Source organism: Colossoma macropomum, unplaced genomic scaffold (assembly GCF_904425465.1).
Source record: "Colossoma macropomum unplaced genomic scaffold, Colossoma_macropomum, whole genome shotgun sequence".
Classification (NCBI taxonomy): domain Eukaryota; kingdom Metazoa; phylum Chordata; class Actinopteri; order Characiformes; family Serrasalmidae; genus Colossoma; species Colossoma macropomum.
This window is the reverse complement of record NW_023494799.1, coordinates 32,181,085-32,325,263: the sequence shown is the minus strand read 5'-3', so window position 1 is coordinate 32,325,263 and position 144,179 is coordinate 32,181,085. Positions and strand designations below refer to the sequence as shown.

General features: G+C 38.5%; 4 protein-coding genes across 14 annotated transcripts; 3 read left to right on the top strand and 1 right to left on the bottom strand.

The window, feature by feature from the left end:
• Positions 1–2,954: 2,954 nt before the first annotated feature.
• Positions 2,955–9,829, top strand: sult6b1 (sulfotransferase family, cytosolic, 6b, member 1). The gene is made up of 7 exons (XM_036586757.1): positions 2,955–3,227; positions 4,032–4,141; positions 4,846–4,935; positions 5,468–5,594; positions 6,482–6,576; positions 9,307–9,463; positions 9,611–9,829. Exons 1-7 carry the CDS (start codon positions 3,032–3,034, stop codon positions 9,736–9,738), a joined length of 903 nt encoding a protein of 300 aa, XP_036442650.1. The 5' UTR covers positions 2,955–3,031; the 3' UTR covers positions 9,739–9,829.
• Positions 9,830–30,401: 20,572 nt separating this feature from the next.
• vipb (vasoactive intestinal peptide b) lies at positions 30,402–34,968 on the top strand. Of its 3 annotated transcripts, none has more exons than XM_036586585.1 (7): positions 30,402–30,520; positions 31,235–31,352; positions 31,482–31,586; positions 31,726–31,830; positions 33,493–33,624; positions 34,311–34,416; positions 34,656–34,968. In XM_036586585.1, exons 2-7 carry the CDS (start codon positions 31,237–31,239, stop codon positions 34,662–34,664), a joined length of 573 nt encoding a protein of 190 aa, XP_036442478.1. In that variant the 5' UTR covers positions 30,402–30,520; positions 31,235–31,236; the 3' UTR covers positions 34,665–34,968. The 3 variants fall into 3 exon arrangements, with proteins under 3 accessions (XP_036442478.1, XP_036442476.1, XP_036442477.1); XM_036586583.1 differs by having other exon boundaries at positions 31,479–31,586; XM_036586584.1 differs by having other exon boundaries at positions 31,479–31,586; positions 34,311–34,437.
• A 7,185-nt stretch (positions 34,969–42,153) lies between these two features.
• Positions 42,154–67,369, top strand: slc29a1b (solute carrier family 29 member 1b). 7 transcript variants are annotated; one of them, XM_036585883.1, is made up of 14 exons: positions 42,276–42,431; positions 46,740–46,812; positions 54,749–54,822; positions 54,956–55,037; positions 55,167–55,324; positions 56,165–56,304; positions 58,151–58,285; positions 59,323–59,420; positions 59,500–59,578; positions 59,672–59,745; positions 60,590–60,698; positions 62,332–62,417; positions 63,615–63,814; positions 65,256–67,369. In XM_036585883.1, the coding sequence occupies exons 3-14, from the start codon at positions 54,797–54,799 to the stop codon at positions 65,365–65,367; spliced, it is 1,299 nt and encodes a 432-aa protein (XP_036441776.1). In that variant the 5' UTR covers positions 42,276–42,431; positions 46,740–46,812; positions 54,749–54,796; the 3' UTR covers positions 65,368–67,369. The 7 variants fall into 7 exon arrangements, with proteins under 7 accessions (XP_036441773.1, XP_036441776.1, XP_036441775.1 ...); XM_036585884.1 differs by lacking the exon at positions 42,276–42,431 and adding an exon at positions 45,322–45,444; XM_036585882.1 differs by lacking the exon at positions 46,740–46,812 and having other exon boundaries at positions 42,308–42,431.
• A 5,050-nt stretch (positions 67,370–72,419) lies between these two features.
• LOC118818695 (CSC1-like protein 2) lies at positions 72,420–138,547 on the bottom strand. 3 transcript variants are annotated; one of them, XM_036586025.1, is made up of 24 exons: positions 138,190–138,547; positions 115,427–115,637; positions 113,299–113,378; positions 103,935–103,973; positions 100,000–100,090; positions 96,637–96,674; positions 95,982–96,124; positions 92,790–92,841; positions 92,297–92,405; positions 91,586–91,656; positions 90,682–90,762; positions 89,637–89,760; positions 88,423–88,556; positions 88,150–88,287; positions 87,853–88,006; positions 86,121–86,227; positions 84,191–84,277; positions 82,369–82,434; positions 82,083–82,245; positions 81,197–81,302; positions 77,766–77,933; positions 77,428–77,564; positions 77,212–77,289; positions 72,420–75,169 (listed from the first exon to the last, which is right to left on the bottom strand). In XM_036586025.1, exons 2-24 carry the CDS (start codon positions 115,586–115,588, stop codon positions 74,984–74,986), a joined length of 2,514 nt encoding a protein of 837 aa, XP_036441918.1. In that variant the 5' UTR covers positions 115,589–115,637; positions 138,190–138,547; the 3' UTR covers positions 72,420–74,983. The 3 variants fall into 3 exon arrangements, with proteins under 3 accessions (XP_036441918.1, XP_036441919.1, XP_036441920.1); XM_036586026.1 differs by having other exon boundaries at positions 77,449–77,564; XM_036586027.1 differs by having other exon boundaries at positions 74,984–75,163; positions 77,449–77,564.
• Positions 138,548–144,179: the final 5,632 nt, after the last annotated feature.

The following is a 144,179-nucleotide window of genomic DNA, read 5'->3' as shown; positions in this document are numbered from 1 at the left end:
TGTTACGCATAGTCAAGAGATTTGAGTAACTTAAACTTAAATGGTTTAAGGCAATCGGTTTCCTTAAACCATTTACGTTCACTGAACTCATTAGGTTTTACAGTGTACTACCCCCACAAATATACTACTACCTACTACTACTACTACTACTACAATAAAGCTACTATAAATAGTATAACTATTACACAACTACTGTAGATTGCCACTGTCAGAACAAAACCTTGAAACTCCTTTTTTTAACAGAATTTGAAAATTACTAATGAAACATCTTGTTTCATTAACTTCCGTTTAAACTTAAAATGTTTTTTTTCCTTTTCTTGAAAAGTTACTTCAAAATATATTTCTGTTACTATACAACTACTATTACTATTACCGCGCTATATACAGTATGCAAAGTGATATTTTTTGTTGATGCTGAATGTGAAAACAAATACGCGTCTTCTACAGAGAGCACACCTCTGCTATTTACTTGCTTAATTTAAATAAAAATAAAAAATAAAACATGTGGTCTGGGCAAAACATTATGGCACATTTTATATTTTTTGTAGAGGATGTGAAGAGATTCACTTAAAAATTCAAAACAATATGGAATTTGACCACGTTGTTTAAACGTGTGCATACAACTGTATACTACTACTACTACTACTACTGCTACTGCTATTCAACTACTCCACTATATACTACTGTAACAGGGTTGGGTAGTAGTAACGGAACACATGTAACAGCTTACGTTATCAGGATAAAAAAAAAAATGCAACTGTAATCTGTTACAGTTACAGAAAAAAAGAGTAAGCAGATTCCAGCAGGATTACATTCAAGCTACATACAGGCAGAATTTATAGTCACTTTTTGTCTAAATTCACCATTTTTAATGATATCTTTGTCCCATGAATCATGTAGATTTAAGGTGTGTTTTATTTTATTTATTTATTTTTTTTTTACTTGGGGAAGAAGATGGGTGGAGGCCTCTGCTGTCAGCAGAGATTTCTGAAGAACTCCCTTCCCTCGCAGCAGTTCAGGGTCTTTTATTCAGCCAGTCAACAGAACTTTTAGTAAGCATTCTATTTTTGTCAGAACTGACATCTGCAGAGTTTTCCTGAATATATCTGAACCAGTCGTTTAACTCTGCTTTTACACCTCGCCAGATTCTGCAGCAGTGAACTAATCTGATCTGATTCTCTTTTGTTGCTCTATGAAATTCTGTAGTTTGACTAGTTATTTTGCAAACATTAACTCGCCAGATTTTAATGGTGAAGTGAGCTAACATTAACAAACAACTCTTTGTTTGTTTGAATTGTGAAGAGAGTGAAGTCTCGTGAGCGCAAGTTAGTAGTTTTGTTTTCACATGAATTATTTCTTCCTTTAATAGTTTTTGAATGATGGTAAAATGATGGTTTTGAATGATGGCAAAACATTAATATGCGTAAATGGTCATAGATGATCAGCTTCCTCTTAGCTTTTGTGTCAAATAAATGCCCTGTTAAACTTGTGGTATACGCTGAAGCCCATTTAGTTTTTAGAGTGGCATCTATTTGTAATTATTGTTGATTGGGAGTCTCAAAATAAGATTTCTGCCTGATTGATCTTTTGATAGCAGTCAACAGATTTTTTAACAAATAAGGCAAAATCACAGAAGAGCAGTACAGTTTTAAACTATATTGTATTTGAATGTTGAATTTCATGAAATAGGTCAATCTTCAGTGATTGCTTGTTTCCCTGTGTTCCCTTTTAGACTTCATTTTCCTGTCACTTAAGAGTTTTTTTTCTTGGGAGCTCGGCCATAATTTCTGAACTTTGTACCTTTTTCACTGCTCACAAGTGTACATGTACAAATTTGTCATCTTTATGTTTGAAGTATTTCCATATATTTCTCCACTTAGATTTGGCCATTTCACTAAACGTGAGACCAGTGACCATTTGTGTGAGGCACAGTATTTATATAACTTTATTTCATATATCACTTTGCTTCACAAAACAGTGCAGTTTTTGTGTTTGCTTTGTGTTAAGTTAAATTCTTGGTCAAAGAGTCTTGTTGAAATTATTTTTAATGACTTCATCTTTATTAATATATAATGTTTAAAAAGACAAGTCAAGTCAAGAGGCTTTTATTGTCATTCCATCTATGTACAAGTACACAGTGGAATGAAATTACGTTCCTCCAGGAACAAGGTGCAACAAGGAACAAAAAGTACAAAAGTACAAAATTACAAAGTGCGAACGTGCAGACAGTGTACAAACAAAAATTAAGCTAGAAAACAATACAATAAATACAATAAATTAAACAGACATTGGACACAGTAAACAGACCGGACAGTGTAGCACCAACACAGCACAGATTTCTGGACATGAGGTAGTGGAATAAGGTGCAGACATATATGTAACGTGATGTAATCAGATTACATCACTTTCATATAGTAATCATTTGGATTAGGTTACAGTTATATTTAACAGCTAATTAGTAATCTCTATAGCAATACTTTTTTAAAGTAACCCTGTATATTATACAACTACCACTACGTTATGACTACTATGTATACACACTACTACTACTACTACTACTGCTGCTACTACTACTACTCCACATGCTATTGCTACTATACAACCACCAGGACCATATATACAATACATATAACAATAATAATATGAAATTATCATTGCTATTATTAAGAATGTTACAAAGGAATTCACTCTTTACTATTACTGTTATTATTAATTTATTTTTTATTATAATATAAATAAAATCCACTCCCAGTTTCAGAGTTATTGCATCATGCCAGAGTGAAAGTGTGTGAGACACGCAATCAGTGACAAAGCATTATAGCCTCTGTGGACAGGCTTATCAGCCTGAAGCACGCAAACAGCTTCTCATGCAAGCCCTTTGTGCGGGGGAGGGAATTCCCTTTACACACACTCTCTCTCTCACGCACACTCCCTCATTCTTTCTTGTATAAATACACTCCTCTTTCCCCAAAGAGGGCCCACTCTACAGTCCGCAGTCCGAGAAAGCAGAGCATTCTGCAACAGGACCAACATGGCAGCTCCAGCCTCTATAAAACCCTTTGAGTCAAGAATGGACCGCGGCATGAAAATGAAAGACGAGGAAAAGCTGTATAAACGAGATGGAATTATCTACTCCACCATCATGTCCCCACCTGAAAACCTCAATGCTGTGAAGGATATGGAGGCCAGGGAGGATGATGTGTTTCTGGTGGCTTACCCCAAGTGTGGTGAGTAAGGCCTGTGTCACAAGAAAGGGACTTTTTAGCCTTTTTACCTGCTCTTTTGCACATCTGCACAAGCAGAGTAGCTCTAGTTATTCTGTGCAGGAAATACAGGGGTAAGGGGGAAAGCAGGATCAAGTTACATATTACATAATAGCTCTGGACCAATCAGCTGCTTACAGTTGTGCTAGCTGGTTCTTGGCTGTCTCTCCCCTCTAAAGCTCAGTTACACAAAGTTCATGAAAGTTCAATACTTTACTTAACCAACAGGTTGTCTGGAATGCATTCAGGTAATATATAAAGCAATTACAACACCATAACACTAAACAAGGGCAATGCACCTGAAACAAAGGCTTGTTAAAAACAATCAAAACACTGAAAAATAAATAATGTGCCAAGTGCATATAAAGAATGGTGTGGACTAAAATGCTGTGACTCATCACAATATGGACCTACAGTTGTATGGGGGCTTATTTTTGAACCTAGACTAGTGTGACAAGACCAGTAAGACCGTAGTCTTCTGCCTGAGGGAAGACCTTTCAGCAGGTTAATAACCACTAGTTTCCAATAGTATTTTCATTACTAGAGATTTCCACTTCCAACTTCAACAAGATGATCTGCAGTAAACTTTACTTGACTCGGGCATAATGTTTACTGTGGCTTCTGTTTTGTCCACAGTGCTGGTCATTATTTACATTTATGGTACAGATACTTGCAGAAACGGAGGAAATGACAGACCTAACACACCCAGCTAACACCCACCCACCGACACACAAACAGAGATATCACTGAACTTATGGTTTGTCTCAGGGTTCAACTGGATGGTGGCAATAGTGAAGAAAATCATGAATGCCTCTGCTGGAGTTACTGTCCCTGACAGACCCCCCATTATTGAATTCTACCCTCCACAACTCCAACAGGTTTGTAACTTCCATCTGTGATCTCAAAGTGCCCCAGAACATCTGACTGCCACTCTGGACTGCAAAAGTACATCTCTCAAGTCCAACCTTCAAGACCCTTACTTTGGCATAACTTACATTTTAGCTTAATTGTAGTTCTCATATAAGTGACCTATCCATGCTCCTCCCCTAAACGTATTCTTTTATTGCAACTGTTTCTCAGCCTTATGGCAAAGGTCCCTTTCAACTTATGCTGTATTTGGAATAGTTACTTATTCACTATTCGCTACTTGAACTGACTGGAGAGCGACCACAGAATGAAAGGAAGGTTATCTATAAAAATTTGAATAACACTATGATCTGGTGTACAGCATATATAGTGCACAATATCTCTAAAGGGGAGTGATTCTGAACACAGTTTTAACGAGAAACTGTACTACACAAAGTACAAGGTTTTAGTTGTCAGTGTGTTATAAATGTCATATATATGAAATGATCCACTGTGAGCGGACCATGGATAGATCACAACAATAAATCCATTAAAATTAACTGAAAAAGAAGCACATACAGGGTTCTAAGTGTTAATGGAATGGAATAGTGTTGCCTCCTGGTTATTTAATATCAAGCTTATAAGATCATTTTACAACTTCTACCACACAAGCTTTTATAGTTAGAGAGTTGTCGTAATGTTGGACCTTGAACTTTCTGCAATGTTTGTGTTGCAGGTTGTAGGGAAGGAGCCATCACGGAGACTTCTAGGAACACACCTTCCCCGTAATGACATTCCTGAGTCTTTTAAAGCCAAGAAAACAAAGGTCAGCAAGTATGACAAGACACTAGTTTCTATATAACTTAGAATCAATTCATAATATGCTCAGACGATTGTCAACCCCAAAAAAAGTTTTTAAAATTGTAACCAAGTCTTAATGCTAGCTGTCATTATGACTCAGCAAACAAGCCACTGAAGTGCTGCTTGACAGATGTGAGCAAGTTTAGATGTGTGATACAGGCCTAAAACATCCAACAATAATCTTTTTTCTTGTTTGCTGATTTATTAAAGTTCTCACAGAAAGATTTATGAGGACCAACAAATGGAGGTCTATTTACACACCAGTTCCAGTACAATTTTTCATGAAATAGTAAAAAGACCGTGCACTTCCCACATTAAACAACGTGATTTCCTGTTCCTGAGCACTTCCAGTATGTTTGACACCACCCTATGAGCAAACTGTGCATTACAGCATATTAACATACATTAATATGACATAAATATGCTTCTGCCACTAGCATCACAAATACTGTACTTAATCTCTACATGGCTGGGCCATCCATGTCTTTTGTCCTCAGATGTTGGTGGTTTTCCGAAACCCCAAAGACACAGTCGTCTCTTATTACCATTTCATGAACAAAAACCCAGTCCTGCCCAAGACTGAGTCCTGGGACAAATTCTTCTCTGACTTCATGGCTGGTGAAGGTGAGTACTCAAAAGTTTTGACTAACTATGCCCTGCACTACCATTCAATCATAGAGTACAATCAGCATATCGTTGCTGTTGTATCTCCAAAACAGTAAGTGTACAGTAGAAGCAAAAAAAAAAAGTTATAGGAGATACAAGGTTTTGTTCCAACAGTGACGATACAGACTTTCTTTGTTACCTGTTACCTCAACACAAAATATAATTGCTGTTAATGTCATACAGCTCCAATTAACTGAAAACATTCACAAAACCACTTTTGGTTCATAATTTTGATAAATTTTATATGCATCATATTTCAAATTAAAACTGAGTAGGGATGAAATGTTTACTGGTTTCACTGTAAACCATGGTGAAATCACTTACGGTTAGTATTAGCGTTACAAATTTTAATTCTCATTAAAACCATGATAGGTTACTGCACTTTGAAAAAACTCACGTTAAATACTGTCCAGCATCCAAAGTTAGCAACAGACGTAGGCGCACAGGCGCAGCATTCGACATGGGCTTGTTTTGACTGCGAAAACATGGTTGACAGTGACAGCACTCTGGAGATGAACATGCAGAATGAAAATCACTGCTAAAGAACACTGTTTAGAGCAGATGAGTCAGTTGGCCTGCTTTGCTGTCAGGTTTAACTAAACATTAGAAAATACTGCTATTTAATTTCCCTTCTTTAGCATTATGATATTCTGAAATAACCTACAAATTAGCCTATATTGTACCATATTAGCTCAACAACAACATGCATAAGCAGAATTCACTCTTTCCTTCATGCTTGATTTGTAATAAATAACACATCCTTAGCATCCTCACTTGTCTTCTTTACAAGCTAATCTTGAGTAGGTGTGTCAGTGTATGTGAAAATTTGCCTGTTTTCTGTGAAGTGGCCTGGGGTTCTTATTTTGACCATGCTCTGGCCTGGGAGAAACATATGGATGACCCTAATGTGATGATTGTGACTTATGAGGAGCTGAAGGAGGTAAGAGATCATTTTTGAGCTTGTCTATTTGTGTTAGCACATCAGGGAGAAATGAATGTGATGGCTCACGCGGTCATAATTAAACTTGTTTGTTGTAACAGATGAGTGCAAAGATCAACAGGAATCTTGTTTTGCTGGTCCAGTAGTGGCACAGTGCAAGCACACATTGTACACATTACACATTGCTTCAGAAATATGACTGAGCATTCACTGGTATGTGCAGACCAGTTAAAATATGCGGGAGGCTGAACTAAGGCACAAATAGAAGCAGAAAACAAGCAGTACAAATAGAAAAAGTGACCAGCTGAAGTGTGTAGGGTGTGTGTTAATGCTGGAGACCTCCTTCAGCCATCTCTTAAAGAAAGAGTTCATGCTTATTTTTAAAAATAATACAGTTTTTTCATTTTAGCCCAAGGGTCAAGACTTGTTGGTGTCTGATGGTGTCTGAGGTTAACTTCCTTGGTTCTGCACTGGAGCCACTAGGCTATGCAGCTAACATGGAATGCAACCAGAGAGCAGAGGATCTTTTTCGCAATTCCATATTCAATGCAACATAAGTCATCATAGTAGAGAAAACATTACAGCAGCAGCGGCGCTTACGAATGAGAATGTTGACGACTCACACATTTCTTTAAGTTACTTACCTAATTTTTCCATGAAAGATGTCATTCATTCGACAGTTTCCATTTTCAGAGAAGAGCAAGCTTAACAAGGTCTACATTAAAAGTAGGCTAGTGCTGCTTTGGCAATGGATGGGCAAGCAGTACAGATTTAAAGAAGGTAAAAAAATGTCTATGATCAAAAGAGAGAATAATAAAAATGAACAAAAGACAATAAGGTATAACTGACTACATTAACTTTATTCCCAACCTACACAACACTAACTATATTCTAATACACACTAGACAGCTAACTGTAACTGACCTCACTGGGCAGGTAATTCTTAAAGACCTTGCTGAGCTCACTCCTCTCTGAAAGAGAAAACTGCTCCACCAAACGAGTGACATCTTTTGTGGAAAAATTAGGTAATTATCCTAATATAGATGCAAAAATAAGCCTCCACATCAGAGACATAAGGAGGACTTTGACTACATTCTCATTTGAAAACGCCACTACTGCTGTAATGTTTGCCTACTATGACAACTTCTGATGCATTGAATACTGAAGCACAAAAATGGGCTAAATAATCACACTTGCCTCAAACTGCATTAAGTTGTTAAAGGAATAGCTCAGAAAAAAAAACAAACAAACACACCAACTACCATGATGTCTGATGTCTGTTAAGACATGCCCATTGAAGACCTTTCTTTTAATCATCAGGTGAAAAATGACCACTACATACATGAAGTTATATGGAGTGATCATTTTTCATCTGAAGCTGGATTCTCCTTTATCAGCTTCTTATTCAAATTTTCTGTTCCATCTTAAATGGTTCAGCAGTTACATTCCAGCATCTGTACAGGTGCCAAGATGTAACTGATGCACCATTTAAGGTAGAATTGAAAATATGAAGAAGTAGATGACGCTTCAGTGAAGATTTTGCATGATACCTTTACTAAATTGTACTCTTGCTAGTTTGTCAAAAGCCACATTTTGTTTTTTTCTGCATCATCAGTGAATTGGTGGTAACTTTTTGAATTTTGAAGTACAACACGTCTCTTGTGGTGCATTTTGTGAGTGGAATAGTACTACAATGTGGGACATTATGCAGCTGATAATGTAATTCAAATTTTAGATTAAATGTCTGAATAAAGTCTCTATGCCATTTTACTATATCATGAGGTAATTAAATTAAGATTTTGGCAAGTATTTTCAAAGATAAGAAAGGTGACAGTCTAAGTCCAGTGTCTGTTAGCAACGTTAGCATGGCACCTCCCTTTGTAAACTAAAGAGGCACACATCAGATATCAAACACATCTTGGTTGATCAACTATATCTGGTGTAAGTGACAATTACTATATACACTAATATTAATATTGAGCACAGACTCTTAAACTGAAAAGGCCTGTATGCAGGTAAACACTCTTATAGCTACATAACTTACATATTAGTTTTTCAGTCGTTATCAAATAGCAAATGGTAGTTACTGAGTATGAAGTTAATAACTGATCTGAACTCTCTCATTAAAGTCTCATGGCAACGAAACAAATATGTAGCTAATCTACCACCACATATGAAACTGACGCAAATCTGATTTGAAAAGATCAGATTTGCATGTTCACACAGCTCTAAAAATATCTGATCTACGTCACATCAAGACAAAAAAATGGATTTATGCCTGGTAACGTGAACGTAGCATGTGTGGTTTCTGACACTGTGAATTCAGGCTTTGGGAAAGCTGCTAATAGTGTTTTAATTATGTGACATAATTTTGTCCATGTTTATAAATAACAGTAGTCATTCAGTGTCAGAAATCACGTAAGCGAGTTTATTTGAGATTACTGGACAGTTTCATAATTTAGGCATGCAGTTTACTAATACTAACTGGTGGGCTACACTATTCTGTTATTTACATTAGCAACAACTTCCAGTACCAAACTAAAGAAACCAACTTAAGACATCAAACTTGTCTTGACTGATCAACTACAAAGGGGAAAAGAATAAGCGGAAGACTGAGTATATTTGCTTTTGGCTGAACTGTTCAAGTGTTTGGTTCTTTTCAGCTCTTGCTGCAGTGAATAATGCAAAAGCGCTCTTCTACAATGACACTGTGCCCTTCTCCATGTCTAGAACCCACCAGAGGGTATAAAGAGAGTTGCAGATTTCTTCAGCTTCCCCCTAACAGAAGAACAAGTCATGAACATTGCTAAAGAGACCACTTTCAGTGCCATGCTGGACAGCTCCAAAAATTCCCACGGCCAATTTGGAAATGTCTTCTTCCGAAAAGGTGAGTAAGCCATGAAAAGCTTTTCAAAAGTAAATGTGTCTGAAACACAGATAACTGTGATTAAGAAAAGTGCAGGACGATGATATATTTCGAACATACCAAACAAGTGTGGGCACTTCCAATGACTGCTATTTCTCTCTCAACCAGGTGAAGTAGGCGACTGGAAGAATCACTTCAGTGAGATTCAAAGTAAACAAATGGATGAAGAGTTTCAGAAGAAACTAGGAGGAACTAAACTGGGTGCTAAGCTGAAATATGATTACTACTGCCAGTAAATAAAGAACATTTGAGCCATGAACAGTATATGCTATTTGAACTACTAACTGAGGAATATGTAGAAAGACTGATTAAAGACAAATCATTTAACTCTGAAGTGCTTTGTGACTTGAAGTAAAACACAAGCTGCATAATGTTTTTAAGCATAGGATTTTATACACATTGCTACTAATCATGTTGAGTTTATTAATAAAAGATGAAATGCTTTAATGTCAGTCTTGATAGCATCTATTAAAGGACTATTCCAGCACTTCACCAGTAGATGGTGCAGTGGCTCTCAGAGAAAGAGCTTCTCATCTCTCACCCTTAGATACAGCCACTAGCTCTCATGTACAAATGATCCAGGTAATAAGATTTGCATACAGTTTACACTCACATGCTCTACTTACAACTCACTCATGCTCCGTCTTGGAATAGCACGTGAATATGAATTCTTGCCTAAACGTGGGATTCTAGATGAAATGTCATTATGGAGAGTCTTCCTCTTCCCGTCTCCATCCTCAAGAGCCTGCTCTCCAACCTAATGAAGCCTAATCAGGCCAGGGCCCCTGCAGTGCAAAGCCAATCAACAGGAGATGGACAGAACAGGAAGAGGAGATACTGAAGTCATTATGAATATGAACAATACAATAACGCAGGAAACACAGAAGTGCCATAAACAATTCAAAAACAAAACTGCTTATTTATTCACTAAAGAAAGACAATCAGACATAACTTCCCTTATAGAAATGAAATATACTATGTTGTTAGCCTGTTCCAAAATATATGTAGAATAAACTGTACTATATTATCAGCATATTACTACTGGGTGTGACTGAGGCTGGACTGCAAGATTGGCAACAAAAAAATCTCCATGTTGGTGCAGTTTGCAATCTAGCAAACAGTAACTCAAAAGTGAGCAAAATTGCATACTCATGAGAGTATACTGCAGTACACTGATCTGTAGCAAAAAAAATTTAGATAATTGCTGTAGTTGGCACCAGTGGGGTGACTTGTGTGCAGCTGTGGCTAGCCAATGAGCTAACATCACAGTTAGTAAGCAGATTAATTTGTGTAGACACAAACAGTTAAACCACAAAAATAATAATACAGTCTCCTGACTGACTGCATATTATACAAACCCAATTCCAAAAAAGTTGGGACAGTAGGTAAAACATAAATAAAAACAGAAAGCAGAGATTTATAACTCTACATTAACCTGTTTTTGAACAAAAACAGTACGAAGACAAATATTTAACATTTTCTCATCAACTTTTGCTTTTTGTACATATACATTCATTTTGAAATTGATGTCCGCAAAACATTCCAAAAAAGTGGAGATGGGAGAAATTTAAGACAATCTCTGTGCATAAAGGAAATGGCTGAAAACCACAACTGAATGCCCATGTCCATGTCAGCAAACGCTAGGGGTGGGTATCTCTAGGCACCTCACGATTCAATTATGATTCAGAGGGCTGTGATGCGATTAAAAAACGATTATCAATGCATCTTTTTTTTCTATACATGATTTCTATTTTCTTACTGTCTGAGGACTTGGAACTTTTAAAGCAAAGTATTTGTAATGATCCATAATGCATTTATGTCCAATACCAATAGAAGGCTCTCATTCACTGCTCTTGTTTGGAGACGCTGCTGCCACTCATCTGTGATAAAATGTGCTGTTACAGTGAAATAAGATCCTGTTATAATGGATGACCACGCAGCACATTATAGCCGCCCTACCCGTTTTCTTTAGTGATTTTATAACTTTGGTTTTGGTCTCGTGGTAGAGAGTGGTGGGAGGGGGTATCGTGGTAGAGAGTGGTGGGGGGGTATCAGGCCTGCGTTGCGCACGTCCCGTATCTTTGAGACGGTACATGCGCAACACAGCGTGAAAGCCCTGTTTCTCAACGACTGAGAATTGGCATGCAGACTGCACGTCACATAGCAACGAGGTTTCGCCTGGTTAGTAGCGAATGAAAAAAGAAAAGAGAAAGACAGACGAACATTTGGAGACGAACTGCATTTCTAAGCAGCGCAGTTGGTTTCCTGATACGTTAAATCTGCAACGAGAGACTGTCAAACACTAAAAAGTTGCAAAGATGAAGTCGCTTCTCTTTCTAATTTTCCCGGTCCACCTTAAACGGTGCCGCATTTACATTCAGCACCTCAGTCAGAATTTAAGGTGGAACGGTTAAGTTCAGCAAGAAGCTGGCGAATGAGAAGCAATTTCAGCCTCGTAAAACAGCCGAAAGCTGAAAGACATTTTACAAGAAACTATTCAACTTTTGAGGAAAAGTTTTCTGGTGGAGATGGAAGAAAAGCAGCTATAGCTAAAGCTTAAAGCAGAGTAGAGTAAGTCCGCATTTTCGTTTATATTGTTTAGTCTATACTAGGACATCAGGACATACTGAGACATACTGGACATCAAATGTTGTGGCTCCCAAGGTGGTTTGATTTTTGTTGAAAGGACAAAATGGCTCTTATCATCATTTGGGTTGTGACTCCTGACCTAACCTGGCTTTTAATGCAGAGGGTGCTCATCCCATTGTGTTTTTGTCATGTGCCGCCACAGACTGTCCGGGACTGTTCCGCCCTTTGCGTTCCGTCAACATTACGTTATAAATTAAATATTTAGAAAATCATTTTTTGACACTGAATGAATCGATTCAGAATCGTCCACGTCCGTATCGCGATGCATCGAAGAATCGATTTTTTCCCCCACCCCTAGCAAATGCTATCCGTTGCTGCTTCCACAAATGCTTAAGACCAGTGTCAGGTTGTTTAGGTGTTCTTCTGTCACAGCTGCCGACTGAAAAGCTTGCTCAGTAGTGAAGAGAGTTTCAGAATTTAGTATAAGAAGCTGGACAACAAACTGCTGGCTGTGCAGCGAGTGAGCGGAGTTCGTTACTCTGACGTAGCAACAAGCTGCTTGTTAAGGAACTATAATTTGGCGGAAGGAATTTGCTAATGTTAAAACATTAAATGCCACGTTCACGGTCCAATTTATTTATTTCTTGCGTTATTTATTTAACTGTTGTATAAAAGCAATGGAACACTCGAGGTTGTGTGTTATCGCGAATAACATCACGGCTGTGATGATCTATGGCACTCGCCTTCCCTTTCATGTGTTTATTTACAGTCTACACAGCCAAAGCAGTCACGCTTTTGCTCAAAGATGGAAGTTGAGCTAGATGCAAAATTTTGCATAAAAACATCATTTGCCCTTGGAGTTTGGGATGTGAAATCACTCATCATGGTGAACATAACTGAACTGAAGGTAATTTAGCTTGTGAGATTTTGCTGGCAAATTTTAGTGTGTCTGGACCTTAAGCCTGCTGTTCAAAAGGTTAAACCTTTAATTGCAACATGCAACACTACCACGTTGCTAATTTGCAGCAATGTTTACATAGGGATATTATTTGGTTAAATTCATGATACGAGTCTTGGAGAAATGCATTTTCATAGAAATGTGCATCATTCAAGGAGAGAACAGTCAAGTAGCTTGAGATAATTAGCTTTTGCTAAATAATGAGGAGGGGTATTTCAAGAAGACAAGCTTCTTCAATCATTCGTCCATTTTAGATGAAGAATACAGGCCACTTGCTGAGACCCTCACACAAATGAAGACTCTGACTCATCAGCGATGATGAGAGAGAGCTGCTATATTAATGAACGCTGGGCTCACAGTGTCACGTCGAGGTCAGGGACTCGACACCTTTGGGTGAGAAAAACCACAATCCCATAAACATCCAAACACATGACAGTTGTGAAATGCAATTTGATTAATTGCCTTTTAATTAAATCATTAACCTTTGCTTTGTGGGTTTTATTTTATTTTATGGAACACTACATGCTCCTATTTGTCATCAGGTAAAAAAAAAATACATCTTGGTTTTGACATTTTCTCCACAGGCCAGCTTTAAAACAGCAAAATCTGAACTGGGATTAGTGCAACTGAAGTATAATGTCACTTTAAGAAAAGACAATTTATCATGTCTTTGCCATCTTTGCAGTGGTCATCAAGGTCAAGATATAGCAATATATCAGAACTTTGAAAAAGCCATTTTGCCAGGTTAGTGATGTTATGGTATGAAATGTCAAATGGCTGCCCTTTTCCCCAGCGATGTGCACGGGATTAGGATTGAGCTACTCTGTTTGTGTTTGTGATGTTGGTAAGCGGCCCAATTCCTTTCATGTCACTCAGAGACGTTGCACGGCAAGACTGTGAGGCAAAACAGAAAAAGCAGCTTCATTCACAGCACGCTGGAGAGAGGCTTTTTCTGTTCAGTGGCATCACAGGCAAGCCTGTGTATTAATGAAAATGCTTTCTGGGGTTGCCAACCCTCAGGCCTTGAGACTGAAGGATGGACACGTGAGCTTGTGGGAAGTGAAAAAGGTGACAAGTTCAGACACCAAATCCTTGTATGGGTCTAGTGGCTTGTCCTCCAGGAGAACATTTTAGTGATGTTAGCATAGAAATAACAACACTCTGGTGCACTCCGAGAATAAAATACAATGAAAAAAGTTAAAAACTCATAAAAAGTAATGTCAAAAACTGTACTGCTTTCCAGAAATAATTTCACTTTCGTTAAAAAAACGATTGCTTACTATACCAAGATCATAAAGTGTGTATAAAATGCATACAAAATTGTGCATAGAATTTCACAGACATCTCCTGATTCTGCCCATCATCTGTGTTCTATCTGCTAAAAGCCTATATGTCTGTCACAATTGTTATATAATTGCCTGATTGGAATTATTTTCCACAGTTGGTAGTATTCACATTTAAATGTTTACTATACAACTAACAGAATGTGAATTTGGCATGTTTTCATCAGTTGGGCTGAGGCTAAAAGACAGAACAGAAAATATTTGTAGAAACAGCTCACGAGTTTTATGAAAACAGCAACATTTCTAGTGCTATAACACTTTTAAAGGGCAGCAGTGAATAATGCTTGTTTATTTGAACTCAAGCTGTTTCTGTTGTCAATAAGGACCTATGAGGTATCAACAGGAGACAAGATACCTTATCAGTCATTCTTGCCATCTTAGGAATCAACCTGTTCTACTTCACTGGCTGTTTACGTGCAAAGATTTCTGCCAATCCAACTGAATACATTCTGATTACAGATTAAGACTGAGGTGTTTATGCTCACTCTACTCACAATCTGATGGAAATCTCCATTTACATGCGCAATACAAGTAATCGGATCCAAAATTACACGCATGCGTAATGGAGTAGTACTTGGTGTGAACCTTACCATGACAGCAAACATCACGTGATTCCAGTTAGAGTGAGACGAGTTTTCAGTTGTTTTTAATTGCTTTGAACTGACGACAGACTCAGGAAAACGTGCTTCGCATGTCCTTATTAAAGAAGGCCGAGAGGAAGACGTCGTGTTCTGAGACACACAAGCTGGACGTCCGTCCCACCGCCGTTTTTTAAAGATCAGAGTATCAACTTTGTCTCCTCTGCAGACCAGTTTCTGCTCCCGCCATGCTGAACGTTCTAAACTTTCGCTATGACTCAACGCACATGCGTAGAACGTACTTAAACTTTCCGACTGGGAATGCAATCAGATATAGGTGTTTACATGGTTATTATTCTTCTATTTAACGCATTATTTACAGGATTACCCACCTTGTTCAGTCAGATAGAAATTGTATTGTGACTGGCCTCAGTCGGACTAGTCTATTCTGATTCAGGTGTTTACATGGACGTATTATATTCAGATTGAGCTATTAGTCGGATTATTAACAGATTATAAGGATGCATGTAAACGTGGCTAATGTTGAATCTGCACTAAGTAGGATATATATTATATTACATTAGCAAGATTACTGTCGTTCATTTTACAAGAACTGTGTCGACGTAATTTATTTTCTTCATGTGGAACTATGAATTCACATAAAGACATATGACATAGTACAAAAAAAACTCACATGAAATCCTTTTTCTAGCAACAATGCACAGATACCATGTTTTAGTGTTTTTTTCTTCTGACTGAGTAATGTTACTACTACAATAAAAAAAATATATTACATAGCACAGCTTTACGTAACGCTATGATCATCACAGAGTTAATTTAAAATGATGCTGTATTTTACATTTATTTACAAGTCCAGCTGATGTCAATAAGCAACTCAACAATACTCAATTCCCTGACCATGCACCTAATGCTTAGCTTGTATTCATCCTCAAAGGCATTGAGTATACTGGTCCAAAGGTAATGTTACCGTTGAACGTCAACACCCCAAACTGCCACTTGCTTTGTTTTAGGTCAGTGGTGAATAACTCTGCGGACTCCTCGCTAAGGTTATTTAACCTAAACTGGCTGAGGTGAAGTAACAAGTTGGTCAGATTTTCGGGTTAAGCTAAGGCTACATGAACTTAGCTAGCGTTACTGTAGTTAACGTTACCAAATGGGCTGTTATCCAGCATTAGTGTTAGCTAACATAAACGAGTAATTTGCGGCACGAACTGCTTTGCAAACTAAAACAGAGTTAAAGTTAAGATAATATTGCTAAAGTTCAGATAATATAGCGCATAGATTCGCTAGCCTAGCTTAGCTATCTTAGGTTAGCTATAAATAACATCTCTTAAAAACGAAGAGAGGCGCTTAGAGACGCTCTAAAACGGTAGGTTGATAGCTTGTTTTAGTTTTTGCAGTACGAACTGCAAATATAACCGGGCATATAATAAAATTAAAAGTACTACTCACCAGAAATGACTGGAAACCGTTGAAACCACAGTGACACAGTGAGGACTGAGGCAGTTAAACCGACGCAGCAATTCAAATTTTAAACGTGTCCGCGAGAGTGAATCAGTGCTTACGTCACAGAAAACCGGCATTGCTGCACCTGCTGCGAGTTTGTGAGTTTAATGAAACTCACCTGTCAGAGTTTCGTCAAATCAAGCAATGTTTCTGTTTTTAATTATTAACATTTAATATGTCAATCATTCAGAGTGGCTTGATGGGACCTGCTCAGTTCTAGAGAAACTTAATGAGTCAGAATTGCTCACAAACATCTAAAACAGTAAATGCTTTTAAAAGCACCTCATTGAAAGGTATTACATAAAATAGTTACACATACGCTGACGGTTGCCTGAGAGACTGTTTTATGATCATTTTGAAATTAGGGTTTGGATTAAAATGTATTTATGTAAACTTCATTCATGGTAGAGGGGTACATGCAAGGCTAGGACAAAACAATACTGCATATAAACACTCAGAAGACTGAGATGGTAAATAAAATGGCTATATTTGTACTGCAGACATCACAGTAAGTTTACAATGAAACATTCCACATCAAACCACTCTAAAATACTTTGTTAACATGTGAGTGACTGAATTATGTAAACATTTTGAAACAGTTGGTGGAATGCCCCTTTAATGAATGAATTTGTTAATGTATTTTCCCTGTTTTTTGTGTCCTAACTTAAATTAACAATTGAGTTATACAGAAATTTTGAAAAATTGGTGGAATTTTAAACGTGTCCGCGAGAGTGAATCAGTGCTTACGTCACAGAAAACCGGCATTGCTGCACCTGCTGTGAGTTTGTGAGTTTAATGAAACTCACCTGTCAGAGAGTTTCGTCAAATCAAGCAATGTTTCTGTTTTTAATTATTAACATTTAATACTATGAACTAAAATAAGTTTTTGATATAACTTGAAAACGCCTGCTTCATGATGAATTGAACAAAAGAAATGGCTCATAATTACTTGGAAAAATTTTTTGTTCCAGGTTTTTTCCTTCTTCTGTAAAGTTGTCATTCTGCAGATATGAGGTTTTCTTCCAACAGCGGCGATTAATTAGTTAGTTTGATTTGAGGCTGCTTTCAACCCTTTAGATGATCAGTTTTTGGTGTTACATGCAGAAAGGCCTTATTATTTCACATGATACACTGCTCAAAACAAAGGTACATTTTTCATTCATCAAGGTACAAACAATATAAATGTTCCCTCAAAGGTACAACAGTGGTTTTAGGTCCAATTGTGAACCTTAAATAAGTTTTTCCAGATGAAAAGTACATATTTGTACCTTTTCATAACCTAATATTTTAGGTTATGAAAACAGAACAATAAAAGACTGGAGACGAGACGGGGTGTGTGGAGTCAATACAACTTAGAGAATATAATTTCAATGAATTTTGGTTCAATTATGTTCCCTGACTAAAGGTACTGAGATGAACCCTTGAGGATATCACCCCCTAAAACACAATGAACAAAGTATTGTTATTGATATTGTGTTTGAAGTAAATCTCCAAATTAGACAGTCTTATTTTTTATGATGCAAAGACTTACCCATGAATTACTGACAGATAAAAACAGGACTGTAAAACATTACACAAATGAGCCTGGTGGATTAGAGTCTGCTCTCATCCCTCACCGTCAGCTTTAAGTTAGTTATATGCACTGATGTGTCACATGCAAAGAGGATAGAGCTATATCAAACATGCCAAACTTTGCCAATGAGTGATTTTTATTTCTTTACGCCTTCACTGGAAAATGTTCTAAATCAGCCTGAACCTGGTGCTCAACCTTTGGAGTTAGACGCTTTATAAAATAAAACTCTGAAGTGTAATATTGACAGATTTAGGCATGGAGAATGACATCATCTGAATTAATTAATAAAGACTAAAAAAAGTTGACAGAATGACAGAATCTAAACGCTATGTGCAATCCAGCCTTACTGTCTAATGCTCATTTCTTTATATTACACTATACACTGATCAGGCATAACATTATGACCACCTCCTTGGTCATAACACTAACACACCACCACCACGTCAGTGTTACTGCAGTGCTGAGAATAATCCACTACCCAAATAGTACCTGCTCTGTGAGGGTCCATGGGGGTCCTGACCACTGAAGAACAGGGTGAAAGGGGACTAACAAAGTATGCAGAGAAACAGATGGACTACAGTCTGTAATTGTAGAACTACAAAGTGCACCTATATAGTAAGTGGAGCTGATAAAATGGGCAATGAGTGTAGAAACAAGAGGTGGTCATAATGTTATGCCTGATCGGTGTATTTGTCACATTACTATCTCCATTTCATTTATGCTAATTTCTCATATTCAGAAACATTTTCCCTGGTAAATATTTTGTTCATAAAATGAGCCCCCAAATTTTTCAGTACATCAACTAGCAAGATAGGATGGACCACAGAAAGGTCCTGCTTAGAGCCCCCCAAAGCAAACTTTAACAGTTAGGTCTCTTCAACAATGCATTGAAATAAATTCCAAATGTCCAAACCATTTTGACTAGCAAATAAAATGGTTATATTTGTGTTGTGGACATTGCAATCTCAGATTCCCACCTTTGTAAAGTAGTCAGTAAATTTTTCTACAGTGCAGCACATCAAACCAGTCTGAATGGGTTTGTTGATGTCTCAACCACTGACAATCTGTTAGGACTATGTAAACAGCATCACATTTGGACAACAAATTCGGAGTTATGCATTACAGATACAAATAACGGAAGTAATAAGAAATAATATAAGAAAATCTGAAGACACTTTGGTACAGGTTAGCTTACATTTGTATTTGTTTTTACAGAGAAAAAAGGCACCAAAATTGGAATATACAGCACACATGACCTCAGACGGCAAGACATTCGTCAGAGCAAAAAGGTAGCCAACACTTCATAATGCATAATGGAAATAAATGGAATGCAATTCAACAAGTAATGGAAACTACTAAGGGTAAATAAAATGACCAAATTCTGTTCAGTCAGGTTATTCATTACCATTTTAATCAGGTAGTCAGGAGTCTACAGTGGAATACATTGGAGTACATTTGCCTCTGAACTGTGTCTCTGTGCAGATTGGTGATTTATGGCTCCGGTGTTTGCAGTAGGCTGGCTCCTTGCTGGAGATGCTTTCTTGTAATAATGTAGGGCCTTCCAAATGTCAAAGAGAGCAGTCTGTTCAGCATTTCACCATCAGCCAGAGCCAGCGAAGGACGACTGATGCCAGGCCAGCATTTAGAGTGAGAGTCAAAGATGGAGAGAGACTTTTAACTACTAGCCAAATAAGTTTTGTATGGTTTTGAAGCTGTTTGGACAACATGGTAGAAAATAAGCAAGTGATCAGCAACAAGGAACTATGGAACTAAACACAAATGGAACATGTTCCTCCGCTAAAGTAAAATAGCAAGTGCAGAGCTGGGTTTATTAGGGTTTGTTTGAGTTTAGTATGAATTTGTTTGGGTTCATTCACTGGCACCTAAATCCAATTCTCAATGGTCACGAAATATATACCATAATATCTCCAAAATATACACACTACTATTCTTAATTTCCATGCAGCCTAATATTTAAATTGCTAAATTACCTTATGTTAGAGTAAAATAAAAACAATAAACAGGACAAATACATTAACAGATGTCAATCATTCAGAGTGGCTTGATGGGACCTGCTCAGTTCTGGAGAAACATAATGAGTCAGAATTGCTCACAAACATCTAAAACAGTAAATGCTTTTAAAAGCACCTCATTGAAAGGTATTACATAAAATAGTTACACATACGCTGACGGTTGCCTGAGAGACTGTTTTATGATCATTTTGAAATTAGGGTTTGGATTAAAATGTATTTATGTAAACTTCATTCATGGTAGAGGGGTACATGCAAGGCTAGGACAAAACAATACTGCATATAAACACTCAGAAGACTGAGATGGTAAATAAAATGGCTATATTTGTACTGCAGACATCACGGTAAGTTTACAATGAAACATTCCACATCAAACCACTCTAAAATACTTTGTTAACATGTGAGTGACTGAATTATGTAAAAAATTTGAAACAGTTGGTGGAATGCCCCTTTAATGAATGAATCTGTTAATGTATTTTCCCTGTTTTTTGTGTCCTAACTTAAATTAACAATTGAGTTATACAGAAATTTTGAAAAATTGGTGGAATTCCCCTTAATGTTCACATACTTACTATACAAACAGAAATCTTGAAAACTAGTTCAGTTGTTTGACTCAGATTACGTAAAGGGCTTGTTTCATGCAAAGCCAAATTTTATTTGCTTTTTTGAATAAAAGAGGTTAATGTAGAAAGTAAACGTTGTTGAAATTTTAAAATGCATCATCATATAATTTAAATTTATACTCTTTTATTTATTTATTTTATTTTTCCCCTTTTATGGTTATAAAACATTAACTATACAGCTACAATAGAAGAAATCGAACTCAACTCTGTTTTCTTCTGTTGCTGTTAAACCTTATCGCCTGTCTGTAAAGCACTTTGAACTGCCTCCAGTATGATTAGTGTTCTATAAATAAAGTTGTTATTATTATTAATGTTGTTGTTGTTATTATTCACTCTCCAGTCCATAAAGTCCATATTGTCACTATTGGAACAAAACCTTGTGTGTCCAGAAAAAAATGGAAGTTTATGTAAAAAATATTTTTTCTCATGTAATTTTGGACCATTTCTATTGGTCTGTTCATCATGACATTAAAGCACAATGCGAAGGCTAACTGGAGTTTTCAAAGCATGCACAGTAAAAACATCTGAAATGGAAAGACAAGTTTTTTGAGCAACAGCAGCTGTATATGGAAACCATAGAAGCTGTAAAACAGCCCGATTTGAATTCACTGTTTTGTGATATCACAAAAACCAACATATTTGCACGCAACTGTCTATTCAGCCTACAGCAGTTCAGCCCCACTCATTCATGCTGAAAGAGTTTTTGAGCCCAGATTGCTTTTTGAACAGGGCACAAAACAGGCAGCCAGTCAGAACAGAGCTCATTTACATATATCAGATCTTACTCACACAACAACACAAACAGCTTGTTTTATTGTAAGGAGTAAAGAGAGATTGGAAAACATGCACACACATTCTCTAAGCTGCTTATCCTTCTAGGTCGCAGGGGGGAGCTGGAGCCTATCCCTGCGGTCATTGGGCGGAAGGCAGGGTACACCCTGGACAAGTTGTCAGTCCATAGCAGGGCAGAGGATGGAAAACGATCATATTAATTAAAGCATGACTGTTTTTGGAACATAAAACCACATCAATGTTATTTATATGTGGACTTCAGGGAAAAATACAACAACAACAAATATATAATATAATCCCTTTAATGACTTGCTGGAGTAAACTTTAAAACACTTAGTAGTGACTCTTTATTATGTGGTAATTTAATACCAAAAAAGTTTTGTCTGGCTTTATGCTACCTGGCAGTGACACTTCCAATGAGGCACAGCTGAATCCTGCTTCTCTTTCTATTGATAAACAGGAAACATGTGTTAGCATGCCCACTCCTACATTTGTGGGAACTGTCTGTGACTAATGCAGAAAAAAAGGAGTAGGCCTGAGGCCAATTGAGCTATGCCTTTCACATTGATCCAACACCTTTCACATTAATAAAATCTGATTGTTGTGATGGACCAAAAACTATGCAAGCTATTCATGCAAGATCAGGCCAGACAACTGACAACCACTGTTCTTCAAGTCTGGACTGATTTGCATGTCAAACCTAGCCCAGAGCAGAGCAGGAGCACACCTTCATATGAAATGGCATGTCGAAAATTAGCAGGAAAAATGAATGTGCCAACGCAAGACCACTCTCACAATATCAACTGACAATCAGCATGAGCTGAAAGGGGCTTTTTGATTTGTTTTCTCAGGAATCAACCAAACTTTTGATAATTTCCTTCATTTCTAGTCAAAACAGTTATTTTAGTTGGAAAAAAGCAAACATACTGTAGCTGTCCAAAAAACACAGGTATCTCCATTTTTGTCCATTTAAATTTTTCTACACAAGTCAGCAACTGTTCTTCACATTATGTGAAAATTTCATGATGAATGGACCAATGGAAATTAAAATTACTTGGAAAAAACTGTTTGCATTAACTTTAACATTAAAATTAAAGAATGTTTTTGGCTTCTTCTGTGAAGTTACTATTTTGGAGATAATTGTTTTTCTATGAACAGCGACAAAATATTTGAAAGAAAATTAAACTCCAAACATGAACAGATAATTATAAAGTATCAAATTTTTCAAAAATTACCCTACGCCGTTATCACATCTTATTTTCTTTTCAGGAGACTAGCTTTCAGTTTTTCAAAGAAATCTGCAGGGATATTTTTCCACACCTACAAAGTTCAGTCTTAAAAGTTGGTTGCATTTTCTGCTTCTCACGATCCAAATAATCCAAACACATGCAATAATGTTAAAGTCTGGGCTCTTCCATTTCACAATAATGGCTTCTACTTCTGATGTTTCTTCTGAAATGAAGGTACTGTATACACTCTTAGAAATAAAGGTACGAAAGGTACAGTGTCACTGGGGCAGTACCCCTGGGGTGGTACCCTCAAGGGTAGCACCCCAGTACCTTTAGTCAGGGAACATAACTGTACCATAATCCATTGAAATTATATTTTCTAAGTTGTATTGACTCCACACACCCCGTCTCGTCTCCAGGCTTTTTATTTTATTGTTCTGTTTTAAAACTTTAGGTTATGAAAAGGTACAAATTTGTAATTTTCACCTGGAAAAACTTAGTTAAGGTTCACAATCAGACCTTAAAACCACTGTTGTACCTTTGAGGGAACATTTACATTGTTTGTACCTTGATGAACAAAAAATGTACCTGCACAGAACCTTTATTTCTAACAGTGTACCAACTGTAACTGCAAGCCAAGAGCCATTTAGGAACCTTCATCTCTACAAGTGTGCAAATGAACAGGCTGGACAATCACAATGTTGACTTATGGTATCATATGAGACAAGTATAAAAAGGTTAACATCATTAGGGGCCCATTCAAAGAGTCTGACCTTCAGATAAAGGTCATCAGGAGTGCAGCCAAAAGGCATCACATCATCGTCCGTGAGCCTGGCTCGTATTGAACAAAAGAGCTTTCTGCATTAGCGGCTAATTTCCCTCTCTGGTTTCTCTGTCCCATCGCACAGGGATTTGGACTGATAGTCCCTGAGCACCAGTCACAGGAAATGAACACGGTCCGGTCATAACAGACACCATAACAGACCATCATTAGCCCAGCCATGTCTGCATTTCTAGAATGCTAAATCACTCAGACCACACATGCCTACACAAAGGTCCAGTCAGACTGAAACTTCTAACATATTGGAAAGCCAGCAGTGAAGAAAGCTGGGAGTGGTGGGATATCCGAAAAACAGTGATGATGTCACATTTTGACCAAACTCACTGTATCATACTGTATTTAAGAAGGACGTGCTCAATAGGTGCCTCTCAACATGACATCATCTTGAAAGAGTGTATTAAAAAAGGGAAAGAAAGCACAGCCTGTGCATGTGGGTTTAGCATTTGTCATTTCTTTTACTAGAATATGACCACAAGATTCCCCTTATTTCATCAAGGGGGATGTCGTCTTCGTGGTCAGTAAACATAGTAAACCTTTTACAGGAACACTCCTGTGTTTTTCAACCTAATCTCTCTACTGCGTTTGTAGCACACAGTCAGTTACCATGGACAATGCTTTCAGCACATTTCTCTGTTTATGTTCAGTGTATTCATAATCAAAGCCAAGCAGCCAAGGCTTCAAGCACCTGCTCACTGGCTTCTATTATTAGAGTGTTTAGAGTAAAAAAAAAGTTTTTCTGTTTTTTTAAGAAATACAATAGAAATTACTTCTCACAGCAGATGCTGTACTTTGCAAAAGTCAGAAACCCTTCATTTATTTCAGTTCATAACTTAATAGCCATTAGATTGATTTATACTTTTGTTCAGCAAATATTATTTGTGATATTTTATAATATCATATTTAACAGACAACTACACAGAAGCCTCAGCAACGAAAGGTAATTTCACACTTTTCAGTCCACGCTTGGCACTTATTACAGCTTCCATTCTTTTTGGGAGACTTGTTTTCAGTGTTGTGAAAAATTAGAGGGAATATTTTTCCACACCTCCAAAGTTCAGTCTTAAAAGTTGGTTGCATTTTCTGCTTTTCATAATCCAAATAATCCCAAACTTATTAAGTGATGTTGAAGTCTGGGCTCTTCCATTTCTCAGCAGTGGCTTCATCTTCTGATGTTTCTTCTGGATATCTTTAGATCTGAATCAAGACCCAAATAGTCCCATTTTCTCTATATATTTTATTTACTTTGGAAACTCCTGTTTTTTCGCTAATTTTTACTTTCTCCCTTCTTTATGCAAGTAGGTTTTCCTGTCTATCTGATATATCCAACCTTCTCAGAAATATCTCCTGAAAAAATGAATAACTTGCACTTAATGCCTGTTTTGACTGGAAATGAAAGATATTAAAGGCAGCCTCTGACATTTGAATGGTACTGTAGATGACAAATAAAGGCAGCTCATATAGATAAAGTATGACAACAGCTCCAAATGCAAATCTAATGAAAACGTAAGTTACATTGATGGAGATTACATTGGTTTTGTGTACTAATCTTAGCCTAATCCACATTTGTTTAGAGGCTGGCTACAACTAAGTACTTACCTTCTATATTAGGGACCACAGACGCCTGCACTCAAAAACAAAAAAAAGAAAAGGACTTTGTTGTTGGCTGTAATCAGCTTTCTCTTGCTGATATTGTTTAATAAATGCATATAAATCACACATTGTGGCCTATTTATGTGAGAAATAATAGCTTGTTTTCTTCTTGACTGCTGTGTTGAAACTGAGTTCATTGTGTTGTGTCAATGAAATTCAGTGAGTTGTTAACTTTACTTCATAAATGTTTATTTGGTCAATGTAATCTTGTAAAACTCAACATCCTTCCTCTTTGCATATTGAGTCACTTGTTTTTGGTTGTTAGAGTGAATCACTACATACCTTACTGGTGAGTATTTTTCTAAGATACAGTAATAACTTATTTACACCATGTGGATGTAATTTAAAACTTCCTTTCAGTGGACAGAACTGTGTGAGCACGAGTTTGCAAAGTTCTATTGTCAATGTAATTTATTGACATCCCCTAAACAAATGTCTCTAGAGAAGAATGCCTGCAATATTTTAGCATAAACATTTTGGTGTTTAGCATTTGGAAGCCCATTACTGCCAGGTAGAGGTCAAAAAAAAGATTATGTCAAAATAATGTCTTATTTCTGAAGATTTTGGCTGATTATGTGAAAAATAATTGCCTGTTTTCTTGTTGACTGCTGTGTTGAAATAATGGCTTATGTTATCAAGATTCTGACTAGTTATGTTGAAACAATGGTTTATACTCTCAAGATTATGACTAGTTCTGTTGAAATAATGGCTTATTATCTTGAAATTATGAATTATATCAAAATAATGTTTGCAATAGGCCACATTGTGAAAAACAAAAAATGTAGAGCTGGTCTTCACCATTGCACCCCAAAATCATTAAACACCTGCATGTATTTGAATGATTATAGCTGACTGATGTTTGATAAATAACATTTTAGCATCAGATTACACCCTCAATTGCCCATGTTAGGGAATATTACATTACATAAACACTATTATAATATATTATTATAGATTATGTATGCTACTTGTTAGCTGTTATTATTATTATTTAGATTTGGGGTTATAACAGAACTAAAGTGAAAAAGAGTGCTTGAATTTACTTGATTCAAGTGTGTGTAAGCTGGTTTCATATGAATAAAATTAATACTTATTTAAGTACTTATTTAATGTGCAGTCACTTTACACATTTAAATCATGTAAATTCAAAACACTTTTTTTTACTGCAGCCTATGTGGGTAGGAGTGATCTGACATTGTAAGTGATTTAATAAAAAACGTAATTTGCAAATCACATTAGGGCTGAGAGGTCTAAAAATAATAATGATATTCTCTTGTTAGAAAATATAGATTATCTACTGCAGGAAAATTGGCGCCAAATAGGACACTGTCTCACTAACACTTTAACCCTTGTGTGATGTTGGGGTCTGTGGTACCCATTTTTAAATGTTTACCAAAAGAAAAAGTGATGTGATTTATTATTATTTCAACCTCAGATTTCTTTGGCCTTTGCTCATTTTCTGTGAAGAACGTATAAAATAACATATTTTCAGTGCCTTCACACATTTATATTACACGTGGTGTTGGGTGAACCCGTGGGGAATAAAAGTGTGGAGGTGCTGTGTCCCTTCACTCTGTTCTCCTCCTACATGGCCTGCTGTTAGTGTGTGTGTGTCTGTGTGTGTATGTACTTTCAGCAATCACTAGAAAAAGTGGTCCTACCTACTCTTTGTGAATTGCTACTCTTTACAGTGAAAATCTGCCACCAGGGAGTTAAGTCTGATGAATCTGCATTTAATAATTAGTGTATCTTGCTTTGAGAAGCTAATTTTGCTGAGCATTTACCTCCATGGCATTTGGCAGATGCTCTTATCCAGAGCAACTTACAGTTTGATCATTTTACACAGGTAGGTAAAAGTAGTGTTAGGAGTCTTGCCCAAGGACTCTTAATGATAAAGCATAGGGTGCTGCCCAGGCGGGGATTAAACCCCTTAGGCTACAGCACGAATGGCACAGGTGTTACCCAGTAAACTATTCAAACTAGTAGGCCATGCACTGTTAAGATGAATTAACTAGCAAAAGTTAGTCAACTATAATCGTTTATCATGCTAAAGTCCATCTGTGGAAGACGTTTTTACTCCACTAATATTAGGTCAGCCTTTTCTCTCATTATGTTCCCTTATACAACGTTGTCTGACTAGCTTTCCTCATCATTAGACTGTATAACATGTAGTGTGGGCAACCTAAATAAAGTGATGTGTTAATTTACTTGAATCAAATACATGATTTCCTCCTGAATGAATTACATCAACACAGTTTTGTCTTTCAGACTTTTGGCAATACTTCTGCTGAAGTAATATTTTATTCATGTGGAAATGATGCACAGAGAAGCACCAATGCATCACTTTTAACATCATTTTAATACAGTAGCACTTTTTTCCTGGCAGCATGTCATTCCATAAAATCTCTGGGTGTAACCTGGCCGCTCCATTCTAAACATCCTAGCCACGCTAGAATTTGAACTCTGCTTTGTGGATATGTCTATCACACACTGACGTTTTGACATTACATTAGATCATTTTTGCAGGGTAGCAGGATGGTTGTCGAAAAAAATACACAGCTTATGTTACTGATAACATTTCCCATTAAGTCTCCCACACCAATCACATTACAATGAAACAGAGGCCAACTGCGTAAATACAAACACACTGCACGCACACTGAGCTGTGCCAAAGAGTCTCAATCAGTGTGCAGCAGCACTTAGTGAAGCAGGTTGCTGAACGGTTAACCCCTTAAATGCTCAGCACCCCCAGGTAGGCTAAAAGCTTTATTACACACTTCTATAACCAAGAACAGCTCTGCCCGTTTGCATTGAAGTCTCTGTGGTCACTGAATAATAAGTCTCGGTATGTAATAACCCTGGGATTGTTAGGGGTTGACTTCAGTACCTTTCATTTGTATTAACAATACATGATTGTTATCTACCTACACTACAGTGTCATTAAAAAAAGGATCTCCATCGTTCGAACTTAATTAAAATTGAAAGGTGCCTTCTTCTGTAAAGTTACTATTTTGGAGATACATGTTTTTTTTGGACAGTGACAATATGGAATTTCTGTTAACTAACTTGTTTTTGTTTTGATTTTGACATCTAAAGCATTTGAAAACATGCAAATATGGTAACTCTGTATACTTTGTTTACCCAGTTTATATATGCTATTGGTATAGTATAGTGGTTAACACCCTCCATGATGCAAACTGGGGTTCAATTTCCCACCTGAGAAAGCACTCTACACCAGGGGTTCTCAACCTTTTCCACCTGATGGACCACCTGTTAATCACTAGAAAGCATGAAGGCCCATAGGGGAAACAAAACATATTGTTTTTACTTAAAAATGTAATTTTGGGAAAATTTTCAACAGACTGATGTTTTTGGGTGCCTACCCTTGCAATATGTGACATGTATCAGTGAACATAAAATATCAGCAGAATATTAGTGCGAGTGGACACTTTATAGGTCAGGTGTTTCTAGAGGAAAAAGGGCAAAAACATTGACGAAGCTGCCTTTGTGCTGTTATTGTAGGACTTGTATTAATTTTGCTGACTGAAAAGATTTTATATTTCTTTTTTATTTTTAAGTCAGTTATTCTTTTATGACAGTGCAATCACAGGCCCACTACGGACTACTGGCCCCCCTCAGTATAGGTCCAAGGACCACCAAGGAGTGCTTCGTGACCCATTTATGGTCGTTGACCTGCTGGTTGAGAAACTCTTCTCTACACTATACCATAAGAGTTCTTGGGCAATGACTCCTGACGCTACCTTCACCTACTTCTATAAAGAATGATCACATTGGACACCCCCTACATTCGTTAGACCAAATTTGCACCCCACTCACAGAAAAAAAGGTACTAAACTGAGGGTGGGGTGGTACCCCTCACATCACTGAGGTGGGACCCTCAAGGGTACATCTTCAGTATTTTAGTGAGGGAACATAATTGTACCATGTATCTTGTCTTGACTTATTTTTCCATTTGAAACATTAGATTATGAAAAAGTAAGCCCCTTTCCCATGGGAAAGTGAACGTAGCATACCTTACTTAAGGTACGCAGACAGACCTAAAAGACATTACATTTGGAGGTATATTTATATTGTTTGTGCATTGATTAACACAAATATACCTGTTTTTTCTTGACAGTGCAGACAATTACTTTAATATTACTTTTAAAGGATTTTAGTCTTTGTACAATGTTCAAAGAACAAGTAGCTTATGCTGTACACATGATTTATAATGGTTGCTACCCTTGTAGGTCATGGTGAACTTGGACATAGGAACAATTACATCATTTCTCATTTGAAGCATTAGAGAGAAGCCTCTGTGTAGTGACTGCGTAAAGAAAACTAACTTTTTCCCCAGCGTTTATGTTCTGGGTCTCGGTTGAAGTTTCTGAATTGGCTTACTCATTGGCCTGATGTACAGTAGATGAAAATGTGCGGCAGAATGAGATTAGTGGACATGCAGAATGCTGTAATCTGATTGACCCTGTGCACCAATGCGCTCAGGGAGATGGTTTTGCGCATGGGCTGTTGCTTGTAATGACCATGACACAACCTCCACCCCATCATAAGTTTCTGAATCTAATGAGGATGATGATGAATGCGTGTCCTGTGATAAAAAAAATCTGATATCAGACAATAAACAGAAAAAAAAAACTGACCTGGGTAACAAGGGTGAACGTAGAAGCGTGACGGAGCAAATCTGAAGCTAAAGTGATGATGGGTTCCAAAGAGCACTTTGGATAAAACCAAGAATGGCAGTGTATTCAAACAGTACCGCAGAAGCACTGCATAATGTTTGTTTAGAGCACCAAACCTTGAACCATCTCTAATGAGTATTTGAGTGCCATGCTGATGATTACTGTGGAACTCTGAAATCTTGTCAACTGGCATTAAAGTCAGTAAATCAATCTATTTTAAGCTGCACATATTAAAGTATTTTGCTTGTTCAGTACCGTGGAACTCTGAACCAAGTTTTTCAGAATTATTTCTGAGAAAGTATGACTAAACGGACTCCCTTGTGGCTACACGTAAAAGTGAGTCAGCTGTGGTATGCATTGTTTAATGTAATGCAATATAACCACGTGACTCTCACAGACCACCGCACATGACGCAGACAGCACTCTAAGAAAAACGAATGATCCGTGGTATAAAACCGAGGAGTGAGAAGAGAGAGAGACACTGAGACGAGCAGCATTGCGTAAAGCGACAGAACTCACTCGTTTTCACGGGACGCGCGCGCTTCAGCACCTTGGACAGCGCCTGTGGCTTCAGGTACCACCAACAGAGTGAGTTGCACATTATTACGCTTGGAAAACCTTATGGGCTTTTTTCATCCTTAACAGGAGACTTTGTGGTCAGATCTTGGTCAGACGTGTGTTTGGCTCAAAAATAAAGGTTCCTAAATGGTTCCTGGCTTGAACGCACAAGTCTAGAGAAAAAGCTCTAATTGGTGTAGGAACTTCACGTTATGTGGAGCTTCAAAAACTTCAGAAGGGTTTTCATCTTTGACAGGTTCTCTATGGAACCAAAAGTGGCATCGCTCCAAACGTTTATTTTTAATAGTGCAGAGCCAGTAATAGCACGTGAGGCTAATGCATATCACCTACATTCTTAAAAATGATGGTTCTTTAAAGGTTCTTCAGTAACGGCAACAGTTCTACCTAGAACCATGAGTTCCATATAGAACCATTTCATGCTTTAGTGGTTCTCTGGAGAGTAAACTGTTTGGGGCTGATGGAGAACGCGTTGTATATGGATCTACATAGGACCTTTTCTGGTTCCATATGGTGCCAAAAAAGGTTCTTCTATTGTTACAATTGAACCACTTTTGGTGCTAGATACAGCCATTTTCTAAAAGGTTTCATACAGAACCATAGACACATGCTCCATCCATCTGAAGAACAATTTAAGCATGAAATCGTTCCATGTAGAACTCTTGGTTCCAAGCAGAACCTTTAGTCTGCACTGGTTTTTGCTGGAGACCTTCTTTTTTTCATTAGATATGAAGAAAGCTATGGCATCAGCGAGCAGCTGTCAGTTCCTCCTCGTGGTCATCTTCTCCGTGCTGTGCTGCAGGTCAGCAGCTCTTCCAGCGATCACCACATACTCAGCCATAAGGTGAGACGCTGTTTCAGACGCTCAGAGTTCGTACTGGTCAATGGTTTTCTTCTTTCCACTTGTTCTATTGGACAATAGCCCGTTCTGCCGTGTGAAGACTGACCTGTGGTGCGTTTTCTCCCACAGCAGGTCTGGGACGCTGAACGGCGATGGAGACGCAGCCTGGCCGAGCGACCCGTCCCAGGACGTGGAAATGTATAAACTTCTGTATGAAATCGCCAACACGGTGGAAAGGTACAGCACCCACGAGCACCAAAACGCAGTGTGACGTCACGGTGTTTCAATCAACCGTGTTTATATTTTAGCTCCTTTATTTTCAGCTGAGAAAGAGAGCCGGTAGCGCGCGCGTCACCTGTATTATTACCTCCTGCAGACCATCAAGACACGCGGATGGACTTTTCACAAGCGGATACAGCAAACTGCTCGGACAGCTCTCTGCCAAAGAGTACCTGGAGTCCTTACTAGCAAAGCGAGTCAGGTAAAGACTCAGTGTTTACAAGAGTTCTGTTCACTTGCTTTGGCAATTATTATTATTATTATTATTATTATTATTATTATGTTCTTGTAATACATTTTATTCATTTGCAACCACTTGACACAGTTTAATCATGTCCAGTTTTATTTTCAGTGTAGGAAGCTTTGCTGAGTAGATCACTGTACAGAAAACATTGAATGATTCTTCAGGCTGATGGAAAACGTGTTGTGTATGGGTCTACTTAGTACCTTTTCTGGTTCCATATGGTGCCAAATAGGTTCTTCTATTGTTAAAATTGAACCCTTTTTGGTGCTAGATAGAGCCATTTTCTAAAAGGTTTTACACAGAACCATAGACACATTCTCCATCCATCTGAAGAACAATTTAAGCATGAAATTGTTCTATGTAGAGCTCATGGTTCCACATAGAACCATTGAATTTACTAAAGGACCCTTGAAGAAATGTAGTCTTTATAACATAGTTAGTAAACATAAAACCGTCAGTTATCTTTATAGTAAAAACAAAATGCATTTGACTGATATTGATTAATTACAGAAACGTCCATAAACTTTATAGAATAATCAGTATCTTTATAAATGTCAATTATCTTGATATCCTATTGTGTAATTATAGAAATGTCCATAGATTTTATGGAACAATCAATATCTTTATAAATGTCAATCATCACAATATCCTATTGTGTAATTATAGAAATGTCAATAATCTTTATAGAATAATCACCATCTATGTAAATGTCAATGAGCTTTATATTCTACTGAGTAATTATAGAAATGTCAATAATCTTCATAGAATAATCAATATCTATACAAATGTTAATTATATTCACATAATATTAATAAAGTAATTACAGAAACAGCAAGTACCTCTATAAAATAATCAACTATACACATCTATAATCATCTATACAAAAATGACAGTTATCTTTATAGAACAGTCAATATTTATAGAAATGCCAAATATCATTTTAGAATAGTCAGTATTTACATTAATATAAATGATCTATTGAGTATTATATTGGCAGGTATCTGTCAGTAGTATTTATAGAATAGTCCACATTCAAAGACATGTCAGTTTTCCATTGGCTGTTTTAATGTATATTACGCATTGATTACTAGACAGAATAAACAGACAGTTCATATTAGAAGAGCTGTACAACCATTTGTAACATCTTAGATATAACTTATTCCTGAAAAGAATATCAGCTGACCTATGATGGAAAACATGTTTCCATTTCTCTAGTCAAGATGGTATCAATCATAAAGCAGTGTTGATATTTCTTGCATGTGTGACATGCGCTCCCAACAATGTATAATCATGAAAAAAGTTTGTGAAAGTGGTCTATAATGCGTGAAACCCTTGTCAGTAATCTTTATCAAATGATCAATATTTGCAGAAATGTGAATTTTCCTATTGACAGTGGTAGAATATTATATTCTAGAACAGACTGTTGTATTACATTTCCATAAATATCAATGATCTTAGGATTGTCAATGTTTATTGAAATGATAACTATCTATTGACTGTTGAACTATTTAGCTATAAAACTGTAAAAACACTTAATGATGACTAAGTGAATTAAGATAAACTCCAGTAGATGGAGGGTCACTAATGCTATCCTCTGGCCGTAATGTGGCCACCCCGCAGTGATGAGCTGGGCGCGGAGCAGCTGCGGATGAAACGCCACTCGGACGCAGTTTTCACAGACAACTACAGCCGCTTCCGCAAACAGATGGCGGCCAAGAAATATCTCAACTCGGTTTTAGCAGGAAAGAGGAGGTAGGAGATTTAAGTCAGACAAGCTTTTTGTCCTGCCTGCACTGCCAGTGCCTCTGTGTGCATGTGGATGACTTGCATGCATGTTCTGAGGATTGCTAGGCTTTCTTAATGGCTTTCTTAACATAAAAGTTTGGCCAAAAATCCAATTTACATGCTTTTTTATTACATAATGTACCTCAAATGTAGTTGATTAGCCAGACAAGTTTAGCATAGTAAAACCTACAGCATAAATCACCAAACACCAGCCTCAAAGCATTAAGCTGCAAGCTGAGTGACATAATATTAAAAATGGACAAAAGTACATTGCATAGCTAAAATCAGTAGTAGCAGTAGCTTAAAAACTGAATAGTGTCTGGACTTCTGTTTATTTTTATTGATAACTGTGTGTTATACAGTGTCAAAAACTTAATAAGCAGATTTATTTTAGATTATGTAACAACACATTGCTGTTTTAGGCCAGTACATACAGATTTAGGCATGTACAATGCTAAAGGGTGGCTATAAGCTTCCATTACATGTTAATAGCTTTGGCCTTGTAGCTCCAGTGCAAAACTAAAGAATCAAACTTTTCCTGGCTGATCAACTACAACTGGCATGAGAAGAAGATTGCACTAAATTGATTTTTGGTCGAATCATCACTTTAAAGGTTTTCAGCTTTCTAACACACTTCTCGTGTGCTATCACAGCCCAGAAGATGCTCTAACCATGCCTAACCAGTCCAAAAGCACTGAAAACTCCTTACAGCAGAGTTTTGAGGACCCTGTTGACCAGCTCCTCCAGCAGCTCCCACTAGTATGATCGCTTTCCTCCAGAGTTAGTCATTTAAAACTACTTGAGTTCTGTTTCTATCAGCATGATGTTCTGAAGAAGCTGTTTCATAGGTGATGGGGGGAGAGGTTAAATCTGACACACACTTCTTCTTCTCCTCTATCACTCCTTCTTTGTGAGATTCAAATTGTAAATATTTTTTCTGTGTGTTACTTTATTAATAAACTGATATTAATCAATCTTTCCTGCTGCTTTCTTTCCAGGAACTCTAGGTGATGATGGCTGCATCATTTCAAGCTTTCAAGACCTTCTCTATCTAAGTCTATTTATTATTTATTTATTCTGGGACCTTCAATATCGCAACCGATTACCATAAAACATGCAGTATTCTATTATATGAACATACAGTACTGAAATAAGTGAACATCTGTATTATAAAAACACTAAAAATGGTATTCAAATCTATGTTGTTTGTGTGATAAAGCTAAATATTGTTTTATCTGTTCATAAAAGAGCTATATTTTGACTGCTGATATCAACAAATTACACAATAAAAATGAGTAAAAATTTGTAAAATAGTTTGTTTAGTGCAGTTTTTCAATGTATTGCATTAACAAAGGTGCTCCTATGCAGAAAAGCAGAATGCAGTCTTAAAAATGAAGGTTCCTCAGTGGTTCTTGGATTGGATGTACTTTCCTCAGAGAAATGTTTACTTTAGTATTATGCTCTTTAAACTTCTTCACACTCACATGCCTCTGTTGAAAGGTTCTTGAACCAGAAGTGGATCTTGCATGGCATTGTTATGGAACTCCTTTGGCCCTTCTATATTTCTGCTGAGATGCAAACAAAGTCGTTCTGAATGGTTAGATGTGAAATGGTTCATTATAGAGATTCTTACAGACTCTGATTCCTTTACAGTGGTGATGATGGAACCAGGGGTCGTGATGTCTAAACACTTTCTATTTACTATACAAAACCACCATTGAACCTACACATGCTCTGGGTATCTATATGTAATGTTAATTATGGTAAAATAGTGGTGAAATGGTGGTAATGCTGAAAAAATAAGCACTCTTTGAGGACTATTTTGCTCTACAACACCCTCCATGTATCTTTGTGTGTACATTTTGGGTGAAAACCTTGTCGTAGTACTTTTGCTATAATTTCATTTCATAACAACTTTCTAGATGGGAGCTTTTAGATGCATTAAATGTTTCAGACGTCTGGTTCCTATCACCACCACTGTGAACAATTCTAACTCCGTAAGTTTCTCTAGAAAGGAGAATTTCACACCAAACCACCAGAGGTTTAGAAAAATCAGTCGACTTTCCCTTTTAGAGTGGAGGCTTGCATTTCACCTGTACCCCTTGTCCTGATGTTATATGGAGAGTGTGGAGCTGGATCTGGTTTGGAGTGAGTGATGTCCTGGAGGCTGAAAAAAATGCAGAATGTGCGTCACTCCATCCTGTGGGTGTCGTTCTGGCACAATAACATTTGCTTTCAGTTTACTGAGCACCTGACAAGAAAGCAGAAAATGACTAACCATCAGACTGGACAAAGCAGTCAGTAAAATATGCTCAAGTGGAGCACCAGCTGGCCTACAGCTGTAGGGAGTTATCATCACAGCAAAGCAATGACTGCATCATTTACACAAGCTAAGATAACATAAGCACAGCACCTTTTGCAGAGCCTGTTTATGTCATGCTGCTCGGAAAAAGGTTCTTCTATTCGTCGTCATAATGCATTTTGTGTCTTATCAAGTTACCTACATTGAACTTTATTACCTCCCTGCAGTCTGCTATCAGTTAATATGATTAAAGCTCTTAGACCAGAACTGCCCAAAAGTGTGGCTCGCAGCCAAAAGGCAGCCCAAAGGCTGCTTAGTATGGTCCACTAGAACATTCCCCTGACCCCACGTCTTCACCCAGTGAGAGAACACACACGTAAGCTTCCCAAACAAAAAATCAGTCACCTTGCAAGTTTAAGGTGGTGAAAATTTTTATCTGGGGAGCTTGTGAATAAAAATTGCTTTGCTTCCAGGCAAGAATTGCTTCTAGAAGTCAACGCAGGTCCTTCACAACCAATTTCTGAAAGAGCACTCCGCAGAGAAGCGATTTTTATTCACGCTGAGAAACACGCTGGTGGTCCCTGTCCATCAGTTTCATTTTTTGGCCACAATTCTGGCGAGAATTTTCTGTAGACTGGGATTTTTGCCACTGCCGGTCGGACCCGTATGACCATACGCTTAGATTCACCTGCATATTCAGCTACCTCCTTTTCGCTATGGCCTTTGGCACGTCCAAATACAAACACTTCTTTTAGCCAATCATTAACATCTGCTTTGCAACCCATTTTCCACACGTTGAACGAGACATTCACTGCACTGTACCACCTCTTCTCAATCTATGAATCCAGTCATTTACCCTGTGGGTATTTATAGCCTGATCATCCTCGTGCGACACCATCTGCAGGAGCCTGAAGTTACTACCACCTCGAACACGCAAGGTGACTAATTTTTTGGGGAGCTTATTTTTATTTTATATATAGTTTGTTATTTCCTTTTGTGTTTTTGAAGTATATTAGCATCAAAATATAGTGTAATATAATGTATATTGCTTTGTCTTTTTGTTCTTTGACCTACCACAAGCACTGAACCCAAGACAAAAAAATTGGCATCCCTACCTTCTATTCAGTTCAATAAGCTTTATTGGCATGACCATATTCAGCTACAGTATTGCCAAAGCATTGTCAAAAAGGACCAAGAAAAGAGAACATTTAGAACAGAGTATACAAACTCTTAACTGCATTTGATATAAAAATAATAATTCTAAAAGAATCACATTAAAGAACTATAAAATAATAGTTTGGAATTGAGTTGTAGAGAAAATTAAGAGGAAAAAAAAAAAATAAAAATAAATAATAGAGATTTAAATAGATGCATGAAAATTACAAACAGGGCAGTTTGTGTGTGTGTGTGTGTGTGTGCGCTGTATTTGGGTGGGTCACTCACTGTCCCTCATATTGTGGCAGGCAGATATGTATCGTGCTGCTAAGGCGCTGCTCTCTCTCCTCTCTCCTAGCAGGATGGGCAGCTTCTCATTGTTACTGAGGCGGCTAAATTGGGGGTGAATCTTCTCAAGTTTAGTAAAATAAATGTTCTGTAGTGTATTATATTTGCTACATTCAGTGAGGAAGTGCAGCTCTGTCTCTACAGTGTTACTGTTGCACTGCTGGCAGAGTCTCAGCTCTTTAGGCAGCCAGGATCTCTTATAGCGGCCGGTCTGCACGGCCAGGCTGTGGTCACTGAGTCTGTACTTTGTCAGCGTGGTTCTATATATAGTGTCAGTCACTGTGTTCAGGTACTCCGCTACAGTGTACTGACGGTTTAGGGCCAGATAGCACTGCATTTTGCTCTGTGCATGTGTCTGTGTTTTCCAATGGGTGATGTAGTTTTGTTTTTGGAGTGTTATAATGTGGTTTGGTCTGGTTGTGTGTATTACAGGCTGGTCCTGACGGGGAACAATGTTAGTGTGTGTTAGTGAACTCAGCGTCAGGACCAGCTGTGTGAGGGGGCTCTTCTTTTTGCTCAGCTCTTGGTATTGCAGGGCTTTGTAGTGATAAGAATGGGGGTCACTGTGTTTTAGATGTAGCCAATATTTAATGGTTCTTTTTTGGATTTTGAGCAGTAGCGGAAATTGGCCTAATTCAGCTCTGCAGGCGTTGTTTGTTGTTTTCCTGTGCACTTGCGGGATATTTTTACAGAATTCAGTGTGCATGATTTCTACTGGGTGTTTGTCCCAGAGGTCAAAGTTTAGATTGAGAGTGGCCCCCATACCTCACTGCCATATAGGAGAATTGGTTCTATAACTGATTGGAATAATTTAAGCCAGATTTGAATTGGTATTTGAAAGTGAATTTGTCGTTTGATTGCGTAAAAAGCCCTGCGTGCTTTCTCTCTTTCTCTCTCAGCTCATTCCATGTACATTTACTTATATACGCAGTAGCGGTCCTCTGCCAGCAGAGGGCGAAATATCTAGCCATCACCCTGAATACCTGAATGCTTGCTTATTCTGGCTCACTTACAACTAATGACGGATGACTTTGACTTTGACTTTGGAACATCAAGAAACTGAAAGCTGGTTTCATCCTTAATTTGAAAGATAAACAAGTAAGATAAGCATGACACAGAGCAACTATGACACATGATTTTAGCAGACATCATACCTCAGTGAGAAAGAATGTAATTATTACACCTCAAGAGATCTGAACGTGATGATTCACCTGCATGAATTTTGAAATGTTCTAAGTGATTATGATCAACTGTATAAAGGTCTCTTCAGGCACACATGTATTTTCAAAATGACTGTGAATCATATCAACAAGTGAATTCATGATTCATTGAAACTTTTTCTAAACAATCACAATTAACCTTAAGCACTGTGAGGTCAGAGGTTTACACCATTACTGACCAAGCCTCTTTTTAAGAACCTTAAAGGGCTCATGTACTACTTTTTTTCCTATATTTTTATAATGTTCGCTAAACAAACACAAATTATAATTCATTTTTTACATGACTGTTTTTCAACTTTGAATTAAACAGGTGGTTTTTGTTACTGTGGCTTAAGACTGATCTTTGTGAATTACCTCTGTTCTGATTAGCCTCATCCAAAAAGCATTCAAGGATAAAACACTCCTTATAACCTCAGTTTCAATGGGTGGGGTTAAACTGTAAGCTTAATAAGTGGATATATGTAAAAAAGTTGATTTTCACGACATCACAAAAACAATGAATTCAAAACAGCTTGTTTTTGCATGCTCGTGTTTACATATATGGACTGTATGGACCTGAGAGTGTCTGGTACGTTTTGATTGTATTTCTAAACTTTTTAAGAAAGAGCTCCAAAAAACCTCACATAAATTATTTTTTACAACTGCAAAAAAAACAAAAAAACAACAACAACAACAACTGAGAACTCTGAGAACTTGAGCTGGAGTTCTGGGCAGCTTCTGCCTGTAGCTAGAAGGCCAGAACAACACAGCTGTAGTATGACTGAGAAACAGGGAGGAGATGTGGTGGTGGTGGGAATTATGAACCCTTCATCACCGGAACGGAAGGTGAGGATGTGAATTTATAGTAATGTTAGATTGGAAGAAGGAGGGGTTTCAGGCACGATTCTCCCCCAAACTTCAGTTAGAACATAACTACATGTTATTTTACAGTTGGAAAAAATATCAGCGCCCAATACAGCTGATATTCTGTTTGATTGTTATTCATAATTACATTGAGTGGCCTGTGGAGCTTTCTAAGGAGATTAGCAGGGCTTTGTTGGTGGGATTTCCACACTGCCACAGGTGGTGATACTGCACCAAGGTGCATCAAAACTCATGAAACCTGTGCTGACTCACAACCTCTATTCCCAGTTACACAACAAGCTGGAGGAGCTTAACTCCCCCTTGTGGTCTGTCTGTGCAGAAGCATGCATGGTGAGGCTGAAAAGATTTGAAGATCTATATTATCCTGCATTTTTTTTCATTGAAGTCCACTTATGTACCAAAAACAGTCATAATTTATTTTTACATGGTTTGTACTTTTAGTATGTTATTGTTACTGTGCCTTTAAGGCCAATATATGTAAATGATCTCTGTTCTGATTGGTGTAAATGAGAAGTCTGTATTGTCCTTTTAAAAAGCAGACTGGCTGAAATACTCCAACATGAACGGGTGGGGTTAAACTTTCATAGACTGAAAGTAAACCACAAAAATAACTCAAAATGGGCTTTTTAAGTTTACTGTCCAGACATGGACTGTATGGACTGGGAAAAGTGTGGTGCGTTTTGAAGCTTATTACATAAACCAATTTTTACATACTATACTCAATTCTTTTATTTAAAAAATCTTTGATTTAGCACTGTTTATGGCAACAAGGCATTAGTATGTAACATTGGTCCTTGTGTTCATTCCAAATCATTTCAGTAGGTAGGTGTGTTTGGATTGTGCTGTTTTGGGAGAAAAGGGGAAGGGCACTGTGGTTACATCCCATTCACTTTGTCTTGCTACCCCATCCAGGAGACCATCCCAAGCGTCAAGAGGTCTGCAGGGAGAAGTATCAAAAGACGAAAGTCCATTCTCTTCTCAAATGAAAATAAAACACGCTGCATCAGCAGCAATCAAGGATGATAGGAAGGGAGGCCCAACCTGGCAAGATTCCTCCACTGTTTGGCGTTTTACAGAGCAAGAGGAACCTGCCTATGTCATTCACCGTCATACACAGATAGCACAGATATCACAGTCCTTACTGATGAACATGTTTATCTATACAGTCTCAGGTCAGAGCAACTCAGCAGCTGCTCAGAACCAAGTTCAAAAGTCCAGAGTGAATATGAACTCCTAGACTCCAGTCAACAGGGTTGTAGGAAGGAAGAGGAAAGGTGTGCAGGTCATCTAATAATTAGTCTTAACAATACAAACCGGCAAGAGTTTGCATGTTTAAATTAGTGTGGAATAAAAGCACAATCAACTGCAGGACCTGGGAATTCCAATGGCTATCTGTTCCACTCCTTAATTAGGGAAATGTTCCAAGAGAGACAGACAAGGTCATGTGTTCTCTGGACATGTATTAAAGGGCCCATATCATGGAAAAAACACCTTTCCTCACTTTTCTGAGTTTGATGCAATATGTCAAGCATTGCTAAAGTTTCTACATGTATCGACTTGCCATATAGGAGCACTTTGTAGTTCTACAATTACAGACTGTAGTCCATCTGTTTCTCTGCATATTCTGTTAGCCCCCTTTCATCCTGTTCTTCAGTGGTCAGGACCCCCACAGGACCACCACAGAGCAGGTACTATTTGAGTAGTGGATCATTCTCAGCACTGCAGTGATAATGATGTGGTGGTGTGTTAGTGTGTGTTGTGCTGGTCTGAGTGGATCAGACACAGCAGTGCTGCTGGAGTTTTAAACACCTCAGTGTCGCTGCTGGACTGAAAATAGTCCACCAACCAAAATTATCCAGCCAGCAGCGTCCTGTGACCACTGATGAAGGACTAGATGATGACCAACACAAACTGTGCAGCAGCAGATGAGCTACTGTCTACAAGGTGGACGAACAAGGTAGGTGTGTGGACAGAGTGGACAGTGAGTGGATACGGTGTTTAAAAACTATCTGATCCACTCGTACCAGTGCAACACACGTAGCACACCTTCAGTGCTGAGAATGATCCATCACCCAAATAATGCCTGCTCTGTGGTGGTCCTGTGGGGGATGAACAGGGTGAAAGAGGGTAACAAAGTATGCAGAGAAACAGATGGACTACAGTCTGTAATTGTAGTAAGTGGAGCTGATAAAATGGACAGTGAGTGTAGATATGTAATGAAGCGGCCAGCGGTGTATATAAAACTATACTCATGTATATTATACTTGTCAGATCCAATTTATCTGGCCCAATTTAAAAAAAAACTTAAAGGGCCCATATTATAGATTTTCCATGACTGACCTTTAACCATACAAGTTTGATGTAGTATGTAAACACTGTTAAAGTTTCAACATGTACCATTCACTCTCCAGTCTGTATATGAAAATTAAAAAACAAAAACAGCCCATAATAAAAACTAATTTACCCATATTGGCCTTTTCAGCCCACGACAGTTTAGTCCGTCCTTTTACATTGTAGTTGTAAGTGTTTCAATTGTGGCTGCTTTATGAATGAGTCACAGTGCAGGGCAGTCAGAACAGAGTGTTGTGTGTTATCTGGGGCCAATATAATACAAATTATTAATAGAAAATGTTGCAATGTGTTTTACATAATGCTTAGTATTAAACTAGTCTTTCTTAATGGTGTGATATCATTTCAAGTCTTTTAGTCCTTCGAGCTTCAGGTATTCAGAGGTAAGGTAGTAATATATAGAGTGTCTTTTTCTACCACTCCCTTTGAGTGATACTATAGCAAGAATTGATAAGTCCCCCAATGGTCTTTGAACCTCTGCTGTTGAGCCACCTCTCTGAACAAAGTTTGAATACACATGCACGCTTCAACAACAGGTATGTTTTTCACTCTTTTTCTAATGTTTATTTGCTTGTTTATCTGTAGGCTGATGATCATAAATGCCGTTATGCTGGTATCTCATGCCATGTCTGAGTTATTCACTGAGGAGAAATAGTGAACAACTATAGGTGTTATATAAGACAGTTATATATGAACAAATGGGCCGTGAGGAGCAGCAATAGCTAAATTCTGGACATTCTCGGAGCACAGGGAGTCCAGCTAAGTGCTCTTCTAGGAGACCAGAGGAAAGAAGTTTAAGATTTAAGAGTGCACTGTGAGGACCATCCACAGATTTTCAGATCATTAATAAACAGAATGGTTGCACTGATAAGGATACTAAACTCGACAGTCCTGTTAATAATTTCTAACTGCGCCAATAAAAGCTTAATACATTTTGCAATAAATGAATGCTCTCCTATTACGAAGCACAACGTAATAATGTCATGTTAAAACTAAATTAAAAATGGTTAAGTATGTAAAAGCTCTTGAGATGCAGTTGGAGACAAACCTGTATACATACTGACTGTTTTAGTCCAGCCAATGTTGTTTTATAAAGATTTTTAAAATCTACTACGCATTGATAACATCTTTTTGTAAATCCAATCATAAAAATGTCAAAGCTCAATGGAAATATGTTTCTCTCAGGGTGTTTAGTCAAGTTGTGTCCACTCATGCTTAGCCATATTAGCCATATTTACTGTGTTGTATCATATATGAGTGAAAGGCTTTTTTCCTGTGGAATCTAACTAAAACATCTATGTTTATTTCCATTTAAGACAATATTCATGCAAATGATACATGTTTCCTGAGATCTCACTGTGTAGTGCAGTTCTGAGGCCCAGTTTTGAAGGGCACTTCTTCCCAATTTTCAAAATTTCTGCATAATTTGATTGTTGACATGTAAACAGAGTCTTTTAGAGTGAGATTTGATGGGAAATGGTTTATTGAAGAGAAACTTAGCATGGGAATAGAATATGTTCAACACAGAAACATGAGCTCTTATATGTAAAGTTGATAATGATAATGGTAAATATATATATATATATATCTTTTTGTTCCTTACAACACCCTGCATCTAATTTTAGACCTTCTCAAAGCTATTATAAACAATGTCTCAGGCATCAAGCAATGCATTTGTGACAATTTAACACAGTAACTTTCTTTGAGGAGCTTTTAGATTTGTTAAAAGGATTCAGATGTCTGGTTACATCACCACCACTGTGAATAGTTCTCACCTGAAGTTTTCTAGATGGGAGCATTTCGCATCGAACCACTCTGATATTAATGGTGAACTTCCACAGAAATTTTGAAAAATCGATGGAATTCCTCCTTTTCTGTACATTCAGAAACAAAAATCTCAGCTTCTAGAAAACCTGAATTCATGAAATTGTGAGTCCATTCCTAACCCTATTCTAAAGATTATAACAGAAGGGTCTCCATTGCTCATAACAGGATTTATGCTAGATTTTATACCACAAAATGACTGAAAAATGGTTCAAAACAGCATTTTAAAATTTCAGATTCTGTTCTGTAAAATCCTTTCTCTACACACTCCAAGAGTTCTATATAAAACCATGAACATTCAAAGAACCATTTGCATGCTTAAATGGTTCTTTGAATGGTGAAATGATTCGTCACATTGATGGAGGATGTATTGTATATCTATATACATGTATTGTATATCTATGTATTGTATACTCTATATAGAACCTTTTTGAAAATGGTTCTATATAGCACTGAAAACAGCTCTTCTATTGTTACAAGGTTGGCATCATAACGATATTAGAACCATTTTCAAAAAGCCATATACAACACATTCTCCATCAGTCTGAAGAACCATTTCACCATGCAAAGAACCATTTAAGCACGCAAATGATTCTATATAGAACTAATAGTTCTAAATAGAACAGTTGCCTTTACTGAAGGACCTTTGAAGAACCATCTTTTTTTAGGTGCGTAGAGTGTCTTCACAATGAAACATTTTGAAACATTTTATTTCTAACATCATACAAAGGCTAGATTTGTGGTTTAAAACATGCAAATGTGTATATATTAAAGTAAATAATGCCTCACTTTCATATGTCACTTTTTGTAAGAATATGAATATACAAATAAGAACTGGCAAAGATTCATGGTGATATCTATTGTTTTAAAAATGATCCCACCTGTAACCCACCTGTAATATCTTGCCTGAAATATGCACATTTAAAATTTTAAAATATGCACTTTTACATTTAGAATAGGGTGCCTGAACTTTTTTATCATGGAGGGTCAAAGAGCAGTGTTTGTCATGGGCTGAGGGCCAAAATATAAAACAACACAAAAGTCGTCAGTAGGTATTTTTCAGATCAAGTTTTTTAAATCTGTATTTGACTAAAAATGCATTTACAGTGTTTGTATAACATTACACTATATTCTGTTACCAAAGTTGTTCTAATATGCAATTTTAAAAGGAACATAATTTATATATAGTATAAAATGTTTTTGTTCTCTCATAGAAAAGGGGGTGGGGTTGTGGTAACTTACTGTTGGGCCAAATCAAACATTATCATCGGCCAGCTTTGGGCCTATGGGCCATATTTTGGGCAGCACTGATCTACAAGTATGTACACTATGTGAAGGTTGTTCGAACTTTAAAGACATTTTTTACACTTATAGCTCATTTCCAAAACATCCTTTGGGGGCTCTTTAGGGAACCCAAATCGGTTCTTCTATGGCTGAAGCAGAACGACAGTGTACACAAACAAACTACACTGTGACCTTACAGAGTGTTTGGCAGCCCTGTGTGTGTGTACAGACTTGCAGCTAAACTTTGCCTCTTCAAAGAGAACAGAGAGAAAACATGACAGAAGCATGCGGAAGCAGACCAACAGGGTCTTTTAACAGTAATTACGCAATAGCAGCGAAACTGCAGTGCAAGCTGCAATGACTTCTCCAACACAGCTGAAATCTGCCGTCTCAGTATGTAGACTGGAGGTTAAAACATATGACAGCAACGTAGCGGTGAAGGTAAGACTGATACGCTTCTTACCCTTTGATACTCTTTCTATTGAGGCTGTAGGGGTTGTGCATTGAGGAAAGGGTCATCTAGGGTCATCTCCACTTTAGTCTTGGCTTCACTGAAGGAGCACATAGCTAGAAACGTAATTCATTAGACATAGTTTGATACTTATTTAATTTGTTTTGAGCAGAAATGCTGCTGCTAGCCACAAGGAAATTTTGATAGTGGCAAAATTCCTAAATTGTTATTGGATTGTACAGTTCTATGAAGGCCTTTAATTTATTTGATACTGTACAATACTGTGAAAACACAGTAAACAGTATTTTCAGTAAGAGTAAAATAGCAACTTTTACAGTGATTTCACAGCCGATCTACACCACAAGATTACAGTATGGTAGCTGTGTTCGTCTGTAACAACTGTAAAAGTGATGAAACTCAGTATTCATTGGAAAAAATTGACTTTTTATTTTACTACCAGACCTAGTATATATATATATATTGTTTATATATATTATATATTATTATTGTTTATAATTTCCAAAAGCATGACAAACAAAACACTGTAAATGTCTTTAAAATACCCAAACCTGAATAGAATAAAAGGAAAAACACTTAAAATGCTCAACATCAACAGAAAATATAAGACCAGTTAATTTCACAATGAAAGGATGAATTTTGCTATTATTTTACTATATTTGCTATTTTACTTTGAAACATTGAAACATGAAACAACCTGTTAAATATTGTGAAATCCAGGTAGCAACAATGATACAAGGATTCAATTAACAATGAATGCTTAAACTTAACCCCTTCAAATCCCAGGCTTATTGCACACTAAAGCTAAGTGCAAACTGGTTGAGCTATTTTTAGGTTATAGAAGTGTGTGAAGGAACTTTGGGGCCACTGGTCCCACTGGTCTCCTGGCCATTAAAGAATCAACAAAACTTCACTCTCCTATATTAAAAAGTTCTTTTGGGAAGATGGTGGTTCTGGCTGTCCTATGGTTGTCAGTCCTGATCCTGCAAACCACTGCCCTACACTTTTTGCCCTACACAAATTTGGTTACTGTTATGTTCAGAAGATTTGTCTGGTGTCTGGAAAAATCAAACCACTGTGGGATGCACAAGTGCAAAAAGTTCAGAGATTACACTGAATATCAGATCCTGATGCGAACATAGGTTAAAATAAGGATGACTATTTCCCCTCAAGATATGCATCAACAAATAGTAAACAACTTGTACGTGACTTCGCTGACGAAAATAACAGGGAAGTGGCACCTTTTTCCCTTTTTTTTGTTGACTAGATGGAAGGCTGACAAATGTAAGAGAACACTGAGGAATTTACTGGCACAATGAGGAAAACAAAAGAAGGATCTGGTGAGCTTGCAATTAAATTCTTGCCATTATCTCTGTCCTTATCTAAGCAGTGCACGTTTCCTAAGCTTTACTCAAACCACCAAAATGCATTTAGCTAGAACTCTTAGAGATGAGTGACAAATCCCACTAAATATTTTCTTTGTCTTAGATCAGACTATTAGAGACAAAGTTGCTGAGTTACATTAACTGACCACCAAAGCTGTCATAGTGAGCTGAGGCCTAAAGCTAAAGCTAGCAGCTTACTGTGAAATACTTTGAATGTGTAGCTCATGAATCAGGAGCTGTAAGTAAATGTTAGCCTAGATCTGGTTTTGCACATTCAGATGGCTTATTTAACTTTGCTTTAGTCTGGCTGATAGTCTCTGGCCCTCCAAGCTGGCATGCTGTTTATTGCATGGGACCATAAACCAACGGGCCACTTCATTAAAACCACCTTGTTTCTACAATCACTGTCCATTTCATCAGCCCCACGTACCATATAGGAGCACTTTGTAGTTCTACATTTCCAGACTGTAGTCCATCTGTCTCTCTGCATACTTTGTTAACCGCCTTTTACCCTGTTCTTCAATGGTCAGGACCCCCACAGACCAACCACAGAGCAGGTATTAATTGAATAGTGGATCATTCTCTGTCACTGCAGTGACACTGACGTGGTGGTGTGTTAGTGAACTGTTACTACTGGTACAAGTGGATCAGACACAACTGTGCTACTGGAGTTTTTAAACACTGTGTCCACTCACTGTCCACTCTATTAGACACTCCTACCTTGTTGTTCCATCTTGTAGATGTAAAGTCAGAGACGATAGCTCATCTGCTGCTGCACAGTTTGTGTTGGTCACAGTCCTTTATCAGTGGTCACAGGACGCTGTTGGCTGGATATTTTTGGTTGGTGGACTATTCTCAGTCCAGCAGTGACACTGAGGTGTTTAAAAACTCCAGCAGCACTGCTGTGTCTGATCCACTCAGACCAGCACAACACACACTAACACACCACCACCACGTCAGTGTTACTGCAGTGCTGAGAAAGATCCACCACCCAAATAGTACCTGCTCTGTGAGGGTCCATGGGGGTCCTGACCACTGAAGAACATGGTGAGAGGAGGTTAACAAATGGAACAACCATTTAAATGAATAATTATGAAACACTTGATCAAAAATAAAGAACGTTTCAATGGATAGTTCTTTAAAAAACTCAGTTGAAGCCACTCAACTGAAAGATCCTTTAGGGAACCAAAAGTTTCCACCCATTTCAGTAGCGGTTTTACTAAGCCCTTGTCCATTTTGCCTCATCATTTCCCCTCAGTGGAATCCCTGACATCATCCATTACTTTTTTAGCTCAAGTGAAGAGTCTTAGATGAGCCCTCAGAAGGGTGAGGGTTCAAGTGAACACAACTGTTGACTTCAGCAGAAGAACTTGCCCAGAAATCATTGTGACCTAATGCATTTCCTCAAGCTCAAATATAATGCAGACAAAGCTGTTTATAAATCATAGCAGAAAAATACTTCACATTTCAAAACCTGGGCTTTAAGTTACGAACTGCTGCAACTGTTATGCACGACTGCTGGAACGACTTCATTACTTTACTTTGGCAGCTTTTTTCATCAAAAAGAAAGGCACCACACCGACTGCCAGACAATAATAATCACAAATGTTATGAAAATTCACATTGTAAAATTTGCATGGCTAGCTGATTAGCTCACTGAGGTCAACCTGCCGAGGGCGAGTGTGGTCTGCTTGAATAATCTGCTCCTCACCGTCCCCTCCTCCACGTCTGCCATGAGGGGCCACTTGTGTAGCATAAGTGTGATGTAGGTCGAAATGGGCGAGGGTGAACTAAAAATAGAACTGGAACAGGGCCTGGGGGTTCAGTGGCATCACTCCAAAGAATCCTTTATGGCATCTTTCTTTCTAAGAATAAACAACCCTAATTGTGTGATGCCTTTCCTAATCTGTGCTGTGATGATAGATTTATCTTTTTCTGCACATGCTTTTAGACCAGTAGGCTATGATATCACTCATTTACAAGCTCACAAGCTACCGTATACTCAAAGGAGAATTCCAGTGTTTTAACGTTCCTGCTTAATTAAATCATTAAGATGTAAACAGAGTCGTTTAGAGAGTTTAGATGTGAAAGACTCCATTATATAGAAGCTTACTGAGTCAGAATTTGTCATAGTGGTGGTGAAAGGAACCAAACACCTGAAGTGTTTCATGTCCTCTAAAGCTACATCAGAAAAATATCACATGAAATGGCTACAGATGCGCTGTCTGCTGCCCCTTTCTCAAATCCATTCATGGCAGAGAGGTACAGGCAGGTCACTGGTCATTTTGAATGGTTAATCAAAATGGCTTGTAGACATCAGGACCCCTGGTTCTCATCACCACCACTGTAAAGAAATCTGAATGCAGTATTTTCACACCTTCATTAACCTGGGAAGATTCCTCACTCATTATCTGATCAATTCCCCATCATGGCCTGTGTCATGTTAGTGTATTACACAGCAGATAAGTACTTTGCTCTGGGCTCTTTTCACCTTGTGTGGCCTTTGTTAGCTTTACATAACTAATTAGATTCGGCCACAACACTCCGGTCGTTTGAAGTAGAGAGATTTGAGTAAATCAAGTCATTCCCGTAATCCATAATGCCTTCTCCAGGTGTTCCTGAACAATGTGGACAATCAGTAGGAGACAGTGAGAGGTGGTGTCTGGGCAGACTTCCTCCAGCACTGAGTTCTCTGGTATGGAAGTGGGTAATTCTGGAAAGAAAACAATCATGACATTTTTGTCTGCAGCGGTTTTTGCAGGATGTAACGTTAACCCTCACATGTCTTGCCCTGTGCTGAAGAAACAAACCCCGTTCCTGCATGACATTGCCAGATGTTTCTACCTCCCTTTTGTAATCTGATGTCTGAGGAGCTGATTTTGGGTTTTGCTGATATGCATAGCACAGCAATCAATCTATGATCAGTGAATTTGATCATACATTGTTTCATTAGCATTTCTTATTGGATATGGAAGTTAAGATTAGAAGTACAGAATCCTGCTAATCAAAGAAGGGAAAGTAAAGAAACTCACACCCCCGACACACACTCATCCTGAGGTCGTCTTCTTAGCCAAAGCAATGCTAAGTGGCAAATCTAGGTCGAAGTTTGATCACAATGATGACACAGAGATTAGAACCATTTCTGCAAACACTCACATGCTGTAGGATGTGTTTGTGACTAAACCTGAGCATAAAACATGAACATAATCTGGATGTAAAAGTTCCCCTTTTTGTGGTGAGAGGGGAAACTGTCAAAGTGCTGACTTTGCTTTCTGTTGACCTCAGTCTGCCATCTGCCAGTTCACTCTAACAGCAAATCACATTTTACAACTGAAAAAGCACATGGATTAAGAGCTCAGATGAATCTGTAGGAAAAGTAAATTCCCAAAATCTAAAACAAGTGCGGCCATAGAAGAACCACTGCTGATTCCTTAAAGAACCTCTCGATGGATGGTTCTTTAAAGGGCCCATCCTACATTTTCTTAAATTTTATTTTTTTCCCTGATGTCATATTATGATGTTTCTGTGGAGTTGTGTTCCAAGAACAGTCACAATTAAATTTTTACATATATTACAACCTCTCTTTATACCTTTGAATTAACCCTTTACATGGCCAGGGCCTGCTGGCAGGCCCGAAGTTTTATTGCACACTTCTATAACATAAGAACAGCTCAGCCAGTTTGCACTGAAGTCCCTGTAGTTACTGAATAATAAGCCTTAGTATGTAAAAAACATGGGGTTTTAAGGGGTAAAACAGGCAGTTTTTGTCACTGTGCTTTTAAAGGGGAATTCCACCAATTTTTGGTATAGTTGAGAGGTCAATCAAGTCATTCAGAGTGGTTTGATGTGAAATGCTTTGTGCTAGAGATACTTATGGAGTCAGAATTATTCACAGTGGGAGTGAGAGGAACCAGATGTCTGAAGAGTTTAATCCCTCTAATAGCAACATCACAGGAGCTTTTTAATGTATGAATATGCTGCCTGATGCCTGAGACACTGTTTCATGATAGTTTTTGAAAACTGTTTATGGCAGAGAGGAATGCGTAGGATGTTGTAGGCTTTTTTTCAGATTTACCACGTTTTTTCACCATCGTCAATATTACATGCAAAAACTCAGAAAATGTTGGTTCATTGGTCATTTTAAACAGTACATAAATTGGCTATATTTGTTCTGTAGACATTATATCCCTTGGTTCCTAACACCACACTGTAAAGAAATTTGAGACAGTAAGTTTCTCTACAATGAACTATTTCATATCAAACCTCTCTGAATGCCTTTGTTAATCTCTTTGATTAATGATGCAGACATTTTGAAAATTCAGTGGAATTTCCCTTTTAGAGAGACATATGTAAATGACCTCTGCTCTGACTGGCTATCCTGTACTGTGCCTCACTGAAAAGGCCAGACTGAATTACTCCATTTAGTGTTAATGGGCAGAGCTAAACTGCTATAGGCTGAATGGGTAGATAGTCGCATGCAGAAGTTTGAACACCCCCAGTCAAAGTACATTATGTTGATTTTCTAAGTGAAAATAAGTCAAAACATCTACAGAGGCAAATTTGAGTGTTTCTATTTATGTGATGAGTTGAACATATGAAAAGAAATCAAGAAATAAAATATAAAATGTGTACTAACTTTGCACAGGCTACATTTAATGTTTTTCCCCATGTTAAACATGTTAAATTCCACAAATATACAGTAATTATGCATTAAAATGTATAGAAATGAGTTCTCTCAACAAAACATTTTGCACATAACTATATGTAAAGGCATTAGTTTTCATGACCTGACAGAAACATTCAAAATGGGCTGTTTTTTGCAGCTTAGTAAGCATTGATGGTCTGTATGGAGAGGGAACAGCATATTTTGAAACCTAAACGATGTCTAAACACTACATCAAACTTTATTATTTAAAAAAATTAGGACAGTTTGGTTTTCCATGATATCGGCCCATTAAAATAATGCTTTTTGTGAATGAGACGTGTGTGAAGAACTTTTTTAAAGTTGAAAGTGTTTTTTCCTAGAACTGTATGTGGAATCTTACCATCAGAGATGACCACCATCTTTTTAACTGGTTCAGCTGTTGGTTAAATGCAGATGTGCCTCTAAATAGCTTTACTCCTCTTCCCCTTTTCCTTCACGCTAGATCAGAACCGTGTAAACAGGGCAATCAGGGAGAGCACTGCGCATTGTGTGGAGGAGATAAGCTTGTTTTTGTATTCATGCATGAGCTGATCTAATTCTGTCTTTAGCATATAGACACAAATCATCTGGAGGTAAACGTCTCTTTTGATGGCCCATTGGGCTGCCATGCATCTTTGAAGTCACTTTACCACTGAGCTTCTAAACCAGCTCATCACAGAGTACAGAGTTGCTTAAGTGATCTTGTAAGTCCATGTTGTGTCCTTGAGAAGAACCCCAGGGAAACTTTCAGGAGGGGAAAAAAACTTTCAGTGTTTTAGTGGTTGCAGCTACAAACAGAGGTGGGTGAGAACTAGCTGCATTTAGTCACTTACATGTACTTAAAGGGGAATTTGACTGATTTAAAAAAAAAAAATCTGCATAATTCAGTTGTTAAGATGTGAACAAAGGCATTCAGAGTGGTTTGGTCTTTACAGTGGTGATCATATTAACCAGGGGTTGTGATATAATCAACACAAATATAAGCATTTATTTACTATCCAAAACAACCAGTGAATCTACCCAAGTTTTTTTTTTTAAATGTGATGTTGATGATGGTAAAATAATGGTAAATCTCAAAAGTTTTCTTTGGGTACCATTTGCCTATGGGGTACTATCTCTGTCCTGAATTCATTTTTAAAATATTTTAACCAGTAATGATATTGAAATGTAATAATATCTACATACAATATGCTTCATTTTGTGCATAACAACATTGCTTCCTTGTGGTACAATTCCAGCAGCCTCTTGGAGTTTATTGCTTTATAATAAACACTTTTTTTCTGTATTTATAATTTTCCTACCAAGCTGTATGTGATCATTCTCTCTGCTTAGTATTCTAATCACTGACCATTCTTTTATGACTGGTCAAAACTATTGTAAAACACATTTAAGAAGACACCTTGTTTCTATCATCACTCAATTATGCAGACAGTGATTTTTTTAATGATAACACTTTTACTCGTGCATAAGCAAGTTTGTCAGGAAATGAATCTACTTTTTACTCCGCTCCACTTCAGCCATTCTTTTTTGCTTCTTAATTCCTTCACTGGGTTTGATTTCACCCTGTTTTGCGGATTTGGCATCTAGACTGCTCTGATCAGCATTATCATTTTATTTTAGACCAAAAGAGAACCCAAAAAGACAATAGCACCTAGTGTACTTTAGTTCCTCTGCTGATAACTGGAGAAGAAATTCCACTGGAGTTGTATGAAGAAATGCTCGAGGAGGTTTTGGCTGCTTGAGTTATGATTTCATTGAAGTAACAATATATCTGGGTTTAGGTTGCTCTACTTCATCAGTCCACAACCCCAGCCTTTTCTTAAAGACAAGCCTTGTTTTTAAGAGCGTAGTCCTGCATGACAGTCAGGCAGCAGTTAACGGTGGGTTCATAGCGATGCTAGCTGCATGTGAATAGGGTGCAAGTCCTGAGATAGAGAGTGTTTCCACTATCAGTCTCAGAAATGTGCAGCCCCTCACCCACCACACAACAGGGAGGGCGGAGTCAGCTGGATTCTTAGAACTAACGCATGCTGACTGAAAGGCGTACGCAACTCTATATATTGTGGGCGGTTTGCCAGCTAAGTCAAATGAGAGTACGATCTAAGGGAGCATATGGACATATAGGATCAGTGTGTCCAGTGTACTGTCCAGTGTAGTGAGTATCTTGTTTTATATCTACTGCTAGTGCATATCTGCATAACTGCACATTTGTGTGTTGTGTATTATTTTTAGCGGACAATCTGTTTTAGGGGTTAGCAACAACTTGTAAAAAAAAAAACAGTATTTGGGACATTTTTTGTAAAAATGATATAAGCATTTAAAGTATTTAAAAGAAAGGAGTCAACTGTAAATAAAGCATAGTTTGGCTTTTTAATGTAAAACGTTGTGCAACATAAAATAGAAAACAAATTAAATGATCATGCAAAAAGGCAGAATGGCTAATAGCTGTTTTTTTGTTGGAGGGGCTCAAATGAAACCACTCAGTTGAAAGGTTCTTAAGGGAACCAAATGTGGTTCTTCTCTAGCATCACTCCAAAAAGTGTAGTTTATCTTAATAACACTGACTTACATTCTTATACTTATTTGACAATATAAAAAGGACAGTTACAGTACTAACATCTGATTGGCTGAGCTTTGACAAATGCAGTTGAATAATACTTAATATATCATTGTTTGGTAAGGATTCAGAATTTGATTTGACACATCACAGTGGTGTCTCCATACAATACATACATAATGACACTACATAATGATACAAAGTTCTTCACTTAGTGCATAACAACACTCCTTTCTCGTGGTAAAATTACAGCAGTCTCTGAGGGCTTATTGCTTTACAATAAACATCTTTCTCTACATTTACAATTTTCCCAACAAGCTGTTTGTGGTCATTCATCGTACTTAATATTATAATCACTGATCATTCTTTTATGATCTTCAAATTGTGAACCAAAACAACAGAACAAACAATATAAAAAAAAACCTAGAGTATAGTTTCTAGGTTTGAGATGTCTGCTTTGCACGGCATTAACCATGGAAAGTTTAAATTAGAGGCAAATAAACTTTCCATTGTTTTGTCTTTGTTGATAACACACCTTAAGACGGTTTCCAGACTGAAAAGGCATCATGGATTCACATTTTGAATGAATGTTGTTGTATTTGGTCCTTTTTTGCCTGAGGAACCCTCCCTGTTCTTCTTGTAACCTCCAGGTTTCAGTGAGAACTGAGAAGAACTGGAAACGACACTATTACACCAAAATGGCCACACAGGAACCTGCAGACAAGTTAATGAAGTTTTCTTGCTTTACTGAGTGAAATAAAGAGGTGGTTTGTGAAGGAGTGATGATTGACTGACGCAAGACAAGCCTGAAGCTGAACTTCATTCAAAGCATGATTGATTCTTGTTTCATCTTCCAGGTACAATGCTGTGTGGCTGATTTTCTTCATGCTTGGATTAGGAACTCTACTGCCATGGAATTTCTTCATGACTGCCACAGCGGTATTGAGCTGTCCTTCTTGCAAACTGGTGTTCATTGAAAATGTTCCAGTTGTTATACTGATATTTTGAAATGCCATCTATAAGGAGCATTACTATCCAGTCTAATATCCTCTGTGTCCACGTCTGCAGTATTTTACCAGCCGCCTGGCGGACAACTCAACCGTCGTGGGAGAGGCTGAGGGAGACAACCGGAGCGTCTTGCAAGCCAAGTTCAATAATGTGATGACTCTGTGTGCCATGATCCCACTTTTAGCCTTCACCTGTCTCAACTCCTTTCTACACCAGAGGCAAGTATGAAGCTGTTTATTGTTAATCTGAAAAACAAGTATGCTGGTTAGTTTATAAGCTGGACTGACGGATGGATGGTCTGAAGAATGATGTGGTGTCAGTTCACAGCAAGAGCACCTGAACATTTCTGCTGAAATGTTCAAAAAAGTCGAGTGAAATATTATTCAGCAATAGACAACATTTCAATAATGGACAAAGACCTAATACACTATATGTCCAAAGGTTTGTAGACACCTGCTCATCCAACGTTTCTTCTAAAATCAAAGTTATTCATAGAGAATTTGTTCTATCTTTGCTACTATAACAATATTTACTCTTCTTGGAAGGCTTTACGCTAGATATTGGAACATTGCTGTGAGAATTTGATTGCATTCAGCCACAGGAGCATTAGTGAGGTCAGGTACTGATGTTGAATGATTAGTTCTCGATCACAAATACCATTCCAACTCATCCTGAAGGCGCTGGATGGAGCTCCACACTGCTCCACAGTCCAATGCTGGTGGGGCTTCATACCCCTGTAGTCAACGCTTTGGGCAGGGTGACCCATTCCAGTGGTCAATGCTTTTCTATGGAGATTATCCTTGCCATGTGTGCTCAACTGAGCACCTGGGTTACCTTACAGTAGCTGGATTCACTAATTATAAGGGCTGTCTGGACACTTTCGGACATATAGGTTATGATGATGAATGGATAAATGTGTAGGTAGACAGTTGAGTAGATGATGGTATGGATGTACAGTATGAAATGTATGTATGGGTGCATGAAACAGTAGCATGCATCTTTTCTCAGACTGTTCAGGTTTCATCATTTCATAACCTTTGACCTTATCCTCATAACAGAATCCCTCAGAAGCTAAGGATCATGGGTAGTTTGTCTGCCATCCTGTTGGTGTTTTTGGTCACTGCTATCCTGGTTAAACTGTCAGTGGAGCCTTTGCCCTTTTTTGTGATCACCATGGCAAAAATCGTCATCATTAATGGTGAGTACTGCTTCACACAAATAAACACACATAAAATTTTTTTTTGAGAATTTACCTGGATTGTGTCTATTTGTGTGAAATGTGGTGTGACAGTGAGCTGTAGATGTACTGTAAACCTTGACTATCAAAGCTAGGCATTAAGTTAAAGCTATAAATGTCAAAATGTAAAAACCCTTATTTATAATGCTCATTTTTGATAGCACATTTGTAGGATTTTTAATAGTGTAGTGGTGGTGAATCATGGCTATTAGAGTTAGGTCTCTAGTTTGAGCATAAATGTCAAAACCTGATCAAAAAATGAGATAAAAGGGCTCCAGAGTGGCGCAACCGTCTAAGCATTGGCCCTATCATCAGGAGATCACAAGTTCGATCCCTGGTGATGCTACAGCCATCCGTAGCCGGGAGTCCAAGAGAGCACAACTGGCCTCGCTCTCTCTGGGTGGGTAGGATGGCCCCTCCTTCTCCCCCCCATCACCCAACGCAATGCTAGTCAGCGTTAGCTGACGTAGCAGATCTGGCGGTTGGCGCTTTCCTCCGAGTGCGTTCGGCTGTCCAATGACGTTGCGTGAGCGGCAGTTCAAAAAGAAGCGGTGGCGCTTCACAGGTCTCGGAGGAAGCCTGTGTTAGCCTTCACCCTCCTAGCGTTGATAGCATCGTGTGATTGGGGGAGTCCTAACTAGTGGGTGGAATTGGAGATGATTAAATTGGGGAGAAAATCGGGTAAATAAAAAAAAAAATGAGATAAAAACATCTCTACAGTAATTTTTGCTAGCGCACCTATGGAATTTCTAATGATTTGTTAGTGCTAAGTTACTGCTGGTGCATGTTAATAGTTTTTGGCCACTCTAGATTAATCACAAACATTTGAAGCAGGCATTAACATACATTTTACCTTGCATATTGCAGACTCTTTCAGTAAAGAACCCTGCCGTAGAGTTGCCGCCACTTTTTTTTTTAGTTTACCATTTCTAAATGACTGAAACCTGGTTAGACTACTGCTCATACATTCACAGTCAGTGATGTATCAAGGACTTCCAGAAGGCCTGGAGTGACATTCTAGAGCCCATGTGTCAAACACAAGGCCTGTGGGCCAAGTCAGGCCTGTGGTACAATTCTATTTGGCACACAAAATTATTGTAATTTTCTGTCAATATTAGCCCATTTCACCACAAACTGCACTACAGTTCCCAGCATGCACTGCAACATAATGTGTGCTTCCACCCCCTCTCCAACAATCTATGGGAATGCACCACAAAAACAAAACAAAACAAAAAAGATGCCAGGTGTTTAGTTCAAGTGAATAGGCAGTTTTAAAAAACCTACTGTACATTGAGGACATTTAAAGAGTTTTAACAGTTATCTGCTGCTAAGATAGTCCATTGTTTTAGGTAAAACATAAATTGGTCCCACTCATTGTAAATCAAAATGTGATTGGTTGATTCCACTATCAGCTTTCAATTATAGTGACAGTTATTCTAACATGTAAGGCCATCAGTCCAGCTCCTGAAGTTCTAACCAATAGGAGATCTAGTTTGACTGTATCAATCGAGATACTACAGGATTGTTTTCCCCATTTCTAAAGATTTTAACCCTTCTGTTTCCATCCAAAACTTACAAATAACAACACTTACAGAGGTTAAATAAACTAGCATGATGATTGTGGTAAATAAAAATGAACTAAAAATTACAGACATGTATCTGAAATGGTCAGGCCTTCATTGCCCTGAGGGTTCCCAGTTGGACACTTGTATCTAGCTGTCTCAAAAACATCTCATTAAAAGCCAAGCACTTGTGCATGTGTGTGGTCAACAGTGCATTTATGTGTCCTCACTTCTCACTTGTCCAGCATTTGGAGCTGTTCTGCAGGGTAGTCTCTTCGGCATGGCTGGGACACTGCCTGCCTCCTACACTACACCAATCATGAGTGGCCAGGGGCTGGCCGGCACCTTCGCTGCCTTCTCTATGATCTGTGCCATCGCAAGTAAGATTACATAAAAAATAGGCTTAAAATATGCCTCAAAAACGCCTTCTAAAACCTCTCCTTCTAAAACGCCTTCTAAAACCTCTCCCTCTAAAACGCCTCCTAAAACCTCTCCCTCTAAAACGCCTTCTAAAACCTCTCCCTCTAAAACGCCTCCTAAAACCTCTCCTTCTAAAACGCCTTCTAAAACCTCTCCTTCTAAAACGCCTTCTAAAACCTCTCCCTCTAAAACGCCTCCTAAAACCTCTCCTTCTAAAACGCCTTCTAAAACCTCTCCTTCTAAAACGCCTTCTAAAACCTCTCCCTCTAAAACGCCTTCTAAAACGCCTTCTAAAACCTCTCCTTCTAAAACGCCTTCTAAAACCTCTCCCTCTAAAACGCCTTCTAAAACCTCTCCCTCTAAAACGCCTTCTAAAACGCCTTCTAAAACCTCTCCTTCTAAAACGCCTTCTAAAACCTCTCCTTCTAAAACGCCTTCTAAAACCTCTCCCTCTAAAACGCCTTCTAAAACCTCTCCCTCTAAAACGCCTTCTAAAACCTCTCCTTCTAAAACGCCTTCTAAAACCTCTCCTTCTAAAACGCCTTCTAAAACCTCTCCCTCTAAAACACCTCCTAAAACCTCTCCTTCTAAAACGCCTTTTAAAACCTCTCCCTCTAAAACACCTTCTAAAACCTCTCCCTCTAAAACGCCTTCTAAAACGCCTTCTAAAACCTCTCCCTCTAAAACGCCTTCTAAAACGCCTTCTAAAACCTCTCCTTCTAAAACGCCTTCTAAAACCTCTCCCTCTAAAACGCCTTCTAAAACCTCTCCTTCTAAAACGCCTTCTAAAACCTCTCCCTCTAAAACGCCTTCTAAAACCTCTCCTTATAAAACGCCTTCTAAAACCTCTCCCTCTAAAACGCCTTCTAAAACCTCTCCCTCTAAAATGCCTTCTAAAATCTCTCCTTATAAAACGCCTTCTAAAACCTCTCCTTCTAAAACATCTAGGCGAAATATGGTTCTTATCTCCTTCTCCTGCTGTCTCTTTCTTCCTCAGGTGGTTCTGCTATAACGGACAGTGCTTTTGGCTACTTCATCACAGCCTGTGCCGTGATAGGCCTCGCCATCCTGTCTTACATTGCTCTCCCCAAACTGGTGAGTGTAAAACCAGACGCTGCCAATAGCAACAGTTATTCCATGCACTTGTAAAGAAACACCATCTTTCCTCTTGTAGGAATTTTTCCAGTACTACCAGGAAAAAAGCCATAGCAGTCCTGAACAAGATGAGAACAGAATGGATTTGTTGCGAAAAGGTGGACCACTTTTGTATTTTGGTTGTGTATTTTGGATTTCCACTCAAGTTTGTGATTTTAAATCTAACGTGAGATGTTTTGAACCTGCTTTAGGGGAGAACAAGCAAGGAGCAAGCACCAGTGAGGACGTTCAGAAGAGTCCTTCCATTGTAGACATCTTTAAGAAGGTACAGCTCTGCGTTTCTCTCTATATATATCTGTACTGCACTTTGATTAGGTTGAACGGCCATAAAAACCAAAGGTCCAGAAGGCTTGTTTGAAGTGAATAACTTAGAGAAAGCACTTTTAATTTCCTAAAAAGTCTTAGAATTGAGTTTTAAAAGGGCCATTATTTGATAGGTTCTTTATAGAATGGTATCATTCCAAAGAACCCTCTCTGTTTTTAAGAGTGTAGGTCAGGGTTCGCAACCCAAATGTTAAGAAGAGCCATTTTGTCCTCTCAACAAAAATCAAACCGCCTTGGGAGCCACAACATTTCATGTCCATTTTACCATCTTAGCTGTGAATATGTCGCTGTATGTGCTAAATAAGATAATATCAACGAAAATTCAGACTAACTTTGTTCTGCTTTAAGGTTTAGCACAACTATAGCTGCTTTTCTTACATCTCGGGCAGGAAACAAAAGTAGAATAGTTTCCTGTAAAATGTCTTTCAACGTTTGATTTTTTATGTGGCTGAAGTCGCTTCTCGTTCGCCAGCTACTTGTTCGAATTCTACCGGTCCACCTTAAATGGTGCCTGACGCACCAGAATGTAACTGCTGCACCATATAAGGTGGAACGGGAATGAGAAGCGACTTCAGCTTTGTGACTTTTTAGTGTTTGACAGTTTCTTGTTGCAGATTAAATGTATCAGGAAACCAGCTGGAGTAATTATAAATGCAAATAAGTCCATTCATCTCCAAATTATCGACAAATTCAATCAATTCAATTCAAGTGTACATTTTTTCATCTTCACGTATGTCACTCTTTCAGTCATCTCTCTCTCTCTCTCTCTCTCTCTTTCTCTGTAGATCTGGGTGATGGCCTTCTCTGTGTGCTTTTGCTTCACAGTAACCATTGGCACTTTCCCTGCTGTCACTGCAGATGCTAAATCTAGCATTGCTGATGGAGGAGCTTGGGGTAAGCTGCAGTGTGCATGTGTTTGTGCTTTAGGCTTAAATTCAGGCTGCACATAAATGAGTAAACATGCATGTGGGTCAACACATGTGAAATCACCAAATACCCCAGACTGACCATCCCATATTTGCTTCATACTTTCAGGGAATAATGTCATTGTGTGCAGCTGATGGTGTTAGACTTGTGTCTTAATTAGTTTATGGGATATAGAGGTTTTGAAAAGTATGCATATCCTTAATTTGTGCCTGAAAATAAGTACTATAAAAGGGTTACAACTTGGAGTCTACTTTTAAAGTATTAATGCTTTATGCAAGTTTTCAGAGGTGGTTCTACGGTTTAAGGAGTAGTTAAACTTTGACCTTCTACATATTCAAGGTTTCTGATTTATGGAGTCATAAATAAAAACATCACCATGGAACACAATACAATAATTTATAGAATTGGAAAGAGTATAGTTTATTATCTAATGCAATTTTGTGACTGACACTTCAGTAAAGTTTGGTCTTGATTAGTAACACATACTAAAATTTGAAAGATGCCTGTCACTGTGGAGATATCTACGGCTAAATTTTGCACAAAAATGTACACTTTTTAAAATTGCTTTTCATGCATCTTCTTCTTTTATAGTTAAACGTCCCCCTTAAAATGTTTTTTGGGTGCCCTGAAGCCCCCATTAGGCTGTGAAGACACTGCTAGGGGGGCACTGGCAGTCATTATCTATTTATTTTTTTAAATATCAAAACTGCAATACAATATATGGATGCTTAACCAAACCAGTAGTTATAAAAATAGCAAATGTTAATGTTGTGATGATGATTTGCAAAAATAAAACACCAACATTTTTGGGTCAATCTCAATGATTGGTCTGGCAAAATTCATGACTGACAGAGCTAGCAATAGGTACGTATAGTTTCAGTGCAAGTCAGTGTAAAAACCTTGCAAAAGGTTGGGAAGCTCTGTCATTAAACACAGAACAATCTTAGAAAATGATGTTAACACTTTAAGTGTGATGACCTGTCTCAGAAACTAAGGAAGGTACAGGCATAAAATTTTGCATGCTACATGTTGAACACAAATTCACAGTTTCCTGAAAGTATTTTGTAAATGTGAGATGATCAGGGTTTTACTGTCACATCACATTTACACACGTGCGAAGGTGAACGAAGATCTTAGGTGCGTAGCCCACTTGTAGTACTTAAATATACAAAAAATAAATAAGAAAAGACACAAAGAAGAATATATGTATATATATACATATACACAATATACACATTAGTATACATCAGTGTTGCACCATTCAATATACAGTTTTTGTACAGTAAAATAAGTTATGAAATAAAAGCTATGATATGTTTTACATATGGGATAGAATATTGATATATACACACACACACATATATATATATATATATATATATATATATATATATTACAGATTACAAGATATGGATAGAAGATGTACAAGATGTCAATCTATATGTGCAGGTATAGATTGGCTAAATAAATTAAATAATATTTAAAAAAAAAAAATTTAGATTTAGGTCAAATGGATAAATGATCAGTTCTATATTTCATATTATAAATCATGTCGATCTGATATTGTTGGTATTGTTGACCTTGTTCCCTCTCATTTCAGGGGATTACTTCATCCCCGTGTCCTGTTTCCTGCTCTTTAACGTGTGTGACTGGGCAGGCCGGAGCTTGACTGCTGTGTGTATGTGGGTAAGAAATCCACTTAACACATGCATACATACACAAAACTTACATTTTGCTTATTAGAATTTCATCAGTTGGTTGTGTATGTGACTAATACAGCACTGGCCTTGTTATAGGACTGAATTCTAATTCACCACCAATGTAAGTCTTCCACTGGCTGCAGTTCGTTTTATTCAAACACAAATTCAGAATCAGTTTCACACTATAATCAGCTCTGATTCAGAGACACCGAGGCTTTTTGCATTCAGTTCCACTAGTTTCAGGGTGGCACTTCATCTATTCTAAGTAAGATGAACCGCTTAATGAAGCTGATTGTACCTTTAATACATTGAAATTGCAGCTTACACTGAATTACCTTTGAAACCAGTTGCAAAGGGCTTGTTAACAAGTCAATTATTCATTTATCTAATATGTTAATTTATAGGCTGCCATAAAAAACAGACTGCGGAGGAAGAGAAGGCTTAATTATTCTGTGAAATGAGAAATACATGTCTGCTCGTTGTGTTTAAACGCTAGAAATACTTTTTTGTACGCTTTCACTGGAAACAAAAGGATCAAATTGTTGACCTGCCCAAAAAGGCAAATTATCCAGTCAGGATTTATTTTCTCTGTGGTATCTAGGTAGATACAGTCAAGCTAGCTCTCCCATTGGCTAGGACCTCAGGGGCTGAAGCCTAATGTGTCAGATTAACTACCAACATAATTAGGAACTGACAGTGGAACCAACCAATCACATTTGAGTTACAAAAGGTGATTGTGTTGTGTGAGGCTACTCTGGGCTATCTGGAAGTTCAAGATACTCTATGCCAGGACTCTTTGCTGAAAGAGTCACTGTAAAACTGCTACAAGGTAAAATAAACGCTAATATGTTTGTCACAAGCTTGTCTGTCTGTCCCAAAATGTTTATGTGAATCACCATTAGCTTAATGCTAACGTATTATCAGAATTACATACAAGTGCTAGCAGGAATTAGCATTACTGCAGAAGTGTTTTTTCCTTGTTTTTCATCAAGAGTGACGGCTCAACACTGATTTAATACCTTTTGTAATAAGGCTGTGAAGTTATGTAAACGTTTCTGGATGGGGTTTGATTAACTTTGACAGAAGAAAACCTTAAAACAGCAACTCACATTTGACTTACATTTTGTTTGACATGCATTATAAAGTATTTTCCACTAATTCTGTCTCTTTATTCCTCTCTCAGCCTGGGAAGGACAGTAAGCTCTTGCCGATGCTGCTGCTGGCCCGTGTGGTCTTTGTGCCCCTCTTCATGTTATGTAATGTCCAGCCACGCTACAGCATTCCCATATTCTTTGAACATGATGCCTGGTACATCGTCTTCATGATCTTCTTTGCCTTCTCCAACGGATACTTGGCCAGCCTCTGCATGTGCTTTGGTCCCAAGTAAGTCAACTCAGTCACCTCCTACACTAGTGGTCTCCAGTCCTGGTCCTGGAGAGCTGCCTTCCTGCAGAGCTTAGTTCCAACCACAATTTTCCATTCCTGCTCCAGCTAATCAACCTCTTCCCAAGTCACTGATTGGCTGGATCAGATGTATTAGAGTTAAGCAAGGGGCGGGGCAGCCTATGGTATACGGTTTGGAACTAATGTAATTAGTCTGTGTATTTAAACACGAAACATGGTTTTGTGATGAAGCATGCCTTTAAAGGGGGCAGCTGATTGGATACAGGTTGGAACTAAACTTGGCAGGAAGGAAGCGCTCCAGGACCAGGGCTGGACACCACTGTCCTACACCTTTAAAAATGAAGGTGCCACAAGAGTTCTTTGGAGGGATGCTACAGAAGAAGCACCTTTTGTTCTCTAAACCTCTGGTTCTCAAATCTTCGCAGCCCCTCAGATGCTCCATATTTTTGCTCCAACTTTTCTCACACTGCTTAGGGATACAGCAAAATGGGGAATCTCTGAGGACCAGCCGGAGAACGGCTGCTAGAACATTTCTATAGATGATTATTTAAAGGGCTCATATCATGCGAAACTGTTTTTTTTTTTGTTAAAGTCTTGTTAAAATTTCAAAATGTACAGTCCAAAAACAGCCTGTTTTGAATTCACTGTCTTTGTGATGTCATGAAAATGTACATATATTGGTGTATTCAGCCTACAGTAGTTTAGCTCAGCACATTCACACTGAAGTTATAAGGATTGTCTCAGCCTGGGTTGCTTTTTTATTGAATTGCAATACAGGACAGCCAATCAAAAGCAAACCCCATATCTCTCTTTCTCTCTCACTCTCTCTCTCTTGTAGAGAATTCAAATTTCAAAAGTGAACCTCAAGGATAAACAGGGATACTACCATGACTTTAGTTTAGTACAATAATTTGGCTGTTTTTAACTCAGAAGAGACTGTTTTGAGTTTCCAGTTTTTTGTAAGTACATAGGAACATGATGCCATTTTTTTCAGCAGATTTTGGTTGAATATGCTATATTTCTTTAAAAACATCCATCGTATGGTTCTTTGGGGAGCCAGGTTATTCATCTAACATGTCTTTCCAAAAAGTCCTTCCAAAAACCCTTTTGGCAGCTTTATTTTGAAGAGTTGTTGGTTCTGGCTAACAAATAGTTTGCCTTTACAGTCTTAAAGGAATGGTTTAAGAAACTTACTCAATCAGTCAAGACATGTTTAGTTTGCCTCTGATGCTACAAGGCTAATGTAATAGGTCTATATATACTTCAGACACCAAACATGTTTTGGCTGGGGGAACACTGTGCGTTAGATTTTTCGGTGAAGCATGCTTTAAAGGGGATATGAAGGCCTTCCACACACAGGATACAATACCACACCACAAAGTGCTTTGGCTGATGTTTCTTTCCTCTTCTGTCCATCCAGAAAAGTGGCTGCGAACGAGGCAGAAACAGCCGGAGCAATCATGGCCTTCTTCCTGTCTCTCGGCCTCGCTTTGGGGGCTGCCCTCTCCTTCCTCTTCCGAGGGGTTATTTGAGGAGGCCAAAGACCAACACAAAGACCAATCAGTAAACAAACATACAGAGCCTGCTTTTGCACAGTTTTACACGTCTGTCTGTTTTTTTTTTACAAAAGAAAACAGCATCACTTTTCTACAGATGAGGTCTTTGATGGTGAACACTGCAAGGACAGCGTGATCCACGATAAGGCTAAATATTAAAGGCTGGTTTTGTGGACATAATTTAAGCCGAGTCTTGAGCTAAACTGCAATGCTAAAGGTGTTTTATCATTAAAAATCCTTTTTAGTCTAGGTTTAGGCTTAATTTGGGTCTGGCCCTAAAAAGTTTGGCTGTCCACTCAAAGTTCAAAAGCATGTGTGATAGACAAAAAGAACAAGGCAAGATTGCAGGATGATGACTTAACATATCTTTAGAATGGAGAAAGAGCTAAACACTCTGTGAAGCTCAATAAGGCTGCCTCACTCAGACCATGAGCAACAGCGCAGGATTTAACCAACAGTCATTTGTAGAAAACCCATTTTATTTGTAGCCATTTTTATTGTTGATATTTCACTGCAACTGCCTTGAATATTTTATTATATGAACATTATTGAAAACTGAGTTATTCTCAAGAAGCACAATATTTTTAGTTATTAGCAAGTAGTGTAACACGTGTTGGACATTTCCAGTTATGAAACCACACTTTCTATGAAGGTGTGACATTTATATTAAATAATATTCTAGCATATAATAATCTTTATATTAACTGATCAAAACGTTAATTTTCAGATCATTTAATATTTTTGTAATAACACTAGAAATTATTTAATGCAATTTTTTGAACATGTTTTTCCACTATAGCGTCGAAATATTTACAGTCATGGCATTTTTTGCTTCCTCAACCATCAGTGATTTTTGAGTAAAATCAAAATTTTATTTTGTTTATGTCCTGTTTTATGCATTTTATGAACTTTGAGAAGTTTTACCGTTTCCGTAGATGATAAGGTCAGTTTTTTACATCAAGAAAAAAAAAGACATTTTTGTGGTAAATCCCACCAATTTTTCAAGATTTCTGTATAAATAAATTGTTGAGATGTAAACAAAGTCATTAAGAGTGCTTTGATGTGAAAAGCTCCATTCTAACTTGCCAAGACAGATTTGTTTACAGGTGTTGTGATAGGAACCAGACATCTGAAGTGTTTAATGCCTCACAGAAATGTATTACACACATAGGTAACAAATTCATTGCCTGATAGTAGACATAAAGGGTTACAATAGTTTTGAGATAAGCTTTTTACCCAAAATGCATTTTTAACATTGGAGAGGTACAAGCATTAACTGTAGTGCAAAATTCTAAAGAAAAATATATATATTTTTTTCAAATTAACCACTTTTTTACCATCACCCACATTACATATAAAAACTCAGAAGACAGATATGTTCCCTGGTCATTTGGGATAGTAAATAAAATGGTTATAAATGTGTTGTAGACATTTCGACCCCTGGTTCCTATCACTACCACTGTAAAGACATTAAGTCAGTTTCTCTACAATGAACCATTTCACAACAAACCACTCTGAATGACATTGTTTACTTCTCAACCACTGAATTATGCAAAAAGAAATATACATATAAGTGGAATTCCCCTTTAAATAGAGACCAGTTGAACATTTGCATGTAATTCTATAAGCCCTGAGAGGCGTAAATACTTTTCTTCATGTCTTTGGCTGTTGCTTCTCATGCAGAGCTTAGTTTATGTTTTTCTAATCATTTCCCAACTACTTTTTTCAGTTATATGTAGCTGTCAGTGCTGTTATTTTGTGCACAGGCTTAACAGTGAAACTGCAGGCCCAGTAAACAGCTGTTGTGAGGATGCTGTGAAAACCCTTAATATATGGAGAAGACCACATGTACACTCTACCTCTCATACTGAGTTAAAAGATGATTTTATACTGCTTTACATGTTCTGTGCACTTTTTACAAATGAACCAAAACATCACAATGTAAGCCTTATTAATAAACACTGTGTATTACTATGTACTCCATCAGTTTCGTCTACTTTTATTCATCAAATTCAAACTAACGACCTCTTTAAAAAGACCTTACTGAGCTGATGTGGGTGTGATAGAGTATATAAAGACATATGCAGGACAGGGGGTGCTCCCGGACCAGGGCTTGGAACCTGCAATCAGAACTGAATACAAGTAGCTTGATAGCAAAGTCCAAAACCAGAACACTGCCATTTTTTATCTGCCAGGCTTAAAGGACCAGTTCAGTATAAAATCAAATTTAAATACATTTACAATTACGACAGATCAGTTGATCAGCAAAGACATGCTAAATTGTGCTTCTTTAGTCTAGAACTCAAGCAGTGAGGCTAACACTGCTAACAAACACTACAACTCAATAGTCACCCAAATAGCCCAAATCATTTCTGTAAAAAATACAACACCAACCCACTCAAACCTCATCCAGGTCTTCATTGAAGTAATGCAGACTTGTTGATGTGGTTTAAGACACAGTATGACTTACTGTGAACTATAAAACTGAACAAAACTATGGGCAGCATTGAAATAAAATTTTAGTGCTTTTAGTGATTTTCACAGCTATTGGGCTATTTGGGTGACTACTGCGTTCTAGTGTTTGTTAGCAATGTTAGCCTAAAACTCCAAACATTTCTCGGCCTATCAACTACATCAAATAAATCTGATGTCTCTCTGAATGATTCCTTTAAAGGGAGGGTCAGTGGTGGCTAACGCCATGTCGTCATAGTGAGAAACACACATTTCATTCAAGTAACTCTGCTGATTTTTCTAAATTCCTGCATAATTCAATTATTAAAATGTAATTTTGACTTTGATTTGATATGAAATATTTCATTCTAAAGAAAATATTCATGTCACAATTATTCACAGTGGTAGTGATAATAAGCAGAAATTTGAAAAGTTTAAGGCTTTAAAACCTACTTTGCAGAAAGTTATTACAAGAAAATAGTTACAAATATGCTCCCTTATGTCCGAGACACTGTTTTATGATAGCTGAGATAAGATTTTGGCCTAAAACCTGTTAAATCATTCATAGCTGAGAGGTACATGCAGGGTGTTATAACGCAAAACAGTCCCCAAAGAAACCCTTTTTTTCAGATTTACCACTATTTTACCATCATCAAAATTACATAGAAAAACTCAGAAGACGTCTAGGTTCACTGGTAGTTTTGGACAGTAAATAAAATGGCTGTGGTGAGTTTCTCTAGAATAGAGCATTTTACACCACACCACTCCGACAGGAACTGCCCTTTAAAGAGAGGGTCAGTGGTGGTTGACACAAAGCCATTATAGTGAAAAAGACTCAGAAAACACTTTTCCTTGAATTCAATCCAAACCAAGAGATCCTGTGTGTAAGTGATACACTGCTAATGGTTGTGAGCTAAATGGGCTCCTTACTAAACTCTGACTGTTCTTGGTCCAGCATCCAGAGCTTTTCCTATAATCTGAGAGGTGCATGTTCTCAACCTACCATCATATTAACACCACCTAATGCACTCTGTTTTGTGTTCAGTCAGGAGTGCATGTAAAAGAAAACGAAGCGTAGCATTTCAACACTCTACACTGTGTGCCTGGAACTACATTTTCACACAATTCTATTTAGAATAAATATCACTAATCAGATCAAAAATGTGAAGAGGTTTGTATAGGCACAATATTATGCAAAAGTCAAAGACTAATATACACACACACACACACACACACACACACACACACACACACGTGTATATATACACACCGATCAGGCATAACATTATGACCACCTCCTTGTTTCTACACTCATTGTCCATTTTATCAGCTCCACTTACTATATAGGTGCACTTTGTAGTTCTACAATTACAGACTGTAGTCCATCTGTTTCTCTGCATACTTTGTTAGCCCCCTTTTACCCTGTTCTTCAGTGGCCAGGACCCCCATGGACCCTCACAGAGCAGGTACTATTTGGGTGGTGGATCATTCTCAGCACTGCAGTAACACTGACGTGGTGGTGTGTTAGTGTGTGTTGTGCTGGTCTAAGTGGATCAGACACAGCAGTGCTGCTGGAGTTTTTAAACACCTCAGTGTCACTGCTGGACTGAGAATAGACCACGAACCAAAAATACCCAGCCAACAGCATCCTGTGACCACTGATGAAGGACTAGAGGATGACCAACACAAACTGTGCAGCAGCAGATGAGCTATCGTCTCTGACTTCACATCTACAAGGTGGACTGACAAGGTAGGAGTGTCTAATAGAGTGGACAGTGAGTGGACAGTGTTTAAAAACTCCAGCAGCACTGCTGTGTCTGATCCACTCACAGAGCAACACACACTAACACATCACCAGTGTTACTGCAGTGCTGAGAACGATCGACCACCCAAATAGTACCTGCTCTGTGAGGGTCCATGGGGGTCCTGACCACTGAAGAACAGGGTAAAAGGGGGCTAACAAAGTATCAGAGAAACAGATGGACTACAGTCTGTAACTGTAGAACTACAAAGTTCACCTATATAGTAAGTGGAGCTGATAAAATGGACAATGAGCGTAGAAACAAGGAGGTGGTCATAATGTTATGCTTGATGTGTGTGTGTGTGTGTGTGTGTGTGTGTGTGTGTGTGTGTATGTGTGTGTGTATGTGTGTGTGTATGTGTGTATGTGTGTGTGTGTGTATGTGTGTATGTGTGTGTGTGTGTATGTGTGTATGTGTGTGTGTATGTGTGTGTGTATGTGTGTGTGTATGTGTGTGTGTATATATATATATATATATATATATATATATATATATATATATATATACACATACACACACACACACATACACACACACATTCATTAATTAGTTAGTAGTAGTGTGTTTAGAGAATGGACTTTTCTGCTTCTTTTCATTTTTTGCTTTTCACATTCAGTGTTCGGGAAAATTTGGATTATGTTATGCATGTTTAGATCTGGACTCTGGGGTGGTCAGTCCATCATTCTGAGAACACCAGTAGCTTATTTGTTTGATTTGCTAGTGTTCTTTTTTTGTCTGTCTTTTTTTTTTCTCTTATTCTCCTTTGACTTCCCCATTCCTTGAGTAAGTGGAGTACCTTATATATACTCTCTCCAGAAATACCTCCTGGAAAAATAATAACTTGTACTTATTAACCATTTTACACTCCCACAGACACGGTTATAAGGCAGTTGAACAGCATCATCATTAACCTATATTGCCATCTGCTGGCCATGTTAGAGTGGACAAGATGCAACCCCACAGGATGAATACCAAGTTTTATTGATCAAGGAACTGAAGGTTTGACAAATGCTTCACCACAGAGATGACTTAAAGACAAAAAAGGTACAAATAAATGCCTAAACACACAGCCGAACTCTACAGCTCCAAATAAGACTACTGGCTGGCTTGATTTTGTACTTCTATCAGTGGCAGAAACTAGCATTGATGGTGCAGATGGGAACAAATAAAAAAGAAAAAGCAAAAAAAAAGACAATATTTTACATACTCTGTTCAGTCCCTCCTCTTATTCAAGACTTATACAAACTGTACATATGTGCTTTGGAACACTATCACAATGACAGTGCCGTAACTGAAGGGCATTAACAGACAATTCATATTTACATCCATTCATTTCTTCATTAGCTAAATCCAATACATTTCTCAGCTCAGAGCATTTTTCACTCTTTTTTTTTTTCCCCGATTCTAAAAGACATTCTTCATTTTATAACTTAAGTTGGTTAGCTAGGATGGTTAAAAAAAAGTCAAGTGGTAATTAAAAATTCATGAAACAACAGCGTTAGTTACAGCTAGATACCCACATACCTTTTAATACACAACTGGTATCAAATACTTCAAAGCTTCAACAGGCTTTTTGTGTCACCAAACAGTGTCTCCAACAATTTACAAAAAACAAACAAAAAAAAAGGATGATAATAATAATAATAATAATAATAATAATAATAATAATAATAATAACAATAACAATAACAATAACAACAACAACAACAACAGTGAATACATACTCTCGGGCCTTTTCATTTCATGGTTGCGACTTAAGCTTGCGCTCCTCTTCACTAACTCAGTAGTCGAGCTACAAAAGAGAGGCCGAACACACCAGGAACTAGAAATGACCTTCATACGAGTCGCAGATCACCCTTAAGTGTTAGCATGCATTACAATCCTGACGGAAGGTGTGTACTCGCACCCTCCATCCTTCCAGACTTGTTCATAGACAGACACAAATTTGCATCAGTATCTCCAGCGTGTAGCTATGGCATCCGGACACGCGCGAAAGCTACGCGAGAGCGAGTCTAGGCATGGCAACTAATCATCTCCTACACTACAGGTTCAGATGAGCTTTGTAGCTACAGCTTTCATAGGTTACTTTTGTGTCTACCAATGAGAAGCCTGGAAGCGAGGGTCATGTAAAAATAACCAAGCAACAAACAACAACAACAACAACAACAACAACAAAAACACAGATGTAAACTTTTTTTTTCTTCTGAAAATAAAGAACACCTGAGACGGTTCAAAATTTCCTCAAGACACTGCACTAAAATAGTACCATAGTTATGTTCTAGATCCAGTTCTGCTTAGTACACTGCAATTTTTTTTTGAGAAACATCCTCATGATAGTAACCAGTTTCAGAGAGAAAGGGGAAACTCCAGAAGACAAGAACATGGTAATAAGAATGATGATTATGATCATAAATATAGTAGTAACCCAGCAAAAATGATATATACACTGGCAAATTAAATGATCTTCAATCTAGTCAGCATATGTTAATAATATTTCTCATTATTTGACTCACTTGTTTTAAATCAATTTATCTATCAATTCGGTCTTGTTCTATTGTAGGTAAAATACATCTAGAACTTAATTCCAGTAATCTTATAAAATGCTTCTCATTAATGAGATAATGTGAAACTTTAGATATCGCTACAGTCAGAACAAAACCTTGTATCTCCAAAATGGTAACTTTACAGGAGAAGGAAAAAACACACCTTACTTTTAATGTTAGTCAATGGAACCAGTTGGTTTTCAAAGTATATTTTTGGCCATTTCTGTTTGTCCATTCTTCATTAAATTGACGCACAATGTAAAGGACAACAGGCATTTTCAAATTATGTTAAAAACTGAAAAACGACAAAAATGGAGACACAAGGTTTTGTTCCGACAGCAGCGATATATTGACTAGATTTGAGATGCTTTCACTTGCCAATTTTTGTAGTGAACAAACAGACCTCTAAAAGACCTTCGATAACAGTGCAAACCTTTTCAAAGGCTCCACTGACTTGGACTGAGCGTGTGCATTCGAATTTATAATGGACAACATTATGGTCATTAGGAAGTGATCTGATTCCAGCTCAGCGTGGTTGAACCACTTCGTCAATAAAGAAATCTAAATGTAGGTGTTTCAGGTCACAGAAGGTGCCAGAATGCAAAAAAACACTCCCACAATGCACTTTCATACAACCCATGATTACATGCATAACTGAGCTTTATAAAAGTTACCCAACACAAACAAAAAACAACATGGCTGGTATTGTAGCTGGCACAAAGTGACCTGAAGCGATACTAATTCACTGATGCTGTGTAGTGATGACTCCCCCTAGTGGATCTCCTTAGAGGCTACATGTATCTTGACAGGACTAATCTAGGACTACTTCTATCAAAATCTTTTAGAAATGGAATCATCCTGTTGAGCTTTGCTCCATCATAATGCATATCTCATGTCTTTAGACTGATTAGAGGCTTTTCAGAAGCCCAACAACATTCAGGGAAATCCAAGTCTTTCAGCTCGTTACCTACCACTCATCCGGTCCCTCACAACATCTCATTCAAAACAAGAGGCACCGGCTACCACACAGCATGGTCAGACATATTAATCCCATTTTAAACCAAATCTGACAAACTGAGAATCAGTTTGAAGAAGGGTCTGAACTAGTGGTTTTGAATGGCAGGTCCAAATGACCCACTTTCCAGTGTGTGATCCATTCTGATTTTCTGCTACTGTGATTAAATTATTGAGGGAAGTTGGGATTTTTTATTTGGTTACCACTTCATGACAGACTCTGATATAACACATGAACATATCTACTCCCCTGTTACACATTTAGACTTCTGGACCACCATGTGAGCTTTTAAACTAGATGAACAGAAACGCAGCTCAGGAGACAATTAGCAGTATTTTTTTCCACTCCTGAACTGTGGTTCCTCAACTGTACAACTAAACCCAACTAGCTTGGTGTATCTAGTCTGCTACAAGTACGAGAACGTTAACGTTCCATTTCAAACATAGAAAAACAGACGTCCATTAAGGTAGTTAAGGTGAAATAAAAATAAAACCAACAAACCAAGGTGGGGTATCAACATAGGTCACCCGAGGTCATCAAGATGCCAGTGGAGTCTTCTGGTGTGATCCAGAACTTTGACACCTCCACAGCTTTTGCTCCATCTGATGGACACCAACCACATTACGTCAATAAGAGTCACCTTCCATGTCTACAGGAGCATGTCTGGGACTGTGAAGGTCGGTCAGGCCTGTGGTCTGCAAGATTGCAGAACTGGGCATCTTCTGTACAAGAAGGGTGAAAGGAATCGTGTAAAGTCTTGGGTGGCCAGACATCGTCTTATGTGGAGGCTGGCACTGTGAAGCTCTTCTCTATTGCACATGTGCTTTGGAATGCCAGATATAGCATTAAATCCTAAATCTGTTTGCTTAGGCAAAGAAAGACAGATAGAGCAAGCAAACAAAGTCAGTTCCGCAGCAGCTAATACAAGTGAAGGATCAGCAGGTGGGATGAAATGCCTCGAGTTTTTCCACACTGAGAAAAGAGTCCTGGATCTGGCAGATTCTTCAGTAGTCCATCTGATGCTCCTGGTTCCTCAGGAAAGCCCATGATTTCGGCCACACTATTCACTTCCAGAGGATTCTGGGTTTTGGAGTCTCTGGCAGAGAGTAGTGGACTACCAAGGGCTGGACATTCTAGTCTCCAAATATTCACACGTGTGAAATCTTTCATCTACGCTTGGCCATGTTATGGAGAACTGTAGATCTACTCTAAAATATTTGAGGCTAGTTGTTGTGAATCTCCAACACGAGTTCTAGAAGCTGCAGTAGCAGGCCTCCCATTCCACAGCAAGAGTTTGAAAACAATAAATAGAAAAAGAAAACTTCATAAATACACCCGATGACAAATCACACAAACACTTGCACAGACTCTAAAGCGGTCAGCATTACTGTTCTCCATTCTGCACAGAACCAGTCTGCAGCACAAAGTCAACCGTGAAAGTGCAAGTGTCTGTGTGTCTATGTAAACCTGTCTACTATCTACTTGTATGTGTATCAACATGTCCAACATGTATGTCCGTAAGGATGAGCTGTGTGTGAATGTACATCTATGTGCAGTTTGTGCTTGAACGTGTTGGAGTGAAGTTTTTGGCAACGCTCCTCATAAACCAACACAGTCTGCTCATGGGGCTCATGAGATGACGCGGTTCACACGAATGTGCGGAAATCTCCAGAAGGTGACAGCTCAGTGATGGGTCGGAGAAGTTGAACACGGCCCTCTCTTCCTCTTCCAATCTCTCCTCTCTCCTCTCTCCGGCTCTCCCCTCTCCATCAGAGCTGTTTTTACTGGTGGACTTCATTGGCGATGAGGCTGTCCTCCCCAGACTGGAAGTCGGCCTCGTTGAGGCTGTTTCCAGCGTTGATCATCTCCTCGTCCTGCGAGGACCCCTGGCCGTCGTCCTCTCCGCTGCCCCCACCCGCTTCGTCACAGTTTGGGTCCTGCAAGACCTGGGCGATGTACATCTGCTGCTGCAGAACAGAGGAGGAAGGAAGTATCTGTTAGTCATAAAGTACTGTGCAAAATGAGTGTGAATTAAAAAGTACAAAACTTTCTCCAAATGTGGTCAGGAACTTCTTTATTTTTTGCACTGGAGCTACAAGGCTAACGTAGCTAACAAGTAATGGAAACTTACAACCTGTATTTAGGAGATTTGCTTATGATGTTTGATACCATATGACATACTGTCAAATAGTACAAATATTATGTCAAAAGTGAAGGGGCCTTGGTGCCAAAACTGAAAAAATTAAGATTCTGTAATTCGGTTTCCTAGAAGTAAACCAGAACGACCAGAAAATCACACAAAAAACACATCAACCAGGACCACCACGACCGCAATTATGCTTTGAAAGAAAAAAAAATAAATAAATTAAAAAAAAATATTACAAATCCAAAATTATCTTTCTGAGGCACAAAGATGCACTGGACCAAGTTCGACCAGCACATCTTGCTCTGGCTGCTAAATCCAGCTCCTATAGAGTGAGAGTTCTGAGAGCTCCATCCGACTATGACTGATCCAAACATCACATTGTCACCTGTGTCAACAAACAAAGGCCCAATTTTCCAAAAACGCAGATTGTGACAATTTTACCTTTCGGATAGACCCTTCAATGTTCTTTGCAAAGACAATAAATACTACTAACAAAGTTATGTGACAAAATATTCTACTTTTCATATAAAGGTCCAAATATAGAGAACTTAGTAAATATTATGATTTAATGGATAAATATTATGTATGTTTCTGTTATTATATTTTCTTTTCATTATTTTTATTGTATATTTTTCTTTTATAAATTTTACGTTATGTTATTACACTGTGGAATGTTCTTTTATTGTGTTCAGTGGCAGCTCGGTTCAGTTTCATTCTGTGTTTTTATTTATTTATTTTTTTGTTTTTGGTTTGGTTTGCCATCTAGTAGAAAACAGGCATTCAGAGTCATGTGAACATGCAAGTAGGTAAATACTCTGAATTTGAGGCAGATGAGCAAAGTACAGTACAGTGGACCTCACAACTGAGTTGGCAAACAGTGCCACCAAGCATTTCTGACATTCTTATCCAGAAACAAAGCCAAACCAACCCAAGCTTGTGTGATTGTTGGTAGAACAGTGTTCTCTCCCACTCATTCTGGTTCACTGGGCTTGCCAGTTATTTTTCTAGATGTTGTAAAGACCAACATTACTAAGCTGGTAATTGTTTTAGAACGTTTGGTTCTTGCGCTCGGGCCTTAAACCTTTAATTTGCTAGGGGACGTTGGTTTCAGTAATACAGTTTACAAAAAGAAAAATGAATTAAAATTAATACACTACCATTATACTTTTATATTAGTAAGCATTACAATGAATGCATTTCTTCTTTTGCTACGGTTTTGAATTGGTACCAAGAATCAATTAATTTCACTAGTATTGGTATCCTCTACCAAATGTCTGGTATCATGAAAACTCTTCTTTGTATAAAAACAGACAAAAGTGTAGACCTCTAATGTTCTGTGTCATTCTGTAGTCCACATCATGCCCATATTGGGAAATTAGGGTCCAAGCTGGACTACTCTATGTGAAAAATGAATAGGATTTTAGAAAACCACTGCTATGAAGCCCTGTGATAAACAAAAAGGTTCCAAAACCGATCCGTTTTTGTCTTCCTCTGAATGTCACTGGATCCTCTGACTTACAAGGCCACTGAGGAGTCAGAATATGAAGATCTATGCTAATAGCAGGAGGGGTAGCCTGCTAATTAAAATGACATGAAAGTGACGCATGAAAGTCTGTTATTAAATTTAAGATTACTTAACATCTCAAAACAAGAATATGACTTAAGCATGCAGTCTGGTGATATCAGCTGGTTGTAAGCTTCTATTACTTGTTAGCTACAATAGCCTCATAATTCCAGTGGAAAACTAAAGAAGGAAACATGACCTTGATGGATCAACCACATTTAGCATAAGGGGGACATCTGCAGTAAGAAGGAAAGTGTATATCAGATTTTTGTCCAGTAAGTTAATGAGACAGGAGTCACCTGTGACTTGTTGGAGGGGGAGGAGCGCGCTGGCCGTCCGTTCTCCATGCCGTCCACTTCTGTGTCCTTGGTGTCGATCTGCAGGAACAGACAGACAGACAGACAGACAGAGAGAGGGGGGTTATTAGTATCTCTGCTCTAGCAAGGGTCAGAACCTAGCGTGGCTAACTGCTCCAGCTGAGCTGGACTCCTAATCTAGGGCCAGTGAGGGCCTACCTTGAGCGGCGCAACCCGTACCTTGTAGTTGTGAGCGCTGAGGTACTTGAAGTGGCCGAAGCAGACGTGCGACAGGCAAACCACGATGGTGATGATGAGCACCACGAATGTGAACAGGGACGTCGAAGTCACGAAGCCTGCCAGGGAGAGGACGCAGGGAGGAGGAGAGAGAAAAGTGAAAAGGAAAACATGCGTACTGAATGATTATGGTGTATACACTTACAAGGATGTAAATCTCTGTCCTCATAATGATCTAACTGATAGTGGTAAAGTACCAAATCCATAAGCAGTTTTGATTAGTCGTACTGATAGTCCTCCCTCTGACAACCCCTCCTCACCTGTGCGTACAGTGGAGAAAAACAGTAACCAGAAAAGGCAGAGGATGGGTGCAGCTACCACTTGATTGACAGCTCCAGAGTGGATTTTCTTGTCCAGTTTGGAGGGCAGGTAGGCATAGTACATATTATACCTGTCCACCAAATGCTTCAGAAGCATGTACATCAGACCTGCAGTCAAACAGACGAGAGTTAGCCGACATGCTGGACAAAGGGGAACGCAGCCTGCCTTCTCTCCTTATGTATGTATATTTGTGTGGTTTAGTTGTCTGCTAAACACAATAGCCTTCAATAAAATATGACTATTAAAATACCTCGCACAATATAAATCACTTCTGTCTTCCTTTGCTCTCATGCTGATTGCTAAAGTTACCTAAAAGATAGGCCAATATGATAATAAGATTGACTGAATAAGTATTTATCATGAGCAACACACAATATTCTAAATCAATTGAAATGCAATGATAAAGCTGAGTATTTGTAAACATATCGCTGCTGTTGGAACAAAATCTCATCTCCAAAATGGTAACTTTACAGGAGAGGGAAAAAAACTCCTTTACTTTTAATGCAAGTCAATGGAACCAGACTTTTTTCCAAGTCATTCTGGGCCGTTTCCTTTGGTCCATTCTTCATGAAATTTACACACCATTTAAAGGGCAACAGGTATTTTCAAACTGTCAAAAACTGAAAAACAGCAAAAATGGAGATACGAGGTGTTGTTCTGACAGCAGTGATATGCTTATTTGGTACTATTCATAGAAAACTACAATTAGCATTCTTGACTCATTAAGATTAAGATGTTATTTTTAAAATGTATTTCCCCAAACCCTTTCTATTCTAGAGTCTAACACATCATTTAAGTCAACATGAAATCATAACACATTTTCCTTCTGTACCATGACATATTTGTAAGTGAAACACAGTATCAGGGAGGGCCTCTGAGCTAGCTGATCATTTTCTCTTGATGATATGAGGGGGTGGAGGGAGGTTATTAAAAATGAATATTACTTTTCCTCGCTCACTAGTCATTATGCTTTGATGCAATCTTACAGCAAAACATCATATTTTTTTTTCGTTTTAAAGGGCTTACATTTTTCTTGAGGTCCACCTGTGACATATGTATGTTTATATACTAAAAGCAGCCTTAATTCATGTTCACATGGTACCCATTTCCTCTCTTTATGCCTTTGAATTCCTTGTTGCTGTCCTTTTAATGACCTTGGATCCGATTGGCTGCCTTATTCTGCTCTGCATTGTGTCACATTTAAAAAACAGTCCGGCCTGAGACACGATTTCATACCTTTAGTGTGAATGGGTGGAGCTAAACTGTTGAACAGGTGGATATATGCATATGTGTTGCTTTTAGTGACATCACAAAAACAATGATTTTCAAAGTGTAGCTTTGTTTCCATCATGGACTGAGGAGTGAATGATACATTTTAAAAATGTTTATATACACTTAAAAATGATGGTTCTTCAAGAGATCTTTAGTGAAGAAAATGGTTCTATATAGAACCATGAACATTCCAAGAACCCTTTCCATGATTAAAGGGTTCTTTACATGGTAAAATGGTTCTTCAGATTGACGGAGAATGTGCTGTAGATGGTTTTAAATAGACAAAAAAGGGTTCTTATATTATTACAATGTCAGGCTTGTTACAAAAGAAAAACTCTTTTTGGTGCTATATAGAACCCTTTTTCAAAAAAGTTCTGTATAGAACCATCTACAGCACATTCTCCATTAATCTGAAGAACGCTTCATGATGTAAATTACCCTTTAATCATGCAAAGGGTTCTTTAAGTGTTCATGGTTCTCTATAGAACCATTTTCTTTACTAAACAACCCATGAAGAACCATCATTTTTATGTGTGTACTATATCGCTGCTGTTTGTATTTCCATTCTCATTGGTTTTCAGTTTCTGGCTAATTTGAAAATGCCTGTTACCCTTTACATCATCCAGGCGTAGGCAGCACCGAACTGAAACTCATAGGCCTGGTGCTGCATGGAGATAAACACATTTTACAACCGCTAAAATACAGCAAAGTAGATTAAACATAATTTGATGTTGTGTAAAGGAAAAAAAAAAAAATAGGATACACATCAGTAGCAGCAAACTGTTATCGATGGGCACAACAAATTCACAGGTGGGACTAACTTTGAATTTCAATATTATTATTTACAATCTGTGCAAATTTTATAATGAATAGACCAAAAAAAATGGCCTAAAATTACAGTCTAGACACACTGACTTACATTAAGTAAAGTATGCTTTTTCCTTCTCCTGTAAAGGTATCATTTTGGAGATACGAGGTTTAGTTCCGACAGAATTTGGTTTTCCATGATAGTGGCCCTTTAAATAATATGATAATGTCATGCTAAATATGACCAGGAGCATGAAGTAACAGCTAAAAAGGTCAATCACAGTGTGATTTAATGTTGGAGGTGTGGGGACCGGGTCAGTGCTGTGGCCATTTGAACAGTGTTGCCGCTAAACAAATAAATAAATAAATAAATAAATAAATAAAAATAGTAATAATAATAATAATAATAATAATAATAATAATATCACTTCTCCACTTTGCATTGCATGAACATTTCATAAAATTTCAAAGTTTTTTAAGCAAAGGTTACATTAACAACCTTAAGATTACGAAGGTTTTTTTCCTTCATGTATGAAGTTTCTGTTTTAAAGGTACAAGGTTCTCTCAAGACAGCAATGATATGCTGGCAGTTCCTGCGCAGCAAACATGTGCAACACTCTGCTGCTCTTTTTCTTCTGCAGAGCAGAACCTTCAGTGACCTGATGAGTCATACTGCCTCACTGCCAGCAGGCGGATGAGAGAGAGGAGAAAGAGAGGAGAGAGAGAGAGAGAGAGAGAGAGAGAGAGAGAGAGAGAGAGAGAGAGAGAGAGAGAGAGACTCTCTTCTGGTTTGTGTGAATGAATATGCACCAAAGAAGAGCTATATTTAAAGAGGGCGTGTATTTGCCAGCCTTTGCTATGCGAGTCCTAATGTTGCTATTAATATTTGCAGCAGCCCACCAGCAGGGGGCCTTCACCACACAAACAGCACATCCACTCGCTGCTGGCTTTTCTCTATTCATTTACCACCTTTTCTTCACCTCCATCATCAGCTTTGTTCTTCCCTCTCCGCTGGTATCTTTTCTCTTTCTTTTCATTTTCTCTCTTTCTCTCATTTTCTTGTGTTCTCTTGTTCTGGTCCTTCTGTCTTATTGGACAATGTAATTCACCGCTCTCCGACCTGCTCTCATTCTCACTTGGTTTTTTCCTCCCTCTCTCTTCCTTGAATCTGATTGGCTCCTTTACTCACTCCACCTTGCATCTCTCTCTCTCTCTTTCTCCTTCTCTCTCTCTCTGGCTGCTCTGGTTTTGTGAATGGGCTGGGATGAGTGTGGAGGCGGGTCTTACTCACCGAAGGGCACGATGATTGGGCAGGTGATGCTGTACGTCATAACGACGGTGAAGACGCACATCATCCAGGCGTAGGCAGCACCGAACTGAAACTCGTAGGCCTGGTGCTGCATAGAGACAAACACATTTTACAACCCCTAAAATACAGCAAAGTAGATTGAACATAATTCGATGTTGATGTTGAAGTAAAAAAGTAAAAAAAATAGGATACACGTCACTAGCAGCAAACTGTTATCGACGGGCACAACAAATTCACAGGTCGGACTAACCTTGAATTTCAGTCTCACGTGTGAGGGCTCCAACAAACAAATTAGTAACCATAACTATGAGGCATTTCCTCAAAACAGGGAAAAAAGCAATATGTCCAATAATTTGAACATGCTTACAGTTTCTCTCTATTATTTTTAGATTTAAGCCTTTGGATTTAATGAATCATGATCAAAATCAGCAAAATGTATGTATACATTGTATATATACACATCATGTGATATAGTGTGCTTTAATGCTTGGCATAAAGCACGTTCATGCTTCTAGCACATGTATTGGTGATAGTGATGGGTGGTCTTGGAAGACCTTTTCTTGCTCCTAGCACCTTATAGTTACGGCTACTGGTTTAACTGGAATTTTGATTGGTCAATGTGAAAATATTTAGCAAATCCATTTTTTTTCTTTTATATTAAAGGTATACTTCAGCAGTTATTTTGGCTGGGCCAAAGACAAAAGTAGGTGGGTCTAAGCCCCCTGGGCCCAATCATCTTGCAGCCACTGGTACATGCACAAAAAATAAGAGTAGAAGAAATCATGTTCAGGTTGAGAGACAGACAGACAGACAGACAGACAGACAGACAGGGCAAACAGAGATACGTAAAAAGGTTTCTGTGTGTTACCCGCTTGACGTTGCGTCTCTCGGCGGCAGAGCGAGCGAGGCACAGGCGGATCATGTACATAAGAAGGCCAGGAATTCGCAGCAGATCCATGGCGTTCCCGATGAACGCAGACGCTATGACGTAATTCACGAAAAAGGCTCCGTTATCAGGGAGAAATACACACCTGCATTGGGAACAGAAAAGAAAAAGGGAGAGAAAATGGGAGTGTTTTGGGACTTGTTTCTCCACATAGATGATCCCTATAAATAGTCTACTCGTGCAGAGACATGAGGAGTGTTTCACTTACTCAAATCGGACAGTGCCTACCGCCAGGAACTGTGTGTCGAAAAGCCAGCGGAAGAAATAATCCAGACTGTGGACGACAAAGCCATAATTAGCTTTCAGGAATTTTCTACTTGAATTTAAACCACATGATACTTCAAAATGTCGGCGATATCATAATAGCTTTATTACATTACTATAACTACATTAAATCAATGTAAAAGAGAACATCACTAATGAAAAACAACCAAAAAATGGATCCATCTTTCTTAGGCAGAAACTCAAAGAAGTCATGACGAGCCTCCTGCTCAACTTCTCACCAGTCACCTTGCGTTTCTGAGGTCATGCAGATTGATGGTCTGTTTAAGGAGCCTTTTCCCACCAACTTTAGCTCAGCCTGATTTACTAAAGCAATTACAATGTGCTAAATCTCTTTTGCAAAGGAACTAACCTCATCAGTGACTGGACAGGGAATCTGTCAAGATCCAATCAATGACTAAAACTGCGTCTGCTAACTGTTTAAAAAAGTCTTCTTGCCTTAATTACTATTTAAATATCTTCTATTTTTTAACCCCTTAATTTTATTTCCTATTCGTTAAGTATTTTTTGCTCTTCAAGTTTAAACATTTCACTGCACTTTATCTTATTTTATTTGTTATTTTGAGCTCTGTACTTTGTGCTGTCTCTTATTGAACTGTCATGGCAAAAGCCTTTCTGAGGTGCTTGATCTCAGGATGTGATTCGCTCCCTTATTTTCACTGCACCTTAACTTAGCACTATATTCATTTATTTTAATCCCTTCGTCTTCTTCTTTTATTCCATTTTCTATTTCATTATCTTTTATCTTCAGCTCCTGAATTTTAATTTTTGATTCATATGACATCAGTGTTCTCCTAAGCTAGATCAACTCGTCAGAAGTGTTTTAAGTTTGCTAGCACAGGAATGCCAAGGACTTATTAACAGTTTAGGAGTTGGTATTACTTCAAAGTAAGATTTTGTTCAGTTATGGCTGCTATTCATCGGGTGAAAGCGTTAACTTTGGATGCGTTTCCTGACTTAGGCTGCTGAAAATGATGTGACGAGTTCAATCGCAGTTTCTTACTTCTTATGCAATTCTTATGTCTTTGTAACAATCCTTACAAAAGCCTTTCTAAGGTGCAAGATCTAAATAGATTATCTGATGCTTTTATTTTACTGTGTTTGTATAAAGAACTTTGAATTGTCGCTGTGTATGAAAGGTGTTATACAAATAAACTTGTCTTGCCTTGTCTTGTCTTACAAAATTACCAGAGAGAGAGAGAGAGAGAGAGAGAGTGGGAGAGAGGGAGAGAGGGAGAGAGAGGGAGAGAGAGAGACAAATGGACAGAAAGAGAATGAGAGATGGAGAAGTGGATGGAGAAAAACAATGAGCAAGAGAGAAAAGTGAGATAAGAGAAATAGAGAGAGAGAAAAGGAGATGAAGAGAAAGAGAGGAAGAAAGGATCAGCAAGCATGTGAGAGAAGAAATAAAGTGAAGAGTGGAAGGAGAGACAGAGGAAAAAGGTGAAAAGAAAGAAAGAAAGAAAGAAAGAAAGAAAGAAAAAAGAAAACGACCATGAGAGACAGATAAAAGTGAAGAGATAAAGAAAAAGGGGGAAGGATGAGAATGAGTGAGAGAAACAGAACGAGCAAGCATGCAAGAGAGAGAAGAAATAAAGTGAAAGAATGTAAGAAGAAAGACGGGAAGTGTGTGCGAGAGAGAGAGAGAGAGAGAGAAACAGAGAGAGAGAGAGAGAAAGAGAGAGAGAGAGAGAAACAGAGAGAGAGAGAAAAGAGAGAGAGAGAGAGAAACAGAGAGAGATATATACCTGCTAAGGCCCAGTGATGGCAGTAGAAGAACCATGAAGATGAGAAATGTGTAGCATTTGTGCATGGTAGTCCTGTTTTCGCCTGACCTGAGACAGACAGACAGACAGACAGACAGACAGACAGACAGACAGAGGAAAAGACAAATTTCAATACTAGTATCTTTCGCATAAGCCCCACATTCTCAGTGACGACAACAGAGCTTCACTAAATCCCTCTACGCCTCATTCAAGCTGAAATAGTGCTCAGCTCTTAGCCTGGTTCAGGCGGCCCTAGCAAAGATGTGGATTATGGCTGTGCACACTCTGCTGCCCAGGAAGAGGCGCGTGAGCAGTGGGTATGTCTAACGCTGCATTTACATTAGTGCAGGATCCCAGTCATTTTCAATGGGATGTGTTGTGTTGGTCCGATGCCGCTGTGCGGCATGATGGCACTGGTGCGTCAAGTCTGGCGGATGAGGTGTGTCAAAAATGTTGAGCAGAATGAGTATGATGGTCAATGTATGGGGTGGCATTGTGGCGCAGTGGACAGTACTGTCGCCCTACAGCAGGAAGGGCTTTGGTTCGATTCCCTGGCTGGGCGACCAGGGTCCTTTCTGTGCGGAGTTTTTATGTCCGTGTGGGTTTCCTCCCATAGTCCAAAGACGTGCATCCAGCCCAATTAGAGACGCTAAATTGCCCCAGAGTGTGAATGTCTGCGTCTGCCATGTAATGGGGTGGCGACCTCTTCAGCACACCCTCCGACCCAGGAGGATAAGCGGCTTAGGAAAGGTGTGTGTGGTAAATGTATAAAACCTTTGCTGCACTTATGAAATGTTCCCGTGCGTCAGCAGCAAAAAACCTTAATAGAAAGAGGCTCATAAAAACATCACACACCAGGTTTTAAAATGTGAGGTTATATAGAATTACTGAAATTATTAAATTATAATAATAATTTTCATAAACTATATAATTCTTAAATTATTGAAAAGACCTTTCTCCACCACAAGGTGAGGATGAAGATAAACTACGGTCCACAGCACAGGTTCCCAACCCTGGTCCTAGAGTACCTGCACTACACATTTTAGTGTTTTCCCTGCTCCCAATCAGAATTCTAGGCCTTCAGAGAAGGTCTAATGATTTTTGATGACTAAAAAAAATGTGCATGTTTGTCATTTTTGGTTAATTTTTATTCAATAGAAATAAGCTTGTATTTAAACTCATGCTCATATTTAAAGTAGAAAACTAGCAAACTAGTATTGCAGTACTTCTCTCATTTCACTGTTAAGTATAGGATGGAAACATAAGGGTTAAATTCTTCAAACAGCCAGCAGAAATTTAATTTTCTGTTCCACCTTAAATGCTGCAGCAGCTACATTCTGGTGCCTAAATGCACTAGAATGTCACTGCTGTACAGTTTAAGGTGGAACAGAAAATTGGACTGAGAAGCTAATGTCAGCCTCATCAGAAAGTATTAATGCGAGTTCTAGAATCCTAGGTTTTGACCAAGTTTGGACATTTATGGCCCGAACTGAAGTCCTTGATCTAATAGCCACTGCTCCCAACACACCCACTTCAAGTTACGAAGGGCTTGTTAATAAGGATCGGGGGTGTTGGGAGCAGGGAAACGTTAAAATGTACTCCAGGACCAGGGCTGAAAACCACTGATCTACAGTACAACAACTCAATCTATAAATGACAACCTCTCCATTCAGAAACATTACAAATTATGACATATGAATTTGTGATCATAGTCATAATGCACTAATAACGGGCTTATGATGCACAATGACTAACGTATTAGGGTTAATATCATATTATGGACCATTAGGTTTAGCTGATTAAGCCCTTGCCTAACACCCTAGTCTTATTTACAGATCATCAATTTGCAAAGTGTTGGAGTCAGCAGAGAGTAGAAGGAGGGGGCGGGGGTGGGGTGGTGGAGTTTCCATACCTGGTCCAGTGGGCTTCGAAGAAGGCGGAGTAATAGACAATGGTTGGCAACAGAGCGGAGAAGGCCCACAGCAGGAGAGTGGGGAAGAACTGGGTGATGATGGGATTCTGAGAAGGAAAGTACAGACAGAGTTGAGTGGTTAACAACTTTTGTTTGATGTTTTCTCACCAGCCTTTTTACTCTCAGAGGTCACCTCTCCTCCTTTATCGTACTGACTACCTGTCAAGCACTATCTAACATGGACATATAATATAATGGCTAATACCAATTTGATACATACACTATTTAATATAAATGAGCTGTAATTCCAGTTTAATATTTAAGCAGCTATGTGTTCTTCTTATGTTAAATGTAAACTTATATGCTAAAGCCAGAAACTACCCATTCATTTATTTAGTTTCCAGTCAAAATAGTAATTAACGGTCATTACATTATTATTCAAGGTCACAAAAAAGCAGGAATATATGTAGCATAAAATTACACAGAAGCCTCAACAGATAAATATACACTTTCCAGTGTTTAATGTGTCCTGGCTTTGGCTTTATTACAGCTTCCACTCTTTTCAGTTTTTCAAAGACATTTGCAGGGATATTTTTCAACACCTCCAAAGCTCCAAATATTTCTTCACCTCTCAAATGTCCAGTTTTGAGAACATCACTTGTTGGGAGGAATGGAAGGATGGAAGGTTTTATTGGTTTCAGTAATGGAAGGATGGAAACAAAAAACAAAAGGGTAGTCTCTGACTTCTGCACAGTACTATAGCTACTATTATCACGTTATGTTTCATTACAAGCAACTCTGTGATATTTCAGGCTAGATTTGTAACACAATCAGACCAGATTTGTTGTTCTTCCTTCGGTATATGATCCAGCTGTCAATACTGGTCCAAAACGGATTCTGGATATCAGATTGCTGACAAGTAGTACAATATTTAGGAAGTCCTATATTTAGGAAACTCTCTTGTATCTCTCCTGTACTGCCTACATTTGTCTTAAAAGGTTTAATTAATGTATTTGTCATCTTTTCAGGGACAAAAAGCACCTAATACGGTGGGCAGTAACATGGATTTCCCCTTGATTTCCACTGAAAAACACTTATGAGTCAGTTCACAGCTGACGGTCCTCAAGGTCTCCCTGCTGGTGGCCAATCTCAAAGTGCCCAATTTTGACAGTTAAGTACTTTGGGTCCTGCTGTGAAATGGTCCAGAGCGAAGGGTCTGATGGCTCACAAGTAGCATTCCAGTGGGCCATCATATCTTGGCTGAACCAAGGTCACATTAGATAATTCTAGTGGGAGGTGAAAGTGCTTGTTCCTAAACATACAATCAGTCCAAACAGTTCAGTGCAGGCATCACGCCGCCACATAATGTTATGTTTTCCATGTTATGTTACACACACACACACACACACACACACACACACACACACACACACACACACACACACACAATATAACTGTATTAAAATAAATACTAATTTATTAGTGGTAAAAAAGTTTATATAAACAAACTTTTTTACCACTAATAAATTAGTATTTATTTTAGTAGAGCTATATTACACACACAAAATTGATCAGAATGTATCTGTTACTTTCAATAATTCAATAACATTATTTTTTATCATGTGAACACAGGGTTCACATGAACCGGGACATCACGTGATTAGGCAAGACGAAGGAACATCATGTAATTAGGTAAGACACGATTAGATAAGATGAAGTAAAACAAGCTTACATTGAGATACTCCACTGGCTTGGTAACGTTAAACTTGTCCATGGTAGAAATGATGATAGCAGGGGTAGTGAGGAAGAAGAGCAGGAGGAAGAGGATGCAGTTGATGATGAAACAGCGGATCCACCAGATAATGCCTCCCAGAGACAAGTGCTCCCTGACAAAACATGACCAATGTTCAGAATACTGGGCAAAACATGCATACATAAACAGCTTTGGACCTACAGTATATTTAGCAGGTTTTAGACCTAGTGGGAGACAGATAGGTGTGTCTGGGCACTGTGTGCTTGTGGGTCTCACCAGCGCACGTTCTGGGGGTCCGGGGCGTAGGTGACGCTCCAGTTGTAGACATGGAGGTTCTCACTGAACTGAGAGGAGCGAGGCTCCTGACGACACTTACAGCCCTGACACTGACACGCATTAAAGTCCTTCAGAATTCTACACATGCGCACACACACACACACACACACACACACACACACACACACACACAGAGGAAGAGAGAGAGAGTTTAAATAGATGGGCAGATGTACTTTACTGCACTGGAAAAGCACCCACACTGCAGTCACTCACATGGCGGTCATGGCCTCGTTTTGGAAGGTGACGAAAGCCATGCCCAGGGGCTTGGTGTTGACCTTCTCCTTCTCCTTCCTGTACTCCTCCTTCAGTTTGGCCTCCAGCTTCGTGTAGTAGTTCACTGCTTCCTCCTGAAACAGATGCAGAACACATCCGCTATCAGCGCAGCCTACACAGCTTGCTACGTGCTGAAAAATATGATGCTATTACAGTACAGTGTAACAATTCTGTCTATGTTGTTGAATAGCATCATGACAAAGGATGAAACCACCACATTCATATTGTTTAAATGTGTACATACTGCTTAATCTGTACAAAGTTTCTCTTTGGTGTATACAGTAGAAATCAGTAGAATGGCTATTTCTATTTTACATGATTTTTTACATATACAAACTAAACACAGGCACTACCTACAGGAGACATTGTGTTGTTGGCCCCTAAAAACTAAAGCCATGACATCAAAACTGCATAGAACAGCACGAAAACAGCCATGATAATGAATCAGCATTTGCAACAGTTGGAAAACCACAGGGATTTTAAGCATGCATGGTAATCAGAAAAACTGTGCTGTTTTCCACATGCACAAATTTGACTTGAAGAATTTTTCACAGCAAGCAAAAACACTGGTACAGCACAAGGTTTAGTTGACTTAATTTTGTGTTTTTATTTTGTTTTGAAAAACATTTTTATGTTCACTTTACAATCAAACCACCAAGTAAATTAAATCAACTGTCCCTTTTCCTACAATATTATCTGCCCATAATATTACAGATGGCAGCAGGTCTAGGCAATCATGTTATTTACTTTATCACTATATATCTTTTACAAAAGTGTATGATAAAAATAAAATGAATGATTAAGAACTGTAAAATATTTACCTATGATTCCTGCTCATATGTTCACATCCCTTCCCTCAAATTAAGTGTCCTTCATTGTACTATGACAGATGTTTATTTTCTAACCAGAGTCAGCACCCATTAATATAAACTTAAACTATTAATTGTAAAGCTTATCTCTCTCATTCTATTTAATTACTTGTTTAAAAAAAAAAAAGACTTCTCTCAGATTTTTGTGAGAGGGAAAAAACTAATTTCTTCCTAAGAGCAACCTACACCTTTCTAAGCTGCTGTCAATACATGACACTATTGTACAATTCATATTTCAGAAGAACTGATGTATCCAGTAACGGTATCATTACAGTCAGTTCTCACCTCCTCGCATCCTTTGATGACACAACAGCACAGGTGACCACAGGGTTTGGGGTTGATCATAGTAGGCATGTGCTCCTTCGCCATGAGATCGGTGAAAAACTTCTTACTGCGCTCTGTTTTCTTCCTGTTGATTTTACACACACAGGTCATCAGACACCTGCCACCCTAGACTTACTGATCAAGATGTTGGTCATTACAGCATCAGCATTTCTCACACTCTCTCATACTCATATCTTTTACACACACTGTGTAAAAGTGTGTGAATGTCCTAATTTTTTAAGGCATAAATATGATGATCAGCAAGATGTACATTTGATCTAAGTGTTAAAACTAAGCCTGACCTGTGAAGACATTCAAGTACAGCATGATAGATGGTATTTTTTAAAGGGACTGGTAATAATTGATCACAGGGATTTGTTGTCAAAGCAATCATCACTGCCTGCATGAATGTAAATATAATATAATATAATATAATATACACAATATATGCAACTCAGAATTATTTTAAAGGGCCCATATGCCACACTTTTCTTGAATTTTACTTGTGTGGTTTATGTTGTAAAAACAGTTGTCAGTCATTTTTACATTTCCAACTTCTGTGTATTCCTTAGAATAAATAGGCTGTGGCTTTAAGACGGACCTATGTAAATGATCTGTGGTCTGATTGGCAGCCCTGTATTGTGCCTTATTCAAAGAGCAGTCTGGGCCAAGACACTCATTATTACAGCATGAATGGGCTGGGCTAAACTGCTGCAGGCTGAATAAGAAGATATAAGAAAATATGTGGGCTTTTATTAAAATCACAAAAACAACTAATTCAGAACAGGCTGTTTTCGCAGCTTAGTGTCCATACATGGTCTGCAGGGACTGGAGAGTGAACTCTAGATTTAGAAACTTTAACAATGTTTACATCACTTTTATTTCAATGAAGCAAAAGATACAATATTCCATGATACAGTCACTTCTAAAATCCATCGAATACACAAACTAGAGTAAACTGGTGGAATATGGAAGAATATTAAAGAGATTTAAAAGGCCTCTTTACCTTTCGGCGTTGAGGGCCATGAGTTTGGCCACATTGTAGCAGATCCGGGCCTCCAGCACCACACAGTTCTCATAGGCCTGCCTGTGTGACCAGAACCCAAAAAAATCAGACCAGCATGCACTCCAAGCACTCAACACAAACACTGGAGTGGAACATTGGATTAACCAATTAGCCTGAACACTGACCAAGCAAGCCACATGGCCTTAGACAACCACCTACATACATTTATTTCTTAAATACAAAATCACATTACAGACTTTAACATGGTTCATTCTATACATTAGTCAATATAGAACTGATTTTAACTGGACAAACCAATGTTAAACTACATTATCCTCTTGCGTTAAAGCTGAACCAGCTTCTTGCTCAGGTAGAAGCAGACACTCAGGACTATTCTCAGTCTCTTCACAGCCTGTCGCTGCACCTATTTTTGGCGACTGAAGCTTTGGCACACCAGCCTCATGACTTGAATTTAAGGCGCTAATCTGGTTCTCTGTTTGTACAATTATGTCAGACTGAGACTGTTGGATTTAACTGCTGCTGCTCTTCACTTAGGTGGGTGTGAAACACAAGATCAGTATCTGCTTGATGGCACAAACTAACAGCAGCACCGAAATCTTAAGGCTGGTGACAGTTGGTTGCTGGGTTTGGATGGAGTGCATTATGCATTGTGGTTGACATCACTATAGACATCCACGGATATCGCACATTAGCAAATAAAGACAACACTACAGTACTGACAGTGGAGCACAGAGCTATACAATATGGACTTTTATGTGATCATACTGCAACATACTGCAATTGCAGTATGCATTGCAACATATTAAAATACACTTTTTAAGCCCTTGATAAGATACGATTAAAGACAGCATTATTTTGACCAAATGGACAATGGACAACTTACTCAAAGTGCTGTTTTATCTGGGTCTCCTCTGCATATTTAGAGATGCCATTTATAAATAAAGTGCGTTTCACCTGAAAAGAAAGGAACAAAAGAAATGACCTACCAGTCCCCTCCCCACAAAAAAATGACCAATTCCCCTCCACAATAACATTCATTTTCAAAATGTTACCATTCTTTTTTTCCTAACACAGTACATTTACAGCTGCACTGTCTAGAATGCAGCCTCCTACTCCTGCCACTCAGCATGTTTGCCTATGTGAGAGGTGAGAAGCTCGCAGGAAAATGTAGGTCAGTGCTATAGACAGCCTTCATCCATATTTCATGAGATGTGCTCCATGTAAACGCAGCAGTCTGGGGTAAAGACTTTGTCTGTCGTGCTATATGAAGGCCACAACAGGCTCTTCATACAGCATCCCATGCTTAAATGTTGGATTTTGTCCATTTACAGAAATGTAGGTAAGCAATACTAGATATATGGGGGATATATGAAAGCTTTAAGCTTCTGCATTGAGTTCAATGACCGTATTATTGGTATTTGTATTCAACACTTGAAAACAAAGGTTCCTAAATGGTTCAGGGCTTGCACATACAGTTCTAGAAAAAACCCTTATATTCACATTATGTGGCGATCCTTTAAACTTTAAAAAGGTTCTCATCTAAATTTTTTTGGCTCTATAAAGAACCATAGTGGTGCTGCTGTTTGAACACTACCAGGTCGTCCTCTTTGTAGTGCATCTTGGAGGTGTGGCGTCTCATGCTGTAGACAGTCAGAAGGAGGTACATGAAGGCAAACGACGTGTGCAGCCACAACAGGTTATTCCTGCAGGACGGAAAGAGACAAGACTGAATAACAGCCAGACTTTATATTACAAACTCATTTAAGACACAAATTGAAAGAATAATTTTCCAACATTGTTAAACAGTCAAGCAGTCTAACAATTAGTGTGTAAGTATATATTATATATATATACACACATACATACATACATACATACATACACACACACACACACACACACACACACACACACACACACACACACACACGCTCGTATATATACACATCATCATGCTGACAATTTAAGTTTAAAGGTTCTTTTTTACCAACCATTTGTCTTAAACAAATAATATTACAATCCTCCAGCATTAGTACTCTACTGCAAAGTCTGCAAAGTCAGCATATAAAAACCAAAAAACTCTTTACCCTGAATTCAGGTTTGCTATTGTGGTGCGGCCAAAGCTGTATGCGTTGTTTTCTGAAGAAAAACAATGAAAAGAAAAACAAGGTCATTTTTGTATGAATGTTTTAGTTGTTAAAATGATGAGCATAATCTGGATTCAGATCAACACAAAGGCAGCAAAAAGACCAATGAACAGAAAATAAATGAGCTGCCAGTGATTTGGTGAAGTGAGCATCAGAGAGACTAAGAGAAAGAGAGAAGTGATGGCAAAATGGTGATACAGACAAAGAGTGATTGGGTAGGAGAATGCTCAGAAAGAGACACAGAAAGGTGGGGGTTAAGCAGACAAACAGACAAATCAAGAGAAAGAAAGAGAAAGAGGTGAAGGTAGATAAGAGGGATGAGGTAGACAGCGAGAGAGAGAGAAAAAAAAAGATAGGGACAGAGAAGACAAGGCCAGATGTGCAGGAGAGGACAGACAGACAGACAGACAGACAGACAGACAGACAGACCTATGTATAGTGTAGAGTCTAAATTCGTATTGTGGCCCCCCCCACCACTGGCTTGTGTTGCCGTGCAAGTGCGGGCAGCATGTATGGCCATGTAAAGTGGCCACGCGCTGAGGCTCTAAGCAGACGCTGTCCTCGTAGTAGGAGAGACATTCCTTGTAAATAAGTTGTTGTTGTTTGCTTAACGAGTAGCTGATGTGTTGCTCGTGCTTGTGCTGTCGGGTAGTAGCGTCAATCTAAGTGTCCACCATAAAGTGAAGATGCATGGCCAGAAGTGACCTGCCTGCTTCCTGGTGCCCAGCGGCAAGCGTTCGCCTTTAAAGCTCAAGTTTTCCTGCATCTTCTTCGCTGACGGCAGATTATAATGCAGTGGGTGAGTTAACTCTGTGGAGGACGGTATGGATGCCATATATAATTCAGTTCATTCACTGCATTTTTGTGAATTGTGTTCCACACTCTAAAGAACAGCAGAGGGAGGATATTCACAGGACACACACAACCACAAAGAGACAAAGAACCCAGCTCACGTCATTTCTCTTTTACTATCATTCCTTTTCTTTCCCTGTCCTACATTCCTTTCTGATTCACCTCACTTGTTCCATCTTGTACCCATTGCCTTTCCATCTCTCTCTCCCTCTCCCTCTCCCCAATCCACTCTGTTCTACATCCCTCTCTCATTCCTCTGTCTATTTCCCCCCCTCTTTCTTTGGTTGCCTGCGACAGGCACCCAATTACCCCACTCACAGACAGAGTTCAATCCCATTACTGAAACGGAGCGCAGCGGCTAAGCCCTCACTCATAATCATCCACTGCTAGCTGCGCTAGAGGACAGAGCGCAGCCAACACAGAACAGAGCAGGGACACTGCCAGGGCAAGCACTAAAGCTAACGCTAGCTCATTAGCAGCTAGTGGCTGAGGCTCATATTCTCTCCCACCAAGTCTCATTTCGGTTTGTTCACTCCTCATTTAAATGTTCTTCATCAGCAAGAAGCCTCTGCAAACGAGACGAGCTTGTTAACCCTAAAGCTCGGGCCCAAATTCTGTGTACATGGGAAGAGAAACTGAGGCTGCTTAGCATGTAGCGCGCTCATTAGAAGAGTATGTACAGTACTGTGAAAAAGTCAGAGACCACCCTTTTTTATTTTTAGTCAAAATGCCTGTTAAGTACAAGAAATTCATTTTTCGGGATCAGACAAAAAGCAGAAAACATTTAACCAAGAATTAAAAAGAAGCCTCAACACCTACATATAATATCAGAGTTTTCAGAATTTAGTGCTTCTCACAATGCAGATAATCTCAAACATATTTAACGGTGCTGAGGTCTGGACTCTGGAGTGGCCAGACCTTTGATCTGGGTAACACCGACAGCTTCTTTGTTTAGTTTGGAAAATGGTTAGTGGTGTTTTGCTCAAAAAACACTCAGATGATGTGGATTTCAGGCTGTTCTGGCTGCTATGTCCTTACCATGTCGTTTTTTCCCCGAAAGCTACTAAATCCTCTGAATGAGGTTGTTAAGTGGTCAAAAATAGCTATATGCATGGTACAAACAAGTGCACATTTAATTTACATTGCTTGAAACACCAGCTAGTCAAAGTGTGGCCTACTACTACAAAAGCCTCTCAGCTACAACTTGAAGAAATAGTTCACCGAAAAGTCAATTTACCCATTTTTTTCACTTAACCCAGATGTGATCGATCAGCCAAGACATGTTTGGAGTCCACATTTTGCTTCTTTAGTTCAGAATGGCTGCAAGGCTAACAAACACCAGAACTCAATAGTCACCCAAATAGCCTAAATAGTAAAAATGTAAAAAAAAAAAAATACACCCGCAAAACTTCTTTCAGCTTTATCAAACTGCATCCAGGTCTTCATTTAGGCTGCACAGACTTGCTGACGTGGTTTAGAAAACAGTATGACTTACTGGGAGCTATAGAAATGAACATAACCGATGGGCTATAGTCAGCCATTTCACACCAGGGCTGTTATACACAAAGCAGGACAGATCTTGGACCAGATTTCTCTGTTTTTCTGATGACCACGGTCATAAATATTGACCGTAGATTAGCACCCCACTCCTGAGGGGGTTTGTGAATACTGACCTTGTCGCACAAATTTGCTGCCTGCAGCAATCGGCTACACAGTTATGTTCATTTTTATAGTTCACAGAAAGTCATACTGTGTCCTAAGCCACATCAACAAGTCTGCATGACCTTAATGAAGACATGGATGCGGTTTGAGTGGCTTGAGAAAAGTTTTGATGGTTTGGGCTATTTGGGTGACTACTGAGTTGTAGTATTTGTTAGCAATGTTAGCCTCACTGCTCCAGTTCTAAGGTATAGATGCAAAATTTAATGTGCAGGAGTGTTAGCTTGCAGGCAGCAACATTTGGATTTTGACTTTTAACAGCCTCACAATTCAGAGAACTCTATGACATTAGTTGGAACAACACATGTAGGACAAAATGTATTGACTTTGTAACATTTTGGTTTACTACAGAGCATGAAAGCATCGTTTCCTATCAATAAAACCAGCTTAGATCCAAAGTTCCTTATTTGTGCCTGACTTCAACAGGATGATACAAGACCTCAGAGGTCCATTTCTGTGTCGGCCAAGAATTTCATTTCAGGGCACCATTAGTTCCCCGCTATGAAGAGATCAGTCACTGTAGCCCTGTCCACTCTTTACAGAGCTGTATCTCACACTCACCAAGCAGGTTTCCAGAGAAGTTCACGGGCAGGACGATGCCCACCGACAGCACACCCACCACCACCAGCAGCCCGATGATGTGCCGCTGGAAGGAGAGATAGTGCACAGCATCTTCTCCACACTTCTCACGGATCTCCTCATCCCTACACATACATACAAGAGAGCATTGTCACAGTGTTCCCTGATCATAAGCTACAGGCACCCATACACAGCTACACATAACTCACTGCATTTACCAGATTAGTTAAACTGACCATAATACTTCCAATTAACTGAAACAGAGAGGATATTTATTGCAGTAGGCACTTCTCTGCAGAATGACCTAGCTTAGGCCAGAAATGCATGTTATAGACTCCATTAGAATTTAGTTGAAGTTAAATTTACTGTTAGATGTGATTCTCTTTTGGGCATGTATACTTTTGTAATTATATTGTGTTTATTAAAACCCATACAGTGACTACATCTCTAACCACTGGGGGCTGTTACTGAGGTAAAATAGTTAACCATCACCAGTTACAGTAAATTATAATATAATAAGCAAGTGTTATCTAATGCTTTCCAAATATTCCAGCAAAGTAAATACATGCTGCTAAATGAAACCCCCCACCGGCTCTGACAGCAACAGTTCGCTCACTGGAATTAAAGAGCCACTTACTTTATTCTGAATATGGCCGTCAGCCAAGAGCAGAAACCCTGCAGGAACAGCAGATATAATTATCAATTATAAACATGCACACAGGAAGCGCACACACACACATAGCAAACTGATATACATTCATATCAGCATTCAAAGGTCTGGAATCACTGGCCCTATTACTATTTATAATGAAGTTAATATATCATTTAATAATAATTATAGACAGAGATGTTACAATCTATTACAAAGAATAAATCAGAATAAACTAAACATACCCAAGAAGACATTTTACAGTGTTTTGGGCAGCAGTGGTATGCACACGCGCACACGCACACACGCGCACACGCACACGGTTTCTAAGACGCTTATCCTTCTGGGTCACAGGGGGATGTGCATGAGTATGTGGGTATTTGGCTGCATCTGATTGGTCTAAATTCATCCACAGGCACTTAACAAGCTCTGTGTTTTTTAGGCTACATTTTCACACTTCCAAACCTGAAACATTAAAACATTGTTGATAAAGACTACTATTAAAACTGCAGGTCATGGGACTTGAAAATTACACTCTTTTGAATCTTTTTTTTTTTAGATAAAAATGAATAATCTGTCAGCCTTAATACGACTGTATTGTCAATACTGTGATAAGGCCGAAAGTGCTACAGCCCAAAAAGCCCTGCTCATAATACAAATTAAACTTAAGAGCTTAAACAATTCTTCTCTAAACTCTTTTATAAACAAACAAATTTGTTTTATAAGCAAAACCTACAAAAATGTTTCTATAGTTCTGCTGGCACTCTTAAGGGATTTGCAATAGCATGCTAGCACTAAGCTAACAATGATGAACATTTTCTGGACCTTCTAGATTACACAAGTCTAAGGCTTATAAAAAACATGGTTAGACTATAGCTTATATTCAAAGTCCGTGACTAAGACTTACCAGAAGGCCTAGAGTCATGTTTTTCTCTCAAAACTGATCACCTACTGTAAATCAAAACATGACTGATCCCACTGACACTGCCTATTTATGTTGGTAGTTCATCTAATGTGTAAGGTCTTTAGCTCAGCTGCTGAAGTTCTAACCAATAGGAGAGCTAGTTTGGCTGTATCTACCTAAATACCACAGAGGAAAAAAAAAAAAAAAATCTCGATTGGATAATTTTCCTCTTGGGAATTAAAGATTTTAACCCTTTTGATTCCATCCAAAACATAACAAGGCAATAAAAGTATTACTTATTTAACCCAACAGTATAATGTAGTATAATAATACTACTAAATAAAAAATAAACTGAACTTCTCTGAAGGCTTAGAAGTCCCTGAAGGCTCCTCAAGAATGAATTTCATTTCGTTCTTGTCCAGACAGTGGAAAATATTGTGGTACAAATTACAGTTCATCCACCTAGCTGTATGTGTGTTTGTGTGAGAGTAGGAGAGAGAAGGAGAGGACATTTCTGAGCCAGGATTAACTCCTGCAGGAGGAGAGGAGTACAGAAGACCTGTGCTGACCACCTAAGGCCCTGCCGCAGAAGCAGGATTAGTGACCTCATGACCGGCCTCACTGCCGTCATGATCACGCACCAAACGTCACCGTTCTCCCCTGAAACGCCACACCGAGCTTTATCCAATTGCAATCTGTGCCACAGTTAGTCACCACTTAAAGCTGAAGGGGAAACTGGTGGTTTATGCTTTGGGGACTGAAAGTGCATATTCAGTTTTAATGGTCAAAAGGTCTGTTTCTCTTTTCCCTGCAGCGCCGAGAGACATTTCTGCTCAAGGTCATCAGCAGCACGGAAAGTGCCTGATCATCATCTGTGTGGTTTATGCAGGGAGCTGAACTAGAGGGCAGGAGACTGGACCCAATAAGAGTCATCATATATAAAGCTCAAGTGTGGCCAGTGTACCGTAGAAGAATCAATAGATAACAGAGGACTTAGACAGAGAGAGTGGGTGAATGAGCGCTCTGAGGTAGAACAGTTTGTCTGATGAAAATCCTTTGCACAGGAGCAAAAGAGTGCAGCCTGAAATATTTGTCTGAACCCGACAACATTCAGGTTCATTTTCCCAAATTTCCCAAATATTGAAATTTTTAGGCCCAATTAAGTAGTAATTCCACCTGTGTTGCAATATTGCAGCGTAATTCAATTGCAGAGAATTGAAGAGAAACTTACGGACTTTAATTTGTACAATGGTTGCGATAGGAACCAGGTTTCGCGATGTCTACAATGCACATACAGCCATTTTAATCTGTATTGTGAATGACCAGCGAACCTACACGTGTCTTCTGAGTTCATACTGGTAATGTTGATAATGGTAAAATGGTGTAAATCTGAAAACTTTTTTTTTGGGAACTACTGTTCCTTACGAAGTCCTTCATGTTAGGCCTTAGCTGGGGTTGACGTAGTGAAAGTTGAGGCTGCTAGTACTCATTAAAGGAGCTGTTGGAATTCATAATATTAACTTGCTGGTTAATAGTTTTAAAAATGCAAAATGCAAAAATACAAAAGAGAAAATAAAGTCAAGTGCAAAGCAAAACTACAGTTATACTTGTTCAGTACTGATATCGGTCCATGATGTTTTGTCCAAGTTTTCCTATTTTTTGTGTTTTTTTAAAAGGCAAAAAGATTCCAAGACTGCAGGATTGGTTTAGAACCAAAAATCTAAGTTGTTGGTGATGCACGATTGGAGTCTCATCTCTAGAAAAGTTGAGTTCTTGATTAACTCTTAAAATTCCAGGCTTATTACTTACTAAGGCTTCTTATTCAGTAACTACAAGAACTTCAGTGCAAACTGGCTGAGCTATTCTTAGGTTATAGAAGTGTATGATACAACTATGGGCCTGCTGGTGGGCCCTAGCCATTTAAGGGGTTAAGTGGCGTTGTGAATTTTTTTCAACTGTGGCAACACATTCAATTTCAGTAGGCTCGAGGGGCGGGGGCACTTAGTGCACTGAAACCACCAATTTTCTTTTGCTCTATGCTGCTCTGCTTCAGTCTCTCTCTCCGTTTTGACTTTCTCGTCAAACCACGGCAAACCGCAAAATCCTCATCCTCATACTGCTATTATATACAAACAAAAACTGTAAACAGAAGACTTGCTATAAGCAAGTATCAACACAACAGTTTATATGAAAACAATACACTTCACGTCAAAACCTTAATGCGAAGCCACAGTAAAACAATGTAGACAATGTATACATAACCACTTAATGCAACAGGTTTCAGTTAGGTAACTTTTAGAGGCATTAAAGACATTCAGGCATCTAGTTCCAATCACCACCGATGAGAATAACTAAACTCTAACTACACAAGCTGCATGAGGCAGGAGGTGGTGGGGGGTGGGGGTGCGAAAGGAAAGAAGAGAAATAATGATGGAAAGGCGCCTTACGTTGTCTCGCTGTTCAAAATCCACCGAGCTGGAGACGGAGGTGAGACGCTCATAACGATCCGGAGTTTCTGAATGCAATGCTGAAGCCACACTGAGGGAGGCAGACAGAGAAAAAGGGAATAAAGGAATAAAAAAAAGAAATTAAAATGAAAAGAAAGAAAGAAAGAAAGAAAGAAAGAAAATGTCAATCAATACAGCTAGTCAGTAATATGACAGTACAGTGTTTCACAGATGTGAGAGATCTTTAAGCGAGATCGTGGTTGTCTCTAGGCTGTTGCTGAGCTCTGAAATGGACTGAGGAGACCGCACTGTTCAATGTTTAATTTTCAGACACACACCTGTCTAAGACACTGCATTGCAATGCAAATCTGGGTCAAACTAATCAAAAGATGAGAGGAGAATGATGTATTTACTGGAGGATCAGCATGTGTATGTACAATTTCTTTAAGCCTTTAAAAAGCAGTGCAGGCTCCGCAGTCAACATCTCATGCAGGTTGCAGCAAGTTTAGATGAAACACAGAAACACAGATAGACAGACACACACAGTCTCTCTCTGAAGGTTCCTTCCACCCTGTCAGGCTGACACATTAGCTTTGCTAACCACATAAAGACCAGCAGTGTGCAGGTCCATCTAACTGAGTGACAAACTCATTAGTCCAGCTGCAGGGAATCGACACACGAATGTTCTCTCCTATCTCTGCTTTCTCAAACGTGGAGCCCTCATGTTTTTCAAATGAACGACCAACGTTCCTGCCATAACGTCAGCAAAAAAGATTTAGAATTGAGTGTTTTTTGTACAAACATCTAGATGTGCACCATGCATCACAGATTTTTATGGACGATTCAAAATTTACATCATAAAACTGCAACCCAGATTGGGCCTTGTCAAAATAATAAGGTTGCTGATTGGTTGTGTGAAGCAAAACGCGGCTGATCACGAACGTGTACTCCAAAAAGCAACTAGACTGAATGGACATTGGCATGTGATGTAAAACATCTGCCATTTATGTAAGTAATATAATAAAAACACATGGTAACACTATTTTAAGTGGTCCTTTGTAGATGATTAATAAACTCTTAATAGAGTATCAGTAACACATCAACAACATATCAGTGATGTGGCAGCAGTGAAGCATCTGAATACACTGATGTAAATATCTCGAAAATGTCCTGTTAAAATCTAACCCTAGCCTTAACCTCTATTTAAAACCAAATCCTAACCCTCACTCTGGCCCTAACCCTAACTTCAACCAAAACCTAATCCAGTTAGCCCTTTACAAAGCCAGGGCGCAACGGTGGGCCCAAAGTTTTACTACACACTTCTCTAACCTAAGAAGAGCTCAGCCAGTTTGAAGCCCCTGTAGTTACTGAATAATAAGCCTTATATGTAATAAGCCTGGAGGATTTTAAGGGGTTAAACTCCAGTTACAGAATGGTGTCTATAATAGCTTGTTGAGGATGTTGAGATGGCCTGTATTGTTCCTGTTAAATGTTCAGTGACTTCTCATGTTAACACCTACAGATATGAATTTGGCCACTCCAAATAAAGTACAAATCAAATGAATTCAGCAGATTATGAACAAATTTTATTTACATAGTTAATTAAAAGTCTCTTGATAATCTACTGAATGTACTCACTGCTGCTTCTTCACTGATATGTTGTTGATATGTTACTGAGAGTCTGTTAAACGTTTATTTCATCTATAAAGAACCTCTCCGAATAAAGTATCACCGAAGGCATAAGGCAAGAATGTTAAAAGGCTGTTGTTTATTTTTAAATGGTAATAGCTCAAATCAAAGTTATATATTTCCCCCCTCACCGCAAATGCAGTCGATCAGCCAAAACATGTTTAGCACTAGAGTTAAGAGTTAGCAACCAGGCAAAGTGTAGGCCAACATCAATGTGGTCTCTGACACTATATGACATTACAAAATTAACAAAAGTATGTCACATTTGGTGGAGTGTAAATGTGGGATAAGGGGGGGCTGCATAGATTTGATCTTTCAACAAACTATTACGTTAAAGTTTCTTACAGCACAAAGGCAAGAAGAGTTAAACGTTGCTGCTGAGATCTTTTCTGGCTTTAGAGGAAGAAGCAGCCTGGAACAACCCTCTGACCTGGCAGAGGCATCTGAAACATCTGAATAGCAGAATGTTTCAGTGAGGCATGCTGAGCTGTTATAATGGACAGCATGCCTCGTGGACAACTACTCTTAATATAACTGATTTAGCCTGTTAGGTCAATGATGGAGCAGACAATGGAGACAGAGTTTCATTCTGAACTATAACCAGAAACACACTCGTCTCAGTCTACGTGCATACACATCTATATGTGTGAGTGCGGGAGGGGGGCAGTTCAGTTTGTGTGCGTGGCAGGAAGTCACGTTTACGATCTATCTGGTAGAGGACAATTTGTATATGTGAACTGTGCTATCCCATGACAGGCTACCAGCTAACGTTTCACAATGGAGAGAAATCACAAAATAAACACCAAATAGGGTAAACAATACTTAGTGCTAGTTATAGGGAATCAACCATTTGGGAACACGTTTAAACAGGGGCTCACGGAGGCTCTAGCTGGTCGTTTACCTGTGTACGGGCTCATAGTTACCCCTTTCTTTTCTCCTACTGTAGTCATTTAGGACAGACATCACACACACAGACAAGTAGGACAAGAGACACATAAGTTAGGAGGCCCTTTGCAAAGCATAGGGTCATTCCAACATACATTAGTCCCAAGTTTTACATAGTATCGTGCAAATCCACCCCTCGTTTATTTAATTTCCAGTCAAAATAACCATCAAGTACATGTTATTCATATTTCAGGAGATATTTCTTAAAAGATTACATATAAGCTCCACTAAATCAAGCTCCACTTCAGAGCTGAAAAAATCCAGAGGTGCTTCTGTCCATCCTTCCAGTGCGAAAAGACAACTCAACACTATGAGTCTGCAAGCTGTCCAGAAGGCCTTACTGAGAAAAGGAAAAAGACAGAAACAGAAAAAAAAAAAAATTAAAGAATAAAGCTGCTGGTGTTCTCAGAACAAAGGACTGACCAACCCAGAGTCCAGACCTCAACATTACTGAATGTGTGTGAGATTAGTTGGATGGCGAGAAGCAGAAAATGCAACCAACTTCTACAACTGAACTTTGGAGGTGTGGAAAAATATCCCTGTAGATTTCTTCGAAAAACTGAATTCAAGTCTCTTAAAAAATGAAAGTTGTAATAAAAGGCACATATTCAAATGAAAACAAATACTGAAAAATATGATATCACATTTAGTTGTTAGACATTTTGACTGGAAATAGAATAAATGAAAGAGTGGCCTCTCATGTGTATTGTATATGCATCCATATGTAATAATACCCCATATTTATTATATGTAAGTGTCTATATATCAGGATCTAAGCCCATTCTTAACCTTGAAATGCTTTTGTTCTTTCAGTTTTATTAAAATAAAAATTTTGTAGAAAGCACTTTACACTGCGCTATTTTGTGGTCCTCACATGTTATACATTAATGCTGTGTTTCTTTTGATTTTCTTAAAAAAGCCAGGACATTGTTGACAAACACACACACACACACACACACACACACACACACACACACACACACACACACACACACACATTATTAGAGGTGAGAGACACATACAGCAATGCAAGTATAAACACACATATGCACAAACCAGCAATCTGAGGCACCAGTGGTGTGTTAGGAAAGGTAAAAAGGTGTTCAGCGAAAAAAGCTTTCGGAGAATCTGGAGCAGATATGAACGCAACGTTCCCAAATCCACTCAGACACACATACATAAAGCCTACAGGAAGAAGAAAGGGGTCCCTTCATCAGTTAGCAGAGGAAAAGCAGCCCAGGAGAAACAGATTAGAAAACAGAACCTCTCAGATAAGCGTGAACAACACGAAGAAAACATACTATTCCCGCTCCTCCCAGCCGAGGATTCGCTTCTTCTGTCTTGGGAGAAACGAAACAAAGAGGGAGTCAAAAAATGAGGTTAACAATGAATTCACACTGACTGGATCTCTTTAAACTAGAAGAACATCACCTGAGGAGGAAGGTAGGTTAGATTAGCACAGTATATGTTCCACAAGCACTGAACTGTAAAAGACGTGTCACCGCCATGATCCGGTCTCAGAAGGCATGAAAAGTGCATGTCAAATGCAACAGATGGTAAAAAAAGCTGGCCCTGGTCAAAAATGTTTTGTTGATTTTCCAAGTGAAAATAAGTTAACACATGCTCAGACTTTGGCACATTTTAATCCACAATCACTGTTTATTTGCTAAATTTAACATAGCGGAAAGAAAAATAATAGATGGCCTGTGCAAAAGTTATGGCCTATTTTATATTTCATGTTTTAGAAATAGAAAAATGAAAAATGCATTTAAATTTGTTCCTGATACAAAATGTGTTAAATTATTGGTGCTTATTTAAACTATAAATCATCTGGGATGACCTGGGATTGACATGTAATACAAAAAAATACCCCAGTTATGCTACTAGGGGTGCAATAATGCATTGATACTGGAAATTCAAGTGCATCGATTTGGAAATGTTATGATAGACTATAATAATATCCAACAAAGTAAAAGCAAATTTTTCTGGCCAAAATAAGAATTTGGGCCATTTTCATATGTAAAAAAGCTGACTGTTTTTATTGTCTATATTCTGCTACTATGCAGTTCTTCCAGTCATATAATCAAATCAAAATGTGGTGAGGTTTTCTATTTTCTGATGCACTGAATCATTCCCTCCATCAGCCACTACCCAACATCTTTCCACATCGGAACCATTTACAGTAAACTGCCTAGGCATCAGGCGAGTGGCATAACAGAGGGAGCCCTTAAGAGGCACAGCAGATATGTGCTGGGTATGCTACACATTCCTCACATGCTGCACCCCTTTCCATTCTCCTTAGCCAAGGGAATAAGGAAAGTAAGCACTCTTATGGCCTTCCTGATTAAACAGAAACATAGATTTCTAAACATCACACTTATTAAGCACACCAGGTTTGATCATAGCTGTGTTTTGGATTCCTTTATTTAGTCCCAGCTGGCCTTGATAAGAGCTAAAGGATAAGCAGGGGGCGAGTACCCCAGTGACATGACAAAAACATGCTACATACTTCCTGTGCCCTTCATGTACAACACACAGGATGGCTGCCGCTTTAAAGATTACTTACAGGGTAAACAGGAAACGGCCAGAACAAAGAGTCAAATCGCAACATGGCCTAAAATCCCAAAAGGTCCCCATCAGGTGGTAAAAAGTAGGGCCTGAGTGATATACCGGTTGGTCGACAAAATCGATCAACCTTAAGGTTCCACAAGTTTATCACTGATGCATCGATATTGCTTTAAAGGTGCTTGTATGCTTGTCTTATTATAAAACAGATTAATACAGTTTCTAATTTCTGAGAGGCTGAGTTACATTTGAAGCCATTGCGAAATACTCAACACACACATATAACTGCACGCTAGGGCTGGGCGATTAATCGAAAAGTAATCGAAACAGACGTTCAGCACCTCTAACCGACGTAATCTTGCCCATGTTGGTTATTTAGATTTTTTTTTTTTTAATTCTGTTAATCCTTTCCCCACTCTATGTTTTCATGTGCTGTCCCCTTAAAAACTTACTACCGCGTGTATAGTCACATGACTCCGCCACGTCCACTCTGAGACATGGAAGCTGAGGCTACGTTTACACAGCAGGTAAAAGTGGCCCAAATCAGATTTTCTCACTAAATCAGATTTTTTTTATTTGGCTGTTCACAATATCTTTTAAAATGTGATCTGTATGCGACAACAGTCTGAACAGATCAGCTCCTAAACTGACCCGCATACGCAAAAGGACAGTGTGCCATGTTGCTTCACGTGAAAAAAAAACAAAGAAATAAACAAAAAAAACAAAAACAAAATAATCGCTCACTAATCGTAAGAGGTAAAACATTCTCTTATTCGTGATGTTGATTTGAGGTCGTATCGCCCAGCACTACTGCACACATCATCTAAATTCTGTATTAATGCACCAAGATATCAAAAACCATTGAGATGTTCATGGAATAATCATTGACCATGGGCTACTAGGTACTACGTAAGCTAGCATGTGAACTACATACCACACAGCTTAACTTGGCATTACTGACCACAAACAAACAAAATCTGTTTTGTTTTAGAAAGTATAGTGATGTTTGCAAACATCTAACAGGTTTTTAGCAATTCACTGGTTGTAAACGTGTCTATTTTGTTACCTAAATAATGCCAATAGGCAGAAATTGGTTCTTGTACGAGGTAACTGAATGTCTGCTTCAGGCGGCAGATATTATCTGACAAGAAAACGCTTCAAATGTAGATGTGTTGTAGTACAGTATGTCTATAGGTGTGGAATATTTACGATACATGCAGAGAAGTATGTGGACATCTGACTATCACACCTACATGAGCTTATTGGACGTCCTATTCCAAAACCATGGGCATCAATATGGAACCACATTGGTTTATAACAGCGTGAGCTTGTGACAATGCTTGATATTTGAGATTACATTCACTTCAGTAACATAAGCTACCTTTTTCACTTGCATCTTAATAAAAAAGTAAAAATTAAATTATACTAAAACATTTGACATGCAAACAAGGGCGAAACTCTCCTTGTCCCACTTGACACCCCTGCAGCCTACTGTTAATGAACAACATTGCTTGGAGGGGGGAACTGTTCTTTGTGAATATAAATCAAAATAAAATGAGTAATTTTTTCAGCATTTACACATTGTAGTTTATTTTGCTTTGGGCAGTGCCTAACAACAGCCCTTGTCAGTGCTAAAACTACTGTAATATACAGCATTGTTAGGAAAAACGTATTTATTTAGTTATTTATTAAAAAAAAAAAAAACACTTACACAATTAGCCTCTTGGGGTGTATTGTCTTATCACAATGTGAACTAGTGAAATTGCGTACAAAATAACGCATGTAAAATGCATCCAAATCTAACCTTTAGCACTGGCATTAACCATGCGGCCATTTGACAAACCAGCTCTTATACCTGATGCTGAGCATGCAGGCAAGATCCTATATCAGCAACAGTCTGTCAGCAGTCATCATTAAGCACAGAGCCGCCCTGATTAAAGTTTTTTCGATTCCTGGGACAAACACACTCCAATCAGCATCCATCACCAGCCCACACACATCTCTAAATTGGCCCTGTTAGGCTGTTTAAAGGCCTTGGAGTACAGATACTCCTTGTATGAACCAATACAAGCTTTTCTAGTCTCCGCTGGAGGAAGTGGGAGAGAGGGAGCGTGTTAAAGGCAGCAGGAAATGCAGACTCCACAGTCTCACGAGAAGAAACTCTCTCACTTCCCCCTAACACATCATACACAATCACATGCACACAGGGGCAAGTCTGTTAGATCTGCTATGATAAGCCATAGAAGTCTTTAACTATTATTGCTCTTTTGCAATACATTCAGTTTTCATTAGGGTGAAAAACAAAAGAAAATAAATCGCGTTATTCTTACTACTCTTAATTATCTACCAACAATATTTTTATGGTATGAATGCAGAATTCACATAAACCTCAACATGAAAGCATGATTTCTTTGGAGTGAACACAGCTTCACTTTTTTTTTTTTTTTTTTTTTTTTAAGTGAGAGCAACAGCAGCTGCATGTCATATATATATATATATATATATATTTATATATTTATATTTATATATATATATATAGCCAATTCAACCCACAAGGATCTGGGCTTCAGCCTTGGCTACTAGGGATGGTTTGAAGGGTTAAACAGAGAAAACAAGTTTACAGTGTTACTTTACTTTATCGCATTAATGTGTCATTGAACAGAGCAGAGTGTGCAGGCTGCTTTCCACTGCACTTTGACCTAAAACAGCCCTGATGCCACGATCATTACAGCACCCCTACAAACTATCCTCTTAGGTTTTAGTTCTCAGTGCAGTCAAATTAAACATTTAATTCAGGAGATTTTAGCTGCTGGTTGATTTTGTTTAGCAAACATTGTGGTAGCCCATTTAAGTACATCGTGCGAAACCTTTGATTTCTTTGATGTGGTGAAAATTTTTTGAGAGAGTATGAAAACCTTTGAGCTTTTCACTGCCATGATAAAGGGATAAAACCTTGTCTCTAACTAGCAGTTCTAAACTAAACTGTGAGACTTGCAAGATATGCCAGCTATGCAAGTTTGTTAACTGCTAGTTGGCAGGCCGGTTTGTGATTGGGCTTCGTGTGATGTGCACTGAGCCAATTTTCTCATTGTGTCCTGTTAAAATAGCATCCATATAGAAATGTTCACACAATGTAGAAGACGGCTGTGTTCGCAAATTGTGATTAAAAATAAGAAAAAGAGTTTTATGATGTATGGTAATTGCCTTGAAACATAATCAAACAACCCACCCAATTAACAGTGAATGTTCAGCAAAGGTTTCAAAGCCACTAACCACCTACGAGGAAGCTCTGTTTTAAAAATATGTGGCAGTTATGTAACCGTGTGCAGCTCTGGCTCGGCTTTATTTCGGGGCGTATCAATAAGCAATAAGCCAAAAGCAGTCGACGTGCTGCAAAACGATGAGATGCGGAAAGCAGGGGTGGATATTCCTGGCACTGTCCTCTCATATGAGAGAGAGAGAAAAAGAAAGAGAGAAAGAGAGAGAAAGAGAGAGAAAGAGAGAGAGAGAGAGAGAGAGAGAGAGAGAGAGAGAGAGAGAGAGAGAGAGAGAGAGCTTGCGTGGGTTCTAGAAATAGTCGTGCACAATCACACTGTGCAGGACAAGCAGGAATTCTGGGAGCGCAGTAAATATGCACGCAGCATCATGAAACAGATTGCTTTATGGAACAGATGGCATTTATGATTGCGGCTTAATTCGCTGCCCCTCCCTGCCAAATTGGTGTCAGGGAAACGCGCTGGAGCTTCTTCAGTGTTGTTATTTCTGCCTGGAGAATTAAGACGACGGGGCAAAAGGGAAAGGAAAAGCAAAGACAAAAAAAATGCGAGGGGACAGGAGACGGAGGCGCAACACGTCCCTCTACGAAGCTATTTTTGCCTTTGGTTAGACAGGGTCCTGCCTCAGAGGCTAATGCAGAACATGACTGCAGTTAAACAGCAATTTCCACTTTTAGCCTCGAGGCTCAAGCATTACTTTTCCATTAAACTGAAAACGATCAGCACCTTTGTTTTGACAACCATGAAAGCGGCAGTGAATAAGACACAATATTCTTAGCTTTTCTGAAGAGAAGATCAGCCCACACAAGCAAAGACGGCCTAACATGCAATTCCATTGTGACGTTCTGACAGGGTGTCGTCACACAGGCATCGTAAAGCATGTTTCAGCCCTCATCTCTTCAGGACCTCAGCCTGACGCCTCATAAAAAAGATGTATACATAGTTTCAAAGTGTCACTGGCCACTTTTACAGACTCTGAACCAATTTTCACCAACAAAGTTGTTCTTTCGTAGCTACTGTTGCAAGTTTTAGAGATTTTTTTTATTCAAATCGAAAGAAGTAGCATTCCTATGCTAACATATGGTGTCCATGCACTGCTGCGAGTCCACCCTTTAAAACCTTCTTTATGTATTTACATTTGTGCACAGACTCAAAAAGAAGCTCCTGCTCAATGTTTAGGTCTCAAACACAAGATATAAACAAAACACTGATGAAGATACAATGGAAATAGCAGACAATTCACTTAGATAAGACACATCCTTCCCCAAGTTTTGACTGAGCTCTCTTTGAATACTCTTGAATACTTAACACAATCGCAATCATCAGATTCATATATATAAATAAATACTGTGTAATATTTCCTTAGAAAATGTATAAGAAAAATATTAGATATCAGTATAGGCCCAGAATTCCCTTATTAGTGCACCCTTAAGGTATTTGTTGACAACACAAAATTTCCACCAAGGCAGCCGCAGTAAATTGTTGCCAGGCTCCAAGTTTTTCACAGGGAAAAAGTCAATACTTCCAGCATAAAGTTTTCCATTTTAACCAATTGATTTTAAATTACACAACACAAATATTATGGCTGAGCAAACTCAGTACAGACACTACATTTCCCAAAGTGCCCTATCATCTTTCCTGTGAACACGTTCAGCTCCCTTGAAATCAGACAGACATCTATACAAATATGAAGCTAGCAGTTGAATACGGAAATCCGCAAGTATTTAACAGCCACGGAACAGCCAGAGTAATATTAACGCTTAACCTCATGTAGCCCACCAACATGCATATTAGACCCCTAAATCAAAGGCATTAGTTAATATAGCAACTGTTACGTACTGTAATTGAATTTAATACATCAAGAATTTTGCAATTCATAAAAAAAATACTAAATAAATAAAATGGGGTATTTGTGCAGTTAAACAAATGCAAAAACAAAATCATGTATTTTTTTTGTCTTAAATAAATAATTTCACATGTGTGGATGTTGAACTGTCCACTCATGATCAGATCACCCAGGACGTATGTTAATCCCAGGTGTAAATGGGGCCTATGATACTACATCATATTTAGAATGATTAAATTAATGAATAAGAAAATAAAAAATAAATCAACTTCATTCTAATGGGGAGAGTGAGAGAGAGGAGAAGCAGAACGGGAGGACAATTTTTCGTCTACATTGTGTGTAAATTCCATGATAAATGAACCAAAAGAAACAGCCCAAAATTACTTGGAAAAAAGTCTGGTTCTATTGACTTGCATTAAAAGTAAAGTAGGTTTTTTCCTTCTCCTGTAAAGTTACCATTTTGGAGATATAAGGTTTTGTTCTGACAACAGCGATATGTAGCTCTATTACATGGAAAAGAAGCTCTATGTGATTTATCATAACAGGTTGACCTTTCACAAACAAACATTTCAAATAAAGTCTAAAGTTAAGTTGTCTCATTAAGCTGAATGAAACTTCTGACAATATCCGGTAATACAGAACTAACCTCACAACAGCATATTCAGAAAGGTCAACTGCACTGTTGGTCACTAGTCATGGTTCCCCCAAAAAAATCAAACAAAGCCCAAAGCTAATCATAAGGCCTTTCAAGAAAAAAAAAAACAAAAAGACTTTAATGGTATAGTAATTTAGGCAGTTTTACCATGTGGATCACATTATCAACTGAAAAGCCTATGGTTAAAGGGAGAAACTGCAGCTAATTGCTTGCTCCACATCAGACGAGTGAATGTTAGGCCACCTATGCCACCGCAGAGGTCCTGGGGAATAAACATTGGGAACATTGGCCAAGATGATTTGCGCTGATGCTGGTCATTACCAGAGTGAGTGTGTGAATTCTCAGTAGGACAAAACTGGCTTCAGAAAATCCCCAACGTTCTACCATTCTGCGCACATCTGTGTCTGTTTACATCTCAGATTATTAATGTGACGAATACATTCCACCATCACCACAGCCTCCTGAGGAAGCCCTGCGCCGTCTGATGGACGACTTCTATGGAAGAACAAACAATACGGAAGGCATTTCCAATGTCACAAGGTATTTTAAACTCGTTTTACTGGTCTCAGGGCCTTCTATGAGACAGCTGGGCCCCATTACACAATGAAAGAGTTGACAGAAACAATATTTCCTTTCTCACCTCAGCTTCCTCACTCATCCCCCTCACGACACATCAGTAGCACCACAATGCAGCACTGCTGCACCACACATTCCACAAAGAAGCGGAGAATAAAAAGAACACATACAATTAACCATAAAGGGCATGGATTAAGCTTAAGCTTGGCAATGTCAATGGTGATTCAGCACTCAAATTGCCTTTTACAGTTGGCTTAAACTGTGTCTGGAAAGTCAACTCAAAAAGAATGAGGTCTGTGGCAATATGTGCAGTCGTATACAAAAGTCTGGGCACCCCTGGTCAAAATGCATGTTTTCTAAGAGAAAATAAGTTACACATCCTCTACAGAGAACAGACTTTTTTTTTAACTTTAACTTAATTAAAAAAAAATAATAATAAAAAAATAAAAAAAATACACAACACAATAAAACAAGTTGTGGCCTGTGCAAAAGTTTTGGCATATTTTACACTATTTTACTTTTTCTTCCAATTTGTTACACTCAAATAGAAATCGTGCAATAAAAATGGAAAATATGTCACATTTAAGCTTGTACTTATTTTCAAATAGATAATCAACAATATATGCAGTTCGACCAGCGGTGTTCAAACTTTTACACTGGACTGTAGACGAAAAATACAAAGTTCCTTTCCACCCTCCCCACAAAAAAAAACCCTTGATCCCCTTCACACAGAGAGGAAAACCGCTTAATTTTGCCTTTTAATTAACTTTTCATTAAGGAACACAATCTCATAGGCCCTATTTACACTTAGGATTAACACCTGGGTGGATAGAGTTAAGTACAGTTGCACACAGGGCTATATATAAAGCTTGACATTGTAACAATAGAAGAATACTTTTTGGTGCTACAGCATATAGATCCATTTTCAAAAGAACCATACACAACAGATTTCACATTTGTAATAGCTTGTCCAAGCACACAAACAAGGACTTTCTGTTTACAACACAAGCAGCAAGAAAGGGACACAGTAAATATGACCAGTTCCCTTCCTTTAGTCATGACATTCGATCATGTGGTCACTGGAGACCCTTCGAGACAGACAGAAATGCCAGATATAAACAGTTATGTCCACTTATGATTAGATCACTCCTGATAAATGTTATTATGTGTGAACTGAGCCTTATTGCTATTCTGGCTGAACAAGTGTTTCACTCTGAATGTATGCCTGTGATTGTGTGAGCCTGCCACACTGCATCTAACAACACCGGAAGGTTGACAGCACTATCGCTACCTCCTTTTGACACATTTGAAGCGGTACGCCAACAAAGTTAAGGAGGCCTTTTGTGTCACAGCTGCTAGAATGTGTGGTTTACTAAGTTAATAAAACTTCCTCTTCCACTAAAGGACCTGCATAAACAGATTACAGTCACCAGAAGCATTACTGATGGAGAAAATGTAGAAACTACCCATTCTTTCCTAATTCTGAAAACTCTCAGAGGAACATCCACATTTATGGCTGCACATCCAAGAAACGCAGGACTGTTTCTTTGTTGTACCACCTTACAATAACATAATACATAATAACAGAGTGACAGCAAGGTATGTGGTTTAGTTTAAAACAAACTGGACAAACAGATTGCAGGCATCCAGAGCCGAGGAGCTAGAGAAGTCTCTGCAAGGGACAGAAATGGTTTGGTTAGAAGCACAGAATGACCTGTCCAGCATGTGAGACAGGGATTTGTCCTTACCTGTCAGCATCTGTCACCAGAGCCAGCCGGCCATAATCCCATGCCACCTTCCTCAAGATGGAGAAGACAAACAGGAGTACCTGAGAAAGTGGAGACACAAGGAGATCATCTCAGAAATGAAATCTGCTGAATGCTAAGCTTGGCTTGAAGTGGTGCACTGTAGGGCTGATAATGAGCCTGAATGGGGAAATGAAGCTACAACAGCAAAATGCTGAGATAACGTGAGAAAAGGCCTATCCTCACCTCTCATATGGCTTAATATTATCACACACGTACTGCTTCACAGTAATGTAATATCATGTAACAGCAACAACGCTGAGTAAGACGGATGCGATCCTTGGCTGACAATTTACACTGACAACCAACCCCAAGCTGTACTCATCAGTAGGAATATGGGTCAATAGGACAGCACAGCACACAGCTGAGTGTTAGTAGGTTCCACTTCTCTCCCCATCACCCTCTAATAAAGTGTTTGTCTCTGAAACATCCACATACTCGTCTCACCCCACCGCATTTGTGGATATCAATGTGGTAAGACAGAACACATCTCGGTCAATCAAGTGATTTGGCACTCAGGGTCATTAATCATCAAGCCCTCCTCCTCATCAGGCATGTAAAAAGCCTTTTGGAATGGCAAAGCAAAAATGAAGAATTCTCTCAGTAGCAGAGACCAGGCATACAAACTAGCCTAGCCTATTACTTATATGTCCTGATTTCATCGGACGTTTTCAAATATTATCAAACATTACATTTGTATCACTCAAAAATGAACCATATACATTTTTAAAAATAGCAAGGACACATATCATCGCCATCATAAAAAAATCTTGTATCTTAAAAATGTTAACTTCACCATTAACATCAGTTACAACTGCACTATGCAAGAACTTTAATAAAAAATGGAAGACGTAGCATCACTGAATTAAGAAAACAAAAAAAACAAAAAAAAAACACAATAATTTAGAAGTCAGAGGTGTCGGGCTGAAGCTTTTCGCTCCACTTAATTTCGAATTTTTTGATTCACTTACATGTTATTCTCTTTAAACATTCTTTCAACATGCTAGTAAATCATCGGATTCATCCGCTCGGGGGAACGGGTTCGACATTAGCACAAGCAATGTTACAAAGCATTCTTCCACATCCTGTGTGCAATTACACATTTCCACCAGAGAGGTCTCCAAAAGTCCAACACTTATAGTGCAGCCTTATTGTAAGTCGATAGGCTGATAGATTAGCTTTCCAAAAATACATTAATGACTAAATGAAATATTAAGAGAAAATGTAACGAGTAGCTAAGTGTAAAGAAGTAAAATGCAAAGTCATTTTCAAATTGTGTAAAAAAAAACAACAAAACAAACAAATGATACATGGAAAAAATAACGCTATAAGGTTTTCTAAGGAAGGTGACAATTACAGCCCGACTGATATATCGGTTTCACTGATAGTGCCTCTCAATGACAGAGCAAAACCTTACACAGCTGTGCCACTATAGAAACCCATATAAGTCACCCCCCATTAAACATGACCGCTACACACTATATAGGCTGAACGGAAAATCTGAATACAAAACATCATCTTGGCTATATAACCACATAAAAACCATCTAAACTTAGCATTTAGCATGAGAACATGTTATAACACTCATGAACTAAGAACCAAGAGAAAATTAAAAAAAATATAGAAAATTTACAGAAACCAAAGCAGCAAAGAATTATGGGTAGCTCCACCTCCAGTGCTACAACATTTACAGCACTGAATACAAGTTTTAAAACCGTGAGTTTCTGAGTTTAAGAAGTGTGACAAATGAAAACTGACAATCACACCTCTCAGTAAAACACTGTTTAACTAAAACTACTGGAATACTGAATTGCAATCTAAAATAAATTTGTAACTGCCAATTTTGCCAGCTGTCACAAATTTTTAGCCCCTTAAAATTAAAAAGCATCGGTCACACATGTTTATATTGCACATAGCATCGCATTTTTGCATTTAGCTTTGCATTTATTGTATTTGTTAAGACGGCAATAAGACAGAGTACAACAGTGGTTTCAGACAGAGACCAAAGCAAAGGCAGAAAAAAAAGCTATTTAACACCTGAATGGAATACCGAGAGGAGTAAAGCGCTCACCAGGAAGCACATGAAATCGAGGGCGAGGACAGTAGGCACTCCTCCAAAGGGCAGACCCTGGAGCACGGTGCTGCGGATGCGGGCTGAGTAGCAGTAGTCTTTGGAGTCATTTGTGTAGCAGTTGGCCTGGCCCCCACAGGGCGAGGGCCCAAATATAACCATCGTCACAAGCAGCACTCCACACGTTCACTGTAGCATCCTGATGAAGAACCTAGAGACAGAAAAAGAGAAAGAGAATGAGTGGTGGGTTCTAACAGATGGTCAGGATGCAATAAAAACTCATGCTACTAAGATGAGAGATGAGTTGCCATAGAAGAACCAGTTTTGGCTCCCTAAAGAATCTTTCAGTGGATGGTTATTTAAAAAAAAATGTAAATAAAAAGGCCCCACACTCACGAACGTGCTTTTTAAATAGCTTCTTTTAGATGGGATATTACGAATAGGGCCGGGGAATGTGATGGCAAAGTGTTATGGGTAATTGGTCATTGTGGCAGGGTTTGTCAGTTTAGGCTGGGTCAGAAAAAACTTCTTTACACACTTTCCATGATTTTGGCTGATTTGTAGCTCATGCTTTCCCTAGATAGGCTTGCAGAGACGACTAGCGCTCAGAATCAAGGAAAGCTCTGGTTAAACAGCACATATGAAGCACTGAAGTAAGAGTTTGGATAAACAAAGCTCAAGAAAATTTTTAATACTCTGACAGTCTAAATTTAACAGAATAAAACTTTTAACATAATTTAGTGAATTTATCACATTTGGAACCAGATAACTAACTCTTCACAAATGCTTTATGGGCACCAGCATAAAAACTGCAACACTATTTAAGCTGGAACAGAAAATTGGAATAAGAAGCTGGAGAGTAAGAGGCAAATCTCAGAATTGTGGTGAGGTGCACAGTGATACTCTAAAACGTACAAGACAATTAGTGTTTACTTGTCTATTTGCCTTAGAAATTTTGGACAGACTGCCTCTTTAGTGTCATGTGATCCAATATGGATTTGGTGGGTGTACATATTGTACAGTAAAGTGAAAGGGTCATTAGTTTGCCAACTAGGTAAGCAGAGTTTGCTAAAAGGCTACCTACAGTGGAATATGCCAAAACCGAAATACGCCAGTAACTAATCAAAGATTGAATAAATCCTCTCTGGTGAAATCTGCCAGCAGCCAGTGAAATATGACAGTAACTGAGTTGAATCTACAGTGGCTGAGTGAAAGATGTCAGCAAGTTAACCAAGTTAAATCTGCTGGTGGCTGTGGAAAAAAAAGTTTGTAAATTCTTCATGGGCTTAGAGTGACTTCAAATTTTTGGTAACGTTACCATATCCAGATCATTCGTCTATTGATCATTCTGGGTTTTGTGTGGATCCACACTGTAAATAAGGCTAATTTTATCATTTTATAGATGTTTGACATCCCTAAAAGCTTAAACGACTTCTGCTTCAATTTCCTTGTTAGCACAAAAAGCTAGCATTAGCTTAGTGTGAAAGCCTAAGCTTGTAACGCCCAGCTCAGCCAATCAAATCAGAGCTTGTAAGTTGTAAGTCAATCATATCCAAACTTAAGGTCAGTAAACTTCTTCCAAGTGTTCTCTTCAGCAACAGCAACACATGCCATGAGCACAGCACTGAACCATTAACAATAGTTTAAAAAAAATTGTTTTGACAAAATCATTACTTCTGACTACCAGAAGGCCACCGGTTCGATTCCCTGAGCCGACAGTATGTGACTGAAGTGCCCTTGAGCAAGGCACCTAACCCCCAACTGCTCCCCAGGCGCTGCGGATAGGGCTGCCCTTCCCTCTGGGAAAATGTGCTCACTGCCCCCTAGTGTGTGTGGCATTTCACTGCACGGACGGGAAAAATGCGGAGGTGAAATTTCCCCGTTGTGGGACTAATAAGGGTCACTTAATCTTAATCTTAATTACAAACTACAGTCTTTTAAGTATGCAGCTATTTAGTCCTGCACATACTTGTACTACAAAGGAGTGTTACTCCTATTGTGGCTAACCTTAATGTCAATTGATAGAACCACTGTTAGAAATCTATTTATAGGTTATTGTCTATTTCTGTCTGCTACCAACTGTTGTGTACTTTGAACATACCTTTTACCATCCAAAAATTATGAAATAAAATGATATTAGTGGGAAAAAATAGCACAGTGTAGATGTCTGCTGCCTTCCTAGTTAGTTAAATGTGTGCCACTTTGTCCTGCCTCAGCTCATTTTCTGGTATAAAATGATGGAAATTTCCATCAGTAATGCAAATTCAACACGAGGAAGCCCACCTTGGCTAGCTCCTAGGCCAATTTGGTTTCTACGGCATAGAAATAATATATAGAAGTATGCAATGATTTATTATTAATCACCTATATTTCCTGTTTTATTTATTATGACTTTCAGAGATACTTTTAAGAACCTCCACATCATGTAAAAGAGAAAAAAGGCAACTGCCTCTTCCTAAAAATGTACAAATTTTAATAGTGATAAGTACAGGCAAGTAGAACAGACAGGCATAACACCGCTGTCATACAGTCAATAGAGATGACAAACACAGCAGAGCAAGATTAGGACCTAAGCCCTTGGACTCCATAACCAATCCATTTTGGTTGAATATCCAGCTGCTTTAAGGCTGTCACCTGGGCTTTATCCGAAAGTCAGAGATAAACCAGTATCCTAGCAGCCGCTACAAGTGCTATTTCTGATATCTGCAGAGACGCACTGCTTCTGCTCAACACGGCCCAATTAGCAGCACTGAAAATCACATCACACATTTCACATCTGAACTGCAGACTCTCTAAAGGCACAATTACATAAGAGGAACTGATGCAATGGAACAGCTCACGCCCATCTGACTAAGAAGCAGCTCCGCCTCTCTGTTTAACTCTACATGGCAGAGACAGCCCACATGGCCTGAGCCCGGCCCTCTTCTCACCTGTGCTGTGAGCTCCTGCCAGCTCAAACGTCCGTCAGCCAGACACAGCCCTCTGCAGTGGGGCATGGCCAAATGCCCCTGGCTGGACTCCTCACAGCTCTACACAGTCTGTTCCATGGTTCAGTGCTAAAAGGAGGGTCCCTAGAGTTTGAATCAGCCATGGAGCTCAGAACCAAACTTGATATATATACCAAGAACATTCTGCCAGCCCAACCCACAGAATTCAAACCTGACTGTAAACAGCTCCCTGTCCAAAACCAACCACAGCCAAGCAAAATTCTGCCTCAACTAGTTTCTGCCAATCACCACTACAGTGCAATAACAACATAGAAACCATAGGTGTGGGCACTTGACTGCCCATACATATTTTCACCTTTTTATTTGTTTTTGGTGTACAAACTAATGTAATGCACTCCTGTGTTAATCAAACCAAACATGTGCACATGACTCGCAAGTTTAAGCTTTGAGTAGAAGTGGGTGATATGACAAAAATATTACAATACCTGAAGAGATTTTTACAAAGCAGCATGTTGCTAATATCATATGTTAGATAATATGAGGTTTAAAATGTCAGACAAAAATAACCAGCAGTACCACATGTAAAAACTATGAATACAATGTATTGGCCTGTCACTACACCTCAATCATCATCATCATCATCATGATCTCCAAGGACAATCCACACCACATCCACACCTCAGACTCACTCCAATCTTACTGTAACTTCTAGCAAATCTATACCCGCACATATAGATTGACATCTTGTACACCTTCTATCCATATCTTGTATAACATGGAATATATACATATCAATATTCTATACACTGTGTACCCTGCATCTCATTTATCTACCCCAGACTCACACATTGCATACATGGAAATGAGTACAACTGTACATATCATAGCTTATATTTCACAACTCCTATTACTGTCCAAAAAATGAAACATGCAGTTGGTCAGTGTTCTTAAAGTACTGGCGAAGAAAAACATTTTGTGATGTAATTTATCATGATAAATTTAGTCATATTTCCCACCCCTAGCTTTGAGTCTATTTATTGCCACTTGCTGTGAATGGTATGCCCCAAGAAGCAAGTAAAAAATACTCCCGTAACATTCTTCCACGCATGCGATTGCCATGTTTAAACAAAAGCATTGTGGAAATGTTCTGCTTTGCCAGCACACTGTGCCACTGCTGATACTAACCTAGCCTTGGCAGCCTAATTTCTGCTGTTAATATTTTATATTCAGCAATACACAGCGTACAACAAGCTAACCAAAGTTTCACTAAAATAGCCTAAGGCAAAGATATAGGTATCTTCATTTTCAATATCGAAGTATTCAATGGTAGTGTAAGCATTAAATTAACTACCTCCCTTTGGGGTTCTGGTGGTAGTACTGCATATTGTGGTGCATCCAAACACTGTAGCAGCCCTAGTCCAAACCCAACCATAGCTCAGTGACATTCTTTCTGAACCTGACTGTAGCCCAAGAAAATTCTGGATCAGAACAAATCTGACCACTAAACCCAGCCTGTTAAGTTCCAATGTAGCAACAAAGAAGGCATCAGCAAACATCATTAAAGTCAAATTTAAGGGACTAATTATCAGCTACCCAAAGAGATTAAAGTCCACTTTAACAATTTTATAATCAATGCATTTGAAGAACTACTACAAAAGTTCTCAGACTACATAAGTGCTACATAACACACTATTCGTTGCGAACAACTTGAGTGACTCCAGTACTAAAGACAATATCTGTTAGATGTATGAAGCAGACTGAAGTAAGTCTGAACTTGAACACACAAATCTTTTAGAAATGACACCTAAACTCAATGCGAACAGTTCGGTCTTGTCGAGTTCCAACAGATATTTTAACCTGCAAGGCTCCTACGCTCCATGTATCTGTTAAACTGACTTGAGGTCAGTGGTGAAGTGCCATTTGTTTTTAAATGCAATATTTTTGGCAAACTCTGACACATTCAGCCAGGCTCAGTGACATATGCTCCACTTTTCATCTGTGTCTGAACAAGTCTGTTCCCAGGTCAGTGGCTCAGGTCTTTAGTGTATGCACTGGCCCAGGATTAGCGTTGGAGCTTCAGAGGCAGGGCCACACGACGCGCCCTGTGCCAGATTTAGCTGTACAGCGAACTGAGCGCATGTCAGGGCAGCTGTTACTGTGCCAACATCAGCACTAGGGAAATATGAGCCACACACTGGTATGGCAACACTGGCTTTGTTTGAACTGCAACAGCAACAACAATAACAACTCTCACTCACACATACGGTGTCACTGTCCTACTAAGGACTTCCACTGACTTCTGTATTACTGTAGCAAAGTACCACTACACTAAGTCTAATCTTTACCTCAGCAACCAAAAGGCAATATTTTGGCTCTTGTAGGTTTCCAAAAAAAGGTCCTCTCTTGTACACACACACACACACACACACACACACAGTTATCACTGTACTTGTGAGGACCTCAATTGACTTTTGTATTGCTGTAGTGAAATAATACTAAACTACACCTAAACCTCTGTCTAACCTTAACTTGAGTACTCAAAATGCAATCAGCACTAGGGAAATATTTCAGATATTTCAGACATGAGCAATTTATGATAGTAGGTTAAAGTAAATGTTAGCAGGCTCGCCAAAGCCGTCTGATTATTCTAGCAGTGGTGTGCAGTATCGGTGGATGACTCCTTAAAGCAAAACAATAATTATCGGCATTAGACAGATGTTGATATTTGACTGATTGTTAAACAGACATCTGAGAAAGTATTTATTGTCCTCAAAGAGAAGAATTTTTAGGTGTTAAAATGTGTTAAACTATCAGCATTTTGTTCATTTGACTGCATTTGTAAGCCTAAAGAAATTGTTACATTTCTGTGTATTGCTAATCCAGGTAGATGTAATCCTGATTTCTACATTATCTGAATGTTTATGCAGCAGTATGGGCAGACATATACATGAAAATCTTCAGATATCAGCATTGGCCTACGATTTCCCTATCAGTTCATTCCTACTGACTAATATAAAAAAGTTGTATCTCCAAAACTTCTGCACTTCTAGTTTGTCCTGTATTTATTGTCTATTCTTTGTTTTTACATAGTGTGTATACATATTGTCTGTTATCCCACTAGTACATGTGCACTCCTAGTCATATGGTTTACATCAGAGAAGTAGCCCAAACGTGTGTCATTATACTGTACTACCATATGTATAATGACAAAAAAGTTTAAGTGAACTGTGAGTAAACCATATTAAGTACTGCTCCTTGGTTGTGAACATTAAAAATGTTTCAATTGCTTTTTATAAACCTTCTCTGGTACTCAGCATAAGTATTGGCCAATACCCTGACCCAGAATAAAAGATCCAACTTTATGTTGAGAGCAATTTAGAGAAGTCAGTGAATAAAAAGGGAAACAAGGCTAAAAGGATTAGAAGGTCAGAGAGGGGAAAATGAATGAAACGGAAAACGAAGGACATGAGCAGAGAGAAACTGACAGTGCATGTTTGACTGCAGGAAAGACTAAGTAAGAGAGAGTGAGACAGAGATAGATACGGGTGGGTGGTGGTGGATGGAAGGGGGGGGTTGGCTGCAGCAGCACTGCAGCAGATGGCTCTGCTAGACTGGCCTCCGAACTCCCACAGTTCCAGTGACAGAGTGGCCAGCTTTTCCCTTTCCACTCTCTCCTCCCCCTTTGAGGAACAGAGCACCAACAGACAAACAGAAGGAAAAAGACGCAGCTGCAAGCCCACTCAATTCAACAGCCCATCCCCAAAATATCCCCAGCTAGGGGTGTAACAACACACAGGTTTCCAGGTTCAGAGCTTCAGTTGTGGGATCAAGATTCAATTAGTTTTAAAAGAATATTTTATTTTATTCAAGGCAAAAAAAAAGCCTAGTTTTGGTCACTGACATGTTTTTCCTTTGACACAAACGAGAGTAAATGGGAGTCAATAATGGGAAAATACTGGAAAAATATAATTTAAAAAAAAGTCAAAATCTTACTGTAAAATTACTGTAACAGTGTATAATTAGTCATTAGGCAGCGCATTCATACCCATTTAATGTAATAACTTTCTGTGCAGGAGCTTTTGGAGGCTTTTTGGAGGCTTCAGGCGTCTTGCTCCCATCATCACTGCAAACAATTCAATGTTTTTTTTTTAAAACAGATGATTTCACATCAAATAACTCTTCAAATGACTTTAATTACATCTCCACAACTAAGGTGTACATGAGATTTGAAAAAATTGGTGGAATTCCCCTTTAAATCCCACTGCAACTTATGCAAGATCCAGAAACCCTGCTTCAGTCGCTCGCGCAAGTGTTGCCATGGCAAAGTCCCGTCGTCTGAGGGGTAAAAAAAGAAAAAGAATAACAGAACTCTACAGGACTCTCTAACCTTGAAGACTTTCCCTCCAGGTATCAGAGCGACAGAAAGATGCCACTGAATCATCACTGCATTATTCAGCATGAATCACACATCTACAGTGAGTCAAAGCTTTTAGACAGCCAGTTCTGTCCTAATGCGGGGAAACCCCTGCTCCGAATGATTCAGTGTTCCCCTGCTTTAACTTGCTTTACTTGTCATCAAGCCCAATGCTGGACTGAATATCAGAGGGAAAAACAAAAAATTAATAAGATCAGATTCCGGGAACAAATCTAGTGTGAAATATTACATAACTGCTTGTAGTCCAACACAATGTAAAGTGAAGTAAAGCAGGTCACATGATAACTAGGAATGCACCGATATGGAATTATGGGCCGATGTTGATACCGATGCCGATGCATAAACATTCCACTGTTGTCGGAACAAAATCTTGTATCTCTAAAATGACAACTTTACAGGAGAAGGAGAAAACCTACTTTACTTTTAATGTAAGTCAATGGAACCAGACTTTTTTCTAAGTAATTTTGGGTCATTTCTTTTAGTCCGTTCATCATGAGATTTACATACAATGTAAAGGGTAACAGGTATTTTCAAATTATGCCAAAAACTGAAAAACGTCAAAAATGGAGATATGAGGTTTTCTTCCAACAGCAGCGATTTATTAAATACAGAGACTAGGATTAAATCCACCTGGATTAGCATTGTAGAAAACTGTTTCTTATTTGTAGAGGGTTACAAATGAATAAAATGCATGCCTTTCAGCACAATCACCCAGTGTCACATAAACACTCTGCTCTTTCAAAGTACAATAAATGTCATCAAATATCTGAACAAAACATTGGTCAAGGCCAAGCATCTGTCCAATGGTGATTTTTTTTTTGCAAATATCTGCTGAAACTGATATGATTCTGATATCATTGTGCATCCCTAGTGATAACAGTAGCTGGATATAGCTAACATCAACATAACAAGCATGAGCAACAAACTGTTACACGGGTAGATTAAAACGTGGCATTAAAAGAAAAAACAATAAAAAGATATCAGTATCAGCACCACGTATCGGCAAAGTAAACGCAACACTGTGCGACCTCTAGAAACAGGAGAAGTCAAGGTTGTGATTGTGACAAAAAGGTCATTATAATTGTTTTCTAGACAACTGCAGAGTCAGCCAAAAATAATCAATGTCCTTAAGTGACCCACTCACTGCCCATTGTTGAAGTGCCCAGTGGCTGCATCAACCACAAAGGACAAAGCAGGCTAATATTTCATTTAATGACCTGCTGCCATAGAGCCCACTGTTCTCGCTCTAATCACTCAATCATATCTAGATGGTTATATTTATTAGTTGCATTCAATGATTACATTGTTTACACTACTTTTATTTTGAGATACACATTTTAACCCGAGCAATGTCAGCAAGACAGCTAGCAAACTAGCGAAGTATGTGAGCTTTCTGACTTCACTAAGCTTGCTTAATCTTGTGTTGATGGAGACTGTCCACACTGGCTTAGAATTACATTTTATCTACACTTACATCATTTGAGGCTCTTACTCAGAAGTGCTTTGTTACTTACTTGGAAAACGTATCCTTACGCCAGAGTCTAGAGATAGCATCAAGCAAGGGCACTTCTGAGTCAGGGTTTTTGACGTCTTGAGTATTGTACGTAATGTACCTCGATAACAAATTCAACAAAGACAAATTGTTAAGATTTTTTGAACATATCAATACGACTGTCAATCCTCCAAGCCTCCAGAAGTGCGAGAACAGGGGGTAGAAGCTTTGCCTTTACACCATTTTGTCTTTTCCTTGTAAAGAGGTGACGGCTGTTTGTTTTGCAATTGAATGAAAGATTTCCCGAACCACAGCGTTTCATTCAGCAGTCAAGTTTTTCTGCTTCTCTACAGCGAGTTTTAAACCCTGCCAGGGTGACACACCTCAGTTCTCCAACTGCTGAGAACTGCACCACCACATCAGCTCATTAGAGACTGGTTAGACCAATATCTGGACTCGTCACATACTCTCAAACAAGGAAGTCCCAACAAATGTGGTGCTTTCTGTATCAGTTCTGTTTATTTACACTAGCACAACTGACAAGAGACGTATAAATTAGGCCTGCACAATATGGAACAGACATTTATTGTGACTGTATGGCTACATACTGAGATTTTGATACAAAATCAACAATACATTGAAAACAACACATTTATTAAGCCTTGATATGACACAGTTAATATCGGCCTGCATTCTTCTTTTTGGATACCCCTCCCCCACGCACCACCCCACCCGCTAGTTAGGTCCATGTTGGCACATGCTTCCTCCGAAATTTGTGAAGAACCAAACATTGAAAAGTTCTTTAGGGAACCAAGAGTGTTTTTTCCATAGCATTGCTCCAAATGATCTGAATGCTGCAATAGAGGATTACTTTAAGATCTGAATGAGGAAGAGCTTTTCTGTATTGGTCGAGTTCTGGTAACACTGTAGAACAAGCTGCTGTTCCTGGATTACTTCAACCACAGGGGACTTTGTCATCAGACATCAGCAGTGTTGTAACAAAACAGTCGTCTCTGTAACAGTATGATTATTGGAGAAAAACTCTTAAAAGTTCTTTTTTGCACGTTAATGTTATAAGGTTTTAAAGTAATTCTGGGCCATTGCTAGTGGTCCATCCACTATGAAATGTCCACATAACCCTTAGTGATTTCACATGATGTAGAAAGAAAGTAAGTACATGTGTGCTATATTCTTTGAGGTAGGGCTGGGCAACATGATGAAATGATCATTGTTGTCATGTAATTTATCGAGGATGCCGTCAAAACTTAAAGAACAATGACCAGCTGCATGTTTCATTACAAAGAGCTGTTTAACTGGGTTTATCGCTGTTCAGAATGACAATAACTGTAATAATCGTAGTCACAATTTTGATAAGAGTTATGAAAATATCAAGTACAGTCATATTATATTTTAGCCATTTCCCCTGACATTTACTTTGAGGCAGTAATAATAAACACAAAAACCATTATTTTTCCCCCCTTGTGCGTGTGCAGTGGAGCTCTAAATTCAGGCGACTATCAAGGCTAGCCTATACAAACCCTCTCCAGTGCAGTCCCACAGGGGTACAGCAGGGTGTTTCTAACCTATATTGTTTTTACAAGTCATTGCCCCACTTTTACTTATCAAAAGTGAAGGAGGGCCTCTTTCCTGCTCTAGCTAGATATCAAACGGGGAGCTCACAGAGAGCAAGAGAGAGAACGAGAGATGAAGGACAGAGTATGAGGAAAGGATAAACAAGAACTGCACTGGAACTACAGCTTTTTTTCTATTTTATAGCCTTTCCCAAAAAATGTGATTAAATTCAGTGGTAGAAGTGTCATAAATGAGCAAACAACTGCAGAAATATTGAAGAGCAAGCATTAGAAATACAACTAAACATTTCATTGTTACTCCTTATTTTACAACCCTGCTATAATTACTGTGATCTCTGAAATTTGAGGGCAAGTAGACATTCTTAGTGACTGGGCACTAATATATATATATATATATATATATATATATATATATATATATATATATATATATATATATATATATATATATATATATATAAATATGAGCATCACATGGTATCAAACAATTTAATAGCAGAAAATATTGCATGTCAGAGAGAGAGAGAGAGAGAGAGAGAGAGAGAGAGAGAGAGAGAGAGAGAGAGAGAAAAGAATACATCCAATCCACAGCTATCATGTATATATATATATATATTTATCAAATATACATATAGTCATGTTTTCCTTCGTTTGACAGTGCTTTTAGTTTGAGCATGATAGCCTTTTTTACATGCCTACCTTAGAAGAAGTACTTCAATTAAAAATAACTCCTTGTGAATTTTTAAGGAACAATTATTGGTTTGCTATCAATGTTGAAGGTTTCAATATCGGTATAGGTACAGGAAAAGAAAAAGTGGTATTGTGTTATCTTTATTTAGTATCCTTATCATTATCCTCTCTTTGGGAGTTCATATCAACAATTCAGCCTGATTAAAATTCATGTATTTAACTCACCTAATGTTTCATCTATATTTACAGAAATTCACTGAGGATTAGCATACACCGTTTTCCAGTTTTTCTTCAATTGCACAGTAAGAACAAAACATTTAAGTAAACATATATAGAAAATATATAGTGAAGCTGCATTACAAGTGTAATTGGCATATAAACAAAGATAACATACAATCAAATGTATTTCTAAAAAGCAATTACAGTGCTCATAAAGTGGTCTGCTATGAAAGCCTATAGATGAAGGGAACTAATCGCTGTATCCTATGTGTCTGACACTTTTGTGTGCAGTATAATGAGACGTTCTAAACTGGGAGTAATCCGGCTTTATTGTTGCACAAGAAGGTTTACATATCTGAAAGTGAGAGGTAAAGAGCTGCTTTCATCCTGCTGCAAAGTATGACTAGACAACTTCTCCAGAAACAATTCACAGAGACTGTTACTGTACACTGTCCAGAGTGTCAGAGCAATGGCCTTTTGTATAAATTATGATCCAATCAATAACTGACAAAAAGATTTGGCAAACAGCCCTGATTGCCTTTTACTGTCCAAAGAAAAACAGATCCCTGTTTAGCTCAAAGCTTTTAGGCTTTTTAGGCATTTTAATTTATACTTTTCATCATTTGCATATTTATACATCTGACCGCTCATTCACTCAGAGTGGAGAACACTTATGCACTTCATCACAGCAGTATAAACATATGGTAACGTATATTGTACCATATAACAGCTGCTTGTAGAAAAACCCCAGATGACCTTGAACTGTAAATTCTGTTCACGAGTGCTTTCAGCCGTGAAAAACATAGCATTGTGGTGTGGATGTGCGTCCATGTGCCTGTGATTCCCCCACTCACGAGGAAAATAGCAGGAAGGATAATAATTAAATTTGGGCTCATAAGACCATTTCTTTCACAGAGGTTACAGAGCTGACCACCATCATGTGGTTTGTTGTCATGATATTGCAATGTTAATTACCCACTGTCAAGGAATAGCACAAAAAAGAATATATAATTGTGATTTTTCTGACCAATACAGTGACTGCAATCTAAATACGATTATTTACAGCAGAAGTCTCTGTAGTTACTGGACAGCGACACAATTCCCCACTTCCCACGTTTCAAAATTATTTATTAGAGCCTCGTCAATGTATTGGAAACTATCAAAGAAATATATCGGCCAACGTTGATGACCCATGGTTTTATTGGTGTAGGCCAGGGTCGGCAACCCAAATGTTAAGAAGAGCCATTTTGTCCTTTCAACAAAACCACCTTGGGAGTCCCAACGTTTTACGTCCATTTTACCATCGTGGCTGTAAATATGTCTCAGTATATGCTAATGTACTAATACCGGCTAAAAATATAGCAGACTTGCCTTGCTCTGCTTTAAGCTTTAGCTCAGCTACAGCCGCTTTTCTTGCATCTCTAGCAGGAAACTTTTCCACAAAATGTCTCTCAACGTTTTATTTTTTTATCTGAAGTTTTCTCTTCCTCCAGCTTCTTGTTTGAATTTTCCCAATCTACATTAAATGGTGCCTGAAGTGCTAGAATGTAACTGCTGTACCATTTAAGGTGGAACAGGAAAATTCCAATGAGAAGCTGCCTTCAGCTTTGTGACTTTTTGTGACTAGTGTTTGTGTTTTCTCGTTGCGGATTAAACGTATCAGGAAACCAGGTGAAGTGCTTGTAGATGCAAATAAGTCTATTCATCTCCAAATTATCAAAGCTTGTCTTAAATCTCTTTTTGCCTGTTCGTTAGCTACTAGCTAAGTGAGATTGTTGTCTGCATTGTTACAGTGACCAGCAGTCTGTGCGCCAACCTTCAGGGTTAAAGGTTGGTGAATTAGCAGTTAAAGGCTACGTTAACTCCAGCATTTAAGACCATTTATTGTTAAAACTGTGTTAGAACGATCAGCAGAGCTTTATTTTACTTTTATCTAAAAATCTTTTACTGTGGAGCCGCAACAGGGCGGTAAAAGAGCCGCAGGTGGCTCCGGAGCAGCATGCTGCCAACCCCTGGTATAGGCGAAAGTGCTGCTAATAACTTTTTAGGCTGCAGCATTGCCGGGATGTGCACTCTTGATATCCTGGTAATAAAACAAAACCTCAGACATTTGTGCCACCTGAAAACCCAATGTGAGTCACCCCTGTTTAGCTATATCACTAATCTTTTTGTAAGTCGCTCTGGATAAGAGCATCTGCTAAATGATGTAAATGTAATTGTAATACAGGCTGAACTGGTGAAGTAGAACACAAAATCCTATTTCAGTTTAAATAACCAAAACATGCAAGATATATCCAAACCTAACCTGTATAAAAATAACATTTAAACATTTTCATTAAGTGAAAGAATGAAAAATAAGGAAAAAAGTAAGTGAATAATGCTGTTTACTTTGCAACGTTGGCCAATAAATAGTACTGCAAATGTGCTATTGTTTTAATGTGTCCACAGGGAAAAAAGGCTGGTAAAAATCACTTTTGTTACCATGATATGCCTTTCTGAGCATATGCTGGATATTATCAGTACTTAAAGAAAACTAACTAGCTGAATGTTACCTAGTTATTTAATTGGATTTAGTGCAATACAGTATATGATATACTGAATAATCACTGTATTCAGTTTCTGAATCCAACACTCCTAACTATCATTATAGGGATATAAAACATACACAATCATTTATTTGAATATAAAAACAAAGCTTTAATTTAAAAATAGGCACAAATTCCAAAGAACACTGCTGCACATCATGTACAGTGAAAGACACATAATTAGTCATAAGTCAAATAAGCACAACAGTTTATCAGAATTGCTGTTAGCTTACGCTCATAGCCAGTACACAGTTCACTGCACACTGCACACAAATCAATCTGCCTACATTTCCCACAGGTCTTTGTGCACCCCCACAGAATGAGAAAATACTGTGGGTGGGAAAGCATAAGCCCAGTGTGGGCTTCAGCCTGTTTTCCTCTTCTCAACATTAGTACTAAACCACATTATCGTAAAACAAGTCTGAACATAAGCAGCAGTTACACTACTAAGATTTTTACTACTCTTAAATACATATATTTATGTGTATCCATCGACAAAACACAATGTACTACAGGTATCAAATTTCCAGGATGTTTGGATGAACCTTTTGATAAAGTACCAAAAATATAACGTGGAATTTTCCCAATTTTACTATTATAGCCTTTGAGCAACTTCAGAACATTAAACATACAAAACACTTTACACAATGTCTTTTTTTTAACCAGCTACAGAGAAGAAGTTCCTGCTAAGCTGCCAAAAGCTCTCAAAAGTCTCTAGATTAGATGTCACACAGTTTAGTTGATGCTTCTCGAAGATGGTCATTCATCAAAACAGTGCAGCGCAAACGGATATCATAGTAAATATCTCTATATGAGGATCTCATACAGCACGACACATCTGGCACAACTGGCAGCCATAAATACTGTCCAGCACCTCTGACCATTATATTACTACAGAGAGAGAGAGAGAGAGAGAGAGAGAGAGAGAGAGAGAGAGAGAGAGAGAGAGAGAGAAAGAGAATGTGTAGTAAATGAAAGAAAGAAAGAAAGAAAGACAGAATGAAAGAAAGAAAGACAGAAAGAAAGAAAGAAAGAAAGAAAAGAAAAGAGGAAAGTAAGAAAGAAAAAAGGAATAAAAGTGCGAAAGCACAAAAGATAGTAGGAAAGAAACAAAAGTAAGAAAGAAAGAAAGAAAGAAAGAAAGATAGAAAGAAAAGAGGAAAGTAAGAAAGAAAAAAGGAATAAAAGTGCAAAAGCACAAAAGATAGTAGGAAAGAAACAAAAGAAAGAAAGAAAGAAAGATAGAAAGAAAGCCCTCTTCAGCCTGTTCTGTAATTCAGCGATGAGCTCTTCTCCTGATCTGGATTGAGTGCAGCACTCAATAATATGCCCGACTCTCCTCTCTGACATAAGAGTTTTGCTCATGACAGAATGAATAAATCAATCAATAGAAAACCAAAAACAAAACAAGCCTATAGAAGAGAAACAGCTGAACCAGCTCAGCCATAACTGAGGATTAAAAAAAGACGCATCTAAGTTTAAGAAGCTTTAAGTCCTTTCTAACTGTAATGGGCTCTTCTGGAGAATAATGGAGCTTTATTAGGCTTATGAGTCACAAAAAATGTCTTATATGTTGAACAGTTCTTTAATGAACAGTGGGCCTGCAGAGGCAGAGGACCCGCTTAAAGATGAATAGCAGAATGAGATGAATGTGAAAAAGCCAAAATTCTGGGGAAAAATACAGTTCTTATGTAACACAAACCAATGACCCCAATGACCTCACTTAGGTGTAGCCCTGCTTTTCAGCTAAGTGTTCCATGTTGATAAACACAGCGAGCTGACGGGCCACTGCTTGTTAGTTGCAGCTCAAGCTACTGAAAACAAACACTAAGTAACATGCTGTAATTGCCTGGCTTCATGAAGACTGAATGCTAAACAAAGGAATGAATCATCCCAACAGCAACAAACTATGTAGGTGGGGCACATGAGGAATTTATTTTATTGTATGACAAAGTTGAAATGACTGATGGGACTTCAAGAGCCAATAAGACCTGTGACTTTACAACATACCACGTGATTATACCAAGTAGGCCCTGAATGAGCCTTACTGCCAGTATCGCAGTATTGTATTTACAGTGTGAGAGCCTAGTATGAGTCCATATCATACATTTTTCTTATTTCATACAGATTTTTTAATCTGAGATGTGGGTTTATATACCAAAAACAGGCTAAATTCATATTTACATAACCACGTCCAACCTCTCTTTATTCCTTAGAATTACACCTAAGTTTTTTGTTACTATGCCTTCGAGACTGACATATGTAAATGACCTCTGTTCTGATTAGCTGTCCTAGATGTGTTTCATTTAGAAGCAGTCCAGACTAAAACACTCCTCATAACTTCAACATGGATAGGCAGTAAACCCTGCTATAGGCTGGATAGGTGGGTATGTAAATATGTTGGTTTTTGTGACGTCACAAAAACAAATAATTCAAAACAAGTTGTTTTTCCAGCTTAATTTCAATCAATATATGGACTTGGGTCAGAAATTATATGTTTTAAAACTATATTAAATTGAAAATTTGCTTTTGCATCATATGAGCTCTTTAAAATATGCAAATGAGCACCACAACCAATGAGAGACATGAAAAGTAACCAACACTGCAGCGTACAGGCCATGCCTGCCATGCTGGGTATCACATGTAGCCCTGCTGTTATGCTCAGTGAAGGAGAGCTGCTGGTTATCTCAGTCTCAGTCAACTTCACTTGACTCTGATCTGAAACTAGTTTTACCATCTTCCTTAAACGGTTGAGATTAGGAGCTGGCTGATCCCCAACCAGTCTGAAAGGACGACGTCTCGCCTGCTCAGTTATCTCAGCCAAACAGACCTGCTGCAGACTGTCAGGGTCAGGAAGAACAACAGGCCAGAACGAGAGAGCCACATGCTGCTCTAGATCTCTCTATAAGCCCTGAAACACAGGTCTGATATTAAGAAGCAAGACATCAAATGCAGTCATGTTTCTTTCATGCTTGTGAGTCACATTAGGGGTGCATCAAGGCAGTGTAATGCAGTGGCATAAACATAGCAATTCAGTTAGTTTGATTCTGGAATGTTAGAATCAATTACAATCAATTATAATGATATTCAATAATGTTAGTAATAGGATATTTTTATTATCTATATCAGACCACTGCAGGGGTGTCCAATCTTAACTGCAAAAGGCCAGTGTGGGTTCAGGGTTTCTTTCCAAAAACGAGAAGAGCACACCTAATTCCACTCATTTAATCAGTCAGTCAGTCTCAGGCCCAATCCCGTTTCACCCTTCGCCCCTACCACTTATCCCTTAGGCCTCTATTTTGCGCGTTCACGTCTAGGGGTAGGGTGTCCCAATTTTTGTTGAGATAGAGGGGTAGGGTGAAGTGTTCGGGCTACATGGCCCTCCAAATGGAGTTTTTTTTTTTCCAGAGGCACACTCCAAACGGAGTGTTATGAGAAAAAAAAGAAAACGGCAAGCTGTCTTTCAATAATCTAATCATGATGAAATTTGAGATTTCATGACTCATTGAATTGTTTCCTAAAGAATCAAACATTTGTCAACCTCCCTTAAGTTACTGTTGCTATGTTTGTCTAAGTTTGAGCTCAACACAGGCCATGAACTCATCTAGTAGCATCCATATTACTCCTGCTAACAGACTCAAAGTTCAAATGTGAGTGCAAGTAATTATTGCTTAACTAATCTTAAAGGGCCCATATGCTACACGCTTCTGTTTTTTTTCCCCTTTAAGGTCCACTTATGACATTTCTGTGGTTTTACATATTAATTCCTAGAGTTTTTGTTACTGTGCCTTTAAGACTGTTCCATGTAGATGAGCTCTGTTCTGATTTGTTGCCATGTATCGTGCCTCATTTAAAAAAGTAGTCGGTGCTGAAACACTCCTTATAACTTCAGTGTGATTGGGCAGGGCTAAACTTTCACAGGCTGAACAGGAGAAAATATGTAGATAGGTTTGTTTTTGTGACATTACAAATTAATTCAAAAGGGATCTTTGTGCAGGTTTATTATATATAAACTACATGGTGGACAGTTGATTTTGAATCGTTTAAAATGCAGATATCAAACTGTATATCTGCAAGGAAATGCAATGCAAGGAACATCTGATTTTTGTTGATATGAGCCCCCTGTCCTCATTATTTACTGTTAGACAGCACATCAAAACAAATGTTCATAAATACAGTAACATTGATTAAGTTCAGCTTGCCTGCAATCATAGGCATACATGTTATTAGACTCAACAGCTCTGAGGATGGTCTTTCAGCTAGCCAAGTATTTTTTCAAATGTATTTTTAGCTCCAAAAAAGAATAAAAACAATAAGGCCTTGCAAATGATCAGGATAACAAATTTCTAAATTCGTTCTTCCAAAACAAGCTTTCACCAACTCCTAGCCTAACAACCCTGACTGCATTCTCACTGCATGTTTGTTCTGAGGAGTTTTGCTTGACGGCAGAAGTAATGGTTAGAGACAGTTGCTAAGCAGCAATTGGCTGAGAGCTGTGTCAATCATTATTTTGCAAATGGTCAATTAGAACCAAATCAATCTGAATAATAATAATAATAATAATAATAATAATAATAATAATAATAATGATAGTAACGCGCCAGCCGACAACTGTCACACAAAGATTGCTTCACCTTCTTCTGGAACATCCCCATCCATACAGTCAGAGAGATCACAGCCAACAGGCCTAACATTGACAAGAAATGCTTGCGTATCAGTATTTTGAGCCCATCAGACCACAACACCTCCATCAAAGTAACTAAAAACCTCTCCAAATACAAATACTTGGAAGCAGACATCAGGCGTATGAAAACCGAGACGATCTCAGTCGACATCTCAGACATCACCTCCTCCCTTCTTCTCTGATCATTCTTTCATGGTTTGGACCCACTTATACAAATCAACACCCCCAAATTAGAGTTTAGACTATTGCCCAGCCCAGCACACCTGATCCAGCTCATTAAGGGCTCCATAATCCGTTAATAACCTGAATCAGGTGTGCTGAGTCAAGGAATATTTGAAACCATGCAGCACTGTGAGTCACCATGAGTGATTTACGAAATACTGCTCTATGGCACGGCAAGGCCTCATGCTGCTCTGAACAGCTGCTGGGACAACTGTCTGACTGCCTGTCCGGTCAGAGTCTCCCAAGTCCCCCAAGCCCTGACCCCTTAGACAGACCCTAACTCACTGTTCTCATTCCAGCCCTTGAAACAAATGCCAGACTTTCACTCTGTCACAAGGCAAGCAAGTCAATCATTTTACTGGTTCTGAAGGATGAGCAAAACAGAAGGAAATCGCTCATATTTATATCATTTTTATTCCTGCTATTATTAGTAGTAGTGGTAGTATTAACACCGAGTTACAAGAGAGCCTAATATGGCAAGGGATTTTCTCAAAGTGCTGCCTTCACTGAACTGTCTTTGGTTCAAAGAGTTCCACAATCATGTCAGCAAGTGTTGCATTACCTTTGAACAGAACGTTCAAATGGAACCTGAATGAAATGGAGTGAAACCTCATCCATTCAACTTTAAAGTTCTCTCTTTATACAGTCAATTTTCAGTCATGTCATATGAAGTTGTGCCTATATGCAATTTATATATGAGCAATCTATACTTACATAAGTGGCATGATTGTAAGCCACAGCTACTAAACTAACTACTGCATATCTATGGATCTCCGTGATATACAGAGCTCAATATGTGCCAGTTTTTATTAGATAATTTCTGCATCTTTTTCTGACTAACTTTATATTCTCTCTAAGGACTGTTTCTTCTGCTGGTGGCATGAAATGTAGATGATATCTAGGCTGAACCTCACTGTGCTAACAGAGGGACCCGAAAACCTTCCTCTGATTAAAAGGATAAAGCGGTGCTGAACTAACCTGAGCCTTGTTTCCATATCAGTATTTTGCTGCACTTTTCCTTCAACTAACAACCTAAAATGGAGGTCACTGGGTTCATCAAACAAGTTCATATAAAAACCCTAGACAGGGCTAATTTACAAGAGATAGCTCATAGGATGTTTTCTTTTAATAAACAGAAACAAAGGCATGCCAGCTCTGAGCCTCTAAACCAAGCATTTACTGCTAAAGGCAAACCACAAACCACAAAAAAGTCAGGAAAATGATTTGCAGAGAGCAGGAGTAATAAAGAAGCTAATCGGCAGAGCACTTTCTGCAGTACAGTCAGTATTCAGTAAAGGCAATTTGATGGAGCCATAATGAAGTGAGTCCCATAAAAGCTTTCCTCAGCCTGAATGAAAAGACGCTGACTAAATGATCAATATGCATAGATTTTTAATGTATGTGCGGTTTATTGTGGTTCAAGTCAATAATTTGGAATTGGCTTTACTGGAAATTGGCTTGGAAAGCTTCATTGACAACTATAAATATCTCTCCTGACAATATTCACCTTATTTAAGGTATTAAACTGAAAACAGCACAAATAATAGGAAATCTCTGGTCAAATTACACAGGCAAATTTTGCTAAATGTCTGCATAATGAAGTCATTAAGATAAACCTTCATTTAGAGCACTCTTTTTCTAGAGGAATTTACAGAGTCTGAATTGTTCACAGTGGTGGTGATAAGAACAAAGTATACAAAGGTTTTAATGTTTCTGAAAGTGACCTCACATAAAGCTAATAGATGAAATGGTTATGAATATGCTACCTGATGCCTAAAATATAAACATAGGGTTTTGCCCTAATCATGGCAGAAAAGTATATGCAGGGTGTTCTAAGGAAAAAATAGTCCCACATATAAAACATATTTTAGGATTTGCCACTTTGTTACCATTACCAACTTTACAAAAAGCCCAGAAGTCACATGTAGGTTCACTGGACATTGCGACCCCTGACACCTATCACCACTACTGTAAAGATCCACATCTGTAAGTGCACCATTTTGCATTAATCCACTCTACATGCCATCTGCATTTTGATGACTACATTAAGCAGAAATTTTGAGAAATGGGTGGAATTCTCCTTTAAAGAGGGTTGACGCCACAACCACTGTGGCTCACCGTCTGTCCTATGCACAGGCATTGTCTGCCAGTCACATATATTCCATTTTAAAGAATGTCTAACATGCATTAAAAAAATACTAACATTGTCCTTCTAATGTCCAGCACTGCTTGTGTCACAATAGCCAGATGTATGTCTGATGCAATGAATCATAACAATTGACCTCATTCGTCCAGACGCATGACAACAGCAACAGAGGAGCAAAGCACAGTACATGCAAAGCATTCAGTATGAAAACCTTGCATACAAAACATTTTGAAGCAATAAATAAATAAATAAATAAATAGTTTAAGGATGTCCTCCCTCTTCAATGCAACCTGATGAAAGACTTACAGTATCCCTTCCCCACCACCACCACCACATCACACACCTCCGTTATGAGAGGATGTGAGGAAGTGTTTGCTTTCTGTGGTAGATGTGATTTCCAAAAATGAGACTGAGAGTCCAAATCCACTCTTCATACGAAGCACAACTCATTTAACACCCATGCGGACTGTCCAGCAGCCTACAATGGTTGGTATAGTGTAGTGGGTAACACCTCTATTTTCCTGCTTTCTACGCTGTGCTACGCTTCTACGACTGGGGTTCAATCCCTGTCTGGGCAAGCACCCTATACAATACCTGGGCAAGACTCCTAACACAACCTTCGCCTACCTGTGTAAAACAGTCAAACTGTAAGTTGCTCTGGATAAGAGCGTCTGCCAAACGCCATAAATGTAAACAATGGAGACGCTTAGTTTCCTCTCAACAACAATAATTATATACATCATTATGGGAAAAAAATGTGCAGAGTCAAGTGTTGGAAATTTTCAAAACTGAAAGGGAAACTCCCTTGATCTTTCAAAATTTCTGCAGAATTATCAGTAAAATCATTCAGAGTGGTGACATGCACAAGACGTCTGAAGTGTTTGTTGCCTCTAAAAGCTCCCTCGCAGATTTAAATTTTTTTTATCCATTTATTTTTTTTTTTACTTCTTCATGGTGGAGGGATACACAACGGATGTTCTAAGGCAAAATAGTCCTCAAAGAAAAACAAACATATTTTCTTATATTCAGGTTGACCATTATTTAACCATCATCAGAATTACACATAAAAACTCTGAAGACATGTAGGTTCACTGCTGGTTTTGGACAGTAAATAAACTGGCTATATTTGTGTTGTAGACACTGTGACCCCTGGTTCCCATCACCATCACTGTAAAGAAATCTGAGTTTGTAAGTTTCTTTGCAAATGAACCATTTCACATCAAAGCACTATGAATGACTGAATTACACAGGAATTTTGAAAAATCGGTGGAATTCCCCTTTAACATCTATGAGGACTGTGCAGCAGTCTAGAATTGAGACATGGAGTTTCCTCTGTTTCCTATCAAAGATCCTAGTTCTATACATTATTACTGGGTGAAAATGTACGTAGTCGAGCGTAGGCAGTTTCCAACACTTAATACACTTTACGTTAAATCGTACAAATTCAGACTGAGCATGGTCTGGGCTTCTAGTATTTCCCTTAAGCCTTTGAAATCAGGTTAGAAAACGTTTTAAAACGAATAATATCTAACGAAATAAGTACGACAGTTGGCATATTTTAGCGAATGCCCTCTTCTACACTGAGTAGGACAGTAGTTGGGCTCTTCGCTAGGCGTGACAGGCCCACACACAATGGAACAGCTTCAGCTCTGCAATGATGGCAACGCTGCGCCAAATTTCCAAAAACAACATTCAGCTCCAAATCAAATATTGCCCATTTAAAAACGTTTAAAAACAGCCCTAATTTTACCTGGCAATCCAACTGCCTTTTACTCTTAGGCTTTTTCTTCTGCTCCAGTGACAATATCCCGAGCGAGATAAATCCCTTTACAAATCCGCCGCGGCGCTGAGCTCTGGAAGCCGCCTCACCATCCCCGTCAGAAAATGCGCTCTCTCGCCCTCACACTGCGCTTTACGCACTGGACTCTTTTTCTTTCCTGAGCGCTTCAGGTGGAACCGGGCGAGCTGTAAGTCAGAAAAAAATGGTGGGTCGTTCTCAGTGAGGAGTGAGAGCGCTGGGGCTAAATACAGAGAGACGCACTGGGAATATAAATACCGGCTATTGGAGGCTTAATATATTCAGTTCTGTGAAGCAAGTGCCGACGAAAGGGATTCAAAATGGCTGCTTCCATGTTTACACGCCAGTATAAGAGTCCGAGTGCCAGGCTAAAAAAGTCTCTTATGTAAACCTGACAAACATTGCGAATTGCGACAATGAAGAAAACACAAAAGGAAAGCAAATTAATGATCCAGATCTACATGTGTCCAAGTCATCACCAGCATCAGACAGAGATTCACACAGTCATCCGAAATGGTCCCCTAATCACTATGCCTTACATTCAAAAATGTGGACCGCTGTGTAGAACACTATTTTATTTTAAATTCTGTTATTTGTGGTGCTAGTAAATGATTTCGGACACTAACGTTACACGTTAGTTTGCTCATTACCTACAAACAACGCAGTGCATTTGGGGTATTCCCTATCCGCTAGGGTACATCAGTTGTACATTACTTATTGCGATGCATTGTGGGATTGTTTGAGTGCACTGGATATTCTGCACTATGTTTCGGACACCACTAGCCTACAAAATGGTAGAACCCCAAAATAGTGCACTATAAAGTAAATATAAGTGCCATAAATTTTTATGTGCAGAATAAATAACAATGGCAGAAAGAGAAAGAGTGAGAGACGAGATATGAGCTGAGTCAGAGAGCAAGCTGTTAGAGAAAGACTCTTATGTGCGGTGGGGCTGTGGCCACCAACAGCTGGAAAATGAAGCACCATGACTTGTGCGAAAGCGTGTTATGTGTCTCTTTTAATACACTATAATCTGTACAGTATCAAATTATTTAAATCTCAGTGAACTATATATTTATTTACTTAATGTTAAATGATTTTGTTGCATAGCTTACACTGTGCATGTTTGTAAAGTTTAGTTATGTAGATGTTATACTAACTTTCACTTCATTAGTACATGGAAGATACAGAGAAGATGCATCAAAACCCTATATAACATGACACTAGCATATATGAGTAACATATGCTTTCCATATGTGAATTATGTTTTCTGTCATATATTGTGTTACACACATATGTTTGTACATGGAGACGTATGGTGAAATATATGTCCTATATTTGAAAATGGCCAAATTCAAATAAGTTGGCATATTTGTCACATATATGGGCAAGTTGGGAATAAAGGAAATGCATATATGACATTCTATTTCATATATTTGAAACCCTTATATTGCCAGATTTCTAGGTGAGGTTCATCTTATGCCCCAAGTAAACACTCTAAAGCAGAGAGCCCGGCAATTACATTAGAACTATATTACTGTGTGTAATTTTTATTTATTTATTTTTGATAACAAGCTAACAAGCTGTTATCCTTTAATTTTGCTCATTTAGCACATCAGCAAGCAGCGCTCTATTTGGACTAAACTATGAATAGTTTTTTCCGTGCTTTAATACACCTCATATACCTCAATTTCCAAAATTCTCTAATTCACTTTTTGCTCTGTCTCAGCCTTTAGCAAAACTGTATCTTTCTGTAGCTCATACTGCAAATGCTTGAATACACTATTACAAAACCTAACATGAAGATAAACAGCATATCAATTTACTAAATCACAAATACTACATCAGACAATACAATCCCAAAAGTGCTAACTATTATAGAGACTGATTGAATGTAGATGAACAGGCTAATCACAACTGCTTCTCATCTGAGCTGAAGTGCTATTCAGGTGCTGACCATCTTTAAAAGGGTCACTTCTGGAGTTATTTTGTTTACAATAGTCCATTATGGGCCAAGCACATAATAAGCAAGTGCTTATTCCTGTGTGTATATGTAATAGAGGACATTTGATGTGGAAGAGAACATGGACAAATGATATAGACCAGATAGTGAAAGCACTGACATTTTTCTGTGCTGCATAAAATAAATTACAGGATTTTTTAGCTTCTATTACTTTATTTGTTCCTATACAATAAAAAATACACCACATCAACTATTATATGTAAATCTATTAAGTAGTAAAGTGTTCCTTGCCCTTGAAAACACTTTTTTGCTCCACTTTTTACAGGGTTGCTCACATGATCAGTCAAAGAAAATTCAACTAATTACAAGACAATACAGAGAAAATACTTTTTACTACTTGACAGATCCGCCCAATGACAGCTGGGACAGCTGTACTTGACAGATGTACATGAAATAGCAGATCTACCTTAATGCTGACAGTTCTTAGTGTTTCTGAGGTGTGTTGTAATTGGCAAAGTATTCCTGCTGTAAGAACACTGGTGAAATTTATTTGGAGATGTGTCTGCAGTGGTTTTACAGCTATACTGCATGTACAGTATAAAATAAACTGTTGCCCTGAACTGCATGTGTCTTTAGAGTGCCATGCAGGTGCATCAGCCCCTGTTTTCTTCTGTAACTAAAAAAGGTTGAGTAACAGGTCATCGGTGGGGTTTACTGTTTGTTTACAGATCATATTTGACCATCTGCTACAGGAACTATGTGCACCGCGACAGTTTCCAGGGTGAGATCGTCTGTCTCAGTCTTCCACTTACGTCATGGCTACAGATGATGAAAGCTGTTGAAAGAACTGCAGAGCTGATCCATAAATACCTGTGTTTGTCACCAACTGAGTGTTGTTGACTCTGCATATATAACGCGGGGATGGAGCTGAGATATCAGAGCAGAAGCAGCCAAGTGGTTTAAGATTCAGAATCCTTTCAGTCTCACTATGAATCCTGAGGGGCCTGATGACTTCTTCTCCACCGTGTGGCTGCATATCCAGGGCAGTCTTTACAGATAGCGTGTCACATTCCTACACACTGGCAAACTCTGGTGCACCTGAGGTGTAATCAGGATTATATTTGCTTTACCAGCAGTTGCAGTTACTTAAACAGTGGGCTATATAGATGCAAAAGACTTTCAGATTTCTTCCTAGCATCCTAGCTTCCTAGCACCAACTGGAGATTCAGCATTCAGCACTGGTGACATTTACATGCTGAGATATTTCTCTTTTGAATGAATTTCATTCTGATTAAAGATTCTAAACCAACTGTTTATATAAGGAGTGTCACAATGCAATATATTTTATTGTTTAATATGAGCCTCTCAATTCAGTTCAGACTGACATCAAACAATATATTCAACGATAATTTAGTCAGTTTAATACTGTTCATATTGTATAAAATCTAATAAAGAACAAACAAGCAAGTCAAAAAATGAGGGCAGACCAACTCACCCTTGAAAATATCACTTCTTCTTTACCTCAAAATTGAGTAGGGAGGAAAAGCACACTCCTTGTAATTAGGTCAGAGCAAATGTATTATCTTGTGGATCGCACATTAATATATAATATTGTACTTTTATAATGTTGGCTGCCCTAATAAACTGAAGATATTTGCATATTTACATAATGAAGATTTTCAGGCACTCCTTATTTTCACTGTATTGGCAAATGCAGTGAATTAAATATGTAGTTAATCAGTACACCTCTAGTTTAAATGCACTCTGAACTTATTAATCTGATTAAAATATTCATCTGCATGTGTGCTACATGTAATCCAAACAAAATGCATGTGTACGCATGGAGCGGCATTTAGTTTTCAGTTTTCAGTTGATTTTTTTTTTTTTTGAACATTTTTTAATCACCCAAATATTAGATTTAGGTGTTTATTCAAAGTTTTTTTTTATTCCAATCAGTCTATTAGTCTGCTTACTAAAGGATTATTCGGTTATATGCGAATGTAGTCACTTTGGTGGCTCCTCACAGTTTCTTCGAATGCTTGTAACTAATACTCTTTGACCCAAGAATTTGGATGTGTTCCATTCACCTCCACCTGATTTAACCTCCACCTGAAGGTTATCCATGCTAACCCCTGATCCAGCTTTAACCTTGGTCATCCAATCCTGAAGAACTGTGGGTGGTCCTTGTAAAGTCTAGCAGGATAATCTGTTGGTTATCCAGAGCCTACTAGGAGTACCTGCACTGTTGGTTTGACAAGCAGGGGTGGTCTTTGTACTACGCAAAGGTAGGCAGCTGTCTAGGGCCCCCATGAGCCAAAGGCCCCATAAAAATACCAATTAGATACTGCATGTGTGGATGGTAAACAATTACCATAATTTCAGTGCAGCCTAACCCCTCCATTATGATCATAACAGACTATTCCATGCTGTTACGTGGTGACACAACTGCGTAAACACAGACTGGTATGAACAAGGCAATGAAGCAATAATCTACATTAAACAGAGGAGGTGAATGTTGAGAGGGAAAATGTAATGAAGTGTAGAAGAGAAACGCAAAAAGAGGGAAGAAAAGCAAAAAAATGTTGTTTTTTTTACTTCATTCTCTAAGCTAAATTTGTGTGTTCAATCAGATCAGAGTGCTGCACAGGCTCAGTAGACTGTACATAATGCTTATGTTAATGTTAGTACAGATAGCTACACTGTTGGAGTAATTACTCCAAAAAAGTAATCTATTCAATTATTATCTATTACAAATTTCTTCTGTCGACCTATAATAGGATAATATAACTTACTTCTCAGTACTTAAATTCTGTGTTACTCTGTACCTAATTAGCGCACTATATTGGCAGATACAGCATATTTCTTAAAACAAGCAAAATAATCTGGTAATATAATAAAGAAAAATGTAAAGTAAGTATAGTAAAATTATCTAGAAGTAGCTAAATAATTTTACAGCATTTTTACAACCATCTCAAAATGAGAAGTATTAGATATATTGACTACATTTAAGAATATTTTACTAAACATTTTTCCAAGACATTTTTTTGTGCCACAGACACTAATTTGTGCCCACTAATTTGAAAATCTGCATCCAGGAGGCCTCATCTCTGTCTTTTGCTTAGAGCCCCAGAATCATTAAAGCCGCCCCTGTTGACAATTGCGGGATAATCTGGTCCATCAAGAAGAAGGTAAAATATAGTAATAAGAACTTTAGGGATCCATCTGAGATAATACTGATTTTGCAGAGTGCTTGGTGGATGGACATTTGTATTCCGTCAGTCCTCCTTGTTAGATCTATCTTATAGATTCCTTGCCAGAGAAGTGAAATTACTTTTTACCTGAAGAGCCCATATCCTACATTTTTCTTGCATTTTATTTTCCCACAAGGTCGACATAGAATGTTTATGTGAGGTACGACCAAAAACAAATGTTTAATTCTGTAATTTCGTGACCGTTTTCTAACCTCTCTGTATCCTTTAGAATTAAACAGGCTGTCTTTGTTATTCTGCCTTATATGTATCTATTCTGATTGGCTGTCCTGCATTGTGCCTCATTTAGAAAGTAGTCCAGGCTGAAACCCTCCTTATAACTTCACTGTAAAAGGGCGGGGCTAAACTGCTGCACTTCAATAGGTGTAAATATGCTGGTTTCTATGATGTCCTGAAAACAATTTCAAAAACAGACTGCTTTTCCAGTTTAGTTTACTGGTGTGCACTGGGGAGTGAATGGTGTATTTTGAAACTTCAACAATGTTTACACACTACATGAAATTCAAACGTGAGGAAAAGTCCATTTTCCATTATATGGGCGCTTAACTATGTTTTTAAGTAATTAATCTACTGTAATATGAGCATAACGGTGTACTGTACTCACACGCTCCACCAGCCTCAGCCTCCCAGTGGTGTGGAGAAAACCTTTAACGTGCTCCGCACGCCATCTAGTGGTCATCCTGTGCGTCTGCCATTTGTGCATTTGACTT

Excerpts from the sequence above, each read along its gene's own strand:
- LOC118818695 (XM_036586025.1), bottom strand. The coding sequence starts at position 115,588 with ATGGTTATATTTGGGCCCTCGCCCTGTGGGGGCCAGGCCAACTGCTAC. Across the intron at positions 103,974-113,298 it reads CTGGTGACAGATGCTGACAG|ACAGAAGAAGCGAATCCTCG; the intron begins GTAAGGACAAAT and ends GTTTCTCCCAAG. Across the intron at positions 90,763-91,585 it reads CAGATAAAACAGCACTTTGA|GCAGGCCTATGAGAACTGTG; the intron begins GTAAGTTGTCCA and ends CTGGTCACACAG.
- slc29a1b (XM_036585879.1), top strand. The coding sequence starts at position 45,361 with ATGACTTCTCCAACACAGCTGAAATCTGCCGTCTCAGTATGTAGACTG. Across the intron at positions 56,305-58,150 it reads AAAAATCGTCATCATTAATG|CATTTGGAGCTGTTCTGCAG; the intron begins GTGAGTACTGCT and ends TCACTTGTCCAG. Across the intron at positions 58,286-59,322 it reads TATGATCTGTGCCATCGCAA|GTGGTTCTGCTATAACGGAC; the intron begins GTAAGATTACAT and ends TTTCTTCCTCAG.
- sult6b1 (XM_036586757.1), top strand. The coding sequence starts at position 3,032 with ATGGCAGCTCCAGCCTCTATAAAACCCTTTGAGTCAAGAATGGACCGC. Across the intron at positions 3,228-4,031 it reads GGTGGCTTACCCCAAGTGTG|GGTTCAACTGGATGGTGGCA; the intron begins GTGAGTAAGGCC and ends GGTTTGTCTCAG. Across the intron at positions 6,577-9,306 it reads CTTATGAGGAGCTGAAGGAG|AACCCACCAGAGGGTATAAA; the intron begins GTAAGAGATCAT and ends CTCCATGTCTAG.
- vipb (XM_036586583.1), top strand. The coding sequence starts at position 31,237 with ATGAAGAAAGCTATGGCATCAGCGAGCAGCTGTCAGTTCCTCCTCGTG. Across the intron at positions 31,353-31,478 it reads ACCACATACTCAGCCATAAG|CAGGTCTGGGACGCTGAACG; the intron begins GTGAGACGCTGT and ends TTTCTCCCACAG. Across the intron at positions 33,625-34,310 it reads GTTTTAGCAGGAAAGAGGAG|CCCAGAAGATGCTCTAACCA; the intron begins GTAGGAGATTTA and ends GTGCTATCACAG.